The 144179-nt window shown below is 45.8% G+C and overlaps 2 protein-coding genes and 1 long non-coding RNA gene across 3 annotated transcripts; 1 reads left to right on the plus strand and 2 right to left on the minus strand.

Annotated features, from left to right (window-relative positions):
- Window positions 1-11542: 11542 nt before the first annotated feature.
- On the minus strand, window positions 11543-15827 carry ZIC3 (Zic family member 3). Its single transcript, XM_073358438.1, has 3 exons — window positions 14644-15827; window positions 13356-13519; window positions 11543-12579 (listed from the first exon to the last, which is right to left on the minus strand). The coding sequence occupies exons 1-3, from the start codon at window positions 15677-15679 to the stop codon at window positions 12397-12399; spliced, it is 1383 nt and encodes a 460-aa protein (XP_073214539.1). The 5' UTR covers window positions 15680-15827; the 3' UTR covers window positions 11543-12396.
- A 12323-nt stretch (window positions 15828-28150) lies between these two features.
- LOC140916962 (uncharacterized) lies at window positions 28151-31727 on the plus strand. Its single transcript, XM_073358857.1, has 2 exons — window positions 28151-28960; window positions 30321-31727. Exons 1-2 carry the CDS (start codon window positions 28240-28242, stop codon window positions 30920-30922), a joined length of 1323 nt encoding a protein of 440 aa, XP_073214958.1. The 5' UTR covers window positions 28151-28239; the 3' UTR covers window positions 30923-31727.
- Window positions 31728-40361: 8634 nt separating this feature from the next.
- Window positions 40362-105154, minus strand: LOC140916737 (uncharacterized). Its single transcript, XR_012160632.1, has 3 exons — window positions 104958-105154; window positions 41603-41776; window positions 40362-40971 (listed from the first exon to the last, which is right to left on the minus strand). It is a non-coding gene; the product is annotated as an uncharacterized lncRNA (long non-coding RNA).
- Window positions 105155-144179: the final 39025 nt, after the last annotated feature.

The following is a 144179-nucleotide window of genomic DNA, read 5'->3' on the forward strand; positions in this document are numbered from 1 at the left end:
CAATTGAAATCACTGAAGTTGCTCAAATGTGTATCTTCATTTAATATGTCAATGGTCAGAAGTTAACGAAAGACCTTCTGTTCTTGTGACTACAGAAGCAAACAAGAGGCCACAATGTACAGGAGGGAGCAGGCGTTTTAGGGCTGGAATCAAAGAGGTCATAATACCCTTAATAGCAGCTGATGCTCCAGCTATTATACGATTGGCTGTGAACAATAATATCTGACATACCGCTAACAACTGAATTCAGATTGGTGAGCATCAGTGCCTTGTCCATCAAGCAGTTCTCTGAGCTGAATTAAAAGCAAGATATTAAAATGGCACTATATTACCCAGAAATGTAGGCATCTGTCTCAGAGTGACATCCATTCCTCATGCTGATTATTCCAGGATTCTCTTGATGGAGTTGCTGTTGAAGATAATTTGCTGAGTACGATGATGTTTCTGATGACTTGATACAAAATAAAGATATTACTTGGTAGAAATGAAGAATGTTATTTTAATTCTGAAAATAACAGATTTTTCCCCATTCTACATAAATATTTCAGAAGGAAAAACCAGCCACATCTGGATTTTGGCATATTTGTTTTTGGCATTGGTATAATGGACCTGAACAATCTCAGAGAAAGACAGCAAGAACAGAATTTCTTTTAAAAAAATGAAGAAAAATTCTAGATGTTTGAAATGAATCCATCACTTCACAAGAAGCTTACATTTTCTAGCAGGATCTTCCTTAAAAAAAGAGAGAGAGAGAGAGAGTGTGAGAGAGGACCAATTTCTACTAGACAATTTGCAACTAAAGTACAGGATTGTGCTTCCACTTTAAGAATTAACAAATTGACAGACTTTAAAATCTATCTCAAGGCCTTTGGACCATATTCTGAAGATTTTTTGGAGAGGCAAGTCTTTGCTGAGTATGGTAAATAATCCTCTAGCTGAAACTGATGGGACTGTATGTGCAGATTTAACTAGTCAAGAGAAGCTTTTATCATAGATTTTGATAAGGGCTATACTGACATGGCCTAATCTGAAGGCTTTTTTCAGACACAAGGCAAAATAATTTGAGCAATTTCCATTTTCCTCTCCAATCCCTGGGATGTACCGTACCGAGCAAAACTCTGTGGACTTTGTTCGAAATGGTGATGAGGCTTTTCAAATATGCTAAAAATGGCAGATCTAAGTCATTCTACATTAAAATGGCATGTGCCATTGGAGTAAGCAGCAGCTGGCCAAAAAAAACCTTGCCAGCTCCATTCTGTCCTGCCTGCCAAGGACTGCCTGACCTCTGCTTGACACGAGCATCCCACTGGGACCAGTTATAGCCCAACACCCCTTTTTAAATTCAGAAAGGCCATGATCTTACAAGGCCTGATCTAGCACTGATTGGAGTCAGTGGAAAGGTCCACAATACCCACCGTGGAGAAAGAAGTGACAACTTCCTTGGCCGACTACGAGCCAGGCCTGGTCCTGTAGTCAGTGAATGCTCCAAACTGCCATGGCAGTCTAGAACTTTACCCGGCTGGGCCCTAAAACTGGGCAGTATGAGTGGAAATCTAAGCTTGTTCCTGGGCCAAATCCTGAGGTCCTTATTCAAGCAAATTCCCAGTGAGAGTTTTTCCTGAGCAAAGACTGTGCAAACACTGAGTAAGGAGATCAGGACTTGGCTTTAGATACACACCTTCAAGGACATCCAAGGCCTACATCTTTCCCACCTTTTGCCTCTAGTCTCCTTTTACTGGCCCTGGCCTATTTTTGCACCCCATGCCTCTTCTATTGCTCCTTTCCTAGAGCTGCCTCTGTGCCCTCTTTCATGTTATCCCTCTATATCTTGATTCCCTTGCTTACCCCACAGGCTGCACTCTCCAACTTCCCTTCCCAACAGGAACTTCTTCAACCTGGGGAACTCCTTGCTAGAGGATGTTGTGAAGGCTAAGACGACACCAGGATTCAAAAAGAACTAGGTAACTTCGAGGGTAGGTCCATCAATGGCTATAAGCCAGGGTGGGCAGGGATGGTGTCCCTAGCCTCTATTTGTCAGAGGCTGGGAATGGGCGACAGGGGATGGATCACTTGATTACCTGTTCTGTTCATTCCCTCGGTAGCACCTGGCATTTGCCACTGTCGGAAGACAGGATACTGGGCTAAATGGATCTTTGGTCTGACCCAGTATGGCCGCTCTTGTGTTCTTATGTTGAAGCTTTTAGTCTACAGTTCCCCAGCCAAAAGCAGCAAACAGAAACACAGGGCTCCATTCTCAATTGCCCTGCCCCTGCTGCAGTCACTCTCAGCCGCATGCCGAACAATACCAAACCAGAGTGGGAGCATTTCACACCCACTTTGCCCAAGGGTCGATAATAATAGTAAGGTGAGAGGCAGGTGAGAATCAGGCCCCCAAAATACCCCTGTAATGCTCCAGACTTTACTGAAGCCTTTTTGGGGCCTGATTTTCACTTACACTAAGGTTGCTTTATATTGTTCTGGCTGCGCAAAGGGTCCTTAAGTCAGTGTACATGTAATTTAGGCCCCTTTAAAGCCCCTTTACACTGCCCGAGCAAGCAACCTTAGTGCAACTGATAATCCGGTCCTTTGCCTTAAAAATTACCACCTTTGCTACCACCACTGCAGCACCACTGATGGTAGCAACCGTGGGAGAAACATGAGAGTACAAAGGGCACACCAGGAATGTAGGCTCAGAGCCATCCTCTTAAATGTGTGATGAATGCAAAATGACAGATTCCCGATGCATAAGAAAAAGTTGTGTTTATACCATAAGCAGCACGGTAAAGTGTAACGTTATCTTAATGCCTTATAGCAAAAGTAACTGCATAACGCTAAAGCCCTGATCCTACAGTCAAACGGCTGTGCCTTCACAAAACCCTATTAAAATCAGTGGAGTACAAAAGAGTTCCCTGTTGTCACCCTCATGCAGAGGATCAGTATCTAAACTACCGTACACACTCCCATTTAAAGGCTTGATCTCAAACACATTGACGTCAATGGGAGTCTTTTTCTTGACTTTAGTGGGCTACAGACCAAGCGCTAAGCTCCGCATCCTGAAGTTCTTGTAGATCCTAAACTGTTCTTATTCAGAATGTAAACTCTTCAGTGCAAGGAACTGACTTGGTGTTTGCCATGAAGCACCTAGCACACCTGTGGGAACTTTAACATAACATTAATAAATAATAATTAATATTATCATCTTGACTTCTGTGGGAATTTTGTCCAAAAAGGGATTACAGGAAGGAGCCCCAAACGCACTGAAGTCATCTTACATTTTCAAATACTTTGCTTCGATTTTAGTATCATTTAATAACAAAGTTGCTGACAGATGCAAAAAGGTTCTGTTTCCACTCCAAGAACACTTCAGTTTAGAAGACAGGAGAGCCACTTGTGCATTTTAATACACTTTCATATTACACATAAATCATTTTTGTGGTGTAATGGTATGGTGCCCGCAGCTATTAATGTTTACAGGAATTGAAAATGTTCATTGAAAGATAATAGAAACCAGACATTTAGTAACATTTTCATTTTGCATGTTTAAATATTCATAACTATGTTTATAAAACCCCGTTTGTTCTCCTGATGCTCTAGCGATTGTGTTTATGAAATGCAGTATTTCTTGAATGTCCCTTCTTTGCATCAATTTTTTTTGTAGAATGCTATTTCATCAGATTGTGACACTGACAATTAGCTTTTATGTAAAAGATTGGCCAAGATTAACAGCAGAAAATTACAGGAAAGAAAACATTGTCAGAACCAATAAATGTTTCACTGATGCATCTGTAACTCTTAACTTTGTACAGGACATTTGTGATGGCTTCATTCTTACACAATGACAATGTATTGTCAATCTGGAGGTATACATTTATTATTCTACTATAAAACAATGAAACCTAGAAATAGGATACCAATAACAAAAAGTTAAGTGCTGGTAAGCTTTCAATAACAAGTGTTCTCTTTACTATATATATTTTCTTTCAACGTTAAGTAAAATAAACATAAGCAGCTCAGAGTCACTTTAGTATTACAGTTGTTCTAGTTCCTTAACAGTGTTTTTAAAAGTTGATCAAGTAGTCTTAGTCTGAAATTGGGACTATAATAGATGTAGACTTCATTGCAATGTCATCCTGATTAAAAACAGCATCACACGGACTCTACAGTAGAGTATGGTAGGTTTAATAAATTAAAACTGCATAGAAATTAGGATATTCATAGTAACTAGTGTTTGCAAAAGTTATCTCAACAGTTGGGCCCACTGAAATAAATGGAAAGGTTTCCACTGACTCCAGTGGATGCTGGATCAAGACCTTAATCCTCATTTGTTTGGCTCGTTTTTCTGGTGCCCAGCTTGAAACACCAAATGTCACAGGAGTAAACCTTGGTCTCACTGACAACACTGAGAGTTCCCTGCATGGACCTCTTGCAAGACTAGAAGTAAACATGAAGGGGGGAAACAGGGAGGAACAAATGACACATTTTGACTTTTATTTTATTTTGCATCATGTTGATTACTTATCATATATCAATTGAATGTTTATGAAAACATTAGAGCAAATAATAGAATCCTCATGTGAGATTCATTTTAAAATAAATGTATAGACGTTAAAAATACAAAATAGCTATAAATACTATTATAACATTGCCAGCTCTGGCAATATATAATACTCACACACATACCCCCTAGCCCTATGCAACCCCTACAAGGACTTTCTGCAATTGTTACAACATTTTGCAAAGCAAACAGTTCTTGTAGGCTAGAAATGCACACAGCCCTTAAGGTGTGTGAACCAAAGTATTGAGGGTTTATATCTACTGACACAATACTACCAGCAAGAAGCCATGTCCTGGACTGGCAGCACATCCATTGCTCATCCTGCAACATGAGCTCCCTCAACTCCCATTGAAATGAACAGCAGTTGAGAACACATGGCAGAATAAGGCCCTAGGCATCCTACGCCCAGTGGAACAGTGTAGGATGACCAGATGCCCCGATTTTATAGTCTGTTTTCTTATATAGGCTCCTATTGCCCCCCACCCCCGTCCTGATTTTTCACACTTGCTGTCTTGGTCACCCTAATGGGGCTGTAGAGGACTGGTTCACCTTCCTGCTCCTGCCATACCAGGTGCAGCCATGTAACCGAAAAAGAGACATGCTGGAAGCAGGGTGTGTCAGGAATCAAATGCAGTGAGGACCTGATCCAAAGCCCATTGAAGTCAATGGAAAGACTACCACGGTCTTCAGTGGTCTTTGAGTCAGGGCCCTTATCTACATGTTAAATATCCAAAATGGCTGCATAACAGCCATTTTGTATCTCTGGAGTTAATGCAGATTCAAACCAGGAGCCTCTGCCCTTCTGAAAAAGTCCAAAGACATGGGAAGTAATGTATATACAGTGCCACCACCCACATTTATCCTCAGGGTTTCTGTGCAATTAAAGCCTGCCTCGCACCGTCCTTAACTTCCCTCATAGCCAGATAGGTGTGTGTCTCTTGTTGTTACTCAGGATGTAGGGCTGGCTCCCGGTTTACTCTCATGCATAGCCTTTGTCTTTGCAAAGGAGATTTTAATGAAACTATGTGATCAGGCTCTACAAAAAAGAACTTGTCCAACTTCAGGCATGGCGAGCTTCCCACCTGGCTCATGACAAAGCCTAGTTTTAGCGATTCAACAGCTGATGCTACTGAACAAGCTGGCAACACAAAAACGCTGAGCTAAATGCTTTTTTTTATTAAACTTTCCTTGCTTACAAACCAATGGTACCAAGCAGCATGTGTGTACTTGAAAAATATCTAAAGAGCAGAATACCCTGTTTACTGAGCATCAAACTCAGCATCCCACAATCAAAACGGTGGAGGGAGGGATAGCTCAGTGGATTGGGCATTGGTCTGCTAAACCCAGGGTTGGGAGTTCAATCGTTTTGGTGCCATTTAGGGAATTGGTCCTGCTTTGAGCAGGGAGTTGGACTAGATGACCTCCTGAGGTCCCTTCCAACCCTCATATTCTATGAAAATATATCTGCTCATTCTTCAGACTGCTCACATCCCTAAACTCTGTATACAGAGCTCCCACTGATGTCACAGAGCCTGGAGAGAAGACAGCCTTAGCTTCTGGAGGCCAATCTGCCTAGACTAGGTTCCAAGCTCTTGGGAGTATTCTCATGGGCGTTGATGCCATGAATAAGCAAAGGTTCACAGGGGTGTGCCTTTTCAGGAGACAGCCTATATTTCTAACCAATGCTAATGTTGTAGCAAGGTTAAACAAGTGTCTTATTTCAACTGATGTGCAGACTAGCCAGTCTGAATCTAATTATTTGTTTTTACAGGCAGAGTTTTAAGATTATTTTTCTGCAGAAAATGTAAGGCTATCTCCTGAAGTGTTCCTCTCCGAGAACAGTACTATATCTCTGCAGAGACATTTCCCCACATAATTAGATTGACCACAGTAACAGCACTTGTGTTGGGGCAGTTGGGAGAGTCAGTCTAGTGGAAAGAGCACGAGCTAATATGCAGTGGTTTTAGATTAGAAACATTATAAAGAAGACGACCGGCAATGTGCACCATAGGACGGCACTCATCGCTCCAGAAACAAGAGAGTTTTATAGCCAAAATAGTTACTAGAGGAACTTAATTAATGGGGCGGGAGTACTGAGACATGGGAGCACAACTGGTTGACATGCCTTCAAGCACCAGCCGGGGTTTAAGGCATACACAAACCTTTAAACAAAACATGATTTTCATAAGCTGGCACCTAAGGTATGCAAATATGCAAAAACAATCATACTCGCAAAGGAACCAGATTATTCACGGATCATAAAGCAGGGCAGAAGAGGAATGGGGATGGCTGGTCAGCTGCTTTTGCTTAGATTCTTTATTATGCAATGAAACCTTGTTACTGCTTTTAAAAAAACGTCCTGGGGTCTGTATAGTTTGGGTAAAATCCTGCTAAGCTGACTCTTGCAAGCAAGTCCAGTGTCAGTAACTGCGTCGGAGCTGTCAGCATGAAACAGGCCAGTCCCCTTTCTTTGTAAAGGCCGGGAGGCTGCGTGGGTAATGCACTTGGAGAAGAAAGGCAGAGCCATTATTAATTATGATGCATTGAAAGCTGACTAGCCTGGCACCAACAGTACAGGGGACATTTTAACCCCTCCCACATCCACATACCAGCAAAAAAATAAAATAAAAAATGCTGGCCGTGGAAAGCCAGCAAAGTTAACTTGGGACCTTGGGTGTGATCAGGGACCGCGGCCATGAGCAGGGTGGCTACAACCCCAAGCATTTGACAGTCATGAGTCAGCCCTTCCCCAAGTCCTCAGATTTACTACAATAAAATCAGGAATTTAAAAAAAAAATAAAATGATACATGCCGGCCCATGGGGGAGCGCTGGCTTCCCCGTCAGCCTTTTCTCTGCGAGCAGGAGGGCTAGAAACTCACTTTTCTTTTTGTAATGAGAGCTGAGGATCTTTGCCCCCAGGCTGGGGCCTGGAAGAGGGGGAAAATCCCCCAGCCCCTACTGCAGGATAAAAACCAGGGGAGCTGCCATCAGGGCTTGTGCCCCGATTGGCTGGAGCGGGCCCCCTTTGCAGCTACCCCCATGGCCCGGGGGACCGTGGAGCAAAGGGGCAGCTTCGGGCTGCCTGCCCCACACACATGGAGGCGGCTCAGGCTGCATGCTGCACCCAGCCCGCTCCAGGGCAATTGAGGGGGTGGGGCTCCAGGGCAATTGAGGGGGGGCCTCCACCCCCGCCTCCTTCCACTTTCTTTACCCCGCTGGTGCAGCTGTTTTGGGGGGGGCAGCCCGGGGCGACCCCCACTCCCGCAGAGCCTCCCCTGCCCAGGGAGGGGCGAAGCAGCCACGTGTCCGTCCGTCCCCCCCAGACACCCCGGGGAGCCGGTGCCCAAGGGCCCGACGCAGCCGGCCGCCATGCGGCTCCCCCCAGCCCAACCCTTGCGCCGGCGCCCCGAGGGGAGGAACAGCGGGTCGCCGGCGCTTTCAAAGCGGCTTGAAAGGGAAGCGGCGGAGGGAGGGGAGGGAAGGAGGGGCAGGCAGGTCCCAGTCCCCCTCCGGGCAGCCCCAGCCCGCAGCGCCAGGAGACCTTCCCCTCCCGCCCCCCCTCCCCGCAGGCGGGGATGGGGGGCGCTGCTGCCAGCTGCAAACCTGCGCCCCTCCCCCAAATACCCCCCCTCGCTAAGCAGCCGGGTTCCCGAGCCAGAGTGGCCCCCCGCCCTCGACATACTCATGGGGTGGGGAAGAGGAGGGCTGGGTTGCAGCCACTTGCCCTGGGGCCGGGTGGCAGCAGCAGCCCCCCCCGGCGGTGCCTCGCTGCGGAAAGGCCGGCTCCACCGGGCCAGGGTTAAGCCCCGGCGACAAATAAACCGGGGCTTTGGTGCCACAGGATCGGAGCGTGACTCTCGGTGTAAATGAAAATAGGAGCCGATCCGGGCTGCCCGCCCTGGGGGCTGCGCTCCACCCAGGGGGCGGTTCAGCGGGGCTGGAGTACGAGCCAGCAAGCCGAGCCGGGCCGGGCGATCCTCCAGGGTCCAGCAGCCTCCAGGCAGGGGATCCTCCGGGCCGGGCCGGTTTGGCATGATTCTCTCCCCCACGGATTTAGAGAGAGAACGCCGCCCCCTTGCGATTCCCCCCCCTTTCTTCTGGGGGGCAGCGACTTAGCCCCCCGAGACACACCCACCACTTGTTGGCATATCCCCGTGTGCTCCGGGCGGCCGCGTCTCCGCCTTTCCAGCCCCACACTTCCCGGCGCTCCGAGTCCTTTCCTCCCCCAGCGAGCCTGGGGCTCGTAGGCTCAAAGCGGAGGCTCGGAAGACGGGGAAGGGCGAGCTTAACAAGCACCGGGATGCTTCCGGAGCTGCAACAAAAAGCGTCTGACAGCATTTAAAAGATTTGCAACGTCGGAAAGCCAGCCCGCAGCCCGGGCCAGCGACCCTGCCCCTCTACTTAACGCTCCGAAAGTTATTCCAAAATCCAATGGCCAACATTAGGGCTCCTGCACAGCACTGGAATGGACATCTCAGTTAAACCGAGCCAATCTGCATTTAGAGATTTATGTTACAGGTCCCGTGTCAGGACGGTGAACACGCAAAACTCCTTAACTTACTGTTAAAAGAGCATTTTTAAAATGAACATGGAGAATTGTCTAGTGCGACCTCAATGTAACTGGGAAAGGTTGAGAAAATGTAAAAAAAAAAAAAAAAAAATTTAAAAAGCTGCATTTAATTGTCACAGGGCAACATTCTTATTTTATTAGTAGCATGTTGCAATACAAAACGTCTCACCTTGCGCTTTTTCTTTATTTTGCAGCGTGGCACAGGGCTGCTTGCTTCGGTGTAAAGCTGAGAACTTTAGTGGTGCAGGGTTTCCAATCCATTGCCTTGCGGTCCAAGTCTGCTCTGTGTATCGCAAAAGAAATATTTAGCTCCACAGAAGAAATCGAAATACATTTTTTAAATCAAAGATAATTCTTTCAAGTGGGAAAAGGAAAAGAGTATTGTAGAAACTGGCGAACTAGTCCTCATTTTGGAAGTGCAGGCATCGTGTCAAAGATCCTCATCGATCTGCTTGGTCTCAGGCGTTATTTCCGATCAACTTTTCCTTTTTAAAAAAAAAAAAAAAAAGACTTGTGCATTTGATCTAAGTTGCCTAAAATAAAAGAAATCCTAAAGCAAGAAGTAAACAAACAGTATTCTCAGTCCAGCCCTTCCCAGTGTCAAGTTCAAGATGGGACTGTCTGGGGGAAACCCAGACATGAAAGGTGCAGCAGGGCTCCCATCAAATTACTCACATCCTTAGAGCTAGGGGGGAAACGCAAACAGTCCACAGAGTAAATTGCTTTCTCCAGCTGAACTGTGTACACCTTCAAATGCTGCCTTCCATTCTATATATGTACCCAAGTGGTGCTAGTCAGTAGCCATCGTATATTGTTAAATCCTGCAGAGAAGATATAACAATTAGTTCATTTTAATCACAAGTTTAGGCAGACTAATACAATCTATTTTTAATTTCCAATCCCAATACTTCTGGAAAGATGGCATCTTTTATTAATTAAAAATGAACGGGGCTGTATTTTAACTTTGAGAAAGTTAAACAAAGCACAGGATGGTCCAAATGCAAAATGAATATTAGAAACAGCAGTCCACTCCAGTCTGTGTATATATTCTAAGATTTTAAGTTTTCAAAACTCAGGGAGAAAAAAACAGAACGGTGGATTCATTAATTGCTTACATCAACCGAGATCATTCTGATACAAATGAAAAATCTTAAATATTTTGGAGGGGGAAGTATGGAGGGAGGGAAGGTTTTGGTTTCTGTTTTTTGTTTTTCAGTAGTAATTTATCAGGCTAACATTTCTCTCTTAAATTCTTCAATCTTTTCCCCATTTCCTGCCTTTCATTTCCTTAATACAGTCCCTGTTCACACACTGCCTTCATTACTACCCTAAAATTAGAAACCAAAAACTAAATATAAAAACATACCATCCTAAATTTAATGTATAAAGTGAAAACTGATAAATCTTCCTAAACATGACTAAATATTGGTTATCTTTTAAAAACATTTAATTATCAAACAGATATATTAGTTTTCTAGAATTGTGTTTATGCTCAGTTACGATGTTCCTTTGGCCAAAGAAAATAAATATCCAGGTTAGAATTTTATTACAAAAAAACCAGACAATTGTATTTCATATGTTACCGATTTTAATGGAAATAATTCATCAGCATCTCTCAACAACTTATTAGGTTTGCAAAATATATTCGTCAAAGAATTTCTATAGTGTTTTTCTAGAAACACTATTGAAGTCATCATAGGGTTGGCTATACAGAATAATTTTGATAACTGTGTATTAAGTTATATACAGCCAATCAAATCCACTTTTTTTTTCTTTTCTAATACTCGGAGAAACTATAATTCTTTTAAGAAGCACTTACTTTAATCTGAAGTAAACAGATGGAACTGGCTCTTTTACTCACCACCCAGCTATTTCAGATTCATGCTAAACCTCTTAAAAGCATATAGCTATAGAGATAGAGATAGAGATACAGAGATAGAGAGGTGGGTGTGTATATCCATCCATCTATGGAGACATATGCATGCCTTTCTGCATAGGGTAAAAAGGAGCCACACACAAAGATAAAACTCATTGCATTTACCTTCTGATGTTTACGGATGCAGCACTGGGAGGCCGAAATGCAGCTCCTCTTCTTTGAAGTGCAAGATAGAGACACGTCATGGACACTCACAGGACAGGTCAGTAATATTTGATTCGCTCGCAGAAAGTGCAGGAACAAACATATGAAGCTCGAGGTGAAAACAAACCACTGGGATGTGGGGGCGGAGACAAGGAAAAACAACAACGACCCTCATTCCCCTATTGAAAGGAACACTGTATATTGCTAGCCTGCAATAGGGAAACCAATTCCTATAAAGGATGGGGATGAGATACAAACACCTTGATATGTGGTTACTCGGCCAGTGCTGGGTGTAAAGAGTAGTTCACAAAGCAATAAGGAAATACAAGACAGTGGTTCAAAAACTATTCCATTGTGTTCTTTCAAAAACAATAAATTTTTAATGCTAAAGCAGTTATAACCAAAAACTGTACAGAGTTTTGTAATTTGTTGGGTTTTTTTGTTGGGTTTTGGGTTTTTGTTTTTTTTGTTAGAAAACACTTCCCCCCCCCCCCATAAATATTGTTCAGTTCCCGGCACTTCGTATCAATAATTAAATTACAAACGATAAATATGGCATCATGGATATGTATTTACAAAAAAGGGTATTACAAAAAGGCAACTGTTTTACTAAACGGTCACAATCTGGGTAGAATAACACCACGGCCTCATCTTGAAAAATACCGGACGAACCCATCAGACGAGAATACATTCACAAGGATAATGCTCTGAGAGAGAGAGAGTGAGAGAGAGAGGTTCAAGACATAACAGGACTTTGGCACGGTTTAAGAATGTGAGTTTAAACAATCACCACTAAGGCGAAGGAGAATTTGCATCCTCATGTCAGCATCCCACCGAAGGAAGAAAAAGCCAAAAAAGGAGAGAGACAATAATAAAAAATAAAAAACAGTGTTCAAATGAAGGGAGAAGGGGAGGCGATTGGAAGAGGGAAGAGAGGGGAAAAAATCAAAGAAATTACTGCAAATGCCGAAACCAAACAAAAAAAAATCCAAAATCCTGAGAAAAGGACATGCTAGTCCAGCGTCTGGATCTTGCAAAAAAATTAAAAACCCTTTCCTGGATAATTGCAATGAACTGGATGTAGCCCTGTACGGTTGTTTGCCTGAAAACTCCATTTCCGTGTGATTGATTTTCAGTTTTCCTTTGAATTCATTTGGTCCAGTCTACAGTTAAGCTTGGCTGCTTTGTCCTTAGACGTACCATTCGTTAAAATTGGGTGGAAGTCCGGGGTTGTGGCTTGTGTTGCTTTGAACTGCTGATGGAGGACTTTTAGTAGAGTCTTTACTGTTTGCAGAACTTATAGTGGGCGGAGTGGACGATTCGTAGCCTGAACTGGCAGCTGGGGAGGAATCTGACCCTTGCGATTCGTGAACCTAAAAGGAACAGGTATAATATGAGAAATATCATGTCACACTGACACTCCTCGGTCCAAGCAGCAGAGTTCGAACACGACGAACAGCGCAGGATGACTCAGGTAAGTATTTACACTTCCTACGTGATGACACTAATACAGTCAACAAATCATAAATTATTCGGGGAATGGGAAACTTATCCATGCAGCTGCGAGATTGTAATTTTAAAGCGAGTTTTGTCCCTCCCCCCTCCTCACTGACAATCTGAAAATATTTTTCCCCACCATTTATGCCAGCTAGTTATTAGAGTTCGATTGCGGAAATGCCAGGCATTGACTTGAACACATCGTTTACGACTGTTCAGCATTGGTTGTTGATGTCAAAGTTTTTAAAACATGCCAATATTTTTTTCGCCAGTAATCGTTAGTAGCTACATATCCCTCACTGAAGAGCTATAGGACATGTTTTTCTATTCGGTCTCTGGAACAAGAAAAGAAAGAATGCAATTTACCCAAACGACTGTTATTACTGAAAGGGCCTAGCTATCAACTACAGCCTGAACTGTGAGATAAGAGCGAAAATATACAGTCCTACTGATCATTTTTATCAATCGGAGACGAATGTAAAATGCTGTTAACATAAATCTTTCCGAATGGGTGAACTGTGTCATCCCAAAGCAGCACCGATCATTGTTCAAATGTAGGTGGGGGGGGGGAGAGACAGACAGAGAGAGAGAGAGAGAGAGAAAACGGGCTCCGAGATATTTAGTAACAGTAAAGCGATCAAGAGTTAATTACCTTCATGTGTTTCCTAAGAGAGCTGGGGTGCGTGTAAGACTTATCACACACTTTACAGATATAAGGTTTGTCTGAAGTGTGTACATGCATGTGCTTCTTTCTGTCACTACTGTTCGCAAAACGTCTATCACAGCCTTCAAATTCACACTTAAAAGGTTTTTCACCTGCAAAATTCAGAAAGGGTTAAAGGAGGCTACAGAGGAAAGGTTCACTTTGATTCCCCGCTAGCGGATCGGTCACGTTGGCAACTCACTTAAAACAATTAATTTGCTGCAGAGTGGAAGACAGACTCTCTTGGCTTTCGTCCGTCGTCTCACAAACCGTTTTCCTTCAATGTCAGTGGAAACGCACCAAGCATCAAACACTTATTTCTTTTTCCCTTAATTATTTAACTTTTATTTCCCTTCAACCCCCTCCTTTCCCAAGCTTTACCCCTCAAACACCTCGGCTGAGGTAGTATGCACACACACATACACACAAAAAAGGATCAGACAATAGGATTTGTTACGTTACAGTTAAATTCAATCCGTCCTTTGTTACTTTTAATTTGCCTCTTTCAAATGCAACGGTTGTGCTAAGCGAAGTGTTAAAGGCAGACTACCAGTACTTGATGTTGGGAAGGGGAGGGGGGCGCAAATCCAGATAAATTCTGGAGCAACAGACAGTTTTACAAGATGCGCTCAACAAGAAGGAAAATGTGTGGGTTTCCTGCCTTTTCTAGTTTTACTTCACTTTTGTGGAGACCTGAATTGAAGACAGAGCTCCAAATAAAAATACTTTGACAAAAGTATCACTGATTTAATTAGGAGATGTGCCAATCAAGACTAAAAAAGAACGGAAGTAACCGAAAATTAGATTGAATTAGCATTTGTATGGTTTCCTTAACAGAATGTACGCAGAGAGCTAAATCGTATGTAAAGCAATCCACACAAAACAATTTCTCTTTGCCTCATATAAACCCCCAAACCGAGCCAACAAAAAAATCGGACAAAATCATCTCTCTGTCAAGCTAGACTATAGAGAAGTAAACGATTGCTCTTCTTGGACTGAAATTTACAAGCGCGTGGAACATGCGGATGTTAAACGACCCAAACTCGCAGAGTGAGAAGTTTTAAAGAACCGCGAACAAACTGTAACTTAGCTCCAAACCGGGGAAAGTAGCATTTGATTCCCGCTTTTCGGTCTCGCACGGTGGGATCGATGGGGGGAGTATTTGGATTTGAGGGGGGGTTCTTTAATTCCCACCGTCTCATAATTCATGCACCCCGTTTTTCGTCTCCCTCCTTACCTGTGTGCGTCCTTTTGTGGATCTTCAGATTCTCGGACCTGGCAAAGATTTTCCCGCAGCCTGGGAACGGGCAAGGGAACGGTTTTTCCCCCGTGTGAACCCGAATGTGGTTCACCAGTTTGTATTTCGCCTTGAAGGACTTGCCTTCCCTCGGACATTCCTCCCAGTAGCAGATGTGGTTGTTCTGCTCCGGCCCCCCGACATGCTCCATCGTCACATGGGTGACCAGTTCGTGCATGGTGCTGAATGTCCGGTCGCAGCTCTTTTTGGGGCGGTTGATCTGGCTCTCCTCGACCCACTTGCAGGACAGCTCTTGCTTGACGGGCTGGCGCATGTAGCGGAAGAAAGCCCCCGGGCCGTGGTGGTGGTGATGGGCCGCCACGTTCATGCCCATATTCATGTTCATGGGGTTGTAGCTGTGGAACTGGGCGCCGGCGTACGGGTCCGTGCGGGGGCTGGAGACGGCCCGGTAAGGGTCGGGCCGGCCGAAGAGATCCCCCCGCAGCCCCAGGTGCATCTGCCCGTTCTCCACGTGCCCGCCGGGCGAGGCGTGGCTGGGGCCCTGCTCGTGCAGCCCCGGGAAGAGCAGGTAGCCCGGGCTCTCCGCGATGCCCGGCGGCCCGTGCAGGCCGCCGGGGGAGCCGCCGAAGATGCCGTGCTGGGCGCCCCCGGGGGCGGGCTCCCCGAGGCCGGAGCCCCGCTGGCGGAAGAGAAAGTCCCGCGTGGAGCTGAAGGCGGCGGCCGCGCCCCCGTAGGCGGGCACCTGGCCGGCGTGGTGGTGGTGGTGGTGGCCCAGCGCGTTGGCATAGCCCGAGCCCTGCGGGGTGAAGGCCGAGCTCTGCCCGGACGAGAGCTCGTGGGCGGCCGGGCTGAGCTTGAAGGCGGCCGCGTGCGAGGCGTCCCCGAAGGGGCTCAGCCCCATCCCGGCGGCGGCGGCGTCGCCGCCGCGGCTGGGCCCCTCGTGGTGGCGGGGGGCCCCGAAGCCCCCGACGCCCAGGGCGGGGAACTGCGCCCCCCCGTCCAGCAGCATGGCCATGGAGGAGGGCGGGCGGGAGCCCGAGGGAGGGTCCCCCCCAGCACAACGGGCCAGGCGCGGGGGGACGAGCTCATGCACCGCGGGCGGGCGCCACGCAGCCCCGCGCGACACCGCCCCACGCGCGCCCGGCTGGGGGCTGCCCCGCGCCCCCCGTCCCCGCCCAGCCCCGGGCAGCGCCGCGCGCCCCAGCCCGGCTGCCCGGCTCCGCGTCCGGCCCCTCCGCTCCCGCCCGGCAACGTCCTTGGACTGCTCCCCTCACGCGCGCACTCCCCGCACATAAACCAACTCGGGAGCCAGCCCGCGCCCAGCCAATGGGGAGCCGGCTGGCACGGCGTCACCTGACCCCCGGCCGGCCCGCCCATTGGCCGCGCCGCGCGTGAGTGGCAGCGTGCAGCATTGACTCTGGCCGCTCGCGCCCCGGCCGGCGCGCTGATTGGCCCGCCCGGGTTTAGCGACTCGCAGGTGAGGTTAAAGGGTGCCCGCGAGCCCACATGTTTTGTTGGCTTGCCCGGCTCTTGGGGCGCGCGGCAGCGGCTGGGGCCGGGAGCGCATTAAAGGGGCCGCCCGCCCGAGCGAGGCGGAGCTCCCGGCTTCTCCCCGATCCCAGGCTTGCCTCCCTTTCCCCTCTTCCTTGCACTCGGTCCCCGGGATCCCATGCACTAGTCCCCCCCCCCCCCCGCATCCCGCTCTCTGTGCGTCCCCCCCCGGTCTGCTTCCACCCACGTTTTAAAGCGTCCCGGCTGGGGGTGGTTTGGTTTGGTTTGGTTTTTTTAAAGAAACAAATAAACCAAGAAACGCGTGGGGAGCCACTAACGGGCCAAAGGAGAGATCAAAAGACACAGAGAGCAACGGGATAGCGGCTGTAGCCCTTCGCTGGTGCGATCCAGCTGCTGAAAAACGGCACCTTGATTGGAAGTCGTAAATCTCTCGTGCCATTAAAAAGAAAAGATTTAAAAACGAATAAAAATTAAGGCGGCATAAATCAGAGCGGCTCGCCAAACGTTTGCGTGCTCTCTCTTCCTGCGGGCGGCGGCAGGGGGGAGACTGAACAGCCTCGACTTTAAAGCGATTCTATTTAGGTGCTAAATTTGGTGGGCCTCGCTTAGGTTTAGCCGCCACACACCGCTTCTTTTTCCCCACAAGCAGATGAAGGAAATAAAATAAAAATAGAGATTATTTCAAATCTTGGGCTGAACAAGATAAAGGGCATAATCCCGCCATGTTCCTAAGCTTAAATGCCGTGGGTTTTAGCTCCACAAACAGTGTAAATTATTCGCTTTTATCAATATATAAATTGCTCTAGAGATGTGGACCAAAGTCTCAGTCAAAGTTGCCTTTTTTGTTTATTTTATTGTATTTATTTATTGATGGACTTTATTATTATTTTGCAGTTGCAACGTTCTGCCTTGAAATAATTATCTGCTGCAGACAGCCCCATAAATCCGCTCATTTTCTGTTCTGGAAAGCATTTGCAAAGAACTATGGGGAGCAAGAGTGGAAATAAAAGGCAGAAAGAAAGATGGCTGTAATTGTAATATCCTGAGATTTGCTGAGCCCCAAAGTCTGTCTATTGAGCTAGTCTCACAGGATTGCCGCCGTCTCTCTGCAGGAAACATAAAATCTGATCAAGTTCAGAGACGCATTGAGAGACTGCTTCAAGCAGCGCTTTATAACTGCAGCCCTTTCACATCCTTCCCCCCAATCAGCCCCAGGAAAGACTTCACATTCTTTATTTTAAGGTTTGAAAAAAAAAAGCCACCGATATAAAATCTCCCTCAGTAGTAACACCATCTCCCATCAAACCAATCAAAATTCACACTCCACATCCATCAAGAACATTCACAAAGTTGGAAGGTGAGTGAGTCACTTCTGTCTTAGATTATTGCATCTAGAAAAAAAACAAACAAACAATAAACCCCGCTTGCAATAGAAAAATAGTCGATTTAATGCAGATTTCGGGGGAGGAGAGACGGGGTTCTGGCTCCGAGGATACCGTTTGCTTCGGGTTTTGTTTCACACACACAAACACTCTCACACACACACCAAACAGGGAGGCATTTGCCTAAACGGGGCACATTAAACTCTGAGAATCAGTGTTAGAAAATAAAATGAACAAGGAAGGATTTAAAAACTCGGAGACTATGCAGTGGTTGTTCTTTGTTCGGTGCGGTGTGTGTAGATCTGAGAATATGCTTGAGGACTCTGATGGGGGTGGAGTGAGAGGAAGTGTGCGAAACTCAGGCCCAAAGCAGTAACCTGCTCGGCCGTTTTCTGATGGTCCATATCCAGTGCTCCTGGACTCCGACATCACTACAGTGTCGCTCAAGGGGCTCAGCCAAGTTCGTCTAACTTTCCCCTTTCTGTGTTTCATTGTACACTGCAAACCGAAGGGGGCTTTCCAAGTGCTGTACCTGGTCTGTGTGTCGGCCCGAGCCAGGGCCCAGATCGGATAATTAATTACCTCCAGCACGTGTTGTGTTGTCTCTGTAACAAAAAGGCATAATTCAATTAGATCATCAACCGAGTGTTGGGTAGAGAAATGCCTGTGAAGTTCCCGACCTGGGGCAACCGAGGGCGAATGACCTTTGCTTTTGCAGAAGGCCTCATGTGTAGTTCTGTCCATTGTCTTTAGCCTGAATATGATGTAAAACAGCTTCCAGGCGCTCTGCGGCTCACACCGAAAACCCAGGGCGAGCTCTGTCATCGGAGGGGATTTGTTGTTTGTTGGGTGGTTTCTCTTTTGACCCAGGTGCTCTGAAAGGGTGGATGGGTAAATTTATCCAGATGTGAGCGGCTTGCTGGCCGCTTAACATCCATTAAATAAATAACTCAGCAAAGAAAGTGAAGTTCAGAGTCTAGTCCCTGCTGCCAGACAGCCACGGGTTTTTTTAGGGAACCTTTCAACACGGTGGAGGAGGAGGGAGGCGAACTTGGCTTTACACAGGAAAAGCGGGGGGGGGGGGGGTGTTTGCATATCAAAATATTAGCTCTTTAGTGGTAAAAGCGCCAAATTTTCTCAAGAGAAGCAACCCGAGCGGGGAAAGACAGTGTAGCTTTAAACTAGCCCCGATTCGCCATTCCTGAAACCATGCTATGCTCAGCAGAACGCAACGTGAGCAGCACTGAGATACTAGAGTCTACTTGTGGATCAGGCGACATAAACTAGCCCATAAATCTTTGTTTTATACGTTTCCCAGGTCCACTTTGCCGGGTCTATATGTGCGCGTGTGTAATAATGTTTGTATGTATATAAAAGATTGTAGATGGTCTCGTTTTTATTTTGCATTAGGAAACTAAATATCCAGTAATTGCATACATTTAATAGGAAAGCGCATTCTCTGTTTTTCCTTTTTGCATCTAAACCAAGGTGATTGGTTTGTTTGTCTTTTCACAAGTTCACTAAATCGTGGTTTTGATTCACTGCAGTATACTGTATAACCAGTCCAAGATTCCTTGTGTTTATTTCGCAGAGACAGAGGTCAAATATCTCTTACCTTTAAAGCCATTAAATATAAAAAAATGCACAAAGAAATTAGCATTGCTGAATCGTCATCCGGCGTTTTTAGTCTGCATGGATAAAGTAGGCGGGGATCCCTATTCCAGTTTTAGGTCAAATGCATATTTGTGCAATTTGCCCCTTTTTTAGTTTGTTTTATTTTTAAATCTGGACTGGGTTTGGAATTGGACACCCACAAAACCCGAAAGACCTTTTCAAGCCGCAAGCGCCTTCCCTTCCTGCGAATGACCCCTGGTTTATTTCAATACAGGATTGTTTGGTTATACCGGGGGGGGGGGAGTTTTATAGAGTGAAGAAGCCATTTGCTGTGCCCATGGTTTTGCGAAATCCTCCTACCCTCGGACAAACCGTACGCCTAGCTTTACAATGCACATCAGACCCAGGATCATTTGTGTGTGCGTGAAACTGACAAAAAGGGCGTTTTCTTGACTGTAAATCTCATTTTACCGCCCTTACTCCAGCAAAACTCCCATTCAAGTCGATGGTCCTATTGCCAGAGTGAAAACTGCGAGACTGGGCCCTAGATACTCCCCACAGAAATGTCAGACAAGAGGCAAATTTCCCAGAGTCATTTCTTTCCCATTAAAGATAATGTATCTATGGGGCTTTCCAGGTGAAGTTTCTGTATTGATCTCCCATCAGCTCTGTGCCTGCTGAAAAGCGAATAGCTGGGTTGGGCTGGAAGTTTTTGGATGGCCGTGTAAAGAGTTTTTGTTTTCAAACCGCAGCCCAGCTAGAAAGGCAAATATTTTATGAGCGCTAAATTCCTTTTACAATTCGGTGTATCATAGACAAATGGATCTCACTAATAAGCGGAAAGGAATGTAGTTTTTCTTTTGCCATAACCATATTGCAATTCCAGTGTAATTAAATGCAAACCAGAAGCGAATGAGACATTTTCATTGTAACTGTCAATCAGTCGAGGGGTAATCACATGTACATTTGAACTTCAGAGATACCGGCTGAAGTAAACAGGTCTGAACTTCGACAAAGAAAGGGGTTCAGAAAATCAAAGTGCAGAGAGAGGCAGGAAGAAATACTTTAATGTATCGAAAATGGGGGTGAAAAACACGAGCTATGTTTATAAAAAATGGCAGTGTGTAGGAACTCGCCCGCTCTCTCCGCGTACTGTAATGAATGAATTAAATTTAATAAGTGCATGGGGTGAATTGTATGCTAGAGCCTAGATAATCAAAAGCAATAGAAAGGTAAGCAAATATCTCCAGTAAGCCGCAGAGATCGCTAAACTGCCAGGGTGATGCTCTGGAAGAACATCAGGGACATACTGTAAATAAAAGGAGCGGAATTCTTGTTTGACTCCAGTATCTTTTCCTGTATTTGGCTTCGGGGCGAAGTTTAGGTTCTATTTTAATCCACGCGGGAACAAAAACCAGGTTAAAATAACGGATGGTTCCGCTGGGTTGCAAAATCTGAGGGGCATTTTTCAATTATTCTTAAGACTAAAATAAATACATACATAAAACGGGTTCTTCCCTTTGCAAAACCAGGGCTCTCAAAAGCCCAAACAATTCGTGACATCCAGTCGGATTCAGTCAGAGAACCTGGGAGCTCAGTTTTTCTCTACGAGCTACAGAGGGAAAACACCACGGAGTTTGAGGTGGAGGCGTTTACAGTATTTGTGCTTACGGTGGAATATGCCAGGGGACCATAACATGGAGACGGTAATTAATTGCTGAATACAAAGTTGTTCGGGCCCACTATAGTCACTCCCTTCTTGCAAGATGTTGTGCCCTCTGTGGATTCTCATATTCCTTATATGTTTGTTTGTAAAAATGCAAATTAAAAACGTCTAAGGGGTTGATTCAGACACCTTAGTCGTAGGTGTGCATTATGTCTCGGACTTTAGGAACTTTCCCATCTGGGGAGCCCACATCCATTTCTAAAGGGGCAGCAAAAAACAACAGCACCCCCCCCATCACTGCCAGTGCCTTAATTCTACGTTTACCGCATAGATTTAAAAAATCACGTCTAGATTTGTCCTGAAAACCCCACATTAGCTAATACTCCTTTTCTTGATTATTTTTAGAATGCAACCCGCCTATTATTATTATTTTACACAGAGGCATCTGGGGTTCAACAGATTAATTTTTTTTAAAGAATACCCATTTCCACCCCCACCCCCCGATTATGTTGTCTTCAACACACACACACACACACACACACACACTTACTTACTTCCAGGCAATGCATTTGGTACAACAAACATGCATGCTAGCTTTTAGCTTTTCAGAATATGAATGGGGAAAAAAAACAAAACAAGTTACTTCTGCAGTCCTGCCAGCTTGTTTAGCCTGCACTCTTTGTCGACTAAATGCTGGCATTAATTATTTGTTTTTAAAAAGGGGATATTACATCAAAGCTGCCTACCCTGGGGAAGGAAATCAGGTCTCTTTCACTCTGCAAGGAGTTTGCATGGGCGGGGGGGGGGGGGGGAGTTTGCAGCCCCTTGGGTTCCATGACAGTTTTGCGAGGTTTACTAAATCAAGGACAGTTTTGCTTATTTTAAGTTGTCTTTTGCTAGTTGCCGGAATCAAAAGCCCGTCTCCTTTTCAGGCTCCGGCTCCCTCCTCCCCCTCCCCAGCTAACTTTAGCTTTTCCGAAGTAGAAGGGGGACAAAGTTGCGAATATCTCAATCAGTGACGAGGTGACCTGTGACCTGGAGGGTGGCTTTATTGTCTTTCTTCTTTTGCGGGGGACACACACTTTATTGACCCTTTCTGCGTGACTGAGCCCTGAGGGGCAACCGAAGCCACCAAAGGGCTCGAAGGCATGTGGCGAGTCCCCAGTCCCCAGCCTGCCCACAGAACAGCTCCGCGCCTCTGGCTCCGGCTCGCCCAGAGCTCACTTCCCGCACTGGCCTCGGCTGCTTTCATCAGCAACGAAACTGCCCCATAAAAGCAAGCTGCCCTCAGAGCAGGGTGGGTACCGAGCTCCACCCCGCAGATCTGAGCTGGGGAGAGCGGGCTGAGCCAGTGTGCGGAGGACGGGGAGGGAAGAGGCGATAGGGGAGAGCGTAGCAAAGGGCTATTAAAGACGTGCAGAAGAAAGATGCACTTTTATTTGCCCTTCTTTTCGAGTCGCACCAAATATTGCACCGCTCAGGTTATTTACTGTGTTCCTTGAAGTCTCCCCCTACCCCGGGCCCCATCCCTGAATGTAAACAGGAGCGATCACTTCGCTAAAACGCCAGACCCTCATCCTCTTGTAACAAAGTCTGCGCGGCTCGGCTGGAGCGTTGCAGGGCAGATTTAAGGTGGAGGCTTCAGATTTCGGCGAACAGTGACAAGCAGCCCCGGCTCCGGGCTCCCTCGGATTTACTGCGGCCGCGTCCCCGCTTGACTCAGGCCGGAGTCCGGCCTCCGCCCGGGTAGCGAGACGGACTGAAAAGCAGCGGGGCGTTTGCAGGCGGGTGTGTCACGTTTTTGGCAGCGCGCGACCCCCTGTTTCTGAAAGCGGGGGGCAGGGGGGAGCGCTGCACATGTCCTGACCTGGCGCGTCCTCCTGCCCCCCAGCCCCGCCCATCAGAGCCCGCGCGCCCCAGTGGGGTGGGCTGGGGGCTAAGCCGGGCGCCCCAGAGCCTCTGCAAGCGCCCGGCCCCGCCAGGCTGCAGCAGCGGGAGTCGGGAAGCCGCTGGAGCTGGCCGGCCCCGGGGCTCGGTACGGGAAAGAGGAGAAGGGCTGAGGTTTGGGGAGGGGGGGTGGCCCAAACCCGTCCGCAGGCCCCGCGGGACTCGGCGCACGCTGCAAGGCGGCCGTCCAAACCCACAGCGCGGGCTGCGCGACGGCCCAGCAACGCCCCAGCGGCTGGCGAGGAAACAAGCTGCACGGGAGCGCAGCCCGACACTAGGGGGAGCTCCGGAGCAGAGCAAATTGTACCCCGGGCTGGGCCCGGGGCCCCAGGCTCTTAGAGTCCCGCCTGCGTGCTTGCCAGCTCCCCCAGTCTTCGCGTTCCCCTCGCCATGGGGTCTGGCTCCGGACTTGCCTGGAGCCACCTGGGCCTGGGATGGCGACACTGAACAACTGCTGCCTTGGACAAGGGTAGCCTCTTGTTCTATTATTCTCTGCCCTTCCAAACAGGATACATATCACCCTCCCCACCCCCTCCAGCCGCTTCCCAGGTCTCTCTCTCTGACACACACACACCCCCCTCTTAGAATAGCTCTCACACGCTGGCCCTTTGGAATATAAAGACTAGGAGGGGAAAAAACCCTAGAATTTGCCAAGAAGGAGAAAATACCAGATCGAAAACAAGCAGAGCACGTTAGAATGGAGAGGGAAAAAAAAAGAAATTAAACGCATCCGGAATTTGGGACCTTAGGTTCAATAAAAAAAGAAAGAAGCCCCCAGCCAGCCCGCTCTGGTCCTGCCCAACATCACAGTAGCTTTATTGGTTTTAGCCAAACCGTGATTTCCGCCCTTCGTTTTCCCTTATACGGGCCCGATCCTGCTCCCAGCGAAGCAGATAGCCCTTTTGCAGGATCGGGCCCCACCCGGCTCGGATGTGTGACTGGCCCTTGCCACGTCTCCCCTGTTCTGAAAGGTTCCCTCTCGGCACGCGGAGCCCTTGTAATTAATACCAACAGGTGTAAATGTCGCACCCTCCCCTTCTAAAGTCTCTCTCCCTGCTGACCTGGGTCCCATCGTGACCACGTGCCCCCCTGGGGTACCACAAGGAGCCGGAGGACTCACCCCGGCCCCAAACCAGCCGAAACTATTTACAAGAGACGCTTCCAGCCTTTTAAAGAGGAAGGCCAGACCCTGCTCCCGGCGCATTGCATATGGACAGCCGTAGTCCACCAGCCCCTTCTGTGGCCACTGCCGTGAAGGCCTGCCTGGCTTTATGAGTGCTCAGCGCCGGCACCAGAAGCTGGGCCCAGCTCCTGAACCTCCCGGGGAGACCCAGTCGTGCGAGGCGGCTCCCGGAGCGCCTCTGGGCAGGGACACTCCAGAGAACCCGAGCTTTTTGCCCGATTTGCTTTTCCAGTGTCAGGGCAATTGGAGCCTGGCCCTCCAGGTGCAGCCGCAGCCAGGCAGCCTGGCAATGGGAGAAGCCGAGGGATGGAGCGGACTCCCAGGAGCACAGGGGCAGGAGGCGGGCAGGTTAAAGGTATTTCTCTGGGTGGCAAGGAAACCTGACATGAAATATAAGGGGAAAGAGGAGTTCTTGGACGCCTGGCCGGGCCCAGTAGGTGAAAGCAGAGCAAGCGCTGCGCCCTGAGACACCCGGGCAGAGGGGTCCGTGTTGCGGGCCTGTGGCTGGTAGCTCGGCAATCTGCGTGCATCCGACCAGAGGCTTTCAGCCCGCTCCCCAAGCCGGGCGGGATCTGCCTCCCCCCGGGAAGCTGTTTATCTAGCCGCAGTCTCCTGGCCCCGGACAGGTGCTTGGAGGAAGCTGCTGCAAAGCAGCCCTTCGCCCGGCGCTCCGCCTGCCCCAGGGCCGAGGACTGGGCACCCCCTTTGGTGAGAGCTCCGGGGTTGGGGGGTTCGTGGATTTCACACACCGTGCGGTGGGGCTGGGTCTCCCCACCTTCAGCAGGCCACATCCGGAAGCGAGGAGCTCGGGGCCGCTTCGGGCTCCGGCTCAGGTGGTCTCCGGTGTCTGCCCTCCCACTTGCTCCCCTGGCCAGCAGCTGCAGAGAGGGGACGCAGAGAAGGAGGGACAAGGATCCAGCCCTTCTCCTTTCGGAGCCATGCCCTCTCCAGAGCTGGCTGGGTCCTCCCCTCCTGCAGCCCTGTGTCTGCTCCCCCAGCCCTCCCTCAGGCTGCTGGTCTCCATTCCTGCAGGCAGCCCTGGCAGCCCAGGAAACTTGTGGGCCCTGTGGGTTTGCAGCGCTGAGGCAGATTTACGTTAACACCGAGTATTTGACATAACATGACACCTTATTACTCCATTCCTGTTTGTTTTAGCGTTGTTTCCCCACAGAACTCACTAGCTCTCAAGTACCAGCAAAATAATTTAGCACCCCCTAAGGAAACGAATGAGTTTCTAATGTCACGGAAGAAATTTTTAAACAACGTGTTGAATATTTTAAGATCTTACAAAAAAAACAAAAAACCCCATCACCGAAGTATCGTTTTAATGTATTCAGTTTCCTCGCTTACATGCCTTAGTCACTCCGGATGTGTTGCTTCAATATTCAGTAACACTTACATGATACATTTAGATCCCCCCCCCCCCAGGAGAATTAAGCCTTTTCTTCTGCTATATTCGTAGCCTTTCCTGTTAGATTTGAAACGGTTTCTTCATATTTTGCCATTTGGGTTTCTGCGTCTAGGGCTTTAGGTTGATCTGGGATTTATTTTTACCCCTTTATTCCTTTGCAAAGATATTTCTGAATGGAAATATGGAGTGAAATCAGATTATAATTCACACTACGTCTTAATTGCCATGCACGTGCTCCGAAAGCAATCCCTCCTGAATTAATAAACCTGGAGAGCTAAGGAAAGTTTTCAGCCACAGGGGTAAAAGATACCGAAAAGGCATGATCAATAAAAGCTTCCGTGTTTGTGTGGAGAAGGTTGGTACTGAATGTCCGTTTGTTTCTATTTATCGTTTGGGATTAGGCGTAATCACATCCGTGACAATTCGAGCAAGCCTGGGAAACCGTATAATATTATTGTGAATGCCTGAAATAAAGGGTTTATTATTGCTACCAAATGAGCTATTTAGTGTTTAAACGGTTCAGATAGATGGCTTTATTTTCAGTGAACCCGTCTGATTTGCCCGTATGGCAGAATAGGGGACCTATTAGATATCCATTGGTGATACAAGGCGTTTTTCAATATCTGTGTGTTAAGTAACAAAAGGACTTGGACAGGAACTACGTCAAGGGAAGATAGACGCAATTACTTAATTTTATACCGACAGAAGCAAATGTAGTTTGAAAGCAATCTTCCTAGTTTACTAAGGAAGATGACTAGGCTTCAGTGGAATGTCCCTCGCTCCCCCTGCAGTTTGCCTACTGTTGAATTGAATTAGTGAACCACTTTCATTGGGAAATATTATTTTCAAAGCTCCTGTATTTGTTCTTCAAAAATTAAAACTAGAACCAAATGGGGAGGGCGAAAGATTAGCAAAACATCATCTTTTCCTTCTAGGAAACTAAGAAAAGATCAAGTTTTACTACTATGGCTGCATTTATTTGTGAATTTCTGTAGACCTGTTTATTTTTACTTTCACAAACTAATCAGTCTGGCGGGGTTATCATTAATTCCCCGTCCGCACTGTATTTAAAGCGGAAATGTTTATGTCAAGACAACTCAGAATTTGACTTTAATTTGATGGACCGTAGCTACATTTATATCACAGCAAACTAGCCAATTCATTGACCAGCATTTCAATATTCCGCCCTTCCGCCTGCTATAATGGGTTGTATAGGATATTTTTATAACCGACGAATAAATCAAATAATTTGTCTTTCGTTTAGAATAACCATGTCGTTGCCTCAGACTAGAGATCAACACATGTCGATTGCAAAAGGCATTAGAAGTTGCCAGGGTGAAGTTTTAGGTCTTTTTGTTTGGTTGGTTGGTTGCAGGTAGACTAGCAGGAACGCCTCACCTAGGAAACAAATCCAATTATTTCATTGTAGCTTTCTCTCCGGCTCGCAGAAGTAAGGCAGAGAATACCTAACACGCTTCTGTGGCTAGAATTAAGCCACCCTTCAACCAGCGTGCTTTTCACCCCGCGGATGCAATTCCTACTGGGACGGTTTTTCGACGTGTCAGTTTTGCAATGAGAAGCCTGTTTCAGAAAGGACTGAGCGTTATCACTGTAAGGTACACGAACCAGCAAACGCCGGGGAAGCGATTGCCTAGTTGGGCGAGACCTGGGCGCATTTAAACTTTGCTTGAATGTCTTTTGGGCACTAAAAAAAATAAATAAATAACTAAATAAAAAATGTAGCATTTCAAATGTAGATCCCAGATCAAGACAATTACATGTCCTTGTTCCATGTGAGCTCCCTTTGTAGGAGCGTCGCAACGGGTTCTCCCGCTGTCCTGGCGGTGTTGTGGAAGTCGAGCTGGGCACTAGCGGAATTTCACACGTACTCTCACCTCTCCCCGTCAGGCTCCAAAGCCGGGCAGCAGCCAGCTCCCGATGCCTTCGCCCACGCCCGTCCTGCTCTGGAGGCGCTCACGCTTATTTTAAACATGCGCCTGCGAGTGGCACTGAATTGCATTCGCCCGGAGCTACAAAGGGGGAAGCTGAGCGTGTGTCTGCGCTGCGGTGCAGGCTGGCAGGCAGTTGTTTTAATTAAAGGGTGGGGCTCGGTGATATAGACACCAGATGAAAGCAAACCGCGCGGAATAAACTAATGAACACATTGTGTTCGGAACACATCTGATTTCTTTTTTTGATCTGCGTTGTGTTTTAAAGAAATGTCAGCGCCCTAGAAAGCAAGCCCGTGAAACCTTATTTCCCTGAGAGTGTGCGGCGCTTTTCAAAGGCCAGTGTGATATAGTTTAGAAAAGAAATCCTGCTGTGAAAGCTTGCGTGTCTTCTCTTCACCAAACTAAGCTCCTGTCAATCGCGCCCAGCCCTACCCAATCACCAAGTCCCTTTCTGGAAAGCAGCTCATCCCGCTGTGCTTTTATATATCACACGGCAGCATGTTTAGATGCATTTTTACTATCACTTGAAGGGCTCTGAATGACGAGGGCATAGTTACGGTGCCGAGCGCCCCAAACGCTGGAGTTGCTGACAATTTGCCTGGCTATTGTGTGTGTCTTTCTCTCCCCCTTTCCTGGCTCACGTGGGCTGTGTTTGTTATGGACACGAAGTAGGCAAATATGGGGGGGGGGGGAGGAATAATTAATTTTGGAGGTTCCCATCCATCTACTAGCTCACAATATGACAGGCTGGTCGAGGTTCATTAGTTGCCCTACCCTGGGGATGGTAGTACCGAGCGCGGCATGGCGCTTCCACCTTTAGTACTGGGGGCTGGAGGGCACCCCACTGGCAATTCCTTAAAACTCGGCTCCTCTCACGGTTTGCCAGATTCTGACGCCGGGCTCGGTGTATGGCTGGAGATCCCCAGTGTCTCCGTCCTGCCTCTGACACCAGCTGGGACAGCTCGCCCAAAAGCAAGATCCCCCCAGGACCCACCATGCCCGGAGTTGCAGATGAGAATTCCTTCAGAACCTCGTACCATGGCATGTTCCGGATGTATCTAGACTCACCCAACCACAGGGGACGTGAAAACCAGGCTTTGCCAAAGCAGACAGCTAGCACCAGAAACTCTAAGGAGCAGGGGGCACGGAGGCTGGCAAGGGGTCTGAGAACCAGGTCCCACCATTGCAGCCCAGTAACTGGAGCTCTGGCTGATCCGCCCTTTGCCTCTTCGATTCTAGAAGGGTATCAAACGATGAATCTGGCAATCCACAGAGAGACCGGCGCTTTTCTCCCCTCCCCTGGACAGCCCATTCCACAAGAACTGATCTGCAAGTGGACTGACAGCAAAGGACACCACTCCAGGCAGGCTTGCTCGAGAATATTCAGCACCATGTATGAGCTAGTTCACCATGTCACCATGGAGCACGTCGGAGGACCAGAGCAGCCCAACCATATTTGTGACTGGGAGGGCTGCGCTAGGGAGAAAAAACCCTTTAAAGCCAAATACAAACTCATAAACCATATCAGAGTGCACACAGGCGAAAGGCCATTTCTATGCCCGTTTCCGGGGTGTGAGAAAGTGTTTGCAAGAGCTGAAAACCTGAAGATACATAAAAGAATCCACACAGGTTAGTTAGACTGCAAGTAGCAATAGTCATAAGTAGATTTGGGGGGTCGGGGGGATCATTTGCTTCCTGGACTTGAAAGGGTTGAATTAGCAATAAAAACCAACCAGAATAAAATCATAATAAATAATACCTTAGTATTAATTTTCCTTGCATATTAATGGAAAAGCCCCCAGAGCGGTGGCACGTGCTATAGGTTTACCTCTGGGTGCTGATTATAACCGGGGGAATATTTTTGCTGTATTTCTGGCTCATAACTGAAAACAAGAGACAATTGTTTTTACTAACATTTCCCCTCCCCTCCTCCTCAAACTCTGTGTTTACAAGCTACTGTCCAAAGGTAAGCCCCCAAGCCACCCGCATTTAACACTTCTTCAGTCAATAATACACTAATATTGTCTGAAGGTAACAAGCACCCCTCCCCTTCCCACACTCACGTTCCAGTGAAAGTATCTTCCCCTAGAACCTTACAGCGCTTGACAAAATGAGTCTTCGTTCATGTGATTATATCATAGTAAACAAAAAGGGAAGTGATTGTTTTCTGCTAGAACGAAGAAATAGACAGAACTAGGAGTGAAAGAAATGTCTCAGCAGCGTCTTCTTTCCTCCACGTTTTTCTGTACAAATATACTTAACGTGCCCAAATTTTGCCCCGGCTTTTTGTCTAATTAGATTTCGGTGTCCCTCGTTTTTAAGACCCCTTCACGTCTACAATTTTTTATTCAGATCTCTACTGGCCAAAAGAAAGATGGGAGCAAACGCTGTGCGGAAAGGATAATACGCTACCGAGGATTATTTTGCATTAGATCCCAGTGTGGACAAACCGAAATGTTAAACAAATATTTAAAAAACAAGAATTTTAGAGGCATGCTGGGAAATTCTCTCTCTGTGTGACTGCATCTATCTAGCCACCCAGACAAAGCCAGCAAATTCTGACACCAGAGAAATGAGTAAACATATGTTATGCTTCCTCTGAAGGCAGAGCGGGGACTTGCATTGGGGTAGTGATTTCAGGCGCTTTATTAATTATGATGATGGTTGCCCAAACCTGAACGATTCTAGGCATTATTTCATGTATTTATTTGCGCCATAATTTAAGGCATACGTTGTGATGGCCTCTCTGCAAGCACCTACCACCCAGCCTGCCGATCACACGAAAGCTCTGAAATGCTGGGTAACTAAAAGGTGTCACTGAAAACCATCAAGTTACTGGCATGAAAGAACAAAACCCTGGTTCTGCTAACAGTGGGTTCTTTTGCTCCTGGAGATGACGCGTTGCCTACCGCGGACACGTTCTTGTGCCCCTTCCACACGCGATCGCTCCAGTCCTTGCTTCGGGTGAGCATGTGGGTTTCTGTTCCAGGAGAGAAGCCGTTCGTGTGTGAATTCGCGGGGTGTGACAGGAGGTTTGCCAACAGCAGTGACAGGAAGAAGCACACCCACGTGCACTCGAGAGACAAGCCGTATCGCTGCAAAGCCAAAGGGTGCGAGAAATCCTACACCCACCCCAGCTCCCTGCGCAAACACCTGAAAACGCACCGCAGCCTCGAGCCAGCCCCCTCCACCGCCACCACCAAGCCCCGGGCGGCCGGACAGCCCCCGGAGGCGCAGGAGCCGGGGGCTGGGGCCTGCCAGTCACTGGCCAGCCCCGCCGCTTGTCTAACCAGGTGTGGCCCCCCCAGGTGCCAGGGGAGAGAGAGGGACGCCCCGGAGAGGGAAAGAGGGGGCGCCTCCCACGCAACCTCCTGCAGTGGGCGTGAGGCCAGACGGACCCCCCGGCCGGCTCGCCCCCAGCTCTGGCGCAAGGTGCCCTCCGAGGGCTCCCGCAGGTCCCCCAGCCCACTCACACTCCCGGCCGGGCTGGGAAGGGGCTGGGAGCCAGGGCACAGCAGGGCCACGGGCGCTGCCCACAGCAGGCCCGAAAGAAGCGCTCCCCCCTCCAGGAGAGGGCTCAGTGAGCTCTGACGGGTCACTTCCCCGGGGCCAAAGGGAGCCTTCTTCCCCCTGCCCGCGCCAGGCTTGGAATCACGGACCCCCTAGCCGGAGCCGAGCGCTGGGGAGCTGCAGCTCCCTCTGGGAACTGGACCGTCCATGTATAGTGGGTGAGAATCGCCTGCAACCTCCTTCGGACCTGGGGTTAGCAGCACCCAATGGCCAAAAGGGCTCCCGAATGCTGGCCTAGGAATCCAAGCCAAGAGCAGCCCACGGCCCTACCGGCACGGCAACAACTGGAAATACCGCGCTCATCAGCGTCAAGAACCCGAACCCGCCTCTTTCCCCCCGGTGGCACGGGCTGCGCTCCAGGCCCGTCTCCCTCCCTCACACTCACACACACGTGTTACTCAGGGCGTGTGTGTTCCGTGCTTACAGGCGCTCAGCTAAGCCTGGGTCCTGTCCGCCAGCCAGGTAACTGGCCCGCACGGATTTCAATCATCCCTGCGCCCAGTGGTTTCTTTCTGTGGAGAACACGTCTCCTTGGCTCTCACTGGCACGTTATGGGCGAGTGAGGTTTAGCCTGTCACAATTACCTTTGCAGTCTCATAGAGGCGTTGCAAAAATAGGGTTGCAACCCTGCGATTAGAGATAGACATGAAAAGCACTCAAGCGTGCTTTGTTGTTTTACTGTTTAGCATTAATGTTAATGGGATTATTTTGTCCCTTTCCTTGCTACGCTCTGTTTATGTTCTAGATGTGCGCGTTTTGTACCGATGTTTGACATACGATTTGAAATAAATCACCCAATGTGCTCCAGGCTCGGGGCACGTCAGGTCGCAGGGAGATGTGTTGCCAATTATTGGTTGGGAATTATCTAGATCCCAGTCACCGAACCGGTTCTGTCAGCTGGGCTGGACAGTAGATACTCCGATCTGCGGAGTCTATTTTCCGGGGACGGAGCCCAGTGATACAAGTCTGGCTTGTAATGTTAAGCGTCTAGATAACGACAGCTCAGTCTTTGACTGAAGTCGCTTAGCTGTAATTACTCATGAATTAACCTCTCTTCTCCCCCCCCCCCCAGCACAGTCGGGGGAAATTGATATTAAATCATTTTCCACAATCCATCACTGGAAATGCAGACAGGCTATTTGCCACCCCCATCTGTCTCTACGGCTTTTCCCTTTTTTTGGCCAGGTTTGAACTCCTAGCTTAAAAGTATCTATGAAAAGTCACATTTTGCGGGGCTGGGGGTGGGGGTGAACCGTGGCACTTTTAACAATTTTGTGCGAATGCAATTCTCAATGGCTTGTCTCACCCTTAATGACAAGCAAAGCAATGCAAAGGACGGCTTCTCTTTTCATATGCACACAGCATGCAAACGTGGAGTATTTTAATCTACACTATATATATAAAAGTAATTCCTAATCAACTCTTGTCAGATTCCCCAGACTTTCAGTTATTAGCAATTCTCTTTGGAAGCCCTTGGCAATTTTACTGCATGTCAGACAGATAAAAGATTCTCCGGATCAAGAGTTATTAACACATTTTTGTGATCCTTTAACACTGGTGCCTATAACCAGTGGCGTAAGCAGCGATTTGACTAGCATCGGTGCGCATATGCAATTCTGATACTTTGAAGCCCTGTGAGGGACCCGATCCTGAGGCCCTTCCTTGCCCAAGTATGGAGGTAGGGGATCAGGCCCTAATTGCTACATTGCCTACCTAAGTTCATCAAAAGCATTCAGAGGCTGCTTACCAGTGTTCAGATGTTCCATTCTTCAAATCTCAAATGGACACAAAGAGACCCTCCGTCCCATTATCCTTCGATCCCAGACACCAGCAGACAGAGTCAGGGGCGAACCATCCTTCGCGGAGTTTGTGCGTCACGTGAGTTCTAGATCAGAACTAGCTCTGAAATCTAGAACTCAGACAACCAGCCAGTAAGAAGGCAGTGAGCAGACAGAGAACGCCCGGCTCTGTGCTCAGGGCAGACAGCGCTTTGCCATCCTATCTTTGGATTTACGTCTCCAGACTAAACCATGTTCCATACCCAATTTCTCATACCCGAGCTCAGATTAATTAGGCTGGAAAAATCAGGAAGCCTTTAAAGATATGTAATTCTCATAGAAAACTAGTGGAGAGTCTGTGCTTTAGATAGATAGATAGATAGATAGATAGATAGATAGATAGATAGATAGATAGATAGATAGATAGATAGGGTATTTGGGGTAGATGGATCAGAGGGATGTATGGGGGTAGATAAGGTGTATGAGGGTAGATCGATCAGAGGAGTGTATGGGGGTAGATCGCGCCCAAAAATATGTCCTTTATTTCACGCCCCCCCCCCAAATGCCCTACCGCATTTTACCACCCGCTCATCGCTGAACTCATCCCGCCCCGTCCCCAGAGCAGTTCTGGCCGGCGGAACCCAGCGCTGGACACAATCCGCTCCCCGGAGAGGCTAACCTCACGGCTGGGTTTCTTCCCCCACCCCGCTGCTTGTGGTGGGCAAGCTCCTGGCAGGCTGGGGGGCCCGGAACCCCAGAGTCACCCCCGGGGAAGGGGGACAGTGTCCGTGTGTCGTTCGCAGCTCTCGGGGCTTGTGGTCAGACAGCAGAGCCGCGGGGAGGGGGGGAATGGAAGGGGAGCCCCCCCAGTCGGTGCACCCCCAGAGGCCAACAGAGAGGAAACCCCAGCCCAGCCCATTGAGCCCAGGGGTGGCGTGGGGGGGGGAGGAGCCACGTGGTCTGGAGCGTTCCCATGGCTCTCGGCACCCAGGGCTGTGGAGCGGGACCTCTCTGCGCTCGGGGTGCCCCCAGGGAGGGCTGGGCAGCTCGCACCCACAGCCAGGCAGGGAGCCGCCGGCGGCGACTCTGGGATGCAGCGCAAGGGCTGGAACCGCCGGAGCTTGGCTGTTTCAAAGCTTTTATTTCCCCACCTGCTTTTGCACTGGGGGGGGGGGGACAGGACAGGTGCCCAGCAGAGGAAATATCTGCGCCCCCCCCACCCCCCAGCAGAGTGTGTGCGGAGCAGACCGGCCCCCCAGCTCACTGCGGAGCCAGGGAAAGCAGGCGCCCAGCCACGCCGGAGGCAGGGCTGCAGAGGAGGCTGCGGGAGGGAGCCCGCATCGCATCTCCGTGACACTGGCATGGGGGTCCGGACGCTGCCTCTGCGGGCACCCGCGGCTGCTCTAAAGGGAGCCGGACTTCTCAGCCCCCTCCCAAGGATTATTTCAATGCAACAGCCAGGAGACTCCGTGATCACCCCGACAAGCACACTCCTGCCGTCTCCGCCCGAATGCCCCAAGTGCGCTCCGGGTACTGCCCTGGCCTCAGTGGAGTCACTCCGGATTTGCACTGGTGTAAACGAGGCAGGGATCTGAAGTTTCAGGGGTGGATGCTGCTTCAGCCTCGAGTTGATTTCCCAGCCTAGGCGGAGGGCGGGATTTGGGATGAAAGACACGTTATCACACTGGAGGGGTGAGCTCAGAAGTTACAAGCAATGGGGTCACTACAGAGTCCAGAAAGTCCTGCCCAGGGAGGGGAAATATTTCTAACACGCTGCCCTGACCTCAGGGCACAGGCTAGGGTGTGACTGGCGGCAGCAGCGCCTTGCTTGGTGGGTTTTGCTCCTGCAATTGACTCAAGATATTTAGGACTAAACCCTGATACATAATCGTCCCTCGGGGTCGCAGCAGGTAGTGACCCGAGACCATGCTTGGACTCCCAGAGAACGCTGTGATTTGGAAACAATCCAGGCGGAGCTCCAGGACACCAAAAGGGGACATGGGTAAGCGGGAGAGGAAGGGTGTATTAGGGGAAAGCCAGGACTCTCTATGGGCCTGACCCAAAGCTCATTCAAAGGATTATTACCATGAATCACTTGTATCCTGGTAGCACCTAAAAGTCACAGCCCGATTAGGCTGCATTGTGCTAGGCGCGGCACAAACATACAATAAATGACTGCTCCTTCCAGAAAGAGCTAACCAGCTCAAAGAGGAGATGAAACAAGTGGATGAAAGAAACAAGTAACAGGAGTGGGGTGAAGGAGATGAGAAAATAAATATAATAGACTAGAAGGACTCCCATTGGCTTCAAAAAGGTTTGATTCAGGCCCCCTATAAATGTTGCTTTATAGATATTTCTGAGGTCAGCAAATTACAATTAACTCTTGGCAGCAGAAAATGGTCCCCTCTGCTGTCACAAGAACATAAGAATGGCCCTGGTGGGTCAGACCAAGGGTCCATCTAGCCTAGTATCCTGTCTTCCGACAGTGGCCAGTGGCAGGTGCCCCAGAGGGAATGAACAGAACTGGTAATCATCAAGTGATCCATTCCCTGTCGCTCATTCCCAGCTTCTGGCAAACAGAGGCTAGGGACACCATGCCTGCCCATCCTGGCTAATAGCCATTGATGGACCTGTCCTCCATGAATTTATCTAGTTCTTTTTTTAACCCTGTTTTGCTCTTGGCCTTCACAACATCCTCTGGAAAGGAGTTCCACAGGTTGACTGTGCATTGTGTGAAGAAATACTTCCTTTTGTTTGTTTTAAACCTGCTGCCTATTAATTTAATGTGGCCACTCCTAGTTCTTGTGTTATGAGAAGTGGTAAACAACACTTCCTTATCTACTTTCTCTACACCCATCATCATTTTATAGATCTCAATCATATCTCCCCTTAGCCATCTTTTTTCCAAGTTGAAAAGTCCCAGTCTTTTTAATCTCTCCTCCTATGGAAGCCGTTCCATCCCCCTAATAATTTTTGTTGCCATTTTCTGAATCTTTTCCAATTCCTATATATCTTTTTTGAGATGAGGCGACCACACCTGCACACAGTATTCAAGATGTGGGCGTGCCATGGATTTATATAGAGGCAACATGATATTTTCTGTCCTGTTATCTATCCTTTTCTTAATTATTCCCAGCATTCTGTTTGCTTTTTTGACTGCCGCTGCACATTGAGTGGGTGTTTTCAGAGAGCTATCCACTATGTCATTTCTGATAAGCACCATGTAGGAAGGTGGGTGGGGGAATATCTACAGGAATACAGCTATAGGAGAGCTAGGTATTTTTAGTATGATTTAAACCTGCAACCATGTAAGTGACACATAACATATTTTAGAAAATTATTTCCTTTTGATTCATTTATTTATAGAGTTCATCACAGTATTGACAGACCAAAATATTCAAAAATTATGAGTCAGGCCCCCAAGATAATGAAATTGGCTTAAAATATATGCCGGGTTCTTTTTTCCTCACTTTCTGGTTTTTGAGCCTTTAGTATGCACTGGGGTTTTAAATTATTAAGCTTTTCTACACAATAATGAGGGCTAGAAGAAACTAACTGCTTTAAAGAATGAAAGCCTAGATTGTCACCTAATCACACGACTCCAGGAGCTGGGGCTTTATGAAAAATGCCAATTACCACAAAGACTCACAATAAAATTGCACGAGCTAGCAACACTGTGTAAACAACTCAGATCCTACGGTCATACATACTTACCTAACATATAAATAATCCTCACCAAATTTTAAAAAAAATAATAATCCAAAATTGCAACCCTAAACCAGCCTCTAACACACCTAGTCTGCTGATCAGAGTACCAAATTCTCCTCTCAATTACACGGGGGCAACTCCCCTTATATAAATGGGGTTGTCTTCTTTATGTGGGAGGAGAAATTTAGTGATTGGTGGGGCAGTGAACACGTGCAGAAGGAGTGCAGATTTCTGCCTACTGCTAGATCTGCTGCAGAGTTTTTGTTTGGTTGTTTGCATTAGATAGATGCAGACTGCATAAATTCTGTACTACTGACCCCTACTGATCTCTACAAATGGTAGGTTCCAGATTTAATTTCACCATGTCTACAGCAGTCTTACTTTCTCCACATGGTTGCATAGTGTCAATGGAAGCTGTGCATGAATATATAAAGCAGAAGGGACCCCAATTACTGCAGCCTGTCCTGCCAACTGCTATTTGTAATAAATGTGTCTAGGGAAATTGACAGAAATGCAAGTTAGCATAGGGCATCAACCGAACACAGAAACATTGTTTCTGGTCATGGAAGAGTAAAGGGAGCTGCATTTCTAACACAGCCAGCTTCTTACATACAAAAGAAGAAATGATGTTTCTGATGGATGCACACAAGGCCAAATTCAGCTCGTAGTTACTCCAGTGCAAATCTGGTGCAACTCCAAAGAAATCAGTGAAACAGAGCAACGTTTGGCCCCTCGTTATGCAGTGTCATTTATCACTGATGGGGGTAGACTCTCTCAGAGTAGGTTCTCTGCTCCTCTGACCACCTGTGCAGAGGGAACGCTGCTTTTTCACATGTATCCATGCCAATTGTTGCAGGATCTGGCCTGCAGGCCCCAGTCCAGCAAAGAACTCAAGCACATGCTTAACTAACTTGCAGTCAGTGGTCTCTCTCACATGTTGAAAGAGAAGCAGGTAGCCTTAGCATGTGTATATCTACAGCACGCGAATGATACTGTTACCTGAGCTCAAACAAATCTCCCATTGGGTCAGACCTAAGCTAGGGTAAATTGTCATAATCTCACCAACTTCAGTGGAGCTCTGGCTATTTACCCAAGCTGAGGATATGGCCCCTGGACTTGAATAAGAGTTGTGCTTGAGTAAAGGTGGCAGAATGTAACTTTGTGGGTGGGTGGGTGGGTGGAGAGAATCTGTCTACCTGGAGGTCTGTTCCTACCTAAATATACCCTTCACCCGCATTAAAATAAAACAATTAGCACTTACATGTAGACTTTGTTGCTGGAATTAGTTTTCAGTATGAACACGAGGAATTAAAAACCTCAACAATTTGTCAGACTATTCAAACAATGCATAAAAGGGACAATACAAGAAGACAGATCAGTTTTCTTTTCTATGAAGCTGAAAACAATGATGGTTCCTTCAAGCTCTTCTGGTTGATTTGATAGAAGAGAATTATCGTGCATATAAATAAAGTGCTTGGAGCATAATATCTGAGATTCTGAGTGCCCTCAACTCTCACTGAAGCTAAGACAACCCCAGCACCTTAAAGGATGGAGCTATTGGCTGTATCTACATGCTGTACCATAAAAAACACTTTGTATGACAATTACATGTTTCTTCATAAATTCCATCCACCCTTGAAATCAGCATGACTGTTTCTACATTCATTCTTGACCTCTGGACAATAGAGTGAGGAAGAGGTTGTAGCTAGAGAAGTCTTTAAGATTCCATTTTATGGCACTAGACAATATTGTGATGTGTGACATAATTATTGCACCTTTAGAGCAAGGGGATGGATAAAACAGCGGCAAGAGTTTTGGGTAGACTTTGTACCAAATTCTTGTTACAACTAGTGCAAAACTGCATAGAAATCTCTACACAGAATTCATGCTATTATTTTTTATGGTTTACATTTCATTAGGCTTTGAAGAGTGTTCACATAATGAAATGTACACAGTATACACTCCAATATTAATTATGAAAATCAATAAGTTATTCAGCAAATAAATTATGTATTGATTACATTGCTTTGGTATGATGTGTTTGCATGATAACACTAGAAAATGAGAAAGAAAACTGAAAAAGCAGTCAGAGAAAAGGAATAACAACAACTTTAGCTGGGAAAAAGAAACGTAAGAAGGAAAACATAAGAGAAAACAAGCAACACCAAACATGAGTCAACACGACTTTTTTTTTCCTATGGAGCTGAACTAGCTATCTGTCTAGACTCTCATCTCCATAGTATTTGAACACTTGAATGGTATCCAGATCAAAGTATTTCATGACCAATATTATGTATTAATTTGATGATAAAACACAGCTGCCTGGTCTGCTTCACACATAAGGGTTGCCAGATCTCATCTTTCTGCATATTTCTCTCTATTTTTCCAAAAGCAATTTCCCACCCTAATTTTGCTGTTTTTAGCAGAGAGTTGAGGCTGTTCGGTACGAGAGGAGTCAATTTGGCTTTTCAAGAGGATATGATGGCTTTTTTGCTGCCATGTTTGTTTAAAAAACCAAGAAACCACTTCTGTTCAGTCTGGGAGAATTCATGTTGTTTTGATTTATTGCCCAGGAGAACTGTTTGGTTCCACTGGAATTTTAGGGCAAAGTTACTTTTTTCTTGTATCTTACGCTGGGAAAGTCTTACTACTTCACACACAAAACACACACAGATCTTGTCTTTGGAAAACTTACTGTACATATTCGGGTCAAGGAAATAACCCATCTCCAATCTGAATTGAAATCACTCTGATATGCAGGGCAAATTGGTCTGTCAGGGAAACTTTACAGCATGCTCTTTAAACATTCAGGAGAAAAACTCATTGTGCTAAAGCATCTATAACCTTGAGTTAGGGTCCCAAGAATTGATGAAGAATGTATTCATTGCCAACATGGCACGATGGGACCTACCCATCAGAGTTAATGATGGTGAGGTGGGATTTTCTTTTGGTAGCATTCTGACTTTTTGGATTACAGAGTTAACACCTCTCTTAAGCATGAGGTATTTTCGAATCTGATAATCTGTCTAATCATAATCCAGATGAATTTGTTGCAACATTTTTATGGTTCAGTTATCTCAGATGGGAATGTTAGCTCTGTGCAGAAGGGATTTGGCTTGGAATACCCATTGACAATAACAGAAATTGCATTCCTATTGCCAGCGAGCAATGCTGAAATCTTTCCTCTTTCTGTGTGCTTTACAGAGTCAGGAGTCTGAGGTCTCCAATATTAATTGCAAAATGTGCCCACTGTTGGCATATGACAAGCTATGTAACTGTATATCCCATCTTGAGATCTCTATAGACTGTAGTCCAAAGCTTTGAAAGTTCAAAGCTGTGATAGGGTGGCTGCCTCTCACTGGCAGAAAAGGGGTTAAAAGCAGCCCTAGGGAGGCTGCGCCAGAGGCAGCCAATCAGAGGAGGGCTGAAGGGAGCAGCTAGTCAGAGCCAAGTAGGCCCATATAAAAAGGGAGCTGCAAGGTAGAGGAAGGCAGTTCTCTCTGTGGGGAACCCAGGGAGGAAGGAAGGATGGACTGTGTCCCTGAAGGGCCAAGAGAACTGCCAGCACCCTGGACAGAGCAGTGCTGCAAACAGGGGCCGAGGGAGCCAGAGATAGCTCCTGGCTGGCTGCTGGCGGGTTGCAGACTGCGGCCCTGATACAAGGGTAAAGAGGGTGCCGGAGCTACTGATGGGAAGTGGCTGAACAGCACACTGCAGGCCCCCCCGGAAGGGGGGAGTACAGTGTGTGGCATGGCCGGTGGGCTGTGTCGCTGAAGAGGACCCTGCGATCCTTGGAGAGATGTGGGTCCAGAGTGGGAGTCACGGCGGCAATGCACCACCCACAGGGGACACACCCAACCACAGAGCTAATTCCCAAGACAGGCTGAGGAGCTGCCAGAGTGGTGAGTGGACCCCGTTACGGTAGCCTACAGGAAGTTGGTAACATTTTTTTAAATCTTGACAGAATCTGCAGAACATCGTCATCACAGGGCTCATCCCACAGTCCCTACTCAAGCAAAACCTTCACTGGATTTTAAGAGGAGTTTTGTCTTAGGCCCCAACTCAATGCACTGATTCACATGCCTAACTTCATATGCTTAACACCATCCCCATTCAATACAGCACTATAAGCACATGATTAAGTCCCATTGAAGTCAATGGATTTACCTTGACATGAAGCTGGAGTAACGCAATGGGGAACCAGCCCCTAGATTATTAAACGTCACCAAAGAAATTACATCCTTTGTTAAATACCCGTTCCATGCAATGGGTAGTGTCAATAAGCTTCACAGGCATGTCTGCCAAGTGGCCAGGCATGTTAGCGCAGAACCTCTGAAGGAGAGGAGGGGAGGGGGTTGAATTGGGGATGAATGCATATGGCTTAGAGGATGTTCAATAGAAGGAAAATATTCCTTGGAAGCAGATAAAGTAGTAATTCCTTCCAGTTAGTACTGACTGCAGGACTTCTAAGGACTGCAGAAATGCGGACAGCAGCACAGGTTAATACCTCCAAAGTGCCAGTTTTGTACGGGCGTGTTCGGCTTTCAGGTGCTGTGTGCAGGTAGCCCATAGCACAGAACTGAGCTGAAAAAAAATTTGAAAATGTCACTGCAAATAATTTGGTATTTACCTTACTTTAAGTCTTGACCTCTTAGCCATGCTAGTTACTCGTTGATTTAGGAATGGTAGATCTCAGATTAGGGTTATGAGATGCTATCCAATGACATCCTTAAAATCAGGGAATTGGAGAGTGTCACACAACTTTTGAAATATACAGTTATCTAAATTGTGTCTAACAGCATTCTCTCTCTCATCCATTCTTCCACAGACGCAAAAGGATTGAGGAGAAAATGTAAATTCACAGGCTACCAAGTGGTATAAATTATGAGGGGTTTAACTAATAGGTGCAACTTGGGGATGGGTTTATAGTATTTGGATTTTTAGCTGCGGGGTGGGGTGTAATAGACGCACACAGTGTTTGTTCAGCACCTAGCCCAACAGGGTCCCGGTTGATGCCAGAGCTCCTTGGTACTCCAGTAGAATTAGGATATCAATCTGCACATACACAATACACACATTCAGACCAATGGAGAGAGAAAATACATGATTGTGTGGCATAAAGGTTATACTGACATGAGTTTGGAATGGACACATTATTCACAAGAGGCCTTGTTATCGGCCTTGTCATGCCTCTCTCCGCTGTTCATCCACTTACCTTCCTGCTTTCTTCCAAGCCACCCCTGCCACAGGGAACATCTGTCACTGACTGGGTGTGGGCAGTCAGGCCTAGTGAGTGGAGCCACGGACAGGTCCAGTGGTTAGAGCCTGAGTTGGTAGCCAGGAATCAGAGCTGGAGTCAGAGGTCAGGCACCAGAGCCAACAGTCCAAGCTGAAATCAGAAGTCAGGAATAGGAGCCGAGGGTCAGGACTGTTACCTGGCACAAGGCGAAACAGGGGCAAGGCCCGATACAAGCATACACAGGAACTATCACAGCAATGGGGAAATGTTCTGAGCAGCCACCAAACTGCTGCAGGGCTTAAGAGCTGGCATTGCCAGCCAATCAAATGATGTAGCCAATCTACTGCAGGCCAGCTGTGCTTGTTGGGGAGCCCAGAGAGTAGCTCGACTGCAGGCTCTGATTCCTGACAACAGCCTCCCTAGATGAGTCCTCTTGGCCACTACCCTATTTTCCCTCCTATCGCCTCACAAAACCCACATGTAACTGCAATAACCATGAGATTTTCACCAACTATTAACTGGGTAAAGGGACAGTTGGTGACAGTACATATATGTTCACAAGCAAACTATTTTTGATTGCATGGGTAGCCCTCTCCTCTAACCCTCATTTGTTGTGTCCTTAAATCCCAGGTTCTTAGGGACAAAGATGGAACCTTTCTCTGTGTAGGCAGTGCCTAGTATATTGCAGGCCCTGGTGCAACAGAAAAGAATAAATAATGACAAATGCTGCTGCTGCTGTGGCACAGCTATGAGTGAGCTATGCAGGCAAATGTCATTAAGATCCTTATAAACCCCACCAGGCATTCTGCACATTGCACCTACTGTACAGAATGGACGATGTTAGGAAAGTTTTTGAGAGTGTTAAAATATTGTTTTGGGCCAGTTTTCCTTATGCTTACACCTGTAAAGTCTTAGTTACAATCGGTGCAATTGGCCATGCTTGAGAGAGAGCCTGTGTAGCTAATACATTTTAAAAACCTCTAAAAATGAACTAAACATTTTTTTGTAGAGAAGAACATGAGACTTTGACGTCCAATGGTTTGGAACATTCCAATGCTAGAAGCAAGGCTGGCAGGGAATCAAATAATGGTAGCTAGTGTGCAATATGGACTCATTGCTTCCTTCTGCTCTCCCATCTGTCTGTTTGTACCATCTTTTGTCTTACTCTTTGATTGTAAGATCTTTGGGGCAAAGACCATCTTTTTTGCTCTGTGTTCATACAACACCCTGGCCCATGACAGGGGCTACCACGATACAAATAATAAAATAAAATCTCATTTTTAATCTTTTTGAACCACAAACACCAGCCCTTGAATCTGCCACTGTTCTGGGAATGATAGGTGCCTCCATCTCAGACTAGTGCAGTTTTGGGGAATTTTCCATGCATATATGTAGGGGAGCGGGGAGAAGTAAACCCCTGTCCAGCAGCTGGCATTTGAAAAATATGTTGATTTATTGCTTATTGAGAGGTTGTCAAAGGGGCTAGTCTGGTCTCACGCCCACAGAGGTTGGAAATGTCAGAATAAGTCCTGATGGAGACAGAATAGCGGGACAGGGTGCAGGGGAACAAGTCGAATCAATGGGATTTGGCACATGAATATTACTGCCACATACATGGTGTGCTTGATGAGTATTTATCTGTATTAAAAGAGCACCCAGAGGGCTCACCCATCACGATCAGGGTACCATTGTGCTGAGAGCTGCACAAACACATAGTTGGAGACATCCCTGACCCGGAGACCTTACAATGTGGCTGCAACAACTAAATGGAGGAAATGGGGAGCAGGGGACTCGGGCAGCAGTGAGAGGCGCATGTGGTTACATGGACTAGCTGAGTCACGATTAGCTACTTTCAAGTCACTCCAGTAGGGTTTAAGGTTTTTTTTCCTTCTAGTTTTAAGATATAAATGAACAAGAAAAGTTATTGAGCTCCATAATCTCTATTGGCCACTTACCCCAGCCTTTATCCGCTGGCAATAAACACACACACACACACACACACGTATTTATATTGGGCCAAGTTCAAGAGTGGCACATAAGGTGGTATCCTAAAGACCACCTTATTCTAACGTAGGCTCTGCCGCTCTCTGTTAGGCTCCCCATACCTGCTTACACCTGCTCAGCCTAAGCGGAAGGGGGCTAAGTGGCTCTAACTTTCGATGAGGATGCAGAAGGAAGTGGAAGAAGGGGCATCTAAGGGTATGTCTACGCTTGGAGCTGGGGATGTGATGCTAGCTGTCATTGAGCTAGTGTGCTAAAAATAGTTGGGGAGCCACAGTAGTGCAGGCACCAAGGGCTCGCTGCCCCAAGTACGATCAGATGTGCACTAGATTCTGAGTACACTAGATCTCACTGAGCTGGGAATCACACACCCTGCTCCAAGTGACATACTCTATGTGAATATAAATTAGTGTCAGGGAATCTAATCTTATGCACGGAGATCAGGATGAGACCTATAGGGAAGACCTCTAGGCTGCCTACTGTGGGGTTCTTACACCTTCCCTTGAAGCATCTGGTGCTGGCCACCGTTGGAGGCAGGATACTGGGCTAGATAGCCCTTGGGCCTGATCCAGGCTGGTGATTCCTATGTTCCTATGATCTGGACTGGTGGTAGCAACAATGGGGTGGTTTTTTTGGGCGGGGGGGAATCCTTATGTAGACACAGCCTCAGTTGATGGAATCAAGATCTCTGAATACAAAAGTGGGGCAACTGGGCATGCAATGATTGGATTTGCCAAGCAAATGCCTGTTTGCGTCGGCAGATGCAGCATCTGTGGACACCAGTGGATGTCGATAAACAATGTATGCACACCAAACCAGAGGTAGGCTTATGGCACCTGACAACCTGCCCAATGACTCTGCGGTCTGGCCTTGGGACAATGAGACAACAATAGATGCTCCGCTTTAGCCTCTCTCTCTCTCTGTGGCAAGGGTGCAACAAACAGCATGATGGTCAACATACAGGTCTATAGCTCAGTATTTCTTCTGTTATATTTTCACCACTGTAATGCTGGTAAGTCAGATAAAGTCTCTGGACAATTTCCAATAGTTTGGGGCACTCTAGGGCCTTTCCCAAAGAACGACATAGATGCAGTATTAAAAAATATAGAGTTGTCTCCAAACCCTTTAAAATAAAAAGGTTGAATGAAATAGGCACCATTTCCTGCTGGCAGGGAGACAGACCTGCCCATCAGGGCCCCATTTTGCGACTTACAGCAGCTTGTCAGGGAAAATCGATAGTTGGCATGGTAACGAGCTCATTTCCCAAGAATAGAGCTCCTTTTATTAAATTTGGCTGGCACATGAATCAGGAACTGATCAATCATCAAAACACGACAAGCACTTAATGAATCACAGATTTTTATTGAGTCGAATAAATAAAAAAAAAGTCCTGAGTCAGTTGGGACTTATTTCTGCTTCTGAATCTAGCCCAAAGGCTGTAACAAGAGCAGAAAGGGGTACAGCACGAGTCTGCACTTGTGGGCTGCAGCAAGAACACACAATAAGCACAAGTGTAAGATTGTAATCTTGAGAACCTCCTACAATTTTTTTCTTGCCAGGCGTGCCTCTTCTTTGTGGTGACATCTAGCCATGGAGCCAGCTTTTGGGGCAGTGCCAGGCTCTCTTCCTCCCCACCCCCTATTCATGGCGTTGTTGCACTGTATTATTTGCTAATTAGTAGTAATAATATTGAGCCCTTATATAGTGCTTTAGCGCTTCAAAGCCTTTTACAGACATGAACTAAAGAATCCCTAGCATTTGTTCCTTACACTTTCAGAGGTTCCTCACTTTGCAGTACATGGAATCATGGAACTATGGGGCTGGAAGGGACCTTGAGAGGTCATCTAGTCCAGACCTTAGCACTGAAGCAGGACCAAGTAAACCTAGACCACCACTGACAGGTATTTGTCCAACATGATCTTAAAAACCTCTGGTGACGGGGATTCCACAACCTCCCTTGGAAGCCTATTACGGTACTTAACTATCCTTACAGTGAGTTTTTCCTAATATCTAACCTAAATCTTCCTTGCTGTAGAATAGGCCCATTGCTTTTTGTCCTACCTTCAGTGTGCTCTTAATAACAACTTTTAACATATCTGAAGATTATCAGATTCCCTCCCTCAGTCTTTTCTCAAGATTAATCATACCCAGTTTTTTTAATCTTTCCTCAGAGGTCAGGTTTTCTAAATGTTTTTATTATTTTTGTTGCTCTCCTCTGGACTGTCTCCCATTTGTCCATCTTTCTCAAAGTGTGGGATGCAAAACTATTCTATCTTAGTCCTCACCACTGCTTAGTAGAGGGGGACAACGACCTCCTGTTCTTACATAAAACACTCCTATTTATACACTCAGAATATTAGCCTTTTTTGAAACTGCATCACATTGTTGGCTCACATTCAATTTGTGATCCACTATAACAGCCAGATCCTTCTCTGTAGTACAACTATCTAGCTAGTTAGTCCCAATTTTGTAACTATATAGTCGAGTTTTCTTTCTTAAGTGAAGTACTTTGCACTTGTCTTTATTGAATTTCATCTTGTAGATTTCAGACCAATTCTCCAATTTGTCAAGGTCCCTGCAAATTCTAATCCTGTCCTTCTAAATGCTTGCAAGCCCCCGGCCCCAGCTTGGTGTCCTCTGCACATTTTATAAGCCTCCATTAGCCAAGTCATTAATGAAAATATTGAACAGAACCAGACTCAGAACTGACTCCTGCAGGATCCCACTGGATACACCCTCACAATCTGTAGGATTACCATTTGAGTATGGTCTTTCAACCAGTTGTGCACCTCCTTATAGAAATTTCATTCAGATCACATTTCCCTAGTTTGCTTATGAGAATGTCCTGTGGGACTGTGTCAAAAGCATTACTAAAATCAAGATTTATCATGTCTACTACTTCCCCACTACCACTAGGCCAGTAACTCTGTCAAGAAGGAAATTAGGTTGGTTTGGTATGATTTGTTCTTGGTAAATCCATGCTGGCTATTCTTCATAACCCCATTATCCTCTAGGTGCTTACAAATTGGTGGTTTAATAGTTAGTTCCAGTATCTTTCCAGGTATTGAAATTAGGCTGACTGGTCTATAATTCTCCGAGTCCTCTCTGTTATTCTTTTAAAAGATAGGTCTTATGTTTGCCCTTCTCCAGGCCTCTTTGATCTCCCCTGGCCTCCATGAGTTCTCAACGATAATTGCTAATGGTTCCAAGATTGCTTCAGGTAATTCCTTAAGTACCCTGCGATGAACTTCATCAGTCCCTGCTGACTTGCATACATCGACATCATCTAAATATTCTTTCACCTGTTCTTTCCCTGTTTCGGCGTATGCTTCTTCCCCCTGGTGGTTAATATTAATTGTGTTAAGCATCTGGTCACAATTAACCTTTTTCATGAAGACTGAAGCAAAATAGGCATTAAACACCTCAGCCTTCTTGGTATTGCCAATTATTAGCTCTCCTTCCCCACTAAGTAGTAGACCTGATGCTCTCGTTTCCTGAAAGGCGAGTAGCTTAAAAGTGGAACAGCATCACATTACAATATTCACTATTAATGACTGAAACTGCCCAGGCAGGTTCATCGAAACCATCTCCCAAAGTTTTACTCTCATCTTTAACTTACCTTGGATTTCTGGGCCATTTCCCACTTAGCCATTCCAGCTCGTAGACTGGACTATAGTTCCCCCCAATCCAATTTGTAGATTAATTTCTCCTGTAAGTAAGGCTTTTGGTCTGGAGCCCCCAGGGATCCACTCTCCTCCTTCTTCTATTAACCAATGCTCATGTCACACGGAGCGCACACAGCTTAGCACTAGCAGTCAGCTGTGGAATGACACAACACAAAGGCCCTTCGCATCTCCACAGAAACTATGCATTCCATCAAGAACATGATATGCATTTTCCAATTGTCTTCACGTGCATTTGCACGAGAGATAATAACAGCCCCAAGAGGCTTCTTCTAGCCTATTAAATAATTGTCACTTTAAACATTGTCTAAATTCACACTTAAATGATAAGACTATAAAGATCCAGTACTGGCCACCTACATACATACAGCAAATACTACGTACTTGAAAAAAGTCTGACTGTGTATTTATTTACATGATGGTGTATATGATATTTGATTTATCATGTCAACTCTTGTGATAGGTCTAGTATATCATATAAGCTTCTGTACGAGATTTCTCTCTGTATCGCTCTTTCTCTCATTTCTGCTATCACAAAAAATAAGCCAGAGATCATCAAAATGTCTGTCACATACATATACACCCACAAATGCTTCGAAGTAATATCTAAAGTAAAAGCAATGATATTGCAAGTTATGGTAGGAATTTCAGGCCTATGTTAAAATACTCATTAGTGCAGAGGCATTCCAAAGGATGGATAGCCACATTAATCTCCATTTAATTAATTGCAATTCATATAATTTCAGGGAATGTCTAAAAACTGACTAGCCAATATTAAAAACTGCTGCTGCTTTGTGTACTGGATCTTTTTTCACGTTGCCCAGTAACCTTGAACAAATTTAAGAGAGGACTGGAATCTGGACAGGCTTAGTTTTATTTCAACCATTCAGAAGTTTTCCAATCTGCCCCTGTGGTATTCAGCTTTAGCAAACAGCACAAGTCCTGCCCCAGCAGAGACAGGCCAACACAACTGATGTAGTGGCAAGATGCTGCTACATCAGCAGTTCTCAAACTGTGGATCGTGACCCCAGAGTGGTTCATAACCCTGTTTTAATGGGACCGCCAGGGCCAGTGTTAAACTCGTTGGGGCTGAAGCCTGAGGGCTTCCGCCCAGAGTGGTGGGGTGCTTGGGCCAGCTTCATCCCCCTTGACCTGCCTGGGACAGCAGGGACCTTGAGTTGCAGCTTCAGCCCCACCCCGAGCCCCCTGGGGCAGCAGGGGTCTTGAGCTGCTGCTTCAGCCCTGTGCTGGGGGAAGGGGGGATCATGTAGTAGTTTTTGTTGTCGGGGGGTGGGGGGGGGCATGGTGCATGAAGTCTGAGAACTTCTGCTCTACATGAAGCCTTTACCACAAAGAGAAGGATGGCTCTGGGTGCGATGCTGCAAGACACTGTCGGGCGCCGGGGCACGTGCTGCTGTTCCTCCAAGCTTGAGGAACGTGGTTGCCCAGCCAGGTGCCTGCCAGCGTCCCATGGGGGCCCTTTCCTCTAAATCCATCCTCCATACGCCCTATTGTGCTATATGGTGCAATCCCTGCAGTATGCCCTGGTGTGCCAATGCTGCCATCTGTCCACTCCCCACCTGTGACGTTTCTCTCTCCTTGCATAAATACCTGGACAAGGGCAGGTATGAACATGAATTACTCAGAACAATATTTTGCATTTCTGCACCACCTTCCATCTGAGAACCTTCATGCCCTTTCCAGACATTACAGAGTTAAGCGTCATACTGCATCACAGTGCAATAGGAATTATTATACCCATTTTGCAGGTAGGGAAACTGAGGCACAGAGTGACTAAATGATTTGTCCAAGGTCACATGGGGAATCTGAGGCAGAGCCAGGAACAGAAATCAGATCATGCTGACTCAGCATGTACAAACACAATGCACATCTCAGTATTTGTTTTTGTTAGCCTTCCCAAAGGGGCCATCCCTGTATTATCTGGGCAGTCCAGGAAAGCTTGCTTACATTTCCTGTGTACCAGTCCAAATGGTCAGAACAAGCCAGGTCAGGAAATGGTGAATAGTTAAGTACAGGTAAGAACAGAAGAACGGCCAGACTGGGTCAGGCCAGTGGTCCATCTAGCCCTGTGTCCTGTCTCTGGCAGTAGCAGGTGCCGGATGCTTCAGAAGGAATGATGCGTAAGAGAAGCACACTTTAGAGAAGACAAGTGATGCATAATGAACAGACCAACTTCATGCTCTGACAAGCTGCCCCAGCTTTGCAAACTCACTGCCAGTCTTCTTCTTTTTACTTGATGTTACCATAGTGCCTCGGAGCCCCAGTCAGGACCAGGACCCAGGGCCAGCTCCAGACACCAGCTTTCCAAGCAGGTGTTTGGGGCGGCATTCAGAATGGGGTGGCAGCCCGTGTCCCCCGGCGGCAATTCGGCGGCCGCTCCGCTCCTCTTCCCGCTGCGGTGGCTTGCGGCTGCGGCAATTCGGCAGCGACTGCTTGGGGCGGCAAAATTGGTAAAGCTGCCCCTGCCAGGACCCGCTGTGCCAGGTTCTGTACAAACACAGCACAAAGCACCAGTCCCTGCCTCAGAGACCTTTACAGTTCCTCTCTTAGACTTGCAGTGAAGGATGAATTGTATCCAAATAGCACATTTTTTAAGGTGTTCCAAGAGCAGAAGCCTGCTAACACAGCTGAAATTGTAAGGTAACAGAATAAGAGGACAATGTCTGCCATAATCTTTGCAGCTGTAGATGTGAGCCCAGGAGATTGGGAGACAAGGTGGATGAGAATATCTTTTTCATATTCTATTACCTCACCCACCTGATTTCTGTAATAATCTTGCTCTGACTGTGATTTGGGAGGGGAGGTAGATATCTATATTAGAGCTGAGAAAATCCTGCAAACACTTCCCCAGGGATATTCACATACATTCGTTCTACGTTTAAGACTGTCTGTGCCCCATGAGTGCTGACGTCCCATGAAAACTCTAACCAGTGGGTTTACTGGCAGAGGTATTCACCGAGTCTGCCTATGTTAAGCAAACATGGCAGAAATTTTCTGGAAAGCAAATTTCAAACTCATCAGCCCAAGTATCCACCCTGGAAATGGGCATCTAAGAGTTGCATTTATCCAATCAGGAATTAGAAATATGCCAGGTGACCTGTGTGCTCAGTCAGAAGAGCTAGAAACTTTCCAGAGTCACTTGATTTTGAGTGAGATACCTTAAAGGGCCAGAGTTTCAGAAAGTGCTGAGCACCTGCTCTCTGAAAATCAGACCCCTTTAAAGAGTCTCAAGATGGGTGTCCCCCACCTCCCCAGTCACTTTTGAAAATACAGGCCTGAATTCTGTCATCAAGTAATCACAACAAACTGATTATGAGCAAACTCTAGACCAAGAATGATCGTGGGTAACAAATACGTTTGAAACAGTCCCAGTCTGTTCACTGACAGTTCCTCAGCAGGAATAGAGGCAAAATCCATTACAAAATTGTTCATTAGAATGGTTTTCCCACCTCCAGCCTACACCTGTGTAGGCTCCAGCATTCAACAAACAGGGCATGGTAGACAAGTAAAGATGGAGCATCAAAACAAGGTGCTATTTGTTTGGAGCGTCAAAGAAAATGGAAGGCAGAGCTGTGGTCTGAGTCCCCAAATAGCAAGTGATGTTTCCTCCGTGAGTAGCACAGAATTGGAGGGGAAAAAACCTACAAGGGAAAGGACTGAGAGCTCCTGGAGAGTACATTAAACTTGATCTCTTATGCTGCTGGAAGAAAAAGAGGAACAAAGGAGGAACGTAAACGTAGCCCATCCCCATGCTTTGTAGAAGGGTCTTGACATTTGACAGGGGGCAGACTTTGTGTTATGGATGTGCCTTTTGCCCTCCCTGTGAAAATCTGCCCAAATTTGGCCAAGTTATAAGCCTTTGGAAAAATTGCAGTTCGCACATGCTCAGTGAGATTTTTTAGATTTTAGCAGCTAAATTCCCCCAAGATTCTATCCACACTAAGCATGCTCCAACATGGGGCTGAGCAGGACTTCTCCTGCTATGACAGCTCTGGGCCATGCTGGGTCTGGTACCAAGCAACTGAACTGAGAGCAGAGAACCTTTCTCTCCTGTGCTATCAATGACCCCCTGCTGGACTCAGGATAGAGGAGGAAGAGCATGATGGCAGATGAAATTAATTGCTGATACATGCAAAGTAGTAATGCACACTGGAAGGAAAAAACTGAACTACTCATGCATGTCTGGGTTCCAAATTAGTTGTAATTTCTCAGGAAATTCTTTCCTGTATAGGTTTTTATACTGTGCTTATCACTTAATTATCTCAGGGCTTCTGAGGAAAAAGACTCAGGTGTGCTGTGCACAGGTCAACTAAGACATTTGCTCATTGATCTGCAGTGGTCAAAAGAAGAAAACAAAATGTTTAGCTGTATAGGACTGAGATAGAAAGGTATGGTCTGACTTTAGCACAAATGCTGTGTTCCGTTCTGGTCACCCCATCTGAAAAAAGATCTAGAAATAGAAGAGGTCCAGAGATGGACAATGAGAATAATCAGGAGCTTGGGGGAAAAATTATATGTGAGGAGAGACTAAAACCATAAAGGCTGTTTAGTGTAATGGGGAGATGAAGAAAAGGTGACATGACAGAAGTATATAAAATAGGGAATGGTATAGAGAAGGTGTTCCTTTCATCTTCTCTCATAACACGAGAATAAAGGGGTATACAATGAAACTGGAAGGCAATAAATATAAAAATGATAAAAGGAAATAATTATTTTTACACAATAAATAATTAGCCCATAGAACTTATTGCCACAAGATAGCACTGAGGCCAAGAGATAAATAGGATTTTTAAAGGATTAGGCATTTATATTGATATTGAGAACACCTGCAGCTACATTTGATAAGATATAACGCATAGGAGATACAAACATAATGTTTCAAGGTATAAGCCAACCACTAACTGACAAGAGTTAGGAAGAAACTTTCCTTTAGACAGGTTATTCCATCATGGAGTTTCTTCATCTTCCTCTGAACCATCTGGACTGGCTACTTTTGAAGACAGGATATCAGACTAGATGGACTGCTGGAGTGATCCAGTATGACAATTAACGTATAGGGAATTATATAATTTTGTCATATAACCCACCCACAGCAGTCATGACAAAACTGTAGTCTTAAATGAGTTGTGCTCATGCAAGCATTCAATATCTAACATACAGGTTTATAATGATGCCTAAAATAAGACGAAAGGGGAGAACACTGAATAAAAGCAGCACAGCAAATTTTAGAAGAACAGGAACTTCTGGATGGAATTCACTGGAGTAAAGCGATAACGTGGAAATGGAAAGTGTTCAAAGATAAATTAGGTTAGGCCTAAGAGCTTGCCTGACACCTAGAAAATGTACTAGGAGTACAGTGTCAAAAAAGCTAACGTGAATAACAAAAACACAAGAAGTGATAGAGGAGAGGAAAGAACCATAAAACTTTGGAATAACAAAGAGGTGCAATTATAGAGGGAAGTTTAATGAAGTGTAAAAAATCATAAGGAAAGCAAAGATAGAGAATGAAAAGATGATTGCATATTTGGTTAATGCACACAGGAGATGTGTCAAAAACAGGAGGAACAAGAGGTCACTAAGGGAGAAAATAAAACCTTGGAGAAATGGCAATGGATTTATTGCCTTGAGCAAAGATTTATTTGCCTCGGAGTTACATGAGGGCAAGTGACAGAAGACAGATATTGAAGGAAACTGGGTTTGCACCTCAACAATAAATCAAAGAATTAGAATGCAGACTGACAAAACTCTGGGTCCAGAGGAGGGCCATTTCTCTGTAATTGGGAAGGGAAAGAAAGAGCCTAAGAATTCCTTAGCAAATATATTTAAAACTCATCATAAACATGAGATATATCAACCATTGGGAGAGAAGCTAATGTAATAGCTGTGTCTACACTCAAAAGGACCTAGGAAAGATCCCAAAAATAAGTGTGGCTTTAACAATAGTATTTACTGATTAATACTCTTGATTGATCTTGATGTTCTTGTCTCGTAGTGGAACCACCAGCTCTGGAGACCATCAGCATAGAAATGTAAAACCCATTGAAGCCGTTTGTACCATTTCAATGGAGATGATATCATCTCACAAAGTGAAAGAGCAAAATGTTGCATTATAACTTCAGTGCTCAACATCCACTGTAATGATGTCATGATAAAAGCAGGATGAATCTTCCAGCCAGGTACCTCTTGTAAAAAAAGTAACTAAACAGTAGGAAAAAATACTAGAAATATTAATCAGGGTCAGAATAGGGTACTGCCAATATCCCACATCTATCTAATGAGATGTTCAGTTGTGGTATCTGAATGCAACATATTCACACATTAATACATATGAGAAGTTGCTCTCAATAGGTCCAGCTCAGCAGGACAAAGATGTCATGGGATGATGTCCAACACAAATGTTAGATATCTCAGTGCTGTACAGGGCATTGCTTAGGCCCTCTGAACTGGGACAAATTTCATCCTAAGCCAACAGATTTGATGCTTTGGAGAAAATCATACAGGTGTAGTTTTGACTCTTATCACTTCTGTGACCTTTGTCTCCTCTGTGGACATCCAAATCTGCTAGGAACCTTCAAGTTGTGGGGGGAATTAAGCTTGTGAACAAGCTGGAAAGATAGGCAGCATATTGATGCCAGTGTTCGTTCATGGGATACTCGCTTCTTCCTGACCCCATCCTTTGCATAGCCTCCATAGCTTTGCATTTATACACTTGTTACCATATGCTGACTCCAAGCAAAAACTCACAGCTCTTTCTACACAATGGTGAGATAATTTTACTCCCTAGATTTCCTACCCTTGAGGGCACTCATGGTGTCAAGATATATCCTATGGGTTCTCCTGTCTCAGGAACCCACTCTCAGGAGCCAAGAACTGAAAGTATACCATCCCCCTTACAGTGTTAATTTCAGGCCACCATGGCAGCATCTTTAACACTTTCCAGGAGAAAAAGACCTGGGGGGACCAAACTCCAAAGTCCTACTCCAAAGTCTGCATTCTTAAGCAGTGTTTCTCAACCCTTTTTGATACAGGGACCGGCTTTCTGCCTTCCTAACTTGTGTCAGGGAGATCTCAGGGACCAGCACTGGTCCACAGATTGGTCACTGAGAAACACTGGACTCAAGGATGTTGTCTGGGTGGATAAGAAACAGGAAATCCTGCTCCACTACCTCTTCCTGTCTAGTGAGGCCAATATCATGTGCAATATTGGAACACGGTGCGTCTCTGGATTTTGTATGCCTTATCTTGAGCTTCTGGAAATCACTATGGAAATCTGAAATGCTGCCTTCTCCTTTGGTGTTATAATGTCCTGGAATGGCTGATAAAGCTCCGGCACCCATGATTTCCCACTTGGAGCACTCCTCTGCAGTGGTCTGTTTTCCTGGGTTAGCACATGCAGCGAAAGCCACTCTGCCAAAGGACATGAGAACTGTGTGCCCTTAGCCCATCCAGGCACCTGCAGCCCTTTTTCAGCAGCCACACTGTGCTCGCTGACGGAGCAGGAGTCGCAATGGGCTGGTCCGTACTTCCTCCCGAGCCGAGACAATGAACGCAGTCATGAGCCAAGACCCCTGCCGATGATCATTATCTCCTACGAGTAAAGAATAGCGATGGTTGGACAAAGTGTCAGCAAATCTTTCATTCTCCATTCTCTCAGCTGAGCATGTCCCTGCCTAGTCAGCTCAAGTGTTCCTGCTTGCTCCTTAGATATGTGGCCTGCTAGCCCCCTGCATAAGCAGCAAGTTATGAAAGCATCCAAGATATTTGGCCATTGCACGAGTACTCGTGACCTATCAGTGTTGCATGTTCAGTCTGTCACGTTGCTTGATGAGAAGACATGGCTCACTACAGGTATGTTGTCCACAGCCCCAAACATTTCAGTGGAGGCAGTATCAGTCCCCTCAGCTGGTGGAGTTTGTCCACTATATTTGACTCAGGTTCACTCTTGAGGTAATCCTCAATTACTGCTGGAGGCCCAGATGCCAGCACTGCACTGACGAGTTGCAACCTGTCCTTTCAGAAGTGAGTCTTGTCACAGTATATGTCTTTGTCACAGCCCTCCCCTGCCTGGATCCCTCCATGGAGCCCACAGGAAGAGGAGTGGAGGGGAATGACAACACAACACCAGAGTATGGCTCAAAGTTTCTATTAACATTTTTATAATAGATTTATGCTAAATGTAACAAAACAGAGAAAAAGCCCAATATTTTATCCCCTTTTCGAGAGGCCCATAAGGGGCCAAAAGGTTGGCTTATTATTAATAATAATTATGCACTCAGGATCAGGGGTCCATTGTGCTAGGGGCTGTACAAACCTGTAGTAAGACAGTCCTTGCCCTAAAGAATTGACATTCTTTGGCCTTGAGTCTCCATTGAGAACCATGTAGATGTAGCCCTGCTCTCCTCTGTTGACTTCACGGGGCTCAACACAGCTGCAGAGCTGCACCCATGAAGTCCCCAGTGCAGGACTGGGGCCTAAATAGACAAGACAAAGAACGTGAGAAAGGGTTATCCCCATTTTACAGCTGGGGAGCTGAGACACAGATTAAGCGGTTTGCCTAAGGTCACACAGGAGGTCGGCACCTGTGCTGAGAACTAAACCCAGTGCCTTTGCCCACAAGACTGTCCCTTTGGGTTAAAATCCCTTTTAAAATGCCAATGCAAGCCTTGAAAGTTAGTCTTTTCTGATATATCTGTGTACTCTGGAGTGCTTATCTTAGCTGTGAATTGCCATATGAGTTCACTGCAAGTTTTAGGAGACAACGTCACCATGCCAGCATGATTCCAAGCCAAAGCCAACACGATCTCGTGATGCTGTTAGGATGCCATTAGAAGAAAAGTGGTGTCAATGCAGGTTAAAGACGATTAGATTAATTGTGTTAGAGAAAACCGCATCAAAACAATTTCTAGACAGTGTCAGTGCAAATCTGGGCAGACCAAACTGCCATGTCAAGATAATGTCAAAACACAAATTTATCTGGCAGATTGGCTTCAATGTTTATAAACTAAATAAATAGTATGTATTTTATGCTGTTCTCTTTCCAATGAAAAATGGCAAAACTTCCTAATAGGATATGACACAATAATCATAGAAGCCACAAAGCAATGATAAAAAGACTTCAAAACACCACCAACACCACAAACCAGTTCTAAAATATTTAAAGGTGTCCCATTGCCAACTGCAGGTCTGAGGTATAAGGGTTTTTACAGCTGGGATATTCTCTATCAGAGGATGCAGTAAGTGGTGCTGATTACAGTAATGAGACAAAGGGAAAGAACATGCTTCTACTTCTCCCCAAAACCTCTGTCCATGTCATATTGAGAAATAAACCAATAAAAACACAGCCCCTTTAACTCAGTCTGAAGTGTCTAGGCAAGGCAGAAAATGTGAAGCTTTTGTTGGATGGTAGCATAGCAATACAGGCAGACACATGCGTAGGTGTCGTGTCCTAAATCCTGATGCAACAAAGCGCCCAATGGGATTATTCATGTGCATAAATAGTTTGCTGGACTAAGGTCCAGCTGTACTACATTGTTCCAACCTATTTGCAAGGAACAACCAAAGGAATGCAATGATGCTGGTTGGTTCACCTATGGCATCGTTCCCAGAAGTATAAGGTATCGCTCCACTCCCGAAACCTCTTGCATGCAAGTAGACAGCCACTCCCGCATGCCCCAGTGTCTTCATTGGGGATCTATGCGGGTTTAGCAGTCTCCTGGTGGCAATCAGCTGCACTACTGGGACCTGTAAGAGGTGATCTACAAGTCAGCAGAGCTCTAAGTGCTTGGTGTAGCTGTAAGACAGGCGGAAGTTAGGGGAGTCAGGTAAATTGAGTGGTTTTGTGTACTTTATCTTGAAACCTTTATATACAATTGAATGACATCCTGGGAAGGGAATCTACGAGCATATTTATCAACTGAGCAAAAGCTAGACAATTAGTTGTTTTGTTTCATTTCAAACTAATTTTGTCTTACCAATTGAAATTAAAGCCTCCAATAGGATCGTCTCCTTACTGGGATAGTTTTGTTACATGCTTTTCATTAATCTAGTCATAACTTCCGTAATATAATTTGGCATCTTATGGAAGCCTCTGGTAACTAGAGGGGTTCAGATGCATTGTCTGGACTCTGATTAAAAAAAAAAGTAAAATGTGTCCAATTAAAAATTCTTTTAGTCTGTATAATATATTAAATTCCCCAGAGTCAGGACAGCAACATCATCATTCTGTCCACATATTCTGTCTGCATGTGACAGTGGAAGCTACGTGCTAATGTCAACATTACAGAAACGTGTCTATCTGTCTAGTTGTCTATTTTCATTATATATTTCAGGGGAATTTCCAGGCTGGCTGAATGTTTTTCATGTCTGGCAATATTTGTTTGTGACTGTGGGGAATTTTCTACAGAACATTCTGACTTTCTTCCTCAAGTCTTTTTCAGCTCCTGAAACGAATATTCAAAGCCTCCCAGAGAAAAATGCAACCACGGAATGATCATAACAAATAATTGTTAACCTAATACACATAATCAGAAATAGGGGACAGACAGAGATCTGAGGGTAGAAAATGCCTTCGAACATTAAGTTCTAATGAAATACAGAATTTTCCAACGTATCAGCACTAACTTGTAGATGCATGAGGGTAATTTGGGAAAAAGAAAATCAGTGGGAATTTTAGGTGAACACAGGAGTGTCAAAAAAACATAATCTCAGAACCTTATAAGTCATCACTTCAGTTAGAAATATTTAAAACACATTATAGTAGAAAAAGAGGTGACATAAATGCCATGAAATAAACATAACAAAGGAATCAAAAAAATCAGAATTAACCTAGGCCAAATAATAGACACAATTAAACGGGAGGGCTCCATTTCCCTTTTCCTAGATGCATTAATGAACAGGGACTGCTTTAGTCATGTCAGAAAATTGCATCAGTTTCTACATGGGGAAAATTGGTCTCTTTCTCCCAATATTTGCAAAAGAGTGAACAACAGGCAACCGTGCTCGCATTAGCTCAGACATAGGTGAGGTTTTTCACAGGAGTGGGTGGGTGAGATTCTGTGGTCTGCGTTGTGCAGGAGGTCAGACTAGATGATCATAATGGTCCCTTCTGACCTTAGTATCTATGAATTTATGAATCTATGATGTGGTGAAGTGCAACGGCCCATGCAGCCAGTATGAGCTCAGAGGCCAAAAAAGGGCAACAAGACCATATATATTCAAAGGGAAGGGCCAGGTACCATCATAAAGATGCTACCATGGGGGAATGGCAAAGGAGGAAGAAATGGAAAAAACAAGTAGGTGGATTCATTAGTAATTAGTTTCCCCCCAGAATGGGGAAAGGGGAAAATAGGGGTAGTAGGAAGACCACATTGTCAAAGGTGAATGGGCACTGATGGCAGTGCAGGCCCAGACAGCCCAGGACAGGCGTTGTAAACTCTATCCTAGTCCCTGTGTTGAAACCATGGCACATAAAATGCCCCTTTCTCCAGTCTTCTGCCTCATGCTTTGGCTGGGATGACAGGGCCCGAAAAGTGTATCTAGTTCCGAGTGCAATACCAGCAAGCAGCCTCCTTCTACAGCTGCTGGCTCAGTGCTCAACCATATTCACCCGCACTCTGAAAACTAGGTCTTCTACTACGCCATCGCCTGCTAACTTTCACAGTCAGGCCTGCCTCTTCTGCAGCTAGTGAGGGGCCAGTAAAACCTGGCCTGGCAAATGCTCAGTAAAACAACGCATCGCCCCTGGCAGAATGGGGAGGTCTTACGCACTCGTGGTCAATCTTCAGTCTTCAACCATGGGTCACTCGCTGTTGGAGACAGCAGGAGGGGCATGATGTGGTGAAGATTTCTGTGCTTTGGACAGGAGTTTTGCCTGTTGCTACTGCAAGTCAGTTTAATCTCAAACTTGAGTAAAACTCTCCTAAACATCCATGTGTAGAGCTAGGCCTGGCCACTCGTAGCACCAGCCGTGCACAGCTGGCTTAACGGCCCAGCTGATACAGCAGAACCCCCAGCTTACACAGGGAAGGCATAACTAGGTCTACGGCTATGCCCCTCCCAGCCCCAGCCTGGAGTCTGTGGCTGGTGTGAGGGGATAAGGGGCACTGCGGTCATCGCTGGCTGACAGAACAGCTCTTTGGCAGGTGGTTGCCATTTGCACTGGGACTGACCTGGACCCCATCGGGGCCCAGGGTCACGTGAGCCTAGATGTGCCAAACAGCCACCTTTGCCCACCCCGGAGTCCTGTGCCAAGTGCAGCCAGACCCAAGGATTGGCCCTTAGATCTTTCCTCCCGTTAGGGTTTTCCTAATGGAGATGCTGTTCCTTCTCTTCTCCAGTCAAAGGCAAATCTGCACAGTGTGCATAGAGGTCTGCAATCTCACCCACTAACTGAGCCCTTTCCCACTGCTGCAAAGATCCAACCATCACGCCAGTGAAGAAAACAGTAATACAAATAGCAACTTCCAAAAAACAGATTCCACTTGCTCCCTTCCTGCCAGTGCAATGCACTTAGAGAATGTAAGTAACCAAACAAAAGCTAAGGGAGGATCTTATGAACAATATCACTTCTTGTGATCTTAGGGACACAATATTTATTATCTCCATGCAGCAGCAGCACTGAATTCCTAGGACCCTTTCTGTCTGGGTCATATTCTCCAATACTTATTAGCTGTGAAGCACACTCTCTTTTTATTCAACTACCACAAAACAACAACAATATTCCTCACACTGCATTTCCACTTCAAAAGAGAGGCAAACATAGCAATAGGTTTTTAAGCGCAACTCCACAATGAAATCAATGAGTTTTGCTTAAAATGTGATGGCTATATAATCTTTTTATGCCTCCGGCCCCACGTTATGGTATTCTGGTTTTGTACAGATCTTCCTTTATGCCATGGAGTTGCACTGTACAGGGAGAAATATGTGTCCTTTGCACAGCATTCTGTCCTTAGGCATGATACAAAAGTGCTCAACATTAGCATGGTTCCTTCAGCAATAAGCCCCCTCTATGCTTCCTATTTATGTTCATCCACTAATCAATTAATACCTTATTAAGAAGCACACCTGCAGTGGCTATAGGGTGACCAGATAGCAAGTGTGAAAAATTGGGACACTTTTTTGGGGGGGGAAGGCAGGCAGGCGGGTTTAGTTGCCTATATAAGATAAATCCCCTAATATTGCGATAGTTCCAATAATATCAGGACGTCTCGTCATCCTAAGTGGCTATATCCCCAGACCACTGCAAAGTACTGTAACTTTCAATCCTCCCCTATCTCTGCATGGCATAGATAGGAGAACTGGCTGGAACCTGGAATGGCCACTCCACAGGAAATTTCGACATGCTGAAATTTGTTTTTTGTGGCAAATCAAAATGAAAAAGTCAAAATTTCAAAATTTCCCACAAAACAGAAATTCTGAAAATGTTTGATTCAGAGCTGTTCAAATGTTTCATTTGGATAATGTCTAATCATTTTGTTTTGATAAGGTAAAATGCTTCATTTTGATGATGTCAGAACATAATTTAATAAAACTATTCAATATAACATATATCATGTGTATTCTGGCTAACACTTTCAAACTTGGGTGGCCAAGTTTAGGCATTTAAATCCACATTCAGGCTATGTCTACACTGCCACCACATTGACGCTCCGGCGATTGATGCACCTGGGTTGATTTAGCAGGTCTAGTGAAGACCTACCAAATCGACTGCAGATCACTTTCCGGTTGGCCCTGGTACTCCACTCCAAACGAGAAGAGTAAGGTAAGTCGACGGGAGAGCATCTCCCATTGACACAGCATGGTGTAGACACTGCAGTAAGTCGACCTAAGCTACATCGACTCCAGCTACATTATTCACGTAGCTGCAGTTGCATAACTTAGGTCGACCTACCGCGGTAGTATTATAGACATAGTCTGATTTTTCAGAGGCACTGAACAACCTCAGCTCCCATTGAAGGCAGCCAGAACCTGATTTAAAATGTTGGTTTCCACTTATTAGTTTGTCTGTTCACAGTGTAGTCCACTCAGTCGGGACATGCTTAATCAAGAAGAGTTGTTTACTGAGACATCTCCGAGGAAAAGCTGGCTTAGTTTAATAACAGTGGAATGATATTGTGCTAAACTGGGACCATTTTAGCACACTTAATGGGGACACATTTCCTGAGTGCCAAGTGATTAAGGTGTATTTGACTAAGTGATAAACAGATGTGGAATGTTAATCTCTGGTCTTCTCACACAGATCTCCCCAGAAAAGAGATGACAAAAGGAAGAAATACATTTGCAATAATGATTTATAGCACGGTGGCTATAATTTTTACTCTTGTACATTTATTTTATGCAGTGTTTTTGCAGCTTTAAGTCTTTCAGATTGTCTTTATTTTTAAATGGCTTGTTCTCTTGATTAGAATAGTTGGGATGAAGGGATGGCTATTTGGATGTCCCAGCGGAAAGTCATCTCCTATATAAGATATCTAAGGGCTTGTCTACTTGGAGCAGCAATGCACAATACAAAGGTGTGATTTCTAAAGCACACTGATGTGTTGTGCACTGACTTGTTTGTGCCGACCCTGCTGGTAAGCTGTAAAAGTTCCCTAGTATTGATGTGGTACTGTTTGTAGCTCACGAAAGCTCATGCTCAAATAAATTGGTTAGTCTCTAAGGTGCCACAAGTACTCCTTTTCTTTTTGTTTCAAACAGCACTACGTTAAAGCACACCAGCAGGGTCTACACACACCAGTTAGTGGACAACAAATTGTGTGCTTTAGAAATCATAGTCCTGTAGTGTTCATTGCTGCTCCTTGCAGATAGTCACTTAATGGCATGAAAAGAGATTCAGGTCAAGGTTAATTTATTACCCATTCATTACAAGGCTCATAGGCCCCAGCTCATCAAGGTGTTTAAGCATGTGCCTAACTTTAAGCATGTGTAATTTCACTGAGTTCAAAGGGACTAGTTATATACTTAAAGTTAGGTATGTCTTGGGAACCTTGATAAACTGGGATGTACACAATGTAATGAAGGCAGAAATACAAAAGTTGGAGTACTTGACTTTCCCAAAGTTCAGAGGTATTTGCAGCAGGTGTTGCAATTCAGTTCCAGCTCTCTTTTGAAATTAGTCTTTATTCTAGTACGTGCAAATAAATATTGGACATAGCTTCCATAATGCTTACATTTTGCAGTATCTGGCATTTGCTGCTAGCTGAAGGCTAAGGTAACCGTGCTTCAGTGGAGCATAAAATTGCTTTCCTTTGGAACAAGTAGGGCATTCTAATAATTGGCAAAACCATAAGTTGTGTTAAAGGCTGTATTTTCACTTTATTAATTTATATTGTGCAATGTGATGTGAAGCCCTGATTTCAATTACACAGGCAGTTGTCACATCACAATCACTGTGAAAAAACTGGGTTTGATAACACTAGTGATTGTCACGAATCTCAGGGAGCATTTACATATGTCAGGTAATGACGATTAGGAGATGTTGAGGTAATGAGCGGGTCCCAAGTGTGCTATGTAAATCAAGGCTGCCCACGGTCAGCATTCACTTCCCATGCACATCAGAACTTTTCCAGCAAGCTGGCTTTTCTGATGAGGAGAATTTATGGAAATTGCTCACACTTGGCAGCTCCACGCGGGTGCGTGTGTTCCCAGGCATCACTTCTGAGTTCACTACAACTTCCCCCTTTTTTACCCTTCTTCTCTTGAGCCAGGTTTGCAGTAGGAACGTTTCGCTGGCAGAGTCGTTCTGGTTTACTACATGGACACAGCTGATACCAGCAAAATTCATGGGTTTGCCAATATAGCTTATTCCAACCCCCCATTCCCCTCACCCCCAGCACAAGCAAAACAAGCTATACAGGCAAAGTTCAGTTTTGCCCAGTGCTTAATTTGTAACGAAAGAGGTGCTGGGGCACAAGCAATTTTTTTACATTTATGACTGATGCAGCAAGCCCAGAGTTGCCAGGGCTCTGAACTGCCAAGCCTAGAGGTGCCGGAGTTCACCTAGAATAAGCATATGTTACACATGTGTCAAGTGTTGATAGCAGTCTTAAATACAGGTTAACACAATCTATTTAGAGCTAACCCTTGCTTTATAAGTAGGCTTGGCTGGATTCGATTTTTATCCGTAAATGCTGATTTCACCGTCTACACTCTGACTGACAAAAATGTTTCCATCAATAATAATTGAAATTTACATATACGCAAAGTGAGAGAAATGCTGCTCAAGAACTTATTAGAGTTTGACTTAAGGATATTTACTTTTTATATTTTGACATGTGATGTTGACAGTTTGTGGTTTAATGTGGTTTTATGTCTCCAATCTCAATGTCTCCTGTCATTAAATAATGATTGTTTGACTCCTCCTACTGTCTGACCTCCCCGACAATTTCCCACATTTAAATATGAAAATTTAAACCCATAAGAATGGGGGGGGAAGGCTTAAAAATAAACATTGATATCAACAATTGAAATGATGAAAAAATAACTGAATTCTGCCAAGCCTATTTATAACATCTAAGTCAGTGGTGAAATTTGGGAAGTACATTAATGGATATCTCTGACTCGGTTACAGATGTTACATGAGATCTCTCAACAAAAGCTTTGAAAATTATTTTTGATACATCCTTAAATATGATTCATGTTCTTCTATTCCCAGAGAGATTACACTATGTCATTGCTTGAGAGAAAGGAGAGTCCAGGAATTAGAATGAGAGCCTGATACTTAAAAGATCTGAGTTCAATTCTCTGGTCTGCCACAGATTCTCTGTTTGATCTTGGCTTAGCCTCAATTCCCCCATCTGTAAAATGGGGATAACTGCTCTGCTCTACCTTACAGGGTGTTGTGTGGCTAAATACATTAAAGATTCTGCGGTACTCAGATGTATGGTAATGGGGGCCCATAAGTACCTTAATAGACTGCACTCGATTTTTATTTTAAAATTCTAAAATAAAGCCTGTAAACTGACTTCATTTAACTCTTTGTTTATAATGTACAACTCCTTAATAAACATTCAAGTTAATTCCGTTGACTTCTCAGCCCATAGTGCAGTCTGTATTATATAATTTAAACTTTTATTTTACACATGGGCGAGAGGAGATTCTGGGAAGGAGGGTTGGATGCAGCACATAATAAAGTACTGTAAAAGATTATTCTATAAACCGATGATAAAAACAGGCACATTTCTGCCACAAAATGTACACAGTTATCCAAAAATGGATTTATAAATTCAGCGGCAGTCCATCCTTTATCATACAATATACATACCACAGGATGAGTGTCTATCAGGATGGGATGCTAGTATGTTTTAACATTGGCTAAAACAGCTAAAAATTCTCTTCTGTGTTTCTGGACAACTAGAAATGGGCTCAAGTTGCAAAACTTGCATTAGAATTTTGAACATCTCAAAATTCTTGGCTTTTTGGATCTGCAAGTCCACACAGAGATGGCATTTGTCTTTCTGTAAGTCTACTGAATTTATGTCAAGCATGAAAAGGACACAAATAAATGCCCTTTAAAAATATTACTGTATGGTAATATAATTTCTCCAAACCCTACAATAACCCAACTGTAAATTGCACCTTTCTGGATCATTAATGCTGAATACTGTAGAGCTCTTTTAAAAGGATAGATCACTCTGCCTAGCCCACAACAGTGCTTCAGCATGAAACAATTCAGGCTGCAACCTTATTTACCAGTATTAACCAGCTGTTTGGGGGCCAAAATGCAGGCCGTGAGATCAGTACCAGAAATGTATGTGCTAAAGTAAAAATGTTCATTCTCCTTTGAGAATATGGAGGTGCCAATGTACCATGATGAGGGGTGCTTTAGAAATACATTAGCTGATTGGCTACATTTTCTTAAAATACAGTGGATCAGATACATGACTCTCGGCAAGGAGCAGACAGCTCAAGCCGTATTCCTTCGCTCCTAGACTATTAGCTGCTAACAACCCAAGGAGGCAGGAACGGCAGGTGAATTTGTACAGCAGCGGCAAATCTATGCCACACTCTTGTTTTCCAAGCCATGTCCCTACAGTGGTAACAAAGAGGCTGGGTGGTGTAGGATTCCCTGCACAAGCTCTCGGCAGCTAGGGCACTGGGGTGATGCTCCCCATGTCTGAGGATGGCTAAAGTTCACTGGCATCATGGTGCGAAGCGACCATACGCCATGCTGGCATCTAGCGCAATGTGTTTTAAGATGCATCAGAAAGTGTTATTTTATAGTGTTCTTGTATATTTTTTTCATACGGTAAAGAAACCAAACACGTGTACACTGATGACTTCTGACACCTTGCTAAAAACCATTTCACACAGCATAGAAAGCGTAATGGTTCACCTGCTGGGGCTAATTTTCAAAGAGGCAGAGATGCCTGGTAACACTGCCTTTTAGCCAAGCAAATTGCACAACTTTGGAGTTTCAAAGGGAATTTTTGATGGGCTAATACTTCTCAGGTGCCACTCAAGACATAGGGGCCATCTTGAGTTACAAGCTCGCACAGACTCACTCCTTTAGAAATTAGGGCTCATCATCCGTCAACATTAGGCCATTTCCTTCACAAGCTGCTGGGAAGCAAACGATTATTATTGACTATGACAGGCGTGTTTGGTTCCGTTCATTACTTTACTTGATCAGTTCTATCCCTTTGCAAATGACTGAAGGGAGGCAAAAAATTCTGAAGAGGGACTCTCACTGTGCTGTCTTGTAAGTTACCAAGGGCCAGACTGAGAGCTGCTTTACATGGATTGGAGAGTCGTAATGGGCATGAGGTGCTCCCTTACTCCTCTGCAAGGGCTACATTGATCCCAGGACACAATGCAGGGAGTGGGTAAGGTCCTGACTCCGTTCCTCTTCCTTCCCCCACAACACCTGGGCTGGGGTGGAGGGGGAAGTAAGCTGCGCCAGATAAAGGCCAGTGCAAGATGTAACAGAATGGAGTGGGCAGAGGCTGGGATCCAAACCGCAATTCCACCTCTGCTCTGCTCTGGTGCTGCCCCATAGTCTAGACTTATGGTAAGACCTTGCTCTGCATTTCACGAGGCATGACCTGAGGCGGTTTAAGGAGACTGGCCATCCCCCTGCCTTCCCTTATTAATTGCTCTTTATTCTCTCAAAACATAATGTGTGAAGTAAACTTGGTGTTTGCATTCCAAGAGAATCACCATCTCGGGACATTTTTTAGAGCTAGACTTGATCACTCACCGCAGAACTGAGTATTCTTCAGTAACAGTGAAATCTATCCTCCCAATGCCAGAGGGATCGAGCAGGTGACTCCATAGTTCACCATCCTTCCATTTTTAGTGTCCCGGCTTGACTTTTATATTTAAAGACTTTTTGTCATTCCTAAAATCATTAGCAAAGCCTATTAGACTCAGTCCATTATCTGAGATAGTTTGGATCTCACGACTGACCCAGGGGAAGCTTAGTAATCCAATGGACACAGACAGTTCTCTTTCTGTGTAAGCATGGTGGGCCCTTGCTTGGTGTCTGCTTTTATGTTAGGAATGTTCAAAGGCAAGTAAAAAATTTACGTTTTGGGGGCAAAATTATATATTTTGCTAAGTTATGCTGTTTAAGTTGACAGACGCTACCTCTCATGGAGAAAGGGAAGTATAGCTCCTGAACTGATTCACCAGATTTCACTAAGGGCAGGGGTGAAAGTAAGTCCAGTGACTTACCAGTACTCTGGGACCAGCTCTGGCCCCCAGAAGGGGCGGGGCCTAGGGCAGAAGGGGCAGGGTTGAGGGGGTCAGAGCCAGCCCCAGCCCACCCTGTAAGGTAAGTGCCCCACCCTCACCGGGGTAGCAGCAGCAGCCTGGGGCTCCGGGGGCTATTTAAAGGACCAGGGCAGCAGAGGCAGCTGGAGCCCCGACCCTTTAAATAGCCCCTGGAGCCCCCGCTACCCCAAGGCTCGGGGGCTATTTAAAGGGCCATGGCTCCCCTGCTTCTACTGTCCCAGTCCTTTAAATAGCCGCCGGAGCCCTGGAGTAGCGGCGGCGGGGCTCTTGCGGCTATTTAAAGGGCCCGGGCGGTAGAAGCAGGGGAGCCCCAGACCGTTTAAATAGCTGCCAGTGCCCTGCAGCCGCTACCCCAGGGCTCCAGCAGCGGGGCTCTGGAGGCAATTTAAAGGGCCTGGGGCTCCAGCCACTACTGGGAACCCCAGGCCCTTTAAATTGCCCCTTGGGGAAGCCGGGCTGCCCCAGTACGGTGCACCAGCTCTTACCGTACCGGGGTGTACCGGCTTACTTTCACCTCTGACTAAGGGTAAGTCTGGGCAATCTTTACTGACAGTGGTGATCACATACTCATATCAATAATTCTTTCTGGAACCTGCCATTCCAAAATCCTCACATCTCTCATAGAATTTAGAGTCCACTTGGAGGACAACTGCCATGCAGATATTGCTCTACAAAATGATCAAGGGCCTGGAAAAACTCTCGGGTGAAGAGAGATTGAAAAGACTGGGATTGTTTACCTTGCCAGGAGATGAAGAAGAGGGAACATGATGAAAGTATATAAAATACAGAATGCTCTAGAGGAGGGAAGTTGGGAGCATCTGTTCTCCCTCTTTCATAAGAACAAAGGTAGTCGTATCTGTGTCGGTCCCCGGATATTAGAGAGACAAGGTGGGTGAGGTAATGTCCTTTATTGGACCAACTTCTGTTGGTGAGAGAGATGAGCTTTCGACTACAGCTTATCTCTCTGAAAACAGAAGTTTGTTCAATAAAAGATATTACCTCAACCACCTTGTCACAGGCACAAGGGGACAGTCAGTGAATTTAAAAGGTGAGCAACTCAAAACTGAAAAAGGAAACACTTTCCACACATGAATATTATTATTATTAATTACTAACCCAACACTATGGTATTGCCTAGGAGCTCCAGTCATGGACCAGGACCCCACTGTGCTAGGCGCTGTACAAACACACAACAAAAGACATTCCCTGCCTCAAAAAGCTTACAATCTAAAGGCAAGTCTACACTACAGCACTACATCGGCGCAGCTGCACCAGTGCTGTGTAACACATCTGGTGAAGACGCGCACTACAGGAGAGCGCCCTCCCGTCAGCATAATTACTCCACCTCGGTGAGAAGCAGAAGCTATATAGGCGGGAGAGCATCTCCCACCGACATAGCGCCAGTGTGGACAGAGTAAAACTTGCATTCCTTGGATGGGGGGCTGTCCTAAGTGTAAGACAAAAGAGAACAGATGGATTCAGACAGGCAGAACAGGGAGTACAAGAAAACAATGAGACAATATTGGTCAGCATGATGGCTATGGTCTTAGCACACCAGCAACCTAACCACTGGCAAGTTTTTGGTATGCATCACAGCACAGGAGAGTTTTAAGGTGCATTTAAAGGAGAACCATGGAGTAACTTTGTCAATCTTTGTGGAGAGCACCTCCAAAGCCTGAGGGGCAGCATGGGAGAAAGCACAGAGGGGCTTATTGGAAAATTTAACAAATGGGTGAGGCTGGCATCAAGAGGCCAATCAGTGGCAGGAGTCAACACCTTATAGTGAACGAGAGACGATAGGTAGGGTGGGGATAGGCCATTAAGGGCCTTGAAAATGCAGACAAGTAGCTTATGTATGAGGCGGTGGAGCCAGTGGAGAGATGCAAAAATGGAGAACCTGTGGAACTGCCTGTCGCAGGAAGTCACTGCAGGAAAGAACCTAACAAGGTTCGAAGTGTGATTGGATAATGATATGAATACCAAGACTATCTAGTTACCACAATTAAAGACCAGACATTTTGGAAGGAAGATTAAACATTGTGGTTCAGGGTTTAAACCAATCTCTAAATTATTAGAGACTGGGATGAGACCTAGGTGGGGGCAGATTATCCCACATCTGCGAGTTTCCTGAGCCTTCCTCTGAAGCATCTGGTGCTGGCTACTGTCTGTGATGGGATTCTGGACTAGATGGACCAGGAGTCTGATCCCGCCTGGCGAATCCCATCTTCCTATACACTGAAATATCCCCAAGGCACTGAAGTACAGTTAATTAAAACTAAAGTGGCTATGCAGATTTGTAAGGCACTGACCCCCTAATTACAGCGTATTATGTCAAAAGGCAGATTTGATGGGAGGGAAAAATAGCTGTTCACGTTTGCAGCTTTCCTTTGCAGTTCGCCTTTCACTGTAAATCACATTTTCTCTCCCTTTCAGAATTCATTGCTGCTGTCTGCTTGTCCTAATCTTTGGTTTGTTTTAGCTAAATGGAAGCTTCTGATATAAAATTGTCATTTAAAGTAGCCAAAGATGAAGAAAGGGACAAGACATCATCTTAAACTTTTCCACCAGGGAGTCAAAGAAGAAACAAAACCAAGGGGCCTGTTCACTCCTTTTTGTTTTTTCTTTACTAATTGCTCGATAATATTTGTATTATTTTCTTTCGAGCCTTAGATATCAGTCCTGGGGGCTCTTAATTTGCTTCAGGGTTGAAAATTGCTAATTATCAAGAGTCCTGCTCCTAGCATAGTTATAGGTGTTAGTTATATCATCAATAATTAACAGAAGAAATGCAGAACTCTGAACTCAGGTCTTGGAAGGTAAAAAGCCTTGTGGTTCATTTTTGAATACTCAGCTAAATCCCGTTAGCTTCTTCCACACTATCAAAGTATTTGGATAACATAAAGCAACTGAATAAATCGAAATGTATCTAAACACCTTGTAATTCCCTATTCAGGGCTGTTGCCAACACTACTTTTAACCCAAGGAAAACATTTCCCCAATTACTGATAACATACAATACAGCTACATTTCACCTCCAGCACATCATTTTGATAACGGGTATGGAAATTATCCATTCAGTAGCTACTCAGGTTAGAAAAGATTGGTTTTCAGATAATTCTGAGAACCCCAGAATAATCCTCTATAGACATGGTGGTGACACTCCACCAACATTTTTGCCTTTGACAAAAGACTTTGTGGCTAAAATGTTGGTGATCACTGCCTACCTGCTGCCCAAAGAGTTCAAACAATAGCTATGCGAAAATCACGACCACTCTCTTGAGGAACACAGAGGGGTTTTATAGGGTTAGATAACTCAAGGGAGGGAGTCGGCCTACAAGAAAGGAGACTGTTTAACACTAACCAATCAACCTGCATTCTTAGGTACGCCTCATACTGACTTCCCCCAACCCCCTCCCCGCCCCCTCCCCCACCGCAAACTGCTAATTTAACATAATTTTCATCTAAATCCACAGTAACTTTAAAAAAAGTGGGAGTGAAAAAAGAGACAAACAATAACATCACTCTGCACTCACTTGTGATTAGCCCTCTGCATTTTCAATGCCCTGCAAATTGTTACAGGTGACCTGGCAAAGGATTTTAAAATAGATTGTTCTGATGCCCTTTTTATGTTTCTTCGTGATGCATAAAATTAGCCTGAAAGGGTTTTGTTAAAGAGCATTATTATTTTCCCCCTTCTTTGAGTTTTGCTTTAGAAATATTAGGAATATAAAGTCTGGTCTGCCCTGACTTCCTCACTGAAGGATAGGGAAGTCTAAGAGATGTTTGCAGTGAGCTTTTATCGTACTAATTGAAGGGGCGGGGTCGTTGAATATCAACAAATGCTTCCTTTAGCCAAAATGTTAATTAGGCATTGAAGTTAAACAGGTGTTAACAGCAACAAACAAAACCAGGAAGTTTAAATGAGCCTGTCTAAAGGAGCTCCTTCCCCTCGCGACACTCAGCTTTCGTCCTCCCGGCTCTTGGGGCATCACTGTTCCACCACTTCTCCAATCGCCACAGAGTCCTCCATCCTAGACAAGAACTGGATTTCTAAGCAGAAAAAGACCACCTTAGAATGAAACATTTCAAGCCTTCTTCATCCACCATAAAGATGTTTCAAAGGGCATGAGCCCAAGTATTTTCCTTTGCAGTGCTCCTTTCACTGACGCTCACCAGGCCCTGGGTGGATGTATTATTATCCCCGTTTTACAGATAGAGACACTAAGATAGAGAGCAAAAAGAACAGGAGGACTTGTGGCACCTTAGAGACTAACCAATTTATTTGAGCATGAGCTTTCGTGAGCTACAGCTCACTTCATTTTTCCACTGCATGCATCCGATGAAGTGAGCTGTAGCTCACGAAAGCTCATGCTCAGATAAATTGGTTAGTCTCTAAGGTGCCACAAGTCCTCCTTTTCTTTTTGCGTATACAGACTAACACGGCTGCTCCTCTGAAACCTAAGATAGAGAGGTTAAATATAGTAGCAAATCTGCAGCAAAGTTGGGATTCCAGGGGTCCCTTGCACCCAGCTGAATGATAAATCCACTAAACCAAGCTGACAGGCTACATTTGTACGTACGTGTTTTATTTAGCACAGCATCCATCACCTTTAAAACCTTCCTGACAGCCCAATACAGGCGTCTTGCTTCTGGCTTCCCTGTGTCACCCAACCCCCCTTCCTCCATCCTATACATAGTGCCTTTGATAGCGTTATTCATGCTCAGCCGCTCGTTGTGTCTCATTCAAGGCTGAGCCATTGCCACCTGGCAGCATTTATTGATAAATAGGTATCAGTAGCTAAAAGAGCTCCTGACCCACTGGAAAAGCTGCAATGCCTGGATCAAGGCCATTATCGTATCGTACAAAACACCCCCTTTGAACTCCTTCTTGTTATTATTTACCTAACTCATATGTGCAGGGCACTTTACGAGCATATGAAAGACACGGACCAGATTCTGCCAGAAGCCAGGGGCTGATCCGGCAAGAATCTCAGAACCTCTGCAAAGTGGCATGCACCTCGGCCTCCGACTGGAGTCTGTATAAGATGAGGAAGATGAACCCCTTTCAGGACGGGCTTAGCAGAACTGGTCCTTCCACTGGTGTAAGTATGGAGTTACACCACTGAGAGCAGATTTGGCCCCGTGGACCCTGCTCCAAGGAACTTGGCAGTAGTACTAAACATTTATATTATGGTAGCTACCAAAGGAGGTCCCCCCATACTGGACACATCTAGATAAGAGACCAGAGACAGCTCATGCCTTGCCTAGCCATGGGCAGCAGGCAGGGTTTTGTAGGATCAAGGCAGAGGTGCCCCTTAAGTAGGGGTATAATGAAGGATAATGCAGTGGCTGTGAAGATTAAAAACTCTCTTGAGTAAAGACAAAATGGCAAAGGCAATAGACCCTAGAGGGTACAAGAAAGGGAGAGGAGAGGGTTTTGCGAAGGGATCTCAGCTCTGTGGGGCCTGTTTCCCACAGAGAGCAAGGAACACATAGGTTTAGTATCCTATAAACGCTTTTGGCTGTAAGTTGTATGTGGACAGAGATTTGGCTGGCTGGATATTGCTTGGGACACACCCGGACCTGATGTCTGTATTTATTTTTATACAGATATGGAATATTTCCTGCTTTTCAATCAATATCAATAGATAAAAGTGCCCTGGTCGTGCTGGATGTGGTGGCTGGGCCCACAAAGAGGAGCGACCTGTCACTTCAAAGGGAAGGACGGCTCCTGGCCAAGCAGCGGCTTTTGCCATCTCCAGTGGGGCCAGACTGCTTTTATCTATTGATAAATATGCAGAAGGTTAATTGGAGGCATAAAAGACTCTCCTGGGAGGCACAATTAAAACCCACAGCCATGGCTTTCATACAACAGGTGATCCAGACTCAGCCAGGGCACTGCAAATAGTAATGCAAAGCTTTGGTCTCTAAGCCAAAGAGCTGGCCACAGACAAGACTGGCAAAAGATGTGAGAAAGGAAGAATTATTATCCACGTTTTACAGCTGAGGCAAAGCAAGATGAGGCCACTTGTCTTAGTCCAGTACCTGAATCACAAGGCTATTCTTATGCACATGCTTAGGAAAGTGCAGAATTGCTTGCAAGATCAGGGCCCAAGGTACAACACACCCCACTAGGAAGAGCCCAGTGAATACTGCAAAAAGGCATTGCATTGGCAAATATTTGTTTGGCTAAAATTTGCTTTGTAGTATTTGCACATCTGAGTAATTTTTTGTTCACAAGAACGTTCACAGAAAGTGAAAACTCCTACATATCCACATGAGAATATGTGTTTGTGTGAACATTTCCATGGGAAGTCCTTGCAAGGCCAACCTGAAACCTCTTCTATAAAACAGGAGAGAAGTCAAAGTGTCAGTCATCCAATCAGCAGGCAGGTACAATGCCCACATGATTAGAGGACCAATCACACTTTGGAAATAACAAACAAAAATGAATAGTAGAAGACACAGCCAAAGCAAAGAGTTTGCCACCAACCCAGAGCGCGAGATACACTGGCAAAAACCATTTGCTGAGAAATTTTGAATAACGAACAAATCTGTAAGTATCCAAGTCAGTCCCTGGAAAATTTAAAAACAAGGAAAAGGACTAAGATACCTGAATAAATTATTTGCTACAGCCAGTTCACCCAGCTCTATGGTGCATTGGATCAGGAACATTATGGGGTAGAGGAGGCAAGCAAGAAAAGGACATAGGAATATAAGACTGGAAGGGACCTCCTGGGTCTCAAGTCCAGTCCCCTGCTATTGCAGGCAACTCCTGTTGTATAATCCCATTCATAAATTTATCAAGCTCCGTCTTACGGCACCCAATCAGAGGACATGAAGGACCCACGGAGCAAACGCAGTTAGCAGAGAGTATGGCACAAAAGGAGGATGGAAGAAAATTAGGCAAGATGTGGAAGGTGGGCAGAGTCATCATATCGCACTTTAAAGGGAAGCACAAGCAATTTGCATTTGATCCAGAGAGAAACAAGGAGCTAGCGAAGGGACATAATGGGAATAGTGGGGATGGGAGCTCATTTTAGCTGCTGCATGTTGCATTGACGGAAGAGGAGGGAGGAGGGAGAAAAGGCGGTCATCAAAAGATTTAGCTGAAAATCAAAATTTAAAATATCAAACAAACCTTTGTTCAGATTGTGCATGTGTCCTCTCTCAGCAAACAGACTGTCTCTTTGTTTCATGAGGATTTAGGGGGCACTTAGCGCCATCTAAATAATAATATTTGTAGAGCTAGTCATGAAATTATATTTCTGTTTTCATCACAATTTTGAGTGGAAATTTTTAAGGTTTTCATCGAGGTGGGAGGTGTGGGGAGGGAGGGTAGGTGCTGATTGGTGGGGCTGCCGGTGCATGGGAGGCGCTGGGAGCTGAAGCAGGGTAACAGATGGGGAGCTGCTGACATATTACTGTGGCTCATTGGTAAATTCTGGCTCCTTCTCAGGCTCAGGTTGGTCACTCCTGCCCTCAGAGCCCAAGTCATGGACCAGAAGCCCATTGTGCTCAGCGCTGTATAAACATAAAACAAAGAGATACTTCTTGCCCACAAAGAGTTTATAGGATAATCAAAGTCAATAGGTCATGAAGGATCTTTCCCTTGGAATATATGTTTAATTTTCAAATTAAAGTCGGGGGAGAGGAAGATATACAGCACATTAACCAAGGAGTTGGACAGATCCTGGATGCATTTTCTGAAGATGTTTTTCAGATGCATTTTTGCCAGGTCCTTTGGGAACGCTGTTTAAAACATGTGTCCTTTCCAGTCACTCTTACAAAGATGGTCCTGACCTTGTGGATTTTGCCGAGGACTTATTCCTCTTCTTGAGGCAAATGCTCTCCCCAGGGTCTGTGGGATTGTGACACAACCTTCCCAGGAAATGGACTTGGTGCAGGAAGGCTTTGCCGGGGTGGAGTGGAAAGGAATTCTCTCCACCTCTGCAGGTCATCAATGAAGCTTTTCCCTGCCTGCTACCGCAGCAGCTTCAGCAGCCCACGCTCCCCTCTGAGGCAATGATAATGCCGACAGATCTGAGCAGTCACATATCTGCTAGCCCCAGCCCTGCGGTGGTGTGGAAGAAGCTCCCTCAAAGCTCATCAGGTAGGAGGAGAGCACCTTTTGTGCTCCAGGAGTTCTGCCCTTTCTCCTATCAGGACAGCAGTGGATCTGCTGCAATCAGAGCTCTCCGTGTGCACAAGGCAGAAAGGGAATGGGGAGGTAGCAGGGAGGGCGAGTTTAGCACCAGTATGCAGAGAGATTTGTACATATGTATTTAAATCACAAGGTTTCAAATCCTGCTGGTCTTGACTACACTGGGGCTAGCCGGTTGAATAAACCCAGCAGGATTTGGTCCTGTATCCACTGCTGTTAATTTCACCAGCTTCACCTTAAAGGAAGGATTCCTGACCTTTGCAGTCTGACATTTAACAACCCTTACTACTCATTCATCCCTACTATTCATTTCTCCTCTGCTTCATTTTCTTTCTTACTTTGCAATGGCAGCGGCAACAGGGTACATATTTCTGAAGAACAATAGATTATTATCCTAATTATAGTTTCCTGGTGTTTTCTTCACTTTTACCATTTTATTAAAAACAATTAGCTGAGACGAACCAATCTTTTTTAATCCCTACCCTATTGTTCTCATCTCTCTCTGATTCTGAGGAGGTCTTTTCAGAGGGTGTTTTATTCATAATTACATACTGGAGGGTGATTGCTCAAAGAGTGACTCCAGAAGGGATTTGATTAACAGTACTTTTTTTAGTAATGCATCTAAAGTTTTTAGCGCTATTTAATAATCCTATCCCAAAGCCCTATTTTCTTTGCAATGCTGTGTATTAAGCATGGGCCTGATCCTGCAGCCTTTTCCAGGAAAAGTCCTATTGAAGTTAATGGTATTTCCTCATGTAGGTAAACTCTACAGGCTTGGATCCTGATTGTCATTAAACTGGTGTAAACTGGAGTAACCACCTTAACTTCAGTGGAGTTACCCTGCATTTACACTGAGTAAATGAGATCGGAATCGGATTCATTGTGTCCTACTACACATGCATAGTACAAGCCACTAGCACTAACAGGCGTTCCACAGCAGGTGCAAAGGAGAACACGGTAGATCTCCCCAGGCTTTACTCAAGAGGGAAGTATGGTGATTCAGCAAAACCATTACAGCTGGTCATATAGAAACATTGCTAAGGGGAATGGTGTGAATTTAGGACCTGATCCAAAGTCAATGGGCGTCAGTGAGCTTTGGCTCAGGTCCTCAGTGCTCATGCAAGGAATTCGGTGATCAGCCTTTCAGATTCAAAGTCCTCTACCTACAAGCACAGCAGCAGCATGGGTTTCTGCAGTTTGCCCTGCTAGTGTGGGTCAATACCAGCCCAGAGAGTGAGAATGTGGTCCAGCATGCCAAATGAGCTAGGATTGCTATTAAGGGTTCTAATTAGTGCCAATGATGGTGATGCTTGTGTCATGTGGACATCACTTCACTGGGAGCCAGACTTGAAACCACCAACTCCTTCCACTTGGGCCACTGAACGGCCATTAGACAGTAATAACTTTCAGGCACTGCTAACCTGGATTGGATATGATCTGGGTGACCTAGAGGTGAAAGGTTCTATATCCCATTACAAACCCCATGAGTCATCCGCTCCCTGTTTACATTTCTGTGTCGTTCTCAGAGGAGAACACACCACTCACAGAGACCTGAACTGACGGCCAAGATCTGTGCTGACATGCCTTGCTTTCAGATGTGTGACCTCTTGCGCTGCTTTACACTGCTGGGTCAGACCCAATCATGTGTCACTGAAAGAATATTAAAGAGGACTGTTATCAGCATAAATACACCCATTCAGTTCCAGAGGGCATCTCCCATCAGAAAACGGAAGGAGCTGTGAAAACATGAAGCAGAATACATATCAAGCTCATTTTGACCAGTTCTGCATAATTAGGCCCATCTTTGCTCACAACACATCCTAACTGCTTTAATATGTTTGCCCAAGGAGAGGAATCTTTGGTAACACAGACAGGCAGTGCTGAGCTCAGGGGAAGTAAGCCAGCCCTGCTGCATTCCCCCGATTGGGGCTCTTTGTGGGAAGGAAAATTTCGGAGTGTACTAGGAAGGAGCAGGGTTCCATTAAGGGGTAGCAGGGTTCACTGAGGAAGCACAGATGGGGTAAAATTGTGGCTCAGTTGAAACCAATGGCAAAACTCCTGTTAACTTTGAGGGGGCCAGGATTTCATCCACAGTCAGGAGCAGAGCTGGCTGAGAAAATCCTTTTCATTAAAAATGTCAAAATTTGTTTTCATTCCAAACTGGAAAAAAAACAAAAAAAATTCAAAATTTTCTACAAAAAGAAACTTTTGATAAATTCTTGGGTTCATTGTGGATAGTTCTGTGAAAACAGCCACTCAATGTGCAGCGGCAGTCAAAAAAGCTAACAGAATGTTGGGAATCATTAAGAAAGGGATAGATAATAAGACAGAAAATATCATATTGCCTCTAGGTAAATCCATGTTACGCCCATACCTTGAATACTGCGTGCACTGCGTGCAGATCTGGTCGCCCCATCTCAAAGAAGATATGTTGGAATTGGAAAAGGTACAGAAAAGGGCAACAAAAATTATTAGGGGCACAGCTTCCATATGAGAAGAGATTAATAAGACTGGGACTTTTCAGCTTGGAAAAGAAACGACTTAAGGGGGGATATGATAGAGGTCTATAAAATCATGACTGGTGTGGAGAAAGTACATAATTATTTGCTCCTTCTCATCACACAAGAACTAAGGGGTCACAAAATGAAATTAATAGGCAGCAGGTTTAAAACAAACAAAAGGAAGTATTTCTTCACACAACACAGTCTACCTGTGGAACTCTTTGCTAGAGGATGTTGTGAAGGCCAAGACTATAACAGGGTTAAAAAAAAACTAGATAAGTTCCTGGAGGATAGGTCTATCAATGGCTATTAGCCAGGATAGGCAGGGATGCAAAACCATGCCTACCCTCTGTTTGCCAGAAGCTGGGAACAGACAGCAGGGGATGGATCACTTGATTACCTGTTCTGTTCATTCGCTCTGAAACACCTGACATTAGCCATTGTCGGAAGACAGGATACTGGGCTAGATGGACATTTGGTATGACCTAGTCTGGCCGTTCTTACATTCTTATGTTATGTTCTTAATTCCATTTTGGAAGAATCGAAACACAATTGTTTGAAAAATTCCAAGCAGGTGGGGAGCTGGCGAGCCATCCATCCCACCAGGCAGTCAGCCCCGACTACTAGCCAGCCAGGGGAACCATGAGGGCTGGCAGGAAAGCCTGCTGGTTTCCAGCTAAGGTTTCAATGAGTCTGTCTAATCAATATTTCTAAAGGGAAAGTGTTCCATCAGAAAATTTGCAACCAGTTCTGATCAGGAACATTTTTTTCAGGGTAAGTAGCAGCCATTCTGAATCTTGTGGATCAAATCCCATTCTGCTTAGTCTCAGCAGGGTGTGGCCTAAGCAGACAGCAGCTGATGGGGATTTAAAAAAAACAGACCATGGGCTCAGTTCTGCTCTACCTGAAGTCCATGTGGTTTTGTAACTGATTTATACAGGCATATTGGCACCTTTTGTCTAGACTGTCCCAGACATCCCAAATTTGATTTAAGTGCAGTCCATTTCAGCTTCAAAAGATGCACCATGTTTTTTGCATGTGAGTGATCATGATTCTGAAGGTTTTTCCAGCTCTGTATTTATCCTACAGGCTTGATTTAAAAGAGTTCAACGAATGAGCTAAGATTTTTTCTTTAAAGAGGATTTTCATGCTTGGGAAAACTCAAAAATGTATCAGTTTACTTTTCTTATATTTTTCAAGACGCCCCTGACCACCTTTGTTAATTACCAACCATTTGAACATGGGCTTTCTCCACCCTGATCCTGCAGTGAAGTCATAATGCTGTATTTGTCATTCTAACATCAAAGCCATCTCCATGGGAGCAAACTGTGATGTCATAAACACATTTTAATGGCTTGTTTACAGGAACGAGCAGAAGGAGAAAGTAGATTGGAATGTGCAGAAACTCTTATCAATACACACATTTTCAAACACAATGTGGCTGAGTCACACAGAAAATTGCAGGCCACAGAAAAGGCTCTTGGCTTAAATGCCTTCTTTCTTCCAACTTGTCCCAGCACAAAATTCCATTTTAAACTCATACTTGTTCCTCTAGAAAACAAACAATCGCAGGAGAGTGCATTCTTGTTATTCATACATAAGGCTGCAGGTCTGTCATGGAAGTCATGGATTCCATGACTTTCCAGGACCTACACTTCTTCTGCAGCAGCACTGTGGCTGGCAGCCCCGGGCCCACCGGGCCTGCCACTTCTTGGGCAGCCCCAGACAGCTTGACTCAGGGGATGCCAGAGCAGCAGTGGTCCCAGAGCAGCCGCGGGACCCTGGGCCACCCCGTCCGCCGGGAGCAGCCACGGGTCCCCTGGTCACCTCCCTTCCCTCAGAGAAGCTGCAGGGCCCTGGGCTGTGCCTCCCTCCCCTCCCGAGGAGCAGCCACACCACCCTGGGCAGCCCTCTCCCCTCAGAGCAGCTGCAGTGCCCCGCGAAGCTCCCCTTCCCCCAGAGCAGCAGCAGGGCCCTGCCCCCCCCCCCGAGGAGCAGCAGCGGGCCCTGGGTTGCCGCCCCATGAGGAGCAGCAGCGGGCCCTGGGTTGCCCCCCGGAGGAGCAGCAACAGTACCCTGGAGGCACCCCGCAAAGAAGCCGCAGCACCCCGGGCTGACCACCCACAAGAAGCAGCAGCAAGGCCCCAGGCTGCCCCCCTCCCCACAGTAGCAGCAGTACCCTGGAGGCCCCCAGAGCACCTAAGATTTAGCCAAGAGCATTTATAGTACAAGTCATGGACAGGTCATGGGGCCGTGAATTTTTGTTTATTCCCTGAGACCTGTCCATGACTTTTACTAAAAATACCTGTGATTTAAAGTAGCCTTATTCATACGGCACCCAATGTGTGCGAGATGCTTTGCTAACACAACAAAACAAATCCTCGCCCCCAAAGAGTTGCAATCTGGACAGACAACACATAGTCCCAGAGAGATGCATGCAATATTTCCCCCTGCCTCCACCCCTGTCCAGTTTTTATTTATTTATAGATTTGCTGGAGCCATTGTCTTTAGGAGCTCACCATTGCTCACACAAGCCATCCCATTTCACTTAGGGCCTGACCCAAAGTCTAATGAAGTTAATGGAAAGACACCTGTAGACTTCAGTGGGCATTGGATCAGTTGGATTAATCTCATTGGAGGGGGATTTCCTGTCCCCCTTTACTTACCTGCCTACTTTGCAAGAGCTGTTGTGAGGATTAACGTTTGTAAGATGCACCGAAGAGGGAGAAAGTACTGCATCCGAGCTAGGTGAAGTCATTATTTTAAGTTAATTACACCTCACTGCAGACAACTTTTACGATGCCCAAAACCTCTCTTTATACATTCCAGTGCCCTGTCACAATGTTCTTTACAAAAAAAGTACAAAATTCACCAGCAGACAGAATTAGGCACAGCCAAGATATGTGACTATGTATAGCACCAAGGTCACTCACAACATCCTCTGAAATTATATGGCCCATGTCACCTGTCCCTTGCAAACAATGCTCCCTTTGGCCCTACACTCTCTTGCAAATAAAGGGCCTGATCCTGCAAACGATGCTGTATGAAAGCATCAAAGGGTCTACTCGTGTGAGTAAAGTCATCTGCAGGAATCATTGTTTGCTGGATTGGGCCTAAACATACCGGCCGAACAAAGAGTGTTTTGTTCCACTATATAGTACTGTAAAGTATTAGCACTGTGAAACTAGACTGATGGAAATTCTTGATAGTGTAAACTGCAAAACTGAGCTGCAGCTCAGAAATATGATCTCTCTTGCTCTTTCCCAGCGCATGATGCTGCAGGGCCGGAGCTCTCGGTGCGCGAGGCAGAGCATACTGGCTGAGGAGGGGGCAGACAGCGAGGGAACAGCTGCTGTCTGCAGCAAGCGCCCCTCAGCAACTGGTAGAAATCCATGCAGTCATTAAGTATGGGTGGAGACAGCTCCCCTCTCTGCGCCTTCTACAGAGGGGTAGGGAAAGAGGAAGGCCTGGCTTCCACAGGGGACATCTCCCCATGTGACTGCCTGGGAAAACCTAAAGTGGAGTCTCATTTTCCCAGAGCCTGTGGGCTTTGCAGGCCTCTTCCTGTGTGAATCCCCAAACCGCACCCTGGAGCAAAGCAGGCTAGGGAAATGCCTTGAGGCTCACCTCCTGGGTGTCTTGCATGCATTTCCCCACCTATGGGGATTTTCCCCTGGAGAGGGACACGCAGCCCTGTGTATTTCTGATAGCTCCAATACCGCAGTCTCCCAGGCCAATGCGAGACAGGGCGAGATTCATTTGTAAGATGAATGCTGACGGATTGCTGGTCATTTGTCCACTGGATATCTCTGCTCTGTCAGTAGAGCTCCAGGCATTCTGTTAGGCAGTAACAAAGAGTTTGCACTCAGTATGTATGGAGAGCTTTCAGATGTATAGACAAGCATTTGAGACCCATGTGAAAGGTTTAACTTTGATCAACCAGACGGCCCTATCGATAGCAAATAGTACGTCGGGATTTAGGCATGGCTGAAGCAACAGCCCGGCAGGAGAGAAGACAGAACTGGCAAATTGATTCCCGATGCTTTAGTGTGGGGGTTGATTTGTGAGAGGGCCGACTGATAATAAACAGGACAGCTTTGTTTCTTCCTTTGCTTTGCTGGAGAGCATCACATGGCAGGCAGCACGTGGGGGAAATTGCAGGTGGGCACTCAGGAAAAGCACAGTTGCTGGATTCATGGACACTCAGGTGCATAGGCTAAAATCCCAAGCTGGGGGTGGAGCTGGGATGGACAGGATGGGACCCAGGGAGTTACAAGTATATGAATTCTCCTGCCAAGCCCATTTGGGGGGAGGGTGTGTAGCAGCCATGGGGCTGCTGTAGCCAGGAGCCAACAGCAGTAATTGCATAGTTTCTCAACTTCCATTCCTTGGACTCAGAAGGAAGAACCATTCCTCAGAGACCCTGACCCCTGCAGAACACCCCCATGCCCAGCCTTTGGGCCAAATCCTGCTATACTTACTCAAGTAAAATTCATGCTAACGTCAATGGGGAGGGGGAGTTTTGTCCGTATGAGGACAGTAGGATCTGACCCTTGGTACTTAGATTTCCCCCAAGGAAAACACTATAAAGGTAGAGAGGACTGATGGAGATGGGACATTAGATGGGGAGGTCTCTGAGTTACTGCAGAGAATTCTTTCCAAGGTGTTTGGCTAGTGGGTCTCACCTGCATGCTCAGAGTCTAACTGATCACCATATTTGGGGTTGGGAAGGAATTTCCCCCCAATCAGATTGGCAGAGACCCTGGGGGGGTTGCCTTCCTCTGAAGGATGAGGCATGGGTCACTTGCTGCTCTGAACTACAATAAATGGTGGTTTCTCTCCAACTTGAAATCTTTAAATCAAGATTTGAGAACTTCAGTAGCTCAGTCAGAAGTTATTACAGAAGTGGGTGGGTGAGGTTCTGTGGCTTACAATGTGCAGGAGGTCTGAGTAGATGATCACAGTGGTCCCTTCTGGCCTTAAAGTCTAGAAGTCTATGAGACTATATGATGAAACTGCTACATCCACATCCCATGAGAGAAATTAATGTAGTCTTTTCCCCACTCCAATATTGGGAAGCCCTCAGTAGGAATTCCCATTATATAGTACATATTATCAAGGCTATTTCTTTTAGTGCTCTCTCTCCCAGAGACAGCCAGGTGCATATATGCTGCTATTTTACACATCCTATTAATCACTAAGGTACAGTATAAGCAAACCACCATTTTGCTGCAGTCCCACAGTAGCAATAAAATGGTGGCATAAATGAAAACTGCTAGATCAAACACAATCCAGCTGCCTGTCACCAACTACAGCTCTTTGCCTCACATGTACCACTGAATTCTTAATCCCGGTAATATTTGATTTCTGGGTACTTAAAAACACAAGAGATGTTATAATAGAACATTAATGTTTACAGCGCAGCCATGCTCTACTGAGATGCAATCTGTAGATGTGAGAATGTTCATGTTTTCCACACAACCCTACGTTTTCGGCTCTGCTGTTTATTAGCACAGTTGGCCGAATTACTGAACGATGCCAACAATAACAAAGTGCAGGGACATTTAACGCGTAAAGCTAAATCTGCAGCAACAACATTTTTCGCACAATGTTAGACCTAGCACTTTAATTTGTTAAATTGTTCAGAACGATCATCCTCACCCCTAATATTATATGAAATTTCAGCTTAGAAATACGCTATTGAAAACATGCTCTTGAATTGTAACAAACAACTAATTCAGTACACAGATTCTAAGGGAGGCTTTTGAAAATTGATTTGTACATATTTAAACAGTTCAGACTGTATTTTTCTTTGTGATTGTGAATATTTCATGTGTTGATTTTTATTTTATGGGGGAAATCATAGTCTCATAAATTAGGAACCTTTATGCTGGTAGGAAACACACACAACATATGAATTTACCTTTCAAGATAGATCCTGACCATACAACACTTGGCAACATCCCGAGGAATTAAAATTCAAACACATTGGTCATGATTAATGACAATCCAATAATAAAATGAAATAAATTTCTGCATATGAACAATGCCGCTTTGTATTCAGTTTTAAGTTTACTCAGATACTCAGATATAATGTACAGGAATAAATGTCAGTATAAATAACTCTATTTAACTTAAGTCACCTAAAATTAAGAAATGTACAATGTAAGAGCAATTCCCCCCCTCCCCCCAGTGTGGAATCTTTCTAAAAGTAAGGCATATATTGTATCTACAGAGCATGAAATATTTCACCATATTTAAATTTGTCTTTTTTTCTTTTAGAGGCTCTCTCTCGTTACTGCATGTTGATTATTACACTTTTTTTTAAACAGTTCAAATTGTTTATAGACTATATAGTTCCATCATTCTAAACATTTCTCATTTGACAGTTTAATCTTGTAACAGGCATTTTTGCACCAGGTTCTATTTAACAATTATTTTATGCCACAGAAAACAATTAAAATACTTTTAATAATGGGACCTTGTAAAATGAATTATTGAAGTGATTTAAATAAAAAGCCGTATTCATGTGTCTTTCATTTGTACTATTCTATACTAAATCATCCTAGTTGTTTAATATGGAATAGTACAATAGCTCTGAAGAAGAGCTCTGCGTGGCTTGAAAGCTTGTCTCTCTCATCAACAGAAGTTGGTCCAATAAAAGATATGACCTCATCCACCTTGTCTCACTAGGTATTGCTAGCATCTACAGATTTTTCATGTATTATTTCTGCATATGGAAATTTCAAAAATCTTTTGAATACAAGATTACACAAAAAGAAAGTTTAGGGAATTGTTTCAATAGAACTTTGAAAGAAGGATTAAAAGAAAATATTTCCCTTTATTTTTTCATGAAATCCTTGATTATTATATTTTACAAATCCTTTCCATTGCTTGTTATTGCATTGCCTGTTTCATTTACAGGATTATTAAATTTAGGATACCACTGGCAATTTGAATACAAATCTTCTGTCATTTTGCTTTTCAATCTAATACAACGTTATATAAATAGAGACTATGGTCCCTATTTTAACCAATAAGAGCTTTGCCCTTGGCATCAATAAAATCAGGATCAGGCCCTGTAACTGTCAGAACAACAACTCTCATTCTTTCCAGAAGCCTGCGTGGGAAATACTACCGTTTTCCAATGTGGTGCATGGAAAGCATTAACAGCCATAGGAAACAAGAATGGAGGAGCTTAAATATTCTACACTGCTGCTTTTGGGGGAAAGATGGCCTGACTTCTTTAAACATGAGATAAAGCTGAACAGAGGAGAGAAGTTCAGTTCATATCGGTGCACAGCATTATCTCAGATGAGAAAGTTATGACAGAAACTGATAGTGACTTTTCACAGCTGAAAATTAAGGAGCTGCACTTTTCATTTCTTCATCTGAGAATGAACTGTCTCATATATTGTATACCTAAGAGAGCAAAGCTCAGAAAGGGAAGGGGTTTTTCACAAATATACAATTCCCTAGGTCTAATACATAAACTCTGCAAAGTGTGTTAAATGGGGAGCTGGGAGTTTTCCAACACCAGGATGGGAAACCTGCAAACCAGCTACAGCTGGTTAGAATGTACTGTGCTACACATTTTTACTGCCTCTGACTATTCTGCAGTACAATAAAAATACCACAGGAAATGTCAAATCACCATGCCGTTATAATACATTGGCGGCATACCGTAACTCCCGCCACAGATCAAGCTTGCATGGTATGACAGCATATTGTTACAACTTTTGAAAGAGGAAGTCTTAAAATAATTTCCCCCAAGATTTAAGGGCCATTAAGGCCTTTAAGAACACTGATTAATATTAAAGCACAAAATTCAATCCATTTCTCAGGAATAGAATAGATACAAGCGATCATCGCTGGGAGGATGCAAGTACAACTAGCATGTGCGTGATGTGACAACTACAACTTTGATGGTTTCAAAGGATACCAAAATGGTGGGTAGAGATGGTGATTGTGTACAGCAAGGGATAAAGGAATATTTCCCAGTGGCCTCCTTTAATATACAAACATTTCCCCTGAAACCAGTTATCAGGATTCTACACAGACTTACTAAATAGGGAAGTTTTCATTTTCCTCCACTATTTATTAAGGTGCTGCTTCCTTTTGCTCTCCCAATTCTTGCATAAAGGCGGTATAACAATATTTGTATGTTACTCTTCATTTTTTAAAATGAGTCTGCCTGACTCTAAACATTAACATGGACTTTTTAACTGCAGGCTGCCTTTTTGTACAACGAGACAAAATAACATGTTTCAGAGTAGCAGCCGTGTTAGTCTGTATTGGCAAAAAGAAAAGGAGGACTAGTGGCACCTTAGAGACTAACCAATTTATTTGAGCATAAGCTTTCGTGAGCTACAGCTCACTTCATCGGATGCATTCAGTATTTTCCACTGAGTGCATCCAATGAAGTGAGCTGTAGCTCACGAAAGCTTATGCTCAAATAAATTGGTTAGTCTCTAAGGTGCCACTAGTCCTCCTTTTCCTTTTACAGAATAACATGTAACCCAATCCACTGTGTACAAACAAAAAGCCTACATTATTGTCTAGTATGTGCATATAGCACCATAGGTTTGCATGGCACTTTACACAGTGAGTAAAGAGCTGACAAAAGCAAGGTGTAGGGAGAAATAAACAGCAGGCAAGAAGAAAGAAGTGAGGGAAGGAATATGAGTGTATTAAAAGGTCCTGGGATTGCCAAGATGCATGGGACGTATCATGTTAGCTTCAAGTTGCTTTTAAATTTAGTTATTTATTTTGCCATGATAATTCTATGAATATTTGTGTGCAGGACTGTACAGGAAGGTGAATTTTGAGGAGGGATTCGAAGGAGGAAAGGGTGGCTGGGTAGCCCATGAGCTCATTGAGGGCAGTCCAGGGGGTAGGTTATCTGTCTTTACATACTATACATACTATACATACTTATTCTTTTGTTTGGACTGGTTATGGATTAAAGCTTCTTCTGGTTAAAACTATTAAGAGATGGAGCAAATTTTTTTTTAAACAAAGGTTGAGAAGTAGTGTTCATATAAGGTATTTAAGTGTATTAAATTTAAGACTAAGTATCCACACAGTATTAGACTGGAATGAAGTAGGGGCTAACAACATTATTCTGTATTTGTGAATATCACTGTGAAATTGTTAGTATTGAAAGAGCAGGGCAACAGAGTTACAGAGTAGGTACAGAACTGAATTCAGGGGAATATTTGATGACTAAGATTTTGATTCAGCAACAGGCATTGATGTAACCAAGAAAGAATGGGAAGCTGTAAGACAGATTTGGGGCCTGACTGATCTCAGCTACACCAATGTAAACCAAGAGTAACTCCACTGAACTCACTAGAATGAGCGTCTCTCTCACCAACAGAAGTTTGTTCAATAAAAGATATTACCTCACCCACCTTGTCTCACCAGTGTCAAAACCAGTTTCAGTGAGAGCAGAATTGGGCCCACAGACATGTCTGAAAACAATCTATAAAGATCTGATTCTGCTCCTGTAAAACTAGGGGGAGAAAGCTCACCAATTTCAACAGGAACAGCACAAGGCCCCAGATTATTAAATTAATAGAGCACATGAGAAAGCTTATGGTTGCTTTTTTTGAGACAGAGCTGTGAACAGAAATAGGTTTTTGAACAACAGTTGGGATTTTTAATGGTCCTAGAAGCTGCCATCTAGAATTTTCAGACTAGTATTAGAGATTTCTATTATCAGAAACTCCACTGGCAGAGATTACAAAGGAAGTTTAGACATTCTGCACTAGGATTTAAGTAAAATTGTTGTATCTGGGGGCAAAGAAATATGTTTAATTACCGTAGGTGGATAATGCTTTTGCATTGCTGTTCACGAACATCAGTTCACCAGATATTATTCCTAAGAGGTATAATTAAAATCCACATAAAATCTATAACAGAGAGACAATCAAACATGAGGAGATAATGTCTTTAAAATGACTAGACCAAACAGTACTGTATGCTGCTACATAAACAATTTCACTCTGCAGGATACTAGTGTTTATTTTAGCCATGAGAAGATGTTTTGAGTTAGCTGGCTTCTCAAAGAAGATTTTAATATTCAATCCCTTGTAAGAATCTAGTTATTCAGTAATAGTACATATTAAACTTTCTGTTTGAAATGCAAATGATATTGAGATAACTTTAATATTTAGGGCTGTATCTAGTTGCAATGTATTACTACTGGGTTTTGCCTGGACATTATGTACTAAGGGTCTATCTCAGCTCCCATTGAAGTCAATAGCAAAATTCTTGTTGGTTTTAATGGGTACACTATATGGACCAGTGCACCCAGTCACTAATTCTTACACAGGCAGAACTTACATATAAGTCAATAGGATTTTACCTGTGTAAAAAGTTTAAGATTTATACCTAAATTTAGTAGCAGAAGATTAATTTTAGAGCCAAATATTTGTACCAAACATTTTAATTTCTTTATTTTTATTTTATATATAAGATGTACCCTGATGTTAGATGCCACTTTTCATTATGAATCTGTGGTCATCCCTTTAATGAAATACTTTTGTTTTCTTTTGCAAACCTTATTAAGCAAAGAACAAACTGATTGTCTAAATTCATTAAACATATTCATTCAAGTGATAAAATTATTATTTGCTTAGTTCATTTTATCAAATCAATTCACAGGAAAAAGGTCTCATGAATTAAACTAATCACAAATATATATTTCAAAAGCTAGATGTCAACTACACGATGCAATTAGTACAGTCAATCACCAAGACAATAATAGAAGTTTAAAACACCATCTTGCATTGTTTTGAACCCTTCTTTACCTCAGTTATCATAAATTAGAGTTTCCAGACCAAAATCTGCTCTCTTATACACACATGCAATTCCATTAAAGTTTGTGCAGTTGGATACTAGTAGCTCATGGCAGAAAAAGCCAGAATATTTAAATTTAATTCAGCCATTCACTTTAACCTGGTCAAAATAATAATTGTCTCTCCGACCGATATGGTGAGAGACAGATTTCAAGTACTTTAGGATAAGTTCTTGGGATGTGTCCCATTTTTAATAAAATGTGATTATTTCGTTAGCTCTAACCAACCTATTACATCCCATAACAAGATTAGCTATTCATCAATCTGTTCTGATAATGTCTGGGATCACAGAACAAAAATTCTATTAGAAAGTTAACTATTCATAGCTGAAGGGAAATCAGCCTTTGGATTTTTCGACCCTCCTCAAACAAATTGCTACAGATGTTGTTGTTGGGATTTTTTTTTATAAAGTTCTATATTTTTTGCAAAAAGTAACTTTAAAAACATAATTCAGTAAAAATTATTTATTTTTAAAGATATTTTAGCAAAAGAACAATCAAAAAATATTCACTAAAATATTTATTGGAATGCTGACAGATAACTGAAAAGTACTAGATATCTCTTCTCCCCTTGCTATGCATGTGTGACTCCCATTAGCATTAACCGGGGATAGGCAGGCATATCAATGGCAGGGCTGTGAATGGCATACTATAGAGATACCTATTCTGCACTTACATCATAGAGTATGGCTATAGGTTTTAATAACATTTTCCTAGAGAGTTTTAATATCCAGTCCCATATCACTTTATGTCAATTTCATTGTACTATAAAATGGCACTTTTTATGCTAACTCCTTCTGAATGGGGTAAGCTTGGTGCATCCAGACCTTTGCAGCTTCTAAACCTAGGGTGACCATATTTTCCCAAAGGGAATATGGGACACCCACAGGCCATCATGAGCCCCGCCGCTCCATTGTCCCTCTCTCCCCCATGTGCAGAGCCGCCCGAGACCTCTCCCCGCCACTCTCCCACCCACGGGGCTGGTGGCTTGAGCCCCTCCCCATTGCCCCTTTGCCCACGGGGAACCCCCTTTCCTCCCTGCATGTGGGGCAGCCCAGATGGGGCAAGCTGTTCTCCCTAGCCCTCCGTCCAGCACAGGGCTGGCATTGCCACTCCGCCCAAAGTTCCTCATGCCCCACTAGGGGTCCCACTCCACTTTTTTGACAAAACTGAGCATTTGTCCCGTTTGCTCTTGCCAACTGATGTAAGAGCTGTAAAACCGCAAGAGTTTTTAATTGTAGAAAATTGATAAGGGAAGCAAAGGGACACAAGGAGACACCTATGGCCAGCAGAGTTAAAGACAATATGAAGGAGGGTTTCTAATTATATTAGGAACAAAAAGAATCTTGAAAATGATATTGGTCCATTATTAGATGGAAATGGTAGAATTAATAATAATAATAATACTAAAAAGGCAGAAGTATTTATTATTTCTGTTCTGTGTTTGGGGGGAAAAGTAGATGATCTAGTCTCATCATATGGTGATGATAACACTCTTTCCAATCTACTAGTATCTCTGGAGGGATGTTAAACAGAAGCTACTAAAGTCAGACATTTTAAGATCAGTACATCCAGAAAACTTGCACCAAAGAGTTTTAAAAGAGCTGGCTGAGATGATTGCTGGACCATTAATATTGATTTTCAGGAAGTAGTGGGGCACTCCAGAAGTTCCCGAAGAGTGGAAGAAAGCTAATGTTGTGCCAATTTTTATAAAGTGTAAACAGGTTGACTCAGGTAATTATAGGTCTGTAAGCCTGAAATTGATCCCCGGCAAGATAACGGAATGGCTAATACAGAAGTTGATTAATCAAGAATTACAGAAAGGTAATGAAATTAATGTAAATCAACATGGATTTATGGAAAATATATCCTGTCAAACTATCTTGATATCTTTTTATGATGTGCTTACATGTTTGGTCCATAAAGATAGTAGTGTTGATATAATATACTTAGACCTCTGTAAGACATTTAACTTGGTATTGCATGACATTTTGATTAAAAGCTAGAATGATATAAAATTAACACAGCACACATTAAATAGATTAAAAACTGGCCAACAGATAGGTCTCAAAATTTAATTGTAAATGGGGAATCACCACTGAGCAGGTATGTTTCCAGTACGGTCCCACCAGGAGTCTGTTCTTGGCCATAAACTATTTAACATTTTTATCAATAACCTGGAAGAAAACATAAAATCATAACTGATAAAGTTTGCAGATGACACAAAAATTGGGGGAGTGGTAACTAATGAAGAGGACAGGTCACTGTTACAGGGTGATCCCTGGATACCTTGGTAAATGGAGAGCAAGCAAGCAATGTGTGTTTTAATACAGTTAAATGTAATTGTATACCTCTAGGAACAAAGAACGTAGGCCATACTTACATGATGGGAGACTCTGTCCTGGGAAGCAGTGACTCTGAAAAAGATATAGGGGTTGTGGTGGATAATCAGCTAACCATGAGCTTCCAGTGTGACACTGTGGCCAGAAGAGCTAACGTGATCTGGGATGCATAATCAGGAAAATCTTGAGTAGGAGTAAAGAGGTTATTTTACCTCTCTACTTGGCACTGATGGGACCGCTGCTGGAATACCAGTTCTGGTGCCCATAGCTCAAGAAGGATGTTGATAAGTTGGAGAGAGTTCAGAGAAGAGCCACGAGAATGATTAAAGGATTAGAAAACGTATCTTATAGTGATAGACTCAAAGAGCTCAATCTATTTAGCTTAACAAAGAGAAAGTTAAGGGGTGTATATAAGTATCTATATGGAGAATGAGTATTTAATAATGGGAACTTCAATTTAGCAGAGAAAAGTATAACATGATCCAATGGCTGGAAGTTGAAGCTAGACAAATTCAGACCCAAAATAAGGCACACATCTTTAACAGTGAGAATGATTAACCATTGGAACAATTTACCAGGGGCCATGGTCCATCACTAACAAGTTTTATATCAAGATTGGACATTTTTCTAAAGGATCTGCTCTAGGAATTATTGTGGGAAAACTCTCTGGCCTGGGTTACGGAGGTCAGACTAGACGATCACAGTGGTCCCTCCTGGCCTTGGAATCCATGAGTTGCCAGTAAAGTTCAACATACATTGCAAATAAAAAGCTAGTTACATTATTCAGAGTGCAACTCCCTGTGACCAGAACTAAAGAAACAAAAGCCTGTCAAGCCATTCTTTAGCTACTATTACACGTCAGTGCTCGGCACATTCATTCATGCAAATAGGATACAGTGACTAATCAGCTCACTAGTTTTACTTCTTCTTGCAGCGATATGTAGAAATGTTTGGGGAGAGGGTGTGTGCAACCATTGCAGCTCGGAACAACAGAATGGTATGAAAAACTCAGGGCTGGTGCAAAATGGCCCTAAACATCCTCACTATTTTCACGGTTAGGTGCACTACACATTGCAGTAATTGGTCCAGCCTGAATAAATAAAAGCGCCCTGTGTTGACATACTTCTGAAGGGACACCACGGACTCGGAACACTGGGGACATCTCCATGTTTACAAGGGCTATATTGAGGCTGTAAAAATACCAAGCTGGACTCCCAATCCCGCTTCTCCTCTTCCCGCCCCCACCCCTAGCCATGCATTTCTCAGCCCATCATGCCATTCACTTTCTGGATGTCCCTCTATGGGGCTCCAGTGGCAGGTAGGTTGTCCCAGTGTTGTAGCCTGATCTATAGATTAGGAATAAAAACTCCCAGTTATCACTATGAAAGTTGACAGGTTCATGTCCCAAGATCAGGCCCAGTATTATTACAATTATTATATAGTTGGGAACCCCAATGTGTACAGGTGCAACACTCACACGATAGGAACTCTTCTATATTTACAAATAAATAATTGATTAATACGTTTAGCAAAGTCTCACACACACTAACTCAGTAAGGTAGATAGAGATAACACAGAAAGTACATCTGAACATCCATACTCCCACCATCCCTTGCAGAACAACCTGAACAGTTAGCCATTATCTTCCTCATCACCCTCACCTTCCTCATCCTCACCAGGGGCCATCATTCTGGCCCCTCCCAAGGGCTACATTTCTCACCCCTACTGCCCTGGGATGCCACTTCTATAATACGTTACGCTGACATTACCATGTCTAATACATATTCAATAGGGGTTTCTCCCCTCTTCCTTATTTGTATTTCCTCCCCTTAGCAATGTTAAGGTGTCCTTCTTCTATAGGTTAGTGTATTTATGATTTCACCTCATTATCATATTTGTAATTTGTTGCCATGGCACTCTTGCGGCCAGATGTTCTGTCCAAAACCTTCCAGAAGCTGGTGTCAGTTCATGTTCTGTGGTTGGCTGATGTCATTATGGACAAAAGTCCCCCCACGTTCTATTTCCAGTTCACCAAAGCTTATGAGTTACCTAAGTTTATCTATGCTAAAGTTCATAGGCCTCAAGTCTCATACTAACAGCTAAAGCCATGTCTTACGGGATACAAGCCTGTAGGTTCCTTGCATTACTGATGAATATAATAAAGCAGAATATAATGCAAAGGAGTGAATATAACAGAGGTAAGCTGGCCCACTGGGCTAGTGTCCACACCACCAAAAACACTACCAAAAGCGGCACCATTTGGAGCCCTGTCATAAATATAAATGGAAGGGTAACCACCTTTCTGTATACAGAACTATAAAATCCCTCCTGGCCAGAGGCAAAACCCTTTCACCTGTAAAGGGTTAAGAAGCTAAGATAACCTCGCTGGCACCTGACCAAAATGACCAATGAGGAAACAAGATACCTTCAAAGCTGGCGGTGGGGAGGACAAAGGGTCTGTCTGTCTGTGTGATGCTTTTGCCGGGAACAGATCAGGAATGCAGCTCAGAACTAAGTAATCTAGCTAGAAATGCGTTAGATTTCTTTTGTTTAATGGCTGGTAAAATATTCCTGCTTTTGTGTCTTTTTGTAACTTAAGGTTTTGCCTAGAGGGATTCTCTATGTTTTGAATTGAATTACCCTGTAAGGTATTTACCATCCTGATTTTTACAGAGGTGATTCTTTTACTTTTTCTTCTATTAAAAGTCTCCTTTTAAGAACCTGATTGCTTTTTCATTGTTCTTAAGATCCAAGGGTTTGGGTCTGTGTTCACCTGTAAAAATTGGTGAGGATTTTTATCAAGCGTTCCCCAGGAAAGGGGGTATAGGGCTTGGGGGGATATTTTGGGGAAAGACGTCTTCAAGTGGGCTCTTTCCCTGTTCTTTGTTTAACACGCTTGGTGGTTGCAGCATAGGGTTGAAGGACAAGGCAAAGTTTGTACCTTGAGGAAGTTTTTAACCTAAGCTGGTAAGAATAAGCTTAGGGGGTCTTTCATGCAGGTCCCCACATCTGTATCCTAGAGTTCAGAGTGGGGAAGGAACCTTGACAAGCCCTTAGTAGCAATAAAAGCAAAAGGGTCAAATACTGGGTGGGTCAGAGGGGCCAAACTACCTTCTCAACCCTAGAGATCTGAGTGGAGGTATGTAGAAGCTGACACTTGTCTTGTCATGGGTAGAATGAACCTGCTCTAGGGATAAGCTGAACAGTCAAGTTGTTGACTGGGGACTTTACACAAGCAACAAAATTTATTTTAAATGAAATTTTAAAAACAGGAAAAGAAAGAAGGATGAACATAGACAAGGCACAGAAAAAACCCCATCAACAGGAGTTTCCTTCAAAATCCTTGTCTGCTACATCTTACAGCAAGCATATTATATGATTTACTGTCACCTTCAAGTGTTTTCCCCCTGCTGTACTGAAATCTAGTTATAATGTTTGTTTAATGGAACCTTGTATGCTGCTGTATTCTAGCTGTGTGACGTGACTAATATATGTGAAGATTAATAGCTGCAGCTGAAAATTAGAACACAACACAACATCTGAGTCTTTCTAACCAGAGAAGCAGGGACTCAGACACTTCCAAGAAGTCTCTACTACATTTTATGCCATACTATAAGGACTAAAAGGCATACTGCTCTCTCAGTATATACACATTATTGCGACATATTAGTACTGGTGGTAGTTACTTGTGAACATACCCTCTAATTATTAATATTACTAGTATTTATTTGTATTGCAGTAGCACTCAGAGGCCCCAAGTAGAATCGGGGCCCCATTGTGCTTGGCACTGTCCTGTTTCCAGTTCTCATGATTTTATCACAAGCTGCATGATATTTGATGCTCTTAAAGACCCAGCTCCTGGAGTCATGTGATTATGTGAGCATCTCAGCTTTCATTTAAAAAGCTTTTTAAAAGAAAAAGTTGTTAGCCCTTGTGATTGCAAAGAAAAGCTTGAAAACATGACTCCTGAAGAAATAACAGAGCCCAACATTTATTATTTTTTAAAATGTCCAGATTTTTAAGCCAACCTTGTGATTTTGGGCACCTGATTCATGATTTTGAAGGCAATACTGGTACAAATACATAGTAAGAGACAGTTCCTAACTAGAAGAGCTCACAGTTTAATTCAGTGCTTGATTTTTATATAAAATAGATTGAGGTGTGTGGGCCAAATTCAAAGGAGATGTGGAAGCAGGCACATGTCACATGAGGGCAAAGGGGTGTAAGCCTAGCTTAGGGTGACAGTGTGAGGTGGGTGGAAGTGAGGTGTACATTACAGAAGTCTCACCCAGACTGCCTAATGCCTGATCTACAGTAGGGACATTTTCCAAACATTTCTCACTGCATGAGGATCAGCACTGTTGGTAGCCAGGTGTCAAGTGAACCTGCCATAAGCAGGGTTAGATGACAAGATTCAGGGTTAGATGCTTAAAATGCCAGTGGCATGTGACAGTTCTTTCACACCAGGGCTACCAACATTCCTGACACTAGTAGAGATGAACTGGTGTTAGCAATGAGAAACGTTTGAGAACCTTCTCAAGTGTAGACAGTGTCTCAGTCTCCCCTTTGAAGCTGGTCCTATATTACACTGGAGGGAACACATTTATTCTAAGATGTTAAGTAGCTCAATAAGGAGAAACCTTGGCTAAACAAGGAAACTAAACGAGGAAACCTTACCATTTCTTTTCATTTTAAAATACAAACATTTGTAACATTGATTATTTTAAAATTGTTTCAAAGACCAAAACATAAATTTTAGATGAGAGACACAGAGAGAGAGGGGAGTTGCTGGTTGATCCAGTTTTTCCCCACTGAGGATGTTAGAAAATTAGGAACTTTTATGGTGGCCTATTAGAATTTCACCTTCTGGAATTCAAGCACCTGGGTTTTGAAGAACTAATTTGCACGGTGCAACTGGCAGCTGACAAATGTGCTGACTTCAGCTAAAGAGTTCTGCCAGATGACGTTGTTCTTCCCACCATAGCACACACTCTGAAAAGTAATACAAATGTAAAGTGACATTGATATGTGGCAAATTTATTATTAATTACACTTTTTTTAATATGTGGAAATCTGTAATAGGTTTATGAAAGCAAGTTTTCACACTCTTATCATACAGCACTGATGGTTTATGGTCCACCCCCGCAAACTGAATGCTGCAGATATAATGTCTAAGGTATTTGCATTTCTAATGTGCCCATTACCATAGCATCAAAGCTCTTCCATTGACTTCAGTGGAGCCAGGATTTCACCCCAGAACGCTCCAGGTCCTGCACACTCCAGAGGGTCATGAATTGGGATTCAGAGGCAGAGGGTACAGTTCATATGAACGGTCAGTTTTCTGCGGAAGCCCATAAACGCCTCTTCATTAGTGTGTTTGCAAAAATGGTTTGAGTTCATTCATTTTTTATTGCGTAATCTAAACCCATATTACTTTGTAAAGTGATTCACTTCTAAACAAGATTTTTTAGCTAGAAGGAAGCCTGTGTTTTGTGTTACAGAGAGAAGGATGCTCTCCCCTCACTCACCCGATGATCAAACAAAAGTTAGGATGGCACAAATAGTATAAATTCTGTCTTTCTCATTAGAATTTACTTTCTCATTAGAATTTCTCTCTCCCCATCTTGGCTACATTTTTTCCACAGCCTCTCCTAAGTGGGAAGCTAACCCAATATCATTCAACATTTGAGCTGAACTTTTAAATCCACAGTATTTAAATAGATGGGAAATTAGGCAAAATGAATTAGCCTAACCCCAATTCTTGCTGCCTTGAAATCCAACTGCAGTTACAAAGCAGGTGCCAGTTGATACCTCTCCTATATGAACTCAGAACCAGGGGGACTGCTGGGCTCAAGGGCTTGTCATGTAACACACCAAATCACATTTTAAAAAGAAGAACTATTTTATGTCCCCAGAAGGGAGCATTCCAATCACTGGTTTCAGAGTAGTAGCCGTGTTAGTCTGTATTCGCAAAAAGAAAAGGAGTACTTGTGGCACCTTAGAGACTAACCAATTTATTTGAGCATAAGCTTTCGTGAGCTACAGCTCACTTCCTCGGATGCATCGGATACACTGGTCTATTTTTCTTGGCCTCTGTTACTCTTCCCTGGCTGGCAGTTTCATTCCTGAATTCACACAGACAGCTTATGTCATCCATTGGCCTCTCCCTTCCAGTCAATACCAGGAGTATGCAGTCAGATAGCTGGCATAAAAAGCGCGTTTGCTGGATGCAGGAAAACACCTGTCAGCCAGGAAAGAGCCAGTTCCCCAAACTTTGGGCCACCGTTCCTTGGCATTTTTCTCAAGCTCACTGGCATTCATTCACCCCAATAAGAACAACCCCCACTAGACCAGCTAGAAGATTGCCTGAGCATGCTTAATGGACTATGTCAATTCCCAAGAGCTATCAGAGGCTTCTCTCTAAAGAAAGGAGCAGTAAAGAACGAAGCATTCTGCCACCATTGAAGAAAAAGGCGATGATGAGCCCCCTGTGAACTGCAGTTAGCCACAGTAGAGAACACATGGGAGAGCACCTGCCGAATACAGGAAGCCCGTGGCTCAGCAGACTAATTTCAGCTGGTTGGGGCCAGTAACAGAGGTGCCACTGGAAAGCACACGGTCAGAAAGATAGACAGTCAGCACTTTGGGGTAGATCCTCAACTGGGGTAGATTGTCATAGGCCTGTTGACATCAGTGGGCCTGTGGCAGCTGAGGGTCTGCCCTCTTGCTTATTCTGCAGGCGGGGAATAGCTATAGAAGTGAAACATCACATTCCAGGAGCCCTGGGGAAGAACTAACTCACAGGAAGGGAAGCCCTGAAAGGCAGAATGGGAGCAGAGGTGGGAAAGAAGCAGGCAGAGGAAGCAGATTTTAAACCATGTTTAACAGCGTGCCCCATGCTGGGGTGGATAGGCTCCTTGGGTGGGCCCGGGTCTCTGAAAGAAGCTCTGGGTAGATCTCAGGCAGGGGGATGAGACAGCCCTCAGGACCGTGAAGGAAGAGCTTGGCCTGCAGCCATCCACCACAAGTCTCAAGGAAGATCTTGATCTAATTACATGGCCCCAGCACTCCCTTCCCCCAGCACGGAAGCTGTGAACAGAGGGTGGCTAGAGCCAGGGGTTTGCAATAACTTGGGCGGTTTCCACAGCTGCAGCGGGAGGGAGGGAGAGAGAGAGCTGGGCTGCTCAGGGGAGAGCAGTTCATTCTATGTACCTTCCTCCCCTTCCCGGCAACGGATCTGCAACTCCGGATTCCAGGCAGAGCCTCTCCCCAGGAAAGTTTGGGCTAAATGCACCGGGTTTTCCTCTGAGAGGCATAAACTGGGTCCTGATATATTTGGAGATGCGTGTTCCACAGACAGCATCTGAACATTTTCTTGAAGCAGCAAATCCCCCCTCCCCCACTGCAAGACAAAACAAACCCAGATTTTGGCTCCCAAATCCAAATTTCAGAGTGTGGGTAGAAACCCACAAGCCATCCACCTCAGCTGTAACCATCTCCCCACATAGTGGGCTGGCTGCCATCTTTGCCGGAGCTGTTGGCTGATAGCTTTGCACCCCTGACTAGTCAGAAGGAGGGTGGCTCAAATTTTCAGTGCTGGCTGTCACCTAGTGTGCAAACGGAAAGCCTTCAAGTGGTCACTGAACTCTGCCACCCCCACCAGAAAGAGGTCACTGGCACTCCCATGCCGGAGCTCAGCAGAAGCGTGTAAAAATGAGGCCAGACCCCGAGCGATGCAGGAAGACAGACAGACAGACAGGGCAAAGAGTCGCCAAGACTGCGCAGCGGCTTGGTTGAGTTAGAAATGAATTGTCATTACTAGTCCCATGGAGAAGGGATCAATTTCTAAAGATGTTTGATCAACTTGGTGTAAAACCTGGGGAGGGGAGGGGAATCTCCAAATATTTTAAGTCTGAAAATAAAGAAAAGAAGGCTGGCCTTATGGCTAAGGCATGGGACTAGGGTGCAGGAGATCTGGCTACATTTCCCAACTCTGCCACAGACGTTCCACGTGACCTTGGGCAAGTCACACTTGGACCTTTTGAAAATTCTACTCTTCAGCTCACAGACCTTCATTTGCTACCTATAATAAATATTATTGTCTTACTGCAGTCCCTCGGAGCATGGCCCAGGACCCCATGGTGCTAGGCACTGTGCAGACACAGAACAAAAAGACAGTCCCTGCCCCCAAAGAGCTTACAATGAAAATAATAGTCATTCCTTTGTCTGGCATCTGTAGACTGCACACTCTTTGGGACAGGGAATTAACAGCCTAAGTAACCATGCCAGTACTTGGGTGGGCACACTGAGAAGCAGGTGTGCAAGAAAGGGAGCTCTGCCTGCCATGCAGGTCTTTTTACAGGCATCAACCAAATGAAGCAGACCCTTGCGTTGCCCTACACAGCCACATGGATCCCGAAATGGGACAAGAAAGCCCATGTTGTCTCTTTCCAGCTCCCCCTGTCCTGTTCAACCTCTCGCCCACCATGTCTGCCCTTCTCTCCTGATATCTATGCCAATCTACAGGCACTAACGGCCAAAGGGGAACCAATACTTAGCCCAAGCAATGGCGTTAGGAGATGCAGGGGGAAGGAATCCTCTCCTCCAGGCCACAAAGCAACTCCACAGATGATCTCCAGGGACTACTTCAGCCCAGAGGCTGCCCACAGCCCCCAAGCCCCTCTACCACAGTGGGAGGCCCAGAAGAGCCATACAGTGGCACATTCTCCTGTCCCACTCCTGCCCTACCCATAGGCCACTGTGCTGTGGCTCTGTGCCACCACCTTGTGACCCCTTCAAAGTGTGGGTGACCTGCATCGGTTCCACTTCTAGGGGACTTCTGAAGCCATAGATGTGGAGGCTGGATTTGCCTTTATACAGTTGAATAAAAGTGAATTGAAAACCCCAGACTGCCAGCTAGAGGGCTCTGCAAGATCCTGGGGGGGGGGAGGGGGGCAGATGGATCTTCAGAGAAGGGATTCTTTGACTCACTTTCGTTCAGCTGCTATTAGCACACAAAAGCAATCTAGAGCAGCAGAGCGAGACAAAGGGGTGTGGGGCTGAGACAGACAAGAAAGAGGGAGGGGAGGAGAGAGACAAGTATGTGAGGGGAGACAGAGAGACAAGAAGGAGGGGAGAGAGACACACACAAAAATTGGAGAAAGAGAAAGACAACTCGATAACAAGGGGGGAAGAGATCACATGGGGAGGGGCCTTTGCTACCTGGCCCAGGATTCCCATTCATGCACAACCCTTTCTCCTCCTTTGTCATCTCTTTCCCCTCTCATGTCCTCTCGCTCTTTGCCTGCCCCCTACAAGAATATGATGAAACAATGTCTCATGCTTCAGTGATGTAGTGTCACTGGGCACAGTGTTTTCTGAGGGGTTTTGCTAGCTGCCCCAGAGAAAAAATGACTCGCCAATCAATTCAATTTCTATAACTTTATTGGTGTGGCAAGGTACATGGTGTGGCCAAAGTTAATGCAGTGCAATCATCATCATCCAGTGTAGAGTTTTCCAACAGTAATTGGGTTTTATTGACACCCCCTTCCCATGTCTCATGGATCTCCATTTCCTTGTCTCTCCTTTCTGCACGCACAAGAAAACCCATGACTAACTATGCAATAAACAGCTTATGAAACGTAGGTGACAGTCCCAACTAATGCCAATGCGTGGTGGGCAAATTGATTATGAGGCATCGGTAGGCAGGAAATGGAGCTCTCTTTGTCATACTGCTGTTTTTGTGGGCATCAGCCAAGTGACGCAGACCCTCACATTCCCCTAGGTGGCCAAATGGAACCTAGCATGGTCCAAAGAAGCCCATCACTGGATTCTAATAGCACATTCAACGTAGCCCTTGTCCAGTGAGTTACCAATACTGGACCCCCAACGGGGAACAACTAGTTTGTCACAAGAGCCCAACAGAATTCCCTGGGGTAATCAGTGACCCTTGTATAATGTAGTCAATTACATCAGCAGACAGGCCACGAGACTCAAGGGTCTGCATTGGTGGCCACTCCCCAACCTAGCTCCTGCTGAAAGCAGAAAATCACATTGTTGCTCATTTCAAGTGTATTTCCCCTCCTCCCTCAGCTACTCCTCTTTCCACCTCTTATTGGATGCTATCCCAACTGCACATCATCATCAAGGCAGTTATGAGAAAGGCTGAAGACATCAAGGCATGGTTACGTGCTAGCAAGAAATTAAAAACAAAACTAACTCAGGGATTGTTCACAACATCCTAAGCAGCAAGCAACTAACGGTGCAGAAGATGCTTAGGATGTAAAGGCATCACCCAAAGCAGTCAAGCAGTGCGAACACCTCCAAATACATAATCACAGTATCCAAAGAAACTAACCACCAAGACCACTCTAATTCATAACCAGAGGCTACGAAGTGATTCAATTGCAGTATGCAGAACATATAGCCAGTAACTAAAGAGAGAATCAGTATTTTAATTCCTTCGTATTATATTCCAGCCCTGCACCCCTCATTCCATCTCATTCATTTAAATTCCTTGGAAACACGGTGTGACAGTAAAATCATGCTCCCTCTGGCTGTCTGCTCTGCAACTGAACAAAAACATTGCAGGGTCTGGCATAACCAGGGACTATGATTTTCTCTTTAATGTTTTAGGAATGAGATGGTGGAATTTTTAAAAAAATGATACTTGTAATCCAGAGGAAATTCCACTCAAGAAGATCATGTTAAAGTTAACACACACACACAAGATTTAACTTCTTGATAGTGCCTTTTTAAATGACGGTATTAAGGATGGAACTTAAAAGTTCCAAGGTTCTGCAGGGTCTTTCAAAAAGTTCTAAAGTGGCCAATGTTTCATAAAACAAAGAAGTCAGAAATGAAAAACACATTATTCTTTCAATATGAACATTCACAAAATTCAATAAAAATGTGTTTTTCTCTCTGAAAGATGTTATCTTTAGGAATGGAAAATAACACAACTAATATAAAAAGCTTTTCAGACACGCAGGTTTCTTGGCTGGATCAATGACTGCATCCCTCAGCACGTCTCATTGGCTAGTCTCTCTTTCTTTTTTTCATGGCAAGATCTCTCTCTCTCTATTCCAAGGTCATTTCTCTGTCCAAGACTCTCTTCATTCTGTTAGCTTTCCTACTCCAGTCTCTCTTTCTCCTCTTCCAGATCCCCAATCCCTCTGACCCGCTCTCATTACTTGTTTCTGACTTTACTACTCTTCTTTCCAGTGGCCATGGTCTTTTTTGCTGCATTTCTTATGCATGCTGGCACTCACTCCATGTTACATTCTCTCACACACCTACGTAGGTACTGGTCACCTGCAAGGAAGGCTGGAATTTCCTTAAGGCACTTGTGTGTTGATCTTTGGCAGTTTTAGCTGGACTTTAATTGTATTGCGCTGGAACCCGAGCATTATCAAAAGGTTACAGGGGTCAAATTTATGGACCGTGGAACTTTTAGGGTTTGATTTCACAAGTAAGTTGAAGTTTGAGCAAATTCAGAATTTAATTTATTTAAATGCATGTTTTAGACTAAAAACGAGCCTAAACACAAATCCCAGATCCCAACAATTCCCCTAATTAGGCAAGACCCATTGTCATTTGTACATATTGCTTACACCGCCATGAGATTTCCAGTACAGCTGCATTCCAAACCGCTATTGAGAAGGTGGACTAGATCTAATGGGTCAGTTCTCTTTAGAGCAAGAAGACTATCCAGAGCATCTTAAGTGGTCTTGCTCCAATGGAAACTGAACAAGTGTTGGCACAGTTCCATTAGAATAGTCCTGGTTATTATTATTGTTATGTATGACTGTAATGCCTAGGAACCCTCCTTCCCTTCTGGACACCCCATGAAAGAGCCTGTAAAACAGAGAGACAAAACAATGTAGGAAACTTCCTTGTGTAGACAAACAAAAAGATGGCTATGCACAGTTTGGGAATGAATCACATTCATTTACAGAACAATAAAACTGGAATCACCATATTATTAAACATAGGCAAAATCTGCCATTGAAATCAGAATAAAGACTGCAGGTCCCTGGGATCTAGATGCAGACTTGCATGCTGTTATTTATTTATTAATAGGGCCTAAATCCTGACCTCAGCTTTTAAACAGGACAGGGGCAGACAAGTTTGTGGGCCTATGATACTGAGTTGATAATATTCAGGACACCTGTACACATTTTAAAAACGAGCAATAGCTGTTAGGTTTAAAATGTGTAAAGTGTTAACCTCCCCACAATGGTGACTTGAAAAAAAATTTGATCTGCACCAATGTTAAAAGTAATTCAGTGCATATGCTTTGAGACTTCTGTGGGAGACAAAATATTTTGGAAAACGGTTACACAGGCTCCTGAAGACAGCTTGTTATTTAGATGATCTTCTCCTATTGAATTCTGAGCAGTAACTAGGCTTCAGAAGAGATCTGGCACTAGCTGACTTTTTCCATCTCATGCCGCAGAGCCCAAATATGGGATATAATGTGCAACAAAATGAAAAGTGCAAAAAAAAAGTAACAGAGGAATCTTAAAATGCTGTGCAACTCTCCATTTAGTGTGCACAACCTCCCTACATCCTCAGCTTCATGATTCTTTTTGTCTGATGTAAATCGTGATCAGACACTAAAAGTGAGGACACAGGTAACTTTGGGACGAAAGAAAGTGGCATCTCTCCAAAGGAAAGTTAGGGTTGATTTCCGTTTTGATGCAAGAAATTATCAGATCTTTGTGGTAAAATAATCAGGATTAAGTTAAGGATTCTTCTGGTTGAAGCCTAGCATATTTCTTTCCTTCTTTTGTGGTCTCTTATACTAGACTCTTTCGGATCTGGACCAGAGTAAACTTTACACATGACCAAACTAACCCGGAGGTGGAAGGGCACTAAGGGAATTTGATCAGCCCTGAGTGTCTTTTTTTAAGGTTCAAACTCTCTTCCCCAGTTATAGAGCATCAGATACCAGGCTGCCCACCCAAACTCCATAGCCCCAGCAGTGGGATACAACTTGCTGAACAGGGTGTCTGGGGCTTGGGAAGGGGTCGAGCTGCTGTTTTAAAACCTTTCCCAAACCGTGTCAAGATAGTCTGGGCCTTTGTGATCCAACCAACTGTGTGTCACGCCTCCTCGAGTGAATCACAGATGGCCCAGGAGAGCCGGGTCCCGAGGTCAGTTTTTAAGTGTTGTCTTTTTACTTCCCAACACCACCACCGGGGGGGGGTCCCAGTGCCCCCCTCCTTGTAAGAGCCGGAGTCCGGGGCGCGCTGCTTTTATCTGCACCCCCGCCCAGCCGGCCTGGCCCCGAGCAGCGCCCTAGTGCGGAGCTTTCTGTTTGTTTTATACAAGTGGGCCCTGCATGAAACGAAACCCCCGTTCTGGGGGCGGGGGAGGCGGCTGCGCTTGCCCCCGTTGAATGTAAACGCCTCCGAAGCGGAACGAATCCCGGCCAGGATAGTTCGCGTTGTCCTAACAACGCGGCTTTTTGTGGGCGAGATGTTTTGCTTTCTCCCGGCCCAGCCTGGCGGTGATATACCGCTGTCACGCTCTGTCCGCCCGCATCGTAAATCTCCGCTCCCGGCTCCCCCCCGGAACCGCCCTCTCACAGGCCCGCGGGCCGCCTTCCCCTCGCCCCGCAGCGGGCGGCGCAGCTCGGCGCCCGGGCCCGGCGGGCTGGAGCCTCCCGCAGCCGCTGCTCCGCCCGGCTCCTGTTGCAGGCAAGCTCAGGAACAAGCGGGACGGAGCAGCTCCCCCGGCCCCTTCCGGGGCACCCCGGGCCGCGATCACCCCCGCCCGCCGGAGCAGGAAACGGCGCGCTAAGCAGCAGCGTGGCAAGCCCCATCTGCAGACGCCCAGGTCACGCTGCTCCGGTCACGCCTCGCTGCAGGCCGGGCGTCGGGCTGGAGGGGTGTACACACACCTTACTCCCTGGCGGCGGGGTGTGTCTGCACCCTGGGAGGATGCGCAGGTACGCTGCAGCTGCACCACCATTCTGCCCAGAAAAACAACGAGGAGTTTGTTGGCTCCCCTCAAAGACTTACAGATTTATTTGGGCGTAAGCTTGCCCGGGTGAAACACGCCTCCTTCCGCTGCAGAGTCCGCCCAGGGAGCACAGAGAGCGGGCTCTCTCCACATCGCTCCTCTTAAGCAGCAGGGGGGGTTCCCACTACCCCCCTCCCCGCGCCTCTAGGACCCACGCTGTTTTCGGCAGCTTCTTCCCAGACTTCACCAAACAGTGGCCTCGCTCCACTGGAGGCTTTTCAAGGGGTGTGCATTAAATCTTGTATGACATTTTAAAAATGAACTTTGTGAAGGATCACTCACCCTGAAAGTGTCTTGGGTGGATCCCCCCCCCCCCCAGTTTGTTTAAAGGTTTCCATCATTTTAATGTGACAAAACCGGAGGGTTGTTTTTATGTGACAGATCAGATCTCTCCTGGCTCTTGGGACTGCTTAGCAGCGTTTTTAAATAGAGCAATTACAAACGAAACCGGCGTTTTAAAAGGAGCGGGGGGCGTTCAAGCTCTGGTTCAGCGGGCTGCTAGGATTGAGTTCACCTCCGTGTGTGCCATGGGCAGAGCATCAGAGCAGACAGGAACCAACGCTGTGTGGACACGCGGTTGACCTAAGAAATCGGAACGGGATAGAGCGCGGTTTTTTACACCTGGCCTGACCCTGAGCCCACCGAAGTCCAGGGCAAAGCTCCCACTGGTTGCAGGGGTTCCGGGGCAGACCCAGAAACAGACAAGAGAGGGTACCTGGTTCGTACAGTGTCATTCTCTGCAGGGATCTTTGCCTGAAGTTTAACAGATTTTTTTTTTAAAGTTGAACTGTCTGATCTTGATTCGGTGTGATAGAAATGTGAACAGGTTAGATGTTCAAACTCTAGTTTCGGTGCTTTCACGACTGAATGGTCTCCCTTTGGAGGTTGACTTCCGCTGGTTGGGTGCTAACCCCCCCGTCCTCCCCTCTAAACTCGTTACTACGGAGGTTTGCACACATCCACCCCAGGGAACATCGTGATGAACAATTCTAGCCCGTTCCTTCCACAACCGCGGTTCCCGGTGCCCGTCCCCCTGCGGGGCCATGTTTAAAACGTGGCTAACGGGTACAGCCTCTCACTTCCCGACGCACCTACAGCGATTCAGCTCACCCATGCAAAGCATCGCCCTAGACAGTGCTATCGTTTATCGTAGAAATCCCCATGCCTCGGGACGGAGATTTCCCGGGCATCTCTCAGCTTTATTTCCCGAGTGGAGAAAGGGCGGTCTAACTGGCAGGAAGAAATAGATGGCCACAATTCTTAATACCAAACGAAGGCAGTTACATTATAGTGTAGCCCCAGATTAGCTCTCCCTAGCAGTTCTGGAAGGGGCAAATCAGTGAAAGGTTCATTAGGACAGGACAGTCTTCCAGCAATAAAAAATAATATGTTTGTGAGCGACCCACACTTCTGGGTGATAAGCAAAGAGGCGGGATTAACCTGTGTGGGATATTTGATTCCAGCTAACTGTGGACACCAAACTGCAACTCTCGTTCTTCATTCATATCCCAACCAGAGAAACACAAAACCCGACACCCTCTCGCAGGATTCTTCTCCGAGGGCTGCTTTCCCTCAGGGGTTGTCCTGCACTTGGCTAGCTGATCTCCATTCTCTGCTTTTCCAATTTGCTCTAGTTTCGGCCCTGGTAGGACTCTTCCCTCTCCCAGCCTCCTTCCAACAAGTTAAGAGGTGAGCTAGCTGATGGGAATCGCTTACCTTATTGGAGCCAGGCACCCGGCTCGGCCTCCCGGGCCCAACAGAACCCCTGGGAGTTTTGCGGGAGTGAGAACTGCAGGGGCTGGACAATCGATGGGTTTTGCTGCCGCGATGCAACTGCAATGTCATACTGTCTAGATCCCGACATTCCTAACTGTTGATCTCAGGGCTGAGCTCCCCTCTGAGCTGTAAAGTTCTGTCTATATCTGCTACGCAGACTGAGGCAAAGCAAACAAAGCGGCGATCTAGTATTACAGTGGTTAACTTTAATTCATTCCCAGCTGTATAGGGCTTCCAAAAAGGGGAGGGCAGGGGAGGGGGAGAGTCATACAGGATGCATATGGCGTGCACCAGTCTCTATCTATGGTATCTGTGCACAGCCCCTGTTGCACACATTTAAAACTCCAAATCCTGGTGGTCTTCTCGGACCACTCCAAAGACTAATCCCGAGACACCAGAAAATCTCACACACACCCCTTTAAACTACACAGCAGAAGTAAAGATCTTAAAACCCAGCCCTCGGGAATGGAACAGGTCGGTTACAGGGACTAGATTTTGCAGGAACGATTTGCCTGGGGTAAAAGTGGGCCACACTTTTAAAAGGTCATTGGCAAACGGGATGGAACAGGTTTATGGCTTGCTGCTCAGACCCGCCGGTCTGACCACATTATTGCCTGGCTCCTCCAACAGGCCATGTACATGCCCATCTCTGAATAAAATCTGCTGGCGAAACGTTTGTCCTTCAAGATCGGGCGAGCTTCGATTTCGTGTCAGAAACATATGCTGAGTTAGGAAATACCCTTCCTTCTTTGGTGGGGGCGGGGGGGGGCACAATTATGTGTTCTTTGTAGGCCAATCACAATGCTGGCTTCATAAGTAACATCTGTCCCTGGCCCCCTGTGCCACGTTACCTCTGGAACTCTCTTCCCCTCCCACAATAGACTCGACAGGGGGCTTTTTACTTGACCAATTTCTGAGTTTCATCTGAACTTCGTTAAATGAATTACAGGGTGAACACATCACCGCTTATGTGCAATTAGTATCCAAACGTCTTACTTTTCCTCGTCTAATGGAGCAGATGCAGCTACAGAAGGGACGCCACGTTTTCGTGAAATCTATCTCCTCTCGCCCATTAAATCTTCTGGTCAGGGGGGAAAAAATCCAGCAGGACTGCGGAGCCGGTAGGGTGCCAGGCACTCGGCGCAAACGGGAATACCTCCAGGTGTTGGAACAGATTGTATTATAATTATATCTATTAGAATGTTTTCCTGAGGATCTGTAATGATCTGACAAAAGTCACCTTAATTAACCGTCTGGTTGCAGACAACGAGTGAGCGCATTAGTTAAAAAAAACAACCCTTTACAAGCAAACCACTGCAGAGGGAAAGCTGCGAAATCACTAACAACCCCGGGGGGAGGAAGGGTTGTATGTTGAGGATTTACTGTAGCCCTGTGAGCTGGTCCTTACTGAGCGAACCGTGCTGGCGTGTGTTTGGGGGCTGCCTCTGGACCTGGGGGAAGCCGCGCGGGCTCCGGGGTCCCGTTCCCTGCTCCCAGGGAGTTTGTTTTCCGCCTGGAACGCGCCCAGGGCCGCCTGGGGACAGTTACTGGAGGGAAAGGGCTGCCCTCGGACACTCAGGTCAAGTGCTCGGGAGTCGGGTTTCACGGTCAAGGCGATCAGGAGGGGACCTTGCAAACGCTCCTGCAGCCCGGGCGCGGAGCAACGCGACCCTCCGGCTTCTGCGGGGCGGGGGCAGCCAGCCCCCCGGCCGCGGGTTCGGTTCCCCTCGGAGCAGAGCGGGGCTTCCCAGGCTCTTTACAGCGGGGCAGGCGTCGGGGTTAACTTCCCTCTGGTGGGTGTTTGCTGCTTGCTCGGCGGCTCCGTTTTTAAAGGCGCGGAAACCTATTTAATTTACTGCCGCCTATAAATTATTGACTGGCCGGGCTGAGGTACGGCCATTAAAGCCGCCGGGTTTGTTGGTGCCGAATCGTTACCTGGGGACCTCGGGAATGGGGGTGGGGGGGAAGCGGTTTCTGAGCCATTATAACACAAGAACCACCCCCAGCTCTGGGAGATCTGACTCCTGGAGGGAAGAGAGACTTCCCCCCCCAGTGCTAGGTGACAGGCAGGGGCTGAACTAGCCTTAGTAGGAAATGACCTGCCTCTTTAGGGGTTAGCACCTCCCACGCACCCTGAGGAGGTGCAACCAGCCCCCCCCCCCAGCAGAGAGGACTTTGGGGCGAGTTTGGTTTAATCTGTTAAACCCTCAGTAGTGGCGCCCCCTGCTGGGCCCAGCGGGGGATGACAGCGAGGGGGGTTCTGGGAAGTGCAGGGAGCACTCCCCCCCCCCCGGGGGCTGCATTGTGCCCCAGGCCCAAAGGTCACAGGGGAGCAGGGACACGGCTCCTCCCTCTCTAGCCCCTGGCCAGCGGAACGGTCCCTCCCTGCACTAACCTCGCCGGAGCGCTGCCCCTGGGCCGCTGCCAGTGCAGGGCTGGCATAGCGGGCAGCACCCACCTCCAGTCTCCTTGTGGCCATCGCCGCCGAGTGCTGTGGGGGAGTAGCCGCTGGGAAGGCCCTGGCAGCATAGCTTCAGCCACCATGGGGCTTTGAAAGGCACTGGGCACAGACACAGCCCTGACCCCTGGGGAGCCTGGGGTCCCGCTGGCCCGGGGCGTTAACCCCCCACCTCCCTTTGTTCGGCGTTAAACCTAGGTCCCTTCTTCTCCGATGGAAGGAGGCCAGGGAGAGTCGGCCAAGGCAACAGCCTTGCCAGTCCCCTACACGGGAACTTCCGGAGTAGGGAGGATCTGGAGCGAAAAGGCCCGATTGAACAGTGCACGCACGCTGCTGGGAACTGAGGCAGGTTATCTGAACACTGCGTGGTGGTGGCTTCATTCATGAATCGGGCAGATTAACAGTGGTGGAGTTGGCGGAATAAGCGAATCCCACTTTGTCTTTTGGGAAGAGGAGGGCGAGGGAAGGCAGAGTGGAACTTAGCAGGCTCCCTCGGGAGATTTACGTGCATTACAGCAAGTTGAAAACTGGAAGGCACTGGGGGTTTTTTTTTTCCTCCATGTAGTGGCTTTCTCCCGCTAAAAGAAATCACCAGACTCCTGACAAAATCAGATAGCCAGATCCTCGGCTGGTGTAGATCAGCTTATACGGTACCGACCCACTAGCAAGTTCAACTAGTAGAAGACAACCAAGGAGAAAGAATGGCCTAGGCTGGCCTAAGGAGGGGGAAGAAGGTAGACCAAGAGAAGGTTCGGCTGGATATCAGGGAAAGCTCGACAGTGCGGGTTATTCGCCTGGCCAGTGGGGACCGGCAGAACCCCACTCATGGGAAAAGCGCACCTGACCGTACAGTAGCCAACAGTTCTTCATAAGCAGCAGGGGGACCCGACCAAATAGATCATTCCTGTTTCTATGGTCTGTTATTCCAACCCTACCAAGAGGTGCTTTGGACAAGGACCTGCGATCCTAAATATTTAGACCATAACAATTTGAAGAAGCAGAGAGGAAATTGGCTTGAATAAACTGAAAATCAAAGGCAAATCATGACCCCCCCTGGCTGATGAATGATGCAGACCTTGAGCCTGCTCAGGATCACACATTTGTTTAGTTTAGTTGAAAGTAATAGCTAACTCAATCATATGGAAGGATTACCTTTACTGATGTGATGCCTTTGCCAATGTCCTCTGCATTCTCCAGTATGTTGCTCTCTAGCTCATGTATACACCAACTGACCTCACACAGATCCTGTGAATAATGAAATACAAGGAATATAGACTGCAGTCCCATCTTTCACTACCAGTGAGATTTAATAATGATATTTCCATTAGCTGAAGAACATTTAATATATGTTTTAATTAATTAGTTCAAAGAAACATTTAAGATCTTATTACAGATTCAACCATCCTTTATCTGCATTTTTGTTTGTTTGTGTTGCTTCCTGCTGTCTTACATTATTCTTGGGTCAGGAGCATCAGTCAACACTTTAAATTTGTAGCAATTCACATAAGGCAAGTGAAGAAAGCCTGTTCCAGTAAATACTCAGTAAGGTGTTCAGGATATATACATAGGATGAAACCCTGACTCCACAGAAGTCAATGGAAGTTTTGCCATTGATTTCAATAGGTCAAGATTTCACCTGTAGTAGATATAAGCTGGATGTGCGGTAACTGACCCTCAGACTGCCCATGGGTGCGTACCCAAACTATCCATTGTCCCACAGTTGGCTGAAGCTAGCAGCTTTTGTTTCCCGATATAGGACTCCACAAGTGGTAGTGACATCAATCACAGTGCCAGCATGTCACCGATAAGAGCATAGGTCAAGTCGCTGAGATATCTAAACTGCGTGTGTTCAGAAGTACCTGACGTCGACTGAACCGGTCTAGTTTAGTAGATAGGGTTCTAGCCTGTCGCCTTAGCAGACAGGTACACCCCAAATCAGAAATATTTCCCCCCCCATGTGTGTTTTGACTCCACAGTTTTGTTTAATACATAAAATAGCACCATGGAAAGACTATGTTAATGGAAAGACTCCCACTGATATCAATGGCCTCTGCTGAGCAGTGACAATCATGTCAAATTATAAGGCAGGGTTGGTGAGTCTTTCTAATGTGAAAAAAGTCCACAAGAGACATGCTTTAGATCAGAGTTGGGACCTAATGCAAAACTTGAGCCCAAGGGACATAGGCCCAGATTTTTAAAGGTATTTAGATCCTGCTGAGCTCAGTGTTGCAACAGCCTAAATCTCATTTTCAAAAGGGATTTAGGCACCATCCACCGTTGATGGGATTTAGATTCCTAAGGGCCTAAATCCCTTTTGAAAAATGAGATTTAGGCTCCTAAATCAGTTAGGTGTTGCAACGTTGAGCTCAGCAAGATCCAAATACCTTTAAAAATCTGGGCCACATATGGTTTAAGTAGCTCCAACTCCATTGATGTCACTAGTTTGGTGCAGTTTCACCTGGTTAAACTAGTAATGGATTTGACCTCACATCTCCCAAGGTGAAATACTCCTAGAAATAAGCCATTGCACCATTCAGCCTGCCTTCATTCTGAAAAACCCTTGGCTGTCAACATTTTCATAAGTACTTTGATCCAACTAGACACCGTAACCTTGGTAATAATGTGATTTGATTATGAGATATTATAGAACCACAACTCCAATAAAAATCAGAACTGGTGAGAAAACAACTGCTGTAGAATAAGAATAAATGAGCATGCATATGAACTGTGCAAAAAAAAAAAAAAAAAACCCTGAATTTATTGTGCTTCCTAGAAGTCTCTTCAAAGTAATCACATACGGGGTTGATATTTTATGTTACAAAAAGGCTGTGTAAAATATGCAAGTATTCTGCAACATGTGTTTTTGTTTTTCCTCCCTTTCAATACCTTTAGAGAAAAATCTTTCAGGAAGTTTGGAAATATTATTCAGCCCTTCATCACCTATTAGTTTACTGGTTTTGAGTAGAGCAATGAGAGAGAGAGAAAAAAATAGTTGAAATATCCTGGGGAAAATTTAAAAGGGATGCAAGACAAAAGAATGCAAACACTTTGTGGCATGAGAAAGGCTTATTGTTCAAAGAAGTACCCTTCAAAAATAAAAAAAAAAAAAAACTGTTTGAGTAGCAAAAGCTTCTTTAGTTACAGGCTGCTTACATGAACACTCTTGTACGTATAGGAAGGCCTTGGAATTTCTACTGCAATACCTGACTGAACAAATATTTCAGAAATAGTCACATTATGATGCTTAGCTTGTCAAATAATTTTTACAGCATGTCTCAGGAAAGGGAGATATGAATCCCAGTGAGCAAAATTAGAAATCAAACAAACTAAAAACAATCTGGGAATTTGCCAATTATATATTTTGTTGTTAAATTGGGGCTAGGTTCAGATAAATCACATTGATTAGTACTTTGATCCAGTAATAGTCACAACTATTGCAAGAGTTGTACTGCTCAGTGTGAGGAAGGCTATCAGAAACTGGCCGTGACCAATTATTTATGTATTCTGGGGGGTTTCTGTTGAGAAATACTTAATAGGATCTTAGCCATTGAGCAAATGTTATTGTTACTATACTAAGGCTGCTGAATCTTTATTACAGTAGCAAAACAGTTTAAGCAGCAGTTTAATAAATCCCAACCGACCAGACACACCCATTATCAGTGTTTCTCTAGAACAGTGACATATTTCAGTTTTCCAGCTGACAAACCTTCTCGGCAGCGCTGCCAGCCATCCCTCCTCTTGGATTCATTTGTGGTTAGTTTCCCCAGTGTCTCACATGCCCACCTTATGAAGCAGTTTGTTGCATTGTGCCTCAGTGAAACATTTGAAATCTCCCTCATTCAAATGGTCCCAGCTTGAGACAGCTCTGTGTATTACTACGCCTGTCAGGAAGATGGTGAGAATAATACGGACGTAGAGCCTGGGCCGCTCCTGGTTGACGTTTGTGGCAGTGAGTATAAAGAGGAGGATGGGGAGGGAGAGGGATGCATGTAACCCCCAGGCTGGAAAGCAGCCTGTACTGTGCACTTTCATCATTCTATCTGATCTAGCTACGTATCTAATCTCCAGTGAGAAAGGCTACAGCGACACGGGTCCAGGCTGAATGACAAGGGGGAGCTCTTTGAAGCTCACTGCATTGGCTCCACCCTGCACACCTCCCAGAGCCTGTTGAATGCACAATCACAGGCATGCTCCCCGCAGACGACTATACCGGCACACATCCTGCTTACGTGGCTGCTGCACACGTACAGATAAGGTGTCACTTGCCCCATACTTGCCCCCTTGCAGGACAGCTGTCATGTGCTTTGATCTGCCGCTGGAGAGAACTTAGGGGATCACCTCTCTGGAGGCAGAGACATCCCTGTGACTGGCCTGACCACAGGGCTCCGTCACACTGGGATAGAGACGCCCCCTATCTGGGGATCCCCCTTCCCCTAGGGAAATGGGGGGGGGACTGTTACCCCTCAAAGGGAGGGAAAGGGAGAGAGTCAGCTTGGGTTCCATCCTGCCTGCTAGGAGGGGTGATGCTATTTCTCAGGGGCCAGGAGGTAAGGCAGACCCCAGTCTATAGACCAGGGTAGCTGCACTCCCCAGGGTGCAGGCTGGGAAGAAAGATTCCCATTCAGCGATCTCATCCATACCAGCCATGGGGTGTGCGGGGGTGGGGGGAAAGAGGGGACAAGGGACCCATTCCCCAGGTGAAAATAGACCTGCATCCTGGGTGAGGAGATCAAAAAAAGGGTCATCAGAGACCACCTCCCAGGTCTGTTGGGGGAAGGGAAGAGACTCCCACACACCTCTCCAGGGCCTGGGCTTTTCCCTGACAGAGCCTCCCCCTCCCCACCCTTGTTTCCTGGCATCACATCTGCCACCCTTGCAGTCGAGAATGACTAGATCTCTATTGCTGCTCGATAGCCAGAAACAGGCTAGTTCCTGCTGCGTTTTCCCACAACAAAGGGGCCTAAATGCTGCCAGTTTCTCATGCTTCTCCCCAATTCTTTCCTCAATAACCCTGTTGATGTATTCTGCAATGCAATCCGGTATGTGGAAGCCCTTTGAAGACACTCTGACTTACCATGCAGTGACCCTGCAGTCTAGTGACAATACAGCATCTCCAAAGTGTATCTTACCCATTAATCTGAGCTTGTGCAAAGTGTCTTATCAATGGGCAACCCCGAGAACTGAAGGCAAATGATCTGCCTGTCATGTAAACAGCAACTAGGACTTCTTCCATTGTCATTTTTGCTCATTAAAGCAGCATAGGAAAACAAAATCCTACTATTCAATCCAGGAGCGAAGTGTCTTAAATCATTACACAAAAAATACACTGGAGTTCACTGGTACATGCAAACAGGGAGGTTTTGCTTTCCCTATTTGCCTGCACAGACCCTGTTAGGGTTAATTGCTCACAGAGCTACCCCAAGATCCTAGCATTTAGGTCCCAAGCTGGGACCATTTCATTTTAAATATAGTAGCAACAAATTGTTGTGTGCGCCCAACTGAATTTATCAGCATATGTGCTGAACATAAGTGGCATGGGGGCCTGATCCAATACTATTGGAATCAGTTCCACATGGCTTCAGTGTAAACAAGGCTCCCCGCCCCGGGGCAGGCCGAGCATTCTCGGTTCCCATAGACTCCAGTGAGAGGAGGCTGCTCAGTTCAGGGTCAGACATGGAATCTCTGGATTTGCATCTACAACACTTACTCACATGGAGTCACTGGGAAAACTCATGTGAGCAAGTTGGTAGGATTGGGCCCTTCGACTGTTATAATTACAGCCCATATCTTTCAAGCTCATTTGCACCTATCCACTAAATTGATAATTAACATTTACAATCGGCAGATTAAGTCTTCCCCGCATTCATTCTGGAGTTTATAATTAAAAAATGATTGCCTTGCATGTCCTCCACATTTTTTTAATTCCCTATTACAATTATACAGGCAGTAATTTTCCAGTTATGATCATTTGCATAAGTAAATGTGGCTTAGTGTAAACAGTTAGCATTATGTTATTGCATGAAGACGTTTAATTAATCCTCTAATTTTCCTAAAGACTACTAGATTAATAAGGGATGGTGCAATGCTGGGGCTTTCATTTGTTTCACAAGTTGTGTTGCTAGAAGAAAAAGCTGCAGAAGAAGGGGATGTGTGTGTATATATGTGGCAGAATGGTGCATCTGTGCACAAGTGGCAGAATTTGTGCACACACAATTAATTTGTTCTGGTTGGCTAAGTGGTTTTTCTGTGCTCCAGAACTTGCCTTCTTGTAACAATAACCGAGGAAAAAACCCACATCACTGACTAACTATTAACACTGTGAATCTACTTGTTCCTCCAAATTGCATGGAAGCACCTTCATCAATATTTCCAAAAGGCAAAAGAGGTCAAAGCTAAGAGCAAGCCAGGTCCCTAATTTTGTTTTAATGAAGTATCAGAGGATATCATGACACATGCTGTGACTGATTACTAATGATTTTGTTGTTCAGACTCTGCCCCAATCTTTCTTTGCATTTTATTTTTTTTAAAATGTTTTTAATTGTGGGACAAAAATACCCCTTCCACCTAGCACAACCTTTCATTTTGGGTAAGTGTTTCTGGTAACAATTTAGGGTTCTAAAAATCTTTTATATATAAATAAAACAGTCTTCTTTATTACTCATTAAATTACCAAGATGCTTTTGCAGTTTATTCTTAATACATGATCCAACAAGCAACGTAGGTTGGTGAAAGGTTGCTTGGGTTTCCACGGCATCTGAAGCTGTCAGCGTAAATTCACTGATTTTGTTTTATCAAAGGATAAGCAGCTCTTGTAAAACTCAGACACTTTGGTCACCAAAGAAATAGTCACATAAAAGAGGCTTTTTAGGTTTGAGAAGCAATGCTATTTCCTAGTGTAAAACATTCAGAGAAGAAATTTCCATCATTTAAAGCTGAGCAAATCATTTTAGGCAGCCAAACGTACATAAAGGTGCTTGGTCTTCTCTGACCCAGCCAGCCATATGCGCCTTCAAATGTTGCTGCTTGGTCTATAATTGACAATGAATGATAAGTGCAAGTGAACAGGGATTGAGCTCGGCTCCAAAGTAGAACCACGGTCCCAGCTCCTTTGTACAATGTTGTTCTTATTGCAACAAAAGAGGGGATGTGTAGACCCAGAGAGCGAGGCCTTGAGGCGTTTAAGCATGAGTAGCCCCATTGCCACATCACCCTGCTTGACCCTCCTCTTCTCCTCTGAGTTGTCCCTCCCTCCAGCACCAGCCTGACACCCCCATCCTGGCCCCTGAGCACCTATACCCACTCCCTCCAAATCTTAGTGAGTGGCATGGGGGCACAGTGCCACGTAGGTTTGACCCGTCCAAAAAGTGATCGAGCCGTAGCCCCGGTAGCTTCATGGCCTATGGCACAATATTTAAAGTGACTGGTCATTTCAGGTGCTTCGATTTTTTAGGTGCCCGGCTTGAGACACCATGCAGAGCCCTGATTTTCAGAAGGATGCTCAGGACTTTCTGAAAAACAGGATTCTTTACAGTGTGTCAAGCTGGGTACCCCCCAAAAATAGAGGCAGTCAAAAGCCCAATTCACTGTGGCCATTACACTTACATGCTTCAGCGGGACTGATTGGCTGATGGTTTTAGAATGCAGGACCCAAAGGGATCTAGCCACTTGTCAGCGATGTCACATTTATTTGATTTAGGTCATCAGTAAGTGCCTGTCTCAAGCTCTGGGCACTTTTACATGACTAATGATTATTAGTCAGACCATAAGCTATAGCTCCCATTCTAATCACCCAAATACCAGGAATAGAAACATACCATTTGGGCTAAAGCTCTTTGGGAAGCACTATGTAAGAGTTACGTTTGGCTATGTTTGTGTTGTTCATTTATCATTCCCTTTTCCACCTCCTCCATTCAATAATCTGCACGTATAACACAGGTGAGACTTTAGCTTGTATTCTTAGATCATGTTGCTGTGGTCTAGTAACAAGCAGACTATTCAGCCAAGCCATAGGGTTTATGGCATTTCAAGGGTGGTTGAAGACACTTGGCTTTTGGCCGATAACACTCAAATTGCACACGCACACATGCAAAATGAACTGTAGGTTGGTTGTTATTGGGAAATCCCTCCTTTAGGCTTAGAGTCTGCATTTGTAAACACATATGTAGAGGGAGATGGGGAGAATCATTTGCCAAAAAAATACATTGTTAGGGGCCATGGGGCTAAGAAAGGGTGAGGTGACGCTAACAGAATTTCCTGAACTGGATACCAACTAACCACAGCTTACAGGCTTAGCAAACTAAGTCACTGTCAGCTGGTCCCACACCACCACAATAAGGCTTCCTGTCTAAGCAGAGGCAGTTTGTTGTTTATGAGAAAAGCTAGCCAATGAAACAAGGTGAATTTTACAGTCTTACATTTACATAGGCAGTAGAGCAAAATTCCTTGTGTACCTGTTAAACCCAGCAAATTCTTCACCTTTTCTATTCAGATAACGTAGGTTTAAAATGTACAACTCATACAATGGAATGTCAGTGGAATCTGTCATACAGCGATTCTCACCCCTACATACACAGAGTTCAATGGGAGTGCATTGAGATACTGACCACATACTGGGCCCAGAAGTCCCATTTCATTCCAAGAACCCATGAAAGATTGAGGCACTTGAGATGCTCTTCTTGACTACCCCAGAAAACACAATCCCCCCCCCCCACCTACCTCTCCAAAAAACTACATCAGATCATATAAAGTTTCATATTTTTCTAAGTAGGAGAATCCTCTCCCCTCCCACCCCCAACATCCTAGGAATAGGGACATCAGCTGAGCTGAATTCTTTCCCATCTCTCCGCTTCTCTCCTTAACCATCTGCTGCAGCTATGACAATGCATGGCTACACCAGGTGGCCTGAATCTGTTCACAAAACTCTCAGGAGAGAATAGGCATTTCTGTAAGCAGCGGACACATTGCACCAAAAATATCCTGGAGGAAAGCAGCATCAGATACAACTCCCTGCTGCCGCAGCCATGCTCTTCGGGGGGTGGTCCAGCCAGCATGCAGAGTGGCAGGAAGCATGTTCAAGGGATGTTCCAGGCCCAAAGAAGGAGCAAGGGGTAGATTGGGAGTGCCCTGCAGACAGCTCATTTATGGCAACTGGAGCAGGGCTGCCATTAGCCTGGCCATGGCACTGGTGAGGGAAGGCCCCCTGCTGGTCACCCAGGAGCTGACTGGCTACAGGAGAATGCATCGGAACAGGCATAGCACGGGCAATGGCAGGTGTGGCCAACTTGCAGCAAGGTGGATGCTAGGAGATGCTGAAGACAGCACTAGGAGAGAGGTTATGTCAGCCTGGGACACCAGAGCCTCATCCTCACACCTCCCTCCATACAGCAATGCTCAGGGTTCCCGTATGACTGGGCCCTGGAGAGTGAGTCCCATTGCCCACATGCTCAATTGCTGCCTTGGGGGCAGGTCACCAAGCTGCAGTCTGTAGCGCCTCCCAGTGCCAGGGTGGCCTCCCAAACCCCACATTCAGGGCAGCCTTCACCCGCTTTGATTTTGTAATCCATGTTCTTTCCTAAAGCCTCCTGCCCAGAGCTCTAGGAGCTAGCGGGAGCTCTGCATGCTGGGGGGTTTGTACACAACTCCCCACACCCCAGTCCCCAGCCATGCCACCACTCTGCTTCTCCAAGTCCACCCCGTGGAGAGCCTGGTGAGTTGGGAGTGCTCAGTGGGGCTCCGAGGATACTTGCCCCAGTTCTTCAAATGTGTGGCCATATTGGGGTGGGGTGGGGTGGGGGAGTTGCTGAAGGTTCTAGGCTGCAGCTATACAGCGAAGCAGAAAGCGGGAAACCATTACAGGTTCCAGCCAGTTTCCAGTGTGATTCCTCAGCCCGGTGGGTCACATGGCATGGGGAGAGATGGCCATTGTACCCCTGTAACCACAGGGAGGAGGGAAAAACGCACAGGAAATGGGGCAGGGAAAAAACTCCATAAGGAGGGGGTCACTCCCAGAACCTATGGTCACAGGAGCCATCTGCAGGGCGGTGCAGTACTTCCTTTCCAGCTTTGGGATACTCTGTGCCCCCTTTCCTCCCCTCCAAACAAATCACAACAACTCATAGAAGTTGATGCAGACTCAGGGCTTGCCTGCAGGGGAAAGTTTGGCCAGTTATACTGGAATAACCAAACCAACAGAGCTACAGTGGTCCAGTCATCACACAAACATTTTGCAATCATGGTAAATCAGTCCTACTGGAAGAGGAAGTAGGATGAATCTTGCCCATATGCTCAGGGTTTAGCTGATCACCATATTTGGGGTCGGGAAGGAATTTTCCTCCAGGGCAGATTGGAAGAGACCCTGGAGGTTTTTTGCCTTCCTCTGTAGCCTGGGGCATGGGTCACTTGCTGGAGAATTCTCTGCTCCTTGAAATCTTTAAACCACGATTTGAGGACTTCAACAGCTCAGACATAGGCGAGAGGTTTTTCGCAGGAGTGGGTGGGTGAGATTCTATGGCCTGCGTTGTGCAGGAGGTCAGACTAGATCATAATGGTCCCTTCTGACCTTAGTATCTATGAATCTATGAGAACATTAGAACGGCCATACTGGGTCAGACCAAAGGTCCTCATGCGGACACCCTTATCCCAACAGAGGAGTGGCTTCATTTGGTTTAGCAAAATAATGTACACTGAAAAAGACCTCCCTCATACTGGAGTAAGAGCACCCACATACAGGGGCAGGGCAGAGGTTATGCCAGTGTTACACCAGGGTGTAACTATAGTGGTTTCAATTCTCTCCTGAGCTTAGACAAATACAATTTTCCCATGCAGAAAAGCAAGTCTCCCTTTTTCCTCCTCACACTGCACAGTGCCCTTTCCTGCTCTAGCTGGATCTCCCTTTCCCTCCATCTTTATCAGTGGATGTTGTTCCTTCATATTTTTCCTAGCTTCCCCCCCTCCTTTAAAAAACAAGGAAACAAAACAAAAAAAGTCTCTCACCATATTTTATCATGTTTATTTCTCCCCTCAGTCTCTCACTCCTCCCACCCCTCATTTTTACTCCTCGGCTCTGCAGTTCTTCTCCTCTTGCTCTTCACTCCCTTTTCTGCCTCACTCCTTCCTCTTGATGTCTCCCCTTTCACGCAGGCCTTGTCTACACACAAACTTCCATTGGTTTATTTAAACTGCCGCCAGCCACAAGGTGGGCGCTTATTGTGGTTGGCTTGTTGCAGGTAGTTTAAGCCTGCTCCTAATCAATAAACTAAACTGAAATAAACCTGGTTTAAGCCAAAAGCAGCGCACTCACACATCCCTTTGGAACCGTCTTAACTGAATCCATTAAAAAAAATCAGACTTTAAGTTCAAAAGGTGCAGCCCTGTATCTAAACAGGCCCTAAATCCTACCATCTATGGCACAAAGACCAAGTACCCAATTTTCTGACCTTGTGCAGAAACATGGAGAGCAGCAAAGAGACTTTTCCACAGTCCCCGGGGTGCAGCAGCACCCCTGGGGCTGTGCTCTTCCAGAGCAGCACTACCCCACAGTGCACAGGTAGCTGATCAGTCAGGGTCATGCTGGCGCCTGTGTCTCTGTGAGTGGTGCCGATGTATAGGAGCATAGCAGATAACACTGACCGCTTGGATTGGGGAGCAGCAAATAGTGTGGCCTAGTGGAAGGAGCACTAGACTTGGACTCAGGAGAGCTAAATTCTATTCCTGGCTCTGCCACTGGCTTGCTGGGTGCCATGGACCAATCATTTCAACTCCGTGCCTCAGTTTCCTCATCTGTAAAATGGGGGCAAGGATATTGACCTCCTTTGTAAAGTGCTAGATGTTATTACCCACCTAGAGTTGTGACACCCATTCTATATATCCCAGTAAGTTATTAGCAATGTTACGGTCAACAGGCAAACTACCTTCTGCAAATGATAACTGTAATAATCAAACTAAATTGCTGTGAACACCTCTTTGAAGTTCATGGGAGTCTTTCCATAGACTTCAATGGGCTTTGGTGCAGGCCTTTATGAGTATGTCTACACTGCAGTTAGACACTCACGGCTGGCCCATGCCAGCTGACTCAGGCTAAGAAGCTGTTTAATTGCAGTGCAGCTATTTGGGCTTGGGCTGGAGCCCAGGATCTAGGACCCTGCGAGGTGGGAGGGCCCCCAAACATCTACACCACAATTAAACAGCCCCTTAGCGAGCCCGAGCCAGCTGGCACGGGGGGCCAGCTGTGGGTGTCTAACTGCCCTAAGAGCTCCATGTTGAATTCAGACTGCATCATCAAAGTGGTACCCTGCAAAAAATGCACAGCTTTTATTATGTGCCATGTAGCGTAGGAGCACTGGAGTGCGTGCCTGTATGCTCCCATGGGAGAGAGGTGACAAACTCACTCGTACACATCTCAGTGGAAAAATCTCTTTTGCAAGTCACAAGGAGAGGCGGGTAAAATCATAGGACTGGAAGGGACCTTGAGAGGTCATCTAGTCCAGGCCCCTGTACTCATGGCAGGACTAAATATTATCTAGACCATCCCCGACAAGTGTTTGTCTAACCTGCTCTTAAAAATCCCCAATGACGGAGATTCCACAACCTCCCTAGGCAATTTATTCCAGCGCTTAACCACCCTGACAGGAAGTTTTTTCTAACGTCCAACCTAAACCACACTTGCTGCAATTTAAGCCCATTGCTCCTTGTCCTATCCTCAGAGGTTAAGAAGAACCATTCTTCTCCCTCCTCCTTATAACCTTAGATGCTAACAAGGTTTTGTGCCCCAGAAGGGAGGACATTAACCAGGTGTTACCACATTAACAAGAGACCCCTGTGAGCAGTGTGGGGCAAAAGACAGAACTTTGGAGAAAATGGCGGTCTTGGCCAAACAGGAAAGGAAGTGGTGTGGGGGTGTCGGCCGGGAGGAAGACGAGCAGCAGCCTAGGTAACAGCAGACTTAATCGGTCAGGCTGCATTTTGAAATGAACAGGGAAGAGTGTTCTTCTATCCTTCAGCCTATCTGGTAACAGTTCTGTTTACAAGGGAGTGGCAGTTCTAATAATACTTAGATGAGTGCTTTACCAGCCAGATTCTGATCTGAGTTACACCAGAGCGACTCCACTGACTCCAGCAAAGCTACTCCAGATTTACATCAGTGTAACTGAGATTAGTTTAACAGGAGACCCTTAGGAGTGAGTGACGATGCCAGAGGACCTTGGCATGGAAGGATAGCTGTTGCTTTTGCAGGCTGCCAGCCACTTGCTGTCTGAAGTCTAGGATTTGTTCCCACTTGCAATGGGACACGCTTGAGGCCCTTACTACAATCAGTGCTCACCGTACTTACCGTATCCTTCCTACGGTCAGAATCTAGCCTTAAGTATCCACAGTGTTGTGCAAACATTAACCAATCAGTTCTCCAGGCACCCCTGTGAATTAGAGAAGCAGGGGAAGGATGGTCTCATGGCTAAATCACTGGCCTAGAATTAAGGAGCTATGCTCAGCCTTGCCAGAGACTTCCATGCTGGGTGGAGTAAGGAACTTATGATTAGTTATAATGCAGGAGTGCCCAAAGCCCCTGTCAGGATTGGAACCCCGAAGTGCCAGGTGCTGGATAGACACTCAGGTAAATCTGGTCTCAGTCCCAAAAAGTTACAATCTATTTTGACACGTGACGTAGCGAGTGAGCATGACAAACAAGGCGGGGGGGGGGGGAGGAGCACAGAAGGGATGTCAGTAAGAGCAAAGGGTCCCAAACATCCCTCTGTAAGGTTCACAACTTGATGGTTGCAGATCAGTGGGGGGAAAAAATTTGGGGGGAGGGAGGGAAGAGGAGAAGGTGTGGTAAGTAACTAAAACCAGCTGTTCCCAAATGCTGCACAATCTAGCTACATCCCTGCTTCCCCACATGGCGATAATGAATTAATCCTATCAGTGGTTACCTACCTCAGAGAGATGTTGCAAGTTTAAATTAACATTTGTAAAGTGCTTTGAGATCCTCCAACAGAAGGCGCTATACAAGGGCAAAGTATCATTATTCCTTATTTTATAGATGGGGAAAAAGTGTTAAGTGGTTTCCCAGAGACCATACAGCAAACATAGCATTAAGATTAGAGCTCAGGAGCTCCTGCTCTCTTGCTCATTCCACTGGACCAGTGTTTCTTGGTGACTGGCCCGTGGACCAGCGATGGTCCCTGAGATCCCTCTGATACAGTTTAGAAAGGCGGCAAGCCAGTCCCTGGTATCAAAAAGATTGAGAAACACTAGACCACGCTGCCCCCCAATGAAACATGCCAGCTCATCAGGCGGCTTGGTCGTTATTCACTGACTTCATAGCATTTCCACAGGCGCAGCAATCCAGAAGCCAGCCTGTTCGTAGAGGACAGCTTGCTTTTACTAAACAGACCTGCTGCAGATAAACTGTTCCTCGACTGGCCGAAGGGCACCTGACCAATAAGAAAGCAGCAGGGAAATAATGGTCCAGTGAACACTGCACCGTACCAACATCCAGCAGATGGGAGGGTTAAACCTACTGCAGTTGTCTGGCAAGAATAGAGGTCAGTGGATAGGTCGTTATCACAGGGCCAGGATTTCCCATTTTTACAAAAGTGGGAAATTCAGCTTTATATTTATCTTCCAAATGACTTTAGAGATGCCTCAGTATTCAGCAAAAGAACTGCTGTACGGGGTCAGACCAACAGACCCTCTAGCCCAGTACCCTGTCTTCTGACAATGGCCAATGGCAGGCCCTTCAAAGGGAATAAACAGAACAGCCAATCTTCACACACACCTCTCCTTCCTCAGAAACACTGCTGGGTTTCACTGCATAGAGAAAACCCTTTTTCTCCCCAGACTTGGTGAAAGCTGCAGTTTGCTCCCTGGACACATTAATATTGGTTGGTGGGAGTGTCAGTTTTCTGGCAGCTCTGTCTCTATTTCCCAAAGCGTCCCAAGTGGACTGAAAATCCACTGCCGTGCTTTGCTTCTGATGAGGATAACCCTTCAAACTCCGAGCCCAAACAGGAATCGATAGCGCTTGGTGACCTCTTGCACCGGCGCTTCTGTCTGGTACGACTCACGTGCCTCAAGCTAAGCTCCCTCTTCTTAACCTGCTGAGACCAAGGCTGAACAATCATACTTGAGCCGGCCTTGAAGTGATGCAGGCAAGCAGATGAAATAAAAGCAGTGACTGCCTTTTCAGTCTGGCTCCTTCGAGCTGGGGGCTTGGTCTGCTTGGGCAGTTTTGGTAGGCAAAGCAGAAGCTGTTGGGTTTGCATTGCTAGCAGAGAGACTAAGAAAGTGACACTTCCTGGGCAAACGTCAGCTCTCACTTATACCAGAGTAAACCCAGAGTAACTCCACCGATTCCTTCAAGCTCAGGTGTTGGAAGCTGTGAATGAAATTAGGGGCTGTGCTTTCAGGGGGCACAGCACACACAGGTAAAAAGGTGGCTTGTGCCCTCCAGATCTGGGGTATGTGTCCTCCAGTGTAATTTAGAGCAGCCTTAGTAGCTGCTCTAAATGCCAGTAGCTTCCTGATCTGCCCAGAATCCTGGTAGTAGGGTGCACTATTGGGACTCCCCTCCTGCCCCAGGCATGTCCCCTCTGGCCCACCCCTCCATGCCAAGGCTTGTGGGGAGACCTATGTAATGCCACCTAGTGCAGACCTATATTAATACCCAGACTGGGGCAGGTCTCCCCGGCCAGGGCTTTTCAAGTCCCCGTATGCCACTACATTTATGCATGAGTGTTGTAGTAGACGGGGGAATCCCTGTGTGTGTATTCTACTGTTGAAGCACCAGGGGTCTAGCCAGGCTCCAAGAGCGTGAGGCAGTGGCTGTTGTTAGTAGGATTTGTTATAGACTAGCACCCGGCTATGGGATTTTAGTTGTGAACCTCACACACACCCTGTGAGGCACTTCAAGCGGTTACGGCACTAGCCTAGGACTGGAGACCTGGGTCCAGTTCTCTGCTCTTCCACCAGCTTCCTGTGTGACCTTGGGCAAGTCACAAGGGGAACCGTGCCTCAGTTCTCATTAGGGAGAGCAGCACTGCCCTGCCTCATAGGGTTGGCATGAGGATAATGCATTATAGACCATGAGGTGCTCTGATACTACGGGGAGGTGGGGGCGGGGGGTCATCAGATAAGTACCTGAGATGAATGGGTGGGTCTAATCAGAAGGGTAATAGGTGATGAACATCGCCTGTAGGTGTACAGGGCTATACAACCCTTGTGTTCTCTAGTGGTTCATTCCCAACCATGCAAAGGAACCTGCTGCTTCCTAAGAGAGATCTTTAGCTCACAACCTAGACACCTGGAATTTTGGAGCAGATGGGACAAGGTTCTAGACATGATTCCCTAGGTGGGTGGGTGCAATTTATTTGGCAAATATCTTGCCTGAAGCACCTGGATTCATCACAGCACTCTCCCCTCGGAGTCTGCTCTGAACCAATCCCTTGGCATGGTACCAGTGAGACTTGTGTCATTGCAGGGCCCCCTTTTCTGTAAAAACCAGGTCCTTGTGAAAGTGGTCTTGCTAATCTTAGTGCCCTGGCTACATTCCAACAGGGCAAATATCATCACACTTACTAAAATTCCTTCCTTCCTCCCTCATATGGCAATTTCAAATAAATCTAGCACTTTCTGTCCTAAATTTTTCTATCCAGGTTTCCTCCCAGAAGTGACTGCATTTCACTGGTGGATGAACGGCCTACCAATTCACTCTTTCAATAGGAGGATAAACCTTAAAGTACAAAAACGAACCAAACATGCATATATGATCTCTTTGGTCTGAGGACCAAGAAAGGAGCGTGACCTTCAGAGTAGAACAAGAAACCAATACAAGCAAGAAAGCTGAGAGCTAATATCTGCCTGGCTTTTTAACTTGTGACTGTTAAAGGGTCTGATAGCAACGGCTATTCATACTCACCAAAATACCCTCTCATTCCTAGGCAAAATAACATGAGGTAAGAAAGAAATATCAGCTCAGACCAAGCTTCCACTGTTATCTCTTCACAGTGTTCTACATTTACTCACAATAGACATTTATTTTATAGAGGGGGAAGTAATATACAGTTCAGTGGTCCCTAAATCTATGTGTCTCTCTCTTTCATTTTTACTCATTCATCTCTTCTGCCAGTAATAAGATTACCAACCAACCAATGCTAGGGTAGAATAGTAGCCTTATCTCTGTTCAGTGTTATTTTATGTAGCCACATTTAAATATTATATAGTATTTTCCTAATCTTAAATGTAAACTATAAAGTTAATTCCGAGCTTCATTATTGTCACAAATTCTCTTAAAATTTTTCTTGTAGTGAAGCATATTTACTTAACTATAAAACGGTCAGAAGCTCATTTTAATATACTAGGGATTTCCCCTATTCCTAAAATTTATGCAAGCAACCTTTTATCAGCTTAGTAAATAATACAGCTTGAAGGTTTTTGCAGGTTTCAGATTTTTCAGCTGTTACCTTTGTTGCATTAGGGGTCTAGATTTCCCCTTAAGCCTAACTTACAAGATCTTTCCAAATGCTAACAGTTTTCATTTGCAGCTTTTAGGTGGTAGGATCTGCAAAGATTTTAGAAACCTTTTGTGTGTGGAATAAAACACTCAAGTGCCATCAAAGGAATTGAGTTGTTCAACTTTCTGAATGCCAAGCTGTCATAAATACCCTAGAGTTCAGAGCGGGGAAGGAACCTTGACACAAGCGCTAAGATGGAGGAATTTTGACCTGTTAACCATGGTGCTATCAGTCTGTTCCCCACAGACTCCCCCATGCCTCCCCCCACTTTTTATTAAGTTTAGCTTTTTAGATGCTGGGCCAGCTACGGAAAACAATTGACATCAAGTCCATCAGAGCATTTTGACACAGGGCAGATGATTTCCTTTGTCATGTGTCTCAAAAACAAGCTATGCATAAATGTTTTTATATATCTGCTCTCAACCCATTTTGACTAAACACCATCAGAAGTTGACTTCCACCATCTAAGTATTTTGACATGTGCTGACACGTTCCCCCTTTTCTCCTCTGGTACATGAGTCAAAATATTTAAATAAGGGCAGCACAGTATGCTTTACATTTAAATTCTTGTGACCATCGCCTTTTGGGGAGCTGCTACTTGGGAAAGCTCTTCAGCATCACGGTAATCTGCATTCACCTGGCCCAGCACAGGAAATTCAGCCCCAAGTGTCCCACAAATTCCAAGAACTCCTTCTCGAGGGTACACACTAAAGAGGTTATCGCACACTGAATTAACAGGATTCTTCTTCCCATTGGGCTCATTCATGGGCTGTTCACATGCCCATGCTGGGCAGTAAAGGAAGGAACTCCCCTGAGTAGGCTACCCACACTGGCCCTCTGTGCCTGGGGGGAGCAGATGAGCTGCTACTCTCCTTCCCATGCAGATGGGCAAGGAACGAGCCAAGCTGATGCCAAGGGGGACGTGAGCTGTGCTGGGTAGAGGGGTAGTAGAGTTTCTTTCTACCACCAGCAAAGGAGCAGCTGGGGTGGTCTGCTCCTGGGAGAGCACAACTATTCACTGCCTCTTATTCAGGGCATATGGGATGTAAGGGCTGTATAAACCCTTTGGTGTCTGATATATTCAGCACAGTGGCCCTTCCTTCACCACTAGATACTTTGTTAGCTGTGGTTTCCACAGTTGAAAAAAAATAAATCAAAGACTCGATTTTATTTGTTTGTCAAAGCTGTATATTAACCTTCATGCCTGAAAATGCTCAGCTGTTTAAGCCGTCTACTCAGAGATGTGCTGACCTGATGCCAATAGTTCAGGTCATGCCAATGAGATTCCCATTAATGGTGCTACAGAAACTCTTCCACCGAAAGTTCAAGTGCGTGAATCCATTTGTCAGGAGGGAACATTCTGTCACTGATGGGTGGAGTAGCCATGAGCCCAGCTGCACTGATTTTTGCAGAGGCACGAAGCTCCAGACAACTTTCTTTAATGTCTTGGCTTGGATGAAATCTGGAACCCATCAGAGGAAGCTCTCCACACCCAACGGCATCCACCTCACCACGTTATTGGCAGAACCTATAATCTTTGATTCCAACAGGAGGAGGTATTTATCTCAGCCACATTAACACCAATGAGCTCGCTATGGGGAGGGTAAACTCCGAGTGAAGGAAGCTCAGAGCTGCTCCAGACTATTCAACCTGCTGGCAAGACCAGGCAAACAACCCTCTCAAAGCAGAGCTTCCATTAGCGATTTGATTGTTGCTGGGCTTTTCTACTGGCACTTTACTTTGAGGGAGGAGCGAGTGGAGTTGCAAATGACCAGAAGACTTTGATTTAGGCCCCAAACTGAAGCAGCCACCAGGAGGGCAAAGGGAAGTAGGAAAAGGGGCATAAGAAAATGGGGGGGGGCAGGGGGAGCCTTTATTACCAGAGGGAAGAAGCCATGAAGAGGAAGCCACAGGATGAGCACACAGCATGGGGGAGGCCGAGGAGGAATCGCTGCAGCAGAGAGGAGCAGCAGTTTTTCAAACAAGCTGAGGAGTTGGAGGGTTTCCCTGAGTAACCCACTGGTCAGCCCCCTCTGTGCGCAGTACACAAAGGACACAGGTCTGGTGCATCTCGCTCTGGAGGTTGCTGTCTCAGCCCCTGCTGCTGGACACAGCGTATCTGCATTTTGCACATGTGAGGTTATTTTTTCCTCTCTAATTCTTCTCACATATCAAAGCGGCAAATAATCTAAAATTCACCAGAATGTAAATATGCACCTCCCGCAACCCCCAAGCCCCTGCACCCACATACAAACTCTTCCCCTGCTTATTGGGAGCACTGTCCTTGGCCTATGTCTTCGCGATGGCAACTAGGCTGCCTCCCCACCGCCCAGAAAACAGCAACAGTGAATTGGGCATAGATCTGGCAGGAAGAGCTCCTTTTGTGAGGCTTCAGGTGGTGAGATATATAAGAACAGCCATACCGAGTCAGGCCTGTGGTCCATGTAGCCCATATTCTGGCTTGCCACAGTGGCTGGCGCCAGGTGCCCCAGAGAGAATGAACAGAACAGGGAATTTCAAGTGATCCATCCCCTGTTGCCCATTCCCAGCTTCTGGCAGTCAGAGGCTAGGGACACCCAGAACGTGAGTCTCTGACCATCTTGGCTAATAGCCATTGATGGCCCTATCCACCAAGAACTTACCTAATTCTATTTTGAACCCACTTATACTTTTGGCCTTCACCACATCCCCTGGAAACAAGTTCCACAGGTTGACTGTGCGTTGTGTGAAGTAGCACTCACATTTGTTTGCTGCCTATTAATTTCATTGGGTGCCCCCTAGTTCTTGTGTCCCATGGTAAATGACACTTCCTTTTTCACTTTCTCTGCATCATTTGTGATTTTATAGACCTGCCTCATATCCTCCTCCCCCCCCCCATATTGAGCAGATGTTTTCAGAGAACTATCCATGACGCCAATCTAATTTTCTTGAATGGTAACAGCTAATTTAGACCCCATCTTTTTGTATGCATATTGGAAAACACAATCCCGATTATACATTACTTTGCACTTATCAACATTGAATTTCATCTGCCATTTTGTTGTTCAGTCACCCAGTTTTATGAGATCCCTCTGAAACTCTTTGCAGTCTGCTTTGGGCTTAACTCTCTTGAGTAATTTTGTAGTCTACAAACTTTGCAACCTCACTGTTTACCCCTTTTTCCAGATAATTTATGACTATCCTTAGATATACAACCATAGGCCCTGATTCTGAAAAGAAAGACTTACACATGTTATACCACTCACCCCTTAGAGCACCCTCTCATAGCAAAACCCAGCATTGCCATGCTCTGCCTCAGTTTCCCCACCACAATTTTCAGCCTACTTTTGCCAGAGCAATGACTTAGCCCTTCAGCTAAGTCATTAACAAGTGTTCACCCCTTCCAGGGAAGCCCAGTGCAAATCAAACAACACATAAAGTCTTTCCCCTACTCTCAACTGGGCCCAGCCCCTCCTTCTCAAGGGGTCTGTTTTCTCTTCTCTAATTCAAGCACTCTTTGCCCCCCCTCTCTGGGATCTGCTTTCACCCTTCCCAGGCTCCTTGCCATCTCTCCCATCAACCCCTCCTAGGCTCAGTCCTCCCCCTGCACTTCCCCAAACAGCCACTCCCAGGTCTTCCTACCTAGAGTCTGCCACAGGCCTCTTTCTGCTCCTTTCTCCACTCAGTTCTGCTGGACTTTCCTCCTTTGTCCCTGAGTTCTAGTCCAGCCATGAGCCGCTAACTCCTTGTGGACTCAGCCTTTACCCATTTCACCAGTTTCTTTGGGCTTTAGTGCCCCACTCATTCAGGTTTGCTCAAACCCACCTGTTTTCTCCCCCCACCAGTATTCAATTGCTGGGCTTTCCTCCTCTTAAGTCCCACACCCTGCACAGGTGTAAGAGGTAGGGCTAATTGAACAGGGCTGACTGGCCACAGGCCACCCTGTTCCAACACGCTTAACTTTTTTGCAGGATCAGGGCCTGAGGCAGAATAAGGGGCCAGGAAGAGCTCCCATTAGGAGAGATGTTCAAAAACACATTTTTCCTAAAATTAAAAGAGAGGGAAAAAAGTCCCCTAGCCATTCTCTGCCTTTTAGAGGTGGGGCCAATGTCAAAAATTGACATTTTGATTTTTTATTTTTTTTTTAATTTGGGGAGAGGGTCAAAATTTGAAAAAATTGACTGCCCTATGACTGGAAATGAAAAACAGAGAAGGGAGTGTGTGGAAAAGGTGGACATTTCATGCAAATTTTGTCAGAGTTTTTTTTTTTTTGGGGGGGGGGAGTTGGCAGGGGTCAAAATTCAAATTTTTGTTGAAAAATCAAAACTGAGACAATTCTGACCAGCTCTACTTAGATTTGTTGATCCAGCTACATGTTTTGTATACATGTGTTTCTTGAAAGCATGAACCCAGACTTAGCTGATTAAAATGCATAATGAAACAATTATCTACTCTCTATACAGCTTCTTCCATCCATGACTCCCCATATGCTCCTCTACCTGGGAGAGGCAAAATGTTGTGCTCACTCCACCGGTCTGAGAGGGTTCCAAGACTGACATTATCATTTCTGACTGGAGGGCTCAGCAGATTGGTATGGGACAGCGTCTTTCATCTCTGAGTCATTTGTTCAAAGTCACCATGAGTTGATAGTGACTGAAAACTGTTCCCCTCCAACTGGTTGCTGCATGGTCTCTGTGAAATGTGTTTGGTGGTCTCAGTTTGAAAGGACTACTGGTGTCTTTCTGGCATTTTCACCAGCGATTGAATAGGCACTGACACTGAGCTAAAGGGCTAGTGTTGAAGCTATTAGGGTGGTTATGTAGGACTCCGGCTTTGTCCTTGGCCATGTTGAGGCAGTATGGCCTAGTGGATAGAGCACACTGGATTGCAACTGGGACTTAAGACCTGGTTCTGCCACTGACCTGCAGGGGGAGGTTGAGCCAGCCACGTCACCCGTCTGTGCCTCAGTTTTCCCATCTGTAAAGTGGGTATAAGGATGCTGACCTTCTTTGTAAAGCACTGTGAGACCTACTGATGAAAAGTGCTATCAAAGAGCCAGGTATTTATTACTATTATTGAGAGGAAATAGAGCACTTTAATCCTCAGCTCTCTCCATTTATGAGCAATACATTCTAATCTCCCCACACACTCACCCACACCACAACAATTTGACCACTCCTACTCCTGACCTCTGCAAGGTATTAAATATGAGATCAGTAGGATTCAAAGAGAGAGATCAGTGGCACGTAATTTGGCAAGTAAGGTCTTGTTACAGTGCTTATTATGCACCATAAACAAGGACTCTGCTCAGACATGACATAGAGAGGCTAAGTAAGGTGACAAAATAAAGAGAGTCTCACAAATATATGGCTGTATGCATGCCCACTAGCTCCTAGGGAGAAACAGACTCCTGGCCATTCAGCAATTCTACACTCAACCAAAGGCCCCAGTTTAAAGGAATACATTAAAAGTCCTGGGCAATCTTGGTGAAGGGTGTGATTTTTCCAGGTGCTGAATTCATTGAGACACTTAACCCGGGCTGACTGTGTGAAAGGCACACCCAGCTCCCATCCAAAGTCCAGCTCTACTTTCACTTGCATCTCCCAGGAGCTTTTCTGCCTCCGGTCCTGCTACTGCCAGATGTTCACCGCTGCTGTAACTCACTGCAACCTGGAGCACACCCCGGCGAGGCAGAAGGGTCTCAGGCACTTACACCCCCATCTATCCCAGTCTGTCGTGTCTGCAGACCCTGCCCCTCCAGGACTAGGACACCCACGTGTGGGAGGCCATGCTGGTCCCAACGCAGATTGCTATAGGCATCTGGAATCTGGCTACCCCAGACTACTACAGGTCCACGACTAACCAGTTTGTTGTTGGCAAGTCCTCAATGCTGGAATTGTGGTGGTGGAGGTTTGTGAGGTGATCAGGACTGTGATTTACACAAAGGTTGTGGCATAGGTGCCGACTCTGTTGGTGCCCCGGGGCTCAAGAACCCACTGAAAAAAATTGGGGGTGCTCAGCACCCACAGGCCCGGAATAATCTTTTTTTGGGCCCTGGCACCCAGACCTTGCCCCCCCTCCTGCTCCACCCACACTCCACCCCAAGGTCCCGCCCCGCTCAGCCTCTTCCCCCTGAGCCCCGCCCACCACTCTGACCACAGGCCCTGCCCCTGCTCGGCCTCTTCCCCCCCCCGCAGCCTCACCCATGCTCCGCCCTGAGGCCCCACCCCTGCTCAGCCTCTTCCCCCCCCCCCGCAGCCTCACCCCTGCTCCGCCCTGAGGCCCCACCCCTGCTCAGCCTCTTCCCCCTGAGCCCCGCCCACCACTCTGACCACAGGCCCTGCCCCTGCTCGGCCTCTTCCCCCCCCCCCCCCGCAGCCTCACCCATGCGCCGCCCTGAGGTCCCACCCCTGCTCGGCCTCTTCCCCCCCCGCAGCCTCACCCATGCTCCGCCCTGAGGCCCCACCCCTGCTCAGCCTCTTCCCCCCCCCCGCAGCCTCACCCATGCTCCGCCCTGAGGCCCCACCCCTGCTCAGCCTCTTCCCCCCCCCCGCAGCCTCACCCATGCTCCGCCCTGAGGCCCCACCCCTGCTCAGCCTCTTCCCCCCCCCGCAGCCTCACCCATGCTCCGCCCTGAGGCCCCACCCCTGCTCGGCCTCTTCCCCCGAGGCCCCACCTACTGTTTACACAGTGGGGAGGGGGTGGAGAGGAGCAACCACTGGCAAAAACAAAAGTCAGCACTTCTGGGTTGTGGGCATAAACAATGGCCCTGAAACAATTTCTGGTTTGGAGAGAATGGGCTTCCCAAACTGAGCAGGGGCTATCGGTAGACCTCATGTGCCCGTGGTAGGCTCACCACAAGGAGCACGAGTACAGAAGCTACAGAGGAGACTACCTCAGCATTATGCAGGCTCTCGTCAGCCAGGTTCGCGGACACGAGCACTGTCAAGATGCATGTTGCCGGGGTGTTCCAGAGCTCAGGACTTTACCTTCATGGAGAATGTGGGACATTAGTCCCATCAAATCACGTTATTATAAAGGGAGTCACCATCCCCACTGGCATTCAAAGGGACCCTGCGTGCCCCTTTTTGCTACGGCTAATGAATCTATGCCCTGATCTCCGAAGGCCTGGCGAAAGGAGGTTTGACTACACAAGCAGTCGTTCCCGAAGGGTGGTTGAATGTGCATTTGGCAGATTGGAATCCCTGTGGCGATGCTCACAGAGCCATTCGCTGCCAGTATCAGCATCGCCACCCATTGTTTTTGCCTGCTGGGGTCTGCCCAATGAGTGCCAGGACACAGGTGAGCCACTGTTCTAGGAATGGACTCAAGACACTGCTGGACTTCGAAGCCAGTACACACAGCCAGCAAGAGCAGCTGTCGTTAGCAGAGCAGGATCCATGCACTCAGTGGAAATCAGGGATGCTTTGTGCTCTGACATAATGGGTTTGCATGGTCCAATGGGTGAGGGGGGAAACGAAATAGAAACTGTGTGTACAGTATGTGTACAGTGATATGAACAAACAGGGAATGAAATAGTATTTGTATTATGCATTTTGTGTACTCAGACCCTGTACCTCACCACACAGTTTATAGAATCATAGGACTGGAAGGGATGTCGAGAGGTCGCCTACCCCTGTCCCCTGCACTCGATGCAGTGTGGTGGTATATGTGAAATGTTGCATGCAGTTTATAAAAACTGGCCCTGTACTCAAACTCACAGCTTAGTTGTGTGCTTGATGTTTTAAAAGTAATGGGCTTTTGATGCAATTTAAACTTGTCACGTACTTCAAAGCAGAGCTTAAGGATTGCTGCGCTGACGTTCCTCCACAGTAAATGTAATAAACGGTGATAATGACACCTTAGTAAATATGGGACGCTTTACTTGTGAGCAGTCATGTAACAGAAACTCACGCTGTTAAAAACCTGACAGGCAAGCCAGCTGCCAGCAAACAAAACCAGTGCAAAGCCCAGTGAGTGGCTGATGTGAGGAACTGCTGCGTACAATGGGACAAAACACGCAGCTGCTCAATAACTGTCACTATTTCGGCATGTCCACTGTCTCTCTGTTCTGCTTGGCCCTTCTAGTGTGTTTCATGCCCATTGGCCACTGGTGGACTGGAGAGGGACACAGCTGGTGATCCAACTGTTGGTCATTCCTTGTGACATAGGCCACCCAACCTCAGTATTGTCCAAAGGGTGCCTGGGCTACAGGACGTGGTAGCATGGAGGGGACTCAGGCTGTGGGGCTGGAGCGGGATGTACAGCTTGAGCTGGAGCTTGCAGACTCATTGCCATGAGTATGAGCGTCCTCTCAGACAGTTCTTTCTGCTGCATTCTAGCTTCCTGCCTGAGTCTACATTCCTACTGCAAAAACTCCTCTGCCCATCTCTCTTCATGCGGTCTAGCTTCTCTCTCTCCCCAGTTTTTCAACTGCTGGGTGGCCTTCTGCAGAATCTCACTCATCATTTCATCTTGGACTTGCTTCCTTCTTGCCCACTGCACCACAGTCCGCCCCCAAGGCTCCCAGCTGCTTCTGTGTGCCCTGCAGAGGTACAAGGGCCTGCCGAGGCAAAAGAAAGGGTCTCTCATTGTCTGAGCATGAGGGGGAAAAGGTTAGAGTGCATCTGTTGCACCGGGAGGGGCTGTTGCAGTTCAACATCAAAAGACAATGCTTATCCTGGGGTTTTATTTTTTTCTTCACACTAAAAACATTTCTCGTCAGCACAACTTCAGACATCCTGGTGAGCTGCACTTTACAAATTCAACTTGAATTACAAATCCACCATTTTCCCTTGGGGTTGTGTGGAGTGGATACCTCTGGTTTTTACTGTCTTTTTAGGCAGGGCAGCTACTGGAAAACATTATAGCTCTGGAGGTTACTGACGGGCAGCATGAACTTCTGTTTCAAACTGTGGGAGCCAGCCATCTATGCTAAAGAGCTATTAAGGTGTTTGCTGTCTGACCAGCACAGTGCCGAATGGAGGGGGGTCACGACCTACAGAAGCAGATCCAATAAGTATTCCCTCCCCCAAAATGTAATTGATCACCTGGAGTTCTTATTCTGAGTTAAGTACCCAAGCCTAACCAGCCAGGTGTGGGTTAAAATCTATGGGTAAAACACAAGATGCTGCATTAGGTTGGAGACATATTACAGCCTTCTTGAACCACCCGGCATTCATTGGCACCCATGGACTACACACCACGTCCTCAGGACAGTTTGGGTTTATAACACAGGAAACATGCAATCCAGAGAGACCCCCGCCCCTGGGACAGTCAGGATTCGTTCCTAAGGTCCATTCATTCATTCCCACCCCGCACACTCCCCATACTGTGGAATACCCAGACAAGCGGCTAGGAACGGTCCAGCATGGCCAGCTCAGACAATGTGGTGTACTAGCACGGAAGGCAATGGAAGGCTCTTCATTGTACTGCCTCTACCCATCTTTGTAATAATCTGAGTAGCTAGTAAAAATGTCATGAAAACTGCTTGTGTAACTTTTGTTTGAAGTTTCTGGTGTCCATTTAGCATTCCACAGGGGAGAGACCGGGAGGCAGGGCACGGGTGTGAGTTCTGTCATTAACAGAAACATGCCACAACCCCTGGGTTCTAATAATAATTTCATTGAGTCACCTTTCCATTCGTATGTGAACAGCAGGTAATATGAAGGCAGAAACATACCCAGCTCTGGCTCCAGCTCTACTGCTGTGAGCTGCTCCCCAAGGCTGTCCTCAACCAAACAGCTCCTCCAAGTAAAGTCCAGGACCTTCTGTAGTTCCTCTGGTACCATAGAGTCTTCAGGGACCAGTGCTGAGAACCAGGGTCACTTCTCCCATTTCGCTGGTTACTATCCTGGGGTGCTTCCTGCCTGGGTGTAAGGGTAGCTCCCTGCTTAGCAGGCTGTCATGCACCACTGTGGGTCCAATACTTGCTTAATTGCCCAGAACTCCATCAAATTGCTCATAGAAGAGGCAGGTAAAAGGAAAGTTCCCAGAGGGGCTTTTACTATCCCTGACCTTGCAGGAGTAGGGGTTAAACTGCTTGACTTGCTCTCTGCACTGCTGAGTGGTTCGGTGGATCCCCAACACCACAAGCTTCCTCAGGATTTCTTTGTCCACATGCTCATTCTTGGACTCTTACTGGAGTCCAACATCTTGCTCACCTCACAGCAGAGTTCCGCCATGTTCCTCTGGCCAGGTAGCAGCAAGGTCATAGATAACACAGGAGACTGTTAAATGTGTTTCCAGGTAAGTGGTCAGTGTGGGAAGGAGGTAAACTCTGATAAGCTGCATTTTAACTGTATTTGAACCAAGTGAGATTACTTCAGTTTCCTGGGAATCAAGTGGATAGTGTAGGGGTAGAAGGACAAAGAAACACAGGCCCAGGGGATTGGGGGATAGCGTTGGCAGAATCGCCAGACATGAGTCCCTGGGGACTCAGGCTCACACTCAGCCTCCTGTGTAGGTACTAGGTCCAGAGTTCTGAGGGCTTGCTGACCGGAGTCAAAGATTTGTGTGTGGATGGCACGAGGGGTTGGGCTCAAACTTGAGTCCGAGCCCCAGTTTACAATGCAGTACAGCTATGGCCTAAGAGCCTCTGCAGAATTCCATTGTATACACTTACAGGGTCTGTCTCTCTCTCTCACACACACACACCCCTTCTCATCAAGAGGGCCTGGATTAATAGCTATGTTGTGGGGGTTTCCTGCTGCTGAGGCTTAATGATTCTTACTACAGGTATAGTATGAAATACTAACAAAGCAGTGAAACTAAACTTCCAGAAGTACTTATATTGCTTTGTTCATCTACCTGCTAATTTGCCAAGGTCAGCCATTTTCAATCAGTCTTGTAGGGGCCTGATCCAAAGTTCATTGAAGTCAGTGGATGTCCTTCCATGAGCTTGGGGTTGTGTGGGGTTCAATGGGCTTTGGATCAGGTCCCTAGTTACTAATGTGTATTGACCATGTTCTAATTTTCAGCAGGCTAGAAGCCTACTCTCAGATACTGAACACCAACAAACTATCAGGATCTAGAAGTGTATCCCAGATCAAAACCATACCAGTGCGAAACACCCAATGCCCCCTACCCCACCCTGCACTCACATACAGAGACAAATATTCCAGCAAAAAAACAATTTTAAAAGTTCCACTCATCCAGTCAGGGAACAGAAACATCCCATGTGGACTATGTGTCCAATCAAAAGTCTTGAATTTTGAATATCAAACTGTCATGGACAAGCAACAGCCCAAGAATTAGAATGATTCCTTTCTCCCCTCCTTTGTCTGTCTTGTCTATTTGGATTGTAAAGAGCAAGGACTCTTACTATGTGCACTTGCTGCACCTAATACAGTAGAGGCCAGATCTTGGTTGATCACTACCATAACACAAAGGGGAAAAAAAATTCATGGAAGTTGGTCGGCACGCAACTTAGAGTAACAAACAGATTCAAGAACATCCCTGTCTGTGAACACTCCATGAACTCAAAGAGACAGGCAGACTTTGTCCTGTTATCTATTAAGAAGTATTTGCCCTGCCTTAGTTATCATGAGACATCCACTGAGTATAATGTAACTGGAGAGCACCTTGACTCCATGAAAGAACAAGCAGATGATTTTAATGAAATGTCTAACATAACTTTCCTTGGTGGCTCATGCTACCATTGTGCCTCCCATTTGAAAGCCCCTTCCATCCCCGCATGGAGTGCAATACTGCAGATCAGAAGCAGTCTGGTCTAAGAGTTCAAAACTCAGGAGTCACAGCCCCCGAGAATCATGAGACTGGCTTAAAAATCATGCGATTTTAGAAAATAATAAATTTTAGGTGCCTTCCAAATAATAAGTTTTGGAGCCTTTAGGGCTCACAATTTCAAGCTTTTCTATGAATGTACCCATGAGAGCTAGAAACTTACTTTTATTTTGATGAGAGCTGAGTTTCCCACATATTCACATGACTCTGGGACCTGGGACATCACAAGAAGAATCACCAGACATCACAAGATTTGCAGTGAAACAGAGTTGGCAACCAGATGGGTGAAAAAAATAAAAACTGCATTTGAACTGTTGCCTTTTCCTCTCCACGGCCATGAACGGATGTCACTTTTTATTAGTGCCACAAAATATGTTCTGCCGCAAGCCAAAGTCAGATGGTGATACGGAGTGGAAAGAGCTTTGGGGCGTTTCTTTCCCTCCTTATAGCCATATGGACAAAAAGGAAGAAACTGTCAGTTTGGATATTGGTACAAAGCCTTCCATGCAATTCTGATTACAGGGCAGGATGAGTGACTGCTTGAGACGAGCAAAAAACTCTGCAGCAGTAAATCAAAACATAGAAATTGTTTCACACAAGCAAGAAAATGATGCTAAGACACGAGGAGGAGGAAGAGGAAGGACAGAAGAGGGGTTGATCAGGTCTATTGCTCCTTTGTGCTTGCCATTCTGCTTTCCCATCTCCCCCTTCTCTTCTGCTTTCTTGATGGAACCAGATGGGTAACACTTTACATGAGATTTTCCCTGTTTTTCCCCCATTGAACCTGCTTCCCACTCAGACCCTGCAACATTATAGGAACATTTTTCCCTTCCTTCATGACCAATAGCTAATCGGCAGCTGGAGTTGCATGGTGTTTTAGGGCAACGATGGCTCCTGGGAAGCCATCCAGGATGGAATGGGTTCTGCTCAGATTGCTGGGGAAGCCAGTTAGTGCTACGAGCCAACGAAATATGCAATTTGGAAAAGCGACCAGGGGTTAGAAGTACTGAACAGTTCACACAGCAGATTAATCTCCCTTCCCAAGAATGTTCACCAGCTGATTGGAATGCATTACGAACCAAAGCAGTTTCATAATGAAGCAATAAGACCCAGTGAAGTTGATGTTATCACAGGATAATTGGCCATGTCAGGCAGCCAGATGCCCCAAGGTAAAAACAAAAGCTGTTTAACTTACTGAGAAGGTCAGTCAGTAGATAATGTCTATTTCCTATTAATTTATTGCCTTGCTGTATTCGCGATTTCACTGAAGGAGCTTTTAGCAGTTCCATTCTTGATGGTATGTGTGAGTATTTCAGTCACACTCAGATGAGAGATAGGTCACCATGTCTTATTAAAGGCTTTTTTTCTTTTAGAGCAGCGGTTCTCAAACTTCATTGTACCACGACCTCCCTCTGACAACGAAAATTACTACAAGACCCCAGGAGGGGGAACTGAAGCCCGAGTCCCTCTGCCCCAGGCAGGGGAGCCAAAGTCGAAGCCCAAGAGCTTCAGCCCTAGGTGAGGAGCCTGTAACCTGAGCCCCACCACCCAGGGCTGAAGCCCTCAGGCTTCAACCTTGGGTGGTGGGGCTTGGGCTTCAGCTTTGGCCCCGGGCAGTGGGTCTCAAGCTTCGGCCCCAGACCCCAGCAAGTCTAAACGCCAGCCCTGGTGACTCCATTAAAATGGGGTCACAACCTACTTTGGGGTCCCAATCAATAGTTTGAGAACCACTGTTTTAGAGCAACAAATCGCCTTGCTGAAGTCACTGCCAGCCAGCAAGCAATGCATCTTCGAGCAGGAAATCTGGAGACAGCATATTTGCCTACAGATATGATGCTCTAAGAATATTCGGCTGAACGTCTTATCCAGTCTTTGACCTGTGATAGCAACTAAAGACCTATAGTCCATGCCTAGCACAGTCCCCAGTGCTGTGTAATCTGGGCTCCGCCTCATTTACATTGGAGTAGCCATGGCTTCCCACTCCTCATAGCCCTTAGGCATTTCAGGGGTGCTCTGGAGTCTTCCTCCCAGTATCCTTCGTGATGCTCATCCTAGAGGAGTTTATCTATTGTATCCGCTTCCCCTGATTCTGCTTAATGGGAGCAAAAGAGTCAGTTTCAATTGTAATCAGCAACAGGTGCTTGCTTCATTCAGACCCAGAAGAGTCTTCCAAGGCAAGTGCAGCTGCGCAGGAGGACAGCAAAGCTAGGTACTTAACAGATTTTAATTCCCTGGGCCTCATGCTCTACAGAGAAAGGGTCTAAGTCATCCACCCTCCCACACGGACTAGGCCATACCTTTACTGGGCATGGGTGTCTCTGTTAGAACACTGCCTAGCCTGCTGCCAGTTAAGGAGGCTCATTGGAGCCTCTCGTCATTCCTGCTTTCATCAGCAAAGAAGGTTTACATTGGGAGTGGATGGGTCATTACACAAAGTAAAACTATTTCCCCATGTTTATTCCCCACCCCCACACCCGGTTCCTCACATGTTCTTGTCAACTGCTGGAAATGGCCCAGCTTGATTATCAGTACAAAAGGTTCCCCCCCACCACCCCCCGCTCTCCTGCTGGTAATAGCTCACCTCACCTGATCACTCTCCTTACAGTGTGTATGGTAACACCCATTGTTTCATGTTCTCTGTGTATATAAAATCCCTCCACTGTATTTTCCACTGCATGCATCCGATGAAGTGAGCTGTAGCTCACGAAAGCTTATGCTCAAATAAATTGGTTAGTCTCTAAGGTGCCACAAGTCCTCCTGTTCTTTTTTCGGATACAGACTAACACGGCTGCTCCTCTGAAACCTACATTTGGATGTGTTTCTCTTTTGTACAGAAGAGGTCTGGTCTGTGGCTAGGACTAGTTTCCAGCAACTCCCAATTTCCACTGCAGAGGAAAGCCAGTCACACAAACACCCTGCATCCATTTCCCCAAGTGAGGGTAACAATCTCTTCTTTAGAAGGGAGCTGTAAGGATCAGTCAGTTAACAGCTGCCTCGGAACATAGAAATTGACAAGGCTTTTGAGAGACAGCCACCTGCTAAAATTCCTTTTTCTGAAAGAACAAAATAGCTCTTCCCTTTATGCTGAATTCTCCCTTTGCAAATGCTCTGGACTTTTTATTAGTGCCAGCTACGAAGTTCCCCAATCAGAAATGAGTGATCACCTCGCAACTTAAGAGACTTAGAGACTAAACCAAGCTTTAAACAATTTGTAATTACTAAGGACAGGGGAAAAAAAACAAATAAACCTTTTAAAAATCTAAGCTGGATGAAATCTTCAGCTGAACCCAGTATTATCAAATACGTACACGTGTCTTGCACCAAGAGAAATCCAGGGACAGATGGTCGCTACGGAGCAAGAGCTGCTAATACGAGTCAGGAGCAATACACGAAGGGCTAGACACTGCACTGCGTCTTCTGGGAGAGGCAGGACAGGAGGCCCACGCCAGGTGGAGCAAGGGGCAAGGTGCTTTTACGTCACCTTTGTGCTGCCCACATTTGGGGCAGCTGCACAGCTGAAATGGCCCTAGCGTTAGTCAGAACCGCCTCAAGGGCTGCTCTGCCTTACGGGAGCCTCCCCATGGCTGCCTATGGACTGCAGCCCTGAACTCCCCTCCTGCCCCTGATTTACCCCCAGCATACTCCCTATGCTTGGGCCTGGGGGGCACCATAGGGCTGCTTATGGTCAGCCCTGTTCTGCCCCTGTGCTGGGGAATTCTCCTCAGATCTTGTGACCTCTTTATAGCCCCATACACTGCTGAAGCAGCATTTGGGATCTAGGTGGGGACCAGAAGGTAGCCACAAAGAACCAAAACCTGAGAAGTGCTGGGTGTCTACTGAATGCCTGCACCACAACCCAGGGTTCTTGGTCCGCTCAGCTGAGCGGCCTCGTTCTGGTGGGACCGGTGGAAGAGGTGTGTGGAGAGGGGGCCCTTAACAAATGAGGATAGGGAGGCAACACAAGCCTGGGGGTCAGCTTGGAAGAAGGCCCTAGATGGGAATGGGAGAGGAAGCCATCTCCTACTGACTCAGTGTGTGCCTGTGGGTAAGTCACTTGGCCTTTCGGTAACTCAGTTTCCCTTTTGCACAATGGAAATAATCCCCCCCCAGACACATGCTGGCACTGTGAGCAGTGATGTCTGCAAGGTGCTGTAAGAAAGTACCACGTGAATGCAAATTATTAGAACCCTGGGAAGCGCAGCAGAAGTTAGAAGAACCTCACTCAGGGCTACTGTAATTTACACCAAGGCCAGGGAGGGTCCTTCGTGGCCCCAGAATAGCAGGGCATGTAAAGATGGCTTTCCACCTTCTTTGCCTCACTTCCCTGTCTGATGTGCAGAAACAGAATAAGTGAGAATTGGACAAAGGAGGGAACAAATGACCCAACTAAGAGCTGTTCCTCCAATAAAAGGAAAGAAAGCCTAAGACCACTGAAAATTTAAGAAGGTCTGTTCTGAATGAGGGACTCCCACAGATGACACAGACATGGGGGGGAAAATGTTGATGGTAAAATAAGTGGCGTCACTAGAAATCTGCAATAATTGGCACTAATGGCCATAGGCTGAAAGGGGAAAAAGTGGGAGGGGAGGAAAGGGTTCAATATTTAAAAGTTATTGGCCTCACAAATTCTTACTCCTCCCTAGCCAAAGTGAAACCTTTCAAAGCCAACGCATGTGGGGTTAACACTCCAGAAAGCCATCTTTACATCTTTTGGAAGCAGGGCAAGCCCTGAGGAAAGGGATGTGAAGAGTCCACTTCATTGTCATTCCCCAGCAGGTGAGTCTGCCCCGCCCCAGTTTAGAATGGTCAGGAGTGGAACAGCTGTGGAGTGGGGCACATGGGATCAACCACGAAGTGAGAAAGTTCACTACCCTCCCGCTGAGCCTCTTGCAAAGAGCGTCAGGAGGGGCTCCTGTGAGAGAGACCTGGCGGTGGAAGGAAAGACTTCTGCCTGCTATCAATACCCAACACGAGTATATTCTTCAGCGTGTGCTAAGGGCAATGAGCAAAGTGAGATGAGGGCAGTCAGCACCTCACTGGAGGCATTCTCCACCATACACAACAGGGCCCGAAGTGGGTCAGAGTCACCGTCGCCCTCTGCAACATGTAATGTCAGACCCCTCCCATGGGACTGTGTTGTCCTCCCCCATTTGGATTACAGTGCATGTTAATCCTAACACTACCATGCTAACCAATGGAGATGCTCCTTTAGCTTAAGTGGTAGAGGGCTGTAGTTTTAGAACTAAAGCTCTTGGGGCATGAGACCCCGGCATACAGTTATGTTGGCAACAGTGTTGTCCGTTTGCAACCAGGGATTCATTACAAGGGCAAAGAAAGAAACAAAAGCATGTAAAAATAGGGATTTTCTTTGCAATTGCTACAGCCATCAACACATTAACCCATGAGGAAGACTGGCCAGACCAACATATAGTGTGCCAAAGAGAAAATGCACAGATGAAGGATCTCTTCCTTATTCATTTCACTCAGGTGTGTTTCATTCTAGCCCACTGATTGTCTAAATCACTTGCACGCATCTGTCCAGTGCACTTTGGAATATCCTTAAAAGTTTCACCTCTTCATTGAATGTGCTGCTGATCCCCTACACACACACACGAACAAAGGCACGGGTAAATTCTTTTTACTTCCTGTTCTTAGGCAGAATGGCTGCCAGCAACATTTCCCATCTTTGCCCAGGATAACAGAAAGTGTTAATTCATCATTGGTCACTCCCTCACATTTGTCCCTGGAAAGGAGAAGGG

Source organism: Lepidochelys kempii, chromosome 9 (assembly GCF_965140265.1).
Source record: "Lepidochelys kempii isolate rLepKem1 chromosome 9, rLepKem1.hap2, whole genome shotgun sequence".
Taxonomy (NCBI): domain Eukaryota; kingdom Metazoa; phylum Chordata; order Testudines; family Cheloniidae; genus Lepidochelys; species Lepidochelys kempii.

Bases quoted from the DNA above. Each gene is read 5' to 3' on its own strand.
- LOC140916962 (XM_073358857.1), top strand. From the start codon at position 28,240: ATGGCTGGAGATCCCCAGTGTCTCCGTCCTGCCTCTGACACCAGCTGG. The intron at 28,961-30,320 runs GTTAGTTAGACT...TTTCTGTTCCAG, and splicing joins ACATAAAAGAATCCACACAG to GAGAGAAGCCGTTCGTGTGT.
- ZIC3 (XM_073358438.1), bottom strand. From the start codon at position 15,679: ATGGCCATGCTGCTGGACGGGGGGGCGCAGTTCCCCGCCCTGGGCGTC. The intron at 13,520-14,643 runs GTAAGGAGGGAG...TGAATTTTGCAG, and splicing joins CCACAAAAGGACGCACACAG to GTGAAAAACCTTTTAAGTGT. The intron at 12,580-13,355 runs GTAATTAACTCT...TGTTCCTTTTAG, and splicing joins CTCTTAGGAAACACATGAAG to GTTCACGAATCGCAAGGGTC.